At 41.8% G+C, this 144,179-nt stretch overlaps 4 protein-coding genes across 7 annotated transcripts in view; 2 read left to right on the top strand and 2 right to left on the bottom strand.

Annotated features, from left to right (window-relative positions):
• Positions 1–1,707: 1,707 nt before the first annotated feature.
• On the bottom strand, positions 1,708–49,314 carry Xkrx (XK related X-linked). 4 transcript variants are annotated; one of them, XM_051140962.1, is made up of 4 exons: positions 48,431–49,314; positions 12,046–13,319; positions 7,765–8,033; positions 1,708–2,612 (listed from the first exon to the last, which is right to left on the bottom strand). In XM_051140962.1, the coding sequence occupies exons 2-4, from the start codon at positions 12,378–12,380 to the stop codon at positions 1,870–1,872; spliced, it is 1,347 nt and encodes a 448-aa protein (XP_050996919.1). In that variant the 5' UTR covers positions 12,381–13,319; positions 48,431–49,314; the 3' UTR covers positions 1,708–1,869. The 4 variants fall into 4 exon arrangements, with proteins under 4 accessions (XP_050996919.1, XP_050996918.1, XP_050996920.1 ...); XM_051140961.1 differs by lacking the exon at positions 48,431–49,314 and having other exon boundaries at positions 12,046–14,037; XM_051140963.1 differs by lacking the exons at positions 12,046–13,319; positions 48,431–49,314 and adding an exon at positions 9,300–9,436.
• On the top strand, positions 38,174–48,095 carry Arl13a (ADP ribosylation factor like GTPase 13A). The gene is made up of 8 exons (XM_051141837.1): positions 38,174–38,226; positions 38,586–38,656; positions 43,481–43,730; positions 44,704–44,809; positions 45,285–45,469; positions 46,194–46,374; positions 46,466–46,646; positions 48,001–48,095. The coding sequence occupies exons 1-8, from the start codon at positions 38,174–38,176 to the stop codon at positions 48,093–48,095; spliced, it is 1,122 nt and encodes a 373-aa protein (XP_050997794.1).
• Positions 49,315–66,971: 17,657 nt separating the features above from the next.
• Positions 66,972–105,631, bottom strand: Trmt2b (tRNA methyltransferase 2 homolog B). The gene is given in 21 exon segments (XM_051141571.1): positions 66,972–67,573; positions 67,575–67,617; positions 73,420–73,519; positions 73,730–73,788; positions 73,990–74,047; positions 74,992–75,054; positions 75,057–75,095; positions 75,243–75,252; positions 75,283–75,333; positions 75,336–75,371; positions 75,373–75,481; positions 75,885–75,919; positions 75,922–75,981; positions 77,858–78,004; positions 99,266–99,336; positions 100,314–100,413; positions 101,248–101,309; positions 101,312–101,338; positions 101,341–101,374; positions 104,270–104,324; positions 105,426–105,631. Coding segments are annotated over 21 exon segments (1,434 nt in total). The 5' UTR covers positions 105,620–105,631; the 3' UTR covers positions 66,972–67,492.
• Positions 105,632–134,914: 29,283 nt separating this feature from the next.
• Tmem35a (transmembrane protein 35A) overlaps positions 134,915–144,179 on the top strand; it is a 12,256-nt gene continuing 2,991 nt past the window's right edge. Inside the window, exon 1 of the mRNA XM_051142173.1 lies at positions 134,915–135,177. Coding sequence (XP_050998130.1) covers positions 135,058–135,177 — 120 coding nt within the window. The 5' untranslated portion in view covers positions 134,915–135,057. The remainder of the gene's footprint in view (positions 135,178–144,179) is intronic.

A 144,179-nucleotide genomic window follows, 5' to 3' on the forward strand; every position in this document is an offset into this window, starting at 1 on the left:
TTACTTCCTCCACTCATATTCTTCCCCTACAGTTCCTCACCACCATTCTCTTCCAAATGCATGTACTCTTTCTTTTTTTTTCTTTTTTTCTTTCTTTCTTTCTTTCTTTTCTTTTTTTTTTTTTTTTTTTTTTTTTTTTTTTTTTTTTTTTTTTTTGCTTAAAACCTACTGAGTCCACTTGGTGTTTCTAGTATATGCATGGATATAGAAGCATCCTGGAGCATCTCAGGGGCTGCATCCTTGAAGAAAAATGACTATCCCTCTCCAGGCAGCCCTCATTTGCCAATAGCTCCTCAGATAGGATGTACTTTTAGGAGTTCATCTCACTTTCTTGGTTTGCAAGGAATGATACTTTGCTAGATAATGCTGGGATAATTGTTTTTCCAGTAGGCAGTGGCTACAACAGCATCAATTGTTTGCTTACCTTCTGTGCATCCAACTGAGAAGCCCACCAAAGCCTCTAACTTGTATGAGATATAAGCATGATGGTACATGAGAATTTATGTGTATCAGGCCATTGGGGTTTGTTGTGACAAGAAGCTTGAAAAAAAACTATGTTCCTCATTAGCAAGTAAAATCCTGCAGGGAGAAAGCAGTGTTGATAATCTCATGTAATTTGTTTCTCTTTTCCCCTTTTACTTCACGGAGGAGTTGCCCGGGGTTAATACCAAACACCATGAAGTTGGTGTTTTAGCCATTATTACTTTCTCTCCCTAGATGAAAATCAATAAGATACTCAGAACAGTAACAGACACAAAGAAATCTTCACTTATTTCACATATCAGAAAACACTTCCAATTACAGTTTGGATTCTCTGAGGTTTGCATCAAGTAACACAATACAAAGAGAAAGAAAAGCTGGATAGGAGAGAATCCCTATTGATGTGGCACCAGGTGAGAATTTGTATTCACACCTTTCCCTCGGTGGAGCTGGAGGCCTACACAGGTCCTTAAGAGTCATTCTGGTGGCCAGGGATGTCTTAGTTGGTAGAGTGCTTATTTGACCTCAGGTTCAGTGCTCAGCACCACATAAACGTTGCTTGTCTAGCGCTGGGTTCAGTCCTCAGCACCATATAAACCAGATGCAGTGGCACACATCTGCAATCCTAGCAAGGTAAAGGCAGAAAGATCAGGAGTACAAGCTACATAGTTCTTAGCCATAGAGTGACATGGAGCCCAGCCTGAGATACATGAGATCCTGCCACAAAAACAACAACAACAACAAAAAAAAAAACAAAAAACAACTATATGATTCTGGTTTATTCCCTGCAGGAATTGTATTCTGCACACCATTCTAAGGGTTCCTATAAAGAAAAGTCTTTGCTGCATGACCACTAGTGAAATCCTAATGGTGTGTTAACTCACTTGGGAAGTAGCTTTCTTTAATAAAAGGGACTTCTTCTTAGTCACAGTTTCTCATTAGAGTCAAAAATATCCCACCAATCTCACAGGTGAAGGTACCACAACAGCCAGACTATTTTCTGGGAGGTGTCCATTGTTATTAAGTTGTCATATCCTCTGATCAGTACAGATGCGTTCAGGCAGAGTTCAGATTAGCCCAGGGAAGGAAGCTCACCAATACCTCAAAGAAATGAGCAAAGCTGGAAATTCGGAGCCTAAGTGAAGTATTTGGAGGCTATTCCAACTGACTAGGAGGAGGACAAACTAAATAAATGGTGACTAGTGCTGGTATCAAACATGGCAGTAAAGCCTATTTGGAGGTCACTCTTTGTTTTTGCCAGGCTTTCTAGAAGAGTCAAGAAAATAGTCCCATCAGTACTCACACCCAGGAGTCTCGCCCTCTCCTTCAAGTTCACAGTTGCTTTTGTCAGCCCCAAATGCATTCTATAATGTTCAGAAGAATAAAATATCAGACAATGCTTTGTCTTGTTTCAGCCTCACAGGGTGACTCCGAGTTCTCAACCCTTTCCCGGTGGTGTCTGCAGCAGATACAATGGAGGTAGTCTACTACATTATGAGTGAAGAGTGAGCGCAGTGGGTGCAAGTACTGGAAGAAAAGGAGCATGAATCCAATGGAAATCAGATAAGCAATAATAAGCTGCACAGCAATCAAGGAATGACAGTAATTCAGTAACACTTTGACTCCAAAGAACTTAAAAACCAAGACCATGATCACATTCTCTACCAACCTCACACTATAGTGCAGTCCCATATGTCCCCAGTTCTGCCCTTTGTCAACAAGGTCTCTGTCGGCCAACTTCAACTGCATGGCTGACCAGCAAGAGAAGTTGATGCCAGCATAGAGGATGGTGACAGAAATCAACACCACCAGAGTGCCGACTCGGCTGAAATTTTTCTCAATATTGTTTGGCATTTGAGCACCACTCCTCCAGAACTTAACCCAGGGCTCAAAAAGGATGATCAAGAAGTTGAGCACTAAGAAAGGCACAGCCTTCAACTTCAAGGTGGCCGAGAAGAGCACCAGAATCACAAGGCGGGAAGTGATCTCCAGGGTCCTCCAGATGGTGATACAGAGGACTTCCAGTGGCCCAAGTCGAATCTTGTAGTCATCATACTTGATCTGGATAGCCAACATATTGCAGAGGGTGGCCCCATAGGTGACAGATATCAGGGAAAAGACCATTAGCACAGCTGCAAAACAAGGAATGAGACAAAGAAGCAGTCAGTTGATGTTTGTGATGAAGCCTGTATTCAGAACCAGGGGTTCAGAGATGATGGGCAGGGCTTGAGGCATTCCTCAATTAAGAGCAGACTTATATGTGATCACACACAAATATTATGGACCTGAATAACCATTTTTACAAAGACAAATAGCTAGTAGATATAGAAAACAATGCTCAACATTACAGATCATTAGAGAAATGAAAGGAAAAATCACAGTGGCAGCTGGTAGTAGAGCTCAGTGGGAGTGCCCTTGCCTAGCCCGCAAAGAATGACCACAATAAAATATTGCCTAAAACCTGTTAAGGTGGTCATACTGTTTTTTTTTTTAATCTAAAAAAGATATGAAGAAAATGGACCTTTTATACATAGTCAGAGAATAAATTGATACTGCCATTGTGAGAAACAGCATGAAGATAGCTTTAAAAATTAAAAACAGAACTAGCATATGATCTAGGAATTCCACTACTGGATACATATACAAAGGAATGGAAATCAGCACCTCAATGAAATGTTTGCCAAGTTAAGAGAAGAAGAAAAAGAAAAAAAATGTTTGCCCTGCTGTGTTGTTGACCACAACAAGATACAGGGCAGCTACTATGTGCATACAATCTACATGTCTAAATATCTATTGAAGAATGCATGGGTAAAGGAAATGGCATACATATGCAATGGGATATTACTCAACAGTAACATTAAGGAAATTGTACCATCGCAACAAAATGGTACAAAATGAACATCGAAGACTTTATGCTAAGTGAAATGAGCTAGACTAAGAAATAATAATCTACTACCCCATTTATGAGTGGAATCTCATTAATGCCTGGATTTAAGGACACAGAGAACGTGATGGTTTCTGAGGGCTGTGGGGGGCCAGCAGGATTTTTTGCTAAAGGGAACAAACTCTCTGTCACAAAATGATTATGTTTGGGAACTCTAATGTACAACTTGGCATTATATTCACACTTGTAATTTTCTGAAAGGGTTCACACATCAATAGTAATTATATGAAGTTGTAGACCTTAAGTATATACAATAAAACAAAATATCACACACAGAAAGAAAATGGAGTAGATAAACCAAAATATCTTCTTTAATGTTGATGGTGTTTTAAATCAGTTTCTTAAATCCTTTGGGCTGAGTGTGTAGCAGGGTTCTGGCTGACCATGAAGAAAGCCACAGAATCACACTCCAGCACCAGAAAAGTAATCAGAGAATAATAATAAAACTATCCTAGTATGCTTTTCTATTTTCTAAGTGTCTGATCTAGAAATTTGGATGAACATACAATGTAAGAGTTCAATCACAGAAACACACAAAATAAACTTTTCAAAATGAATAAGTCTTATAACTAATACTTGGGAGTCACTGACATGGGAAGGACATATGTCAAAGTACAGGGCAGACCTAACTGACAGAACAGCATTCTGAGAGAACAGTAAGTGCAAAAGGAAAAATAATTAACTGGGGGAAAAAACACCTAATCTTAGAAGGGCATATAAGGTCCTTTCTTCCTCCCCTTCTTCTCCCTTTTCCTCTTTCTCCCCCTCCCCCTCCTCTTCTGCTTCTTTTTGAAACAGGTCCCACAGTGTTGTGGCCCTAGCTGGCCTGGAACTGGTGATGTACACCGATCTCTACTCAAACTCACAGAAATCTGCCTCTGCTTTGCAAGTGCTGGGCCACTATGCCTAGAAACTGCCCGTTCTAGTTGAAGTCTAATCTTTGATCTGTATCTTCTTCAAAAAATTTGTCTTCTAAGATGATTCATTCCAGTGTGGCATGTGATAAAAAATGTAGTAGAAACCTCACAATGGCAGAGCCCTTGGCTCTTGTTCCCATTTGCAAGATCTGATGTTTATTGATAAGCTGGAGAGATTCTCATGGACATCCAGCCTAGTGGACAATGCTTTCCCTGGAATTGGAACTCAATGACTGATAGTTGTATCATTGAAGGAAGAAAACCTGATGCTTCCAGTAAGTGTCAAAATATTTCCATATGTCTCTCTACAAATAGACTCATCATAAGATAGTAAATGTTGCTATAGTTAGAAACATGGGCTCCAGAACCAAACACTGAATCTAGTCTTTCCCATATACTACTTACAGAATCTTGGTGAAGATTCACTTAACTACCATTTTATCTTTTGTAAAACAAGAATAATAACAACCTCATAGATAAAGCTGTTGTGAAGATTAAATAAAATAATTACATGCAAAAGATTTAGAGAAATATCTAGAGGCCAGTAAATTCTATCAAGCTAGTTTGTGTCTTCTACCTCCTCTGCTCCCCCTCTTCTTCCCTCTCCCCAAAGACCTGCAGGGAGAATTGCAAAGTGGATGCTCTTGGCTTTCTAAACTACTCTTGTTCCTAGTCTCTGCTTCTAATGTAGAGTTGATTATACCTGCTGGGCATGATGGCGTATGCTTTTAATCCCAGCAGAGATGCCCCTAGGTAGAGGTAAGTGGGGTCAAGAGACAGGCAGATCAATGTGAGTTCGAGGTCACCCAGGTCTATAGAGTGAGTCCAGGACAGCCAAGGCTACACAGAGAAACTTTGTTTCAAAAAACCGAAACAACAAAACAAAACAAAACAAAAAACAAAAACAAAACAACAACAAGAAAAACTCCAAACCATACCTAACTAGTTTAACTCAATCTAAAATCAGTAATTTTTTTCTTTTGTGGTTATTGCTTATTGATTTTGAGTAAATGGATGCTGGAGAGATGGCTCAGCAGCTAAGAAAACTTACTGCCTTGAAGAGGACTTGAGTTCTTTCCCTAACAACCTCCCTGGGCAGCTCACAATTACCTGTAACTCACCCCAGGGCCATCTGAAGCCTCTGCCTCTGTCCTCTGAAGGCACCTGAACTCATGTGAACATACCCGCATGCAGACACATACATAGTCACATAATTTAAAAATAATAAAAGAAATATTAAGAGCTAGATGGCTCAGTGGTAAAGTGCACTGCTGCTCTTATGGAGGAGCCAGGTCTATAAGGAGGCTCATAACTACAGTTCCAGCGAATCTGATGTCTTTTCCTGGCCTCCACAGATGATCAGGAAGACAAGTGGTGGTACGCATACCTATGTGCAAACTCATACACATAAAAATTTTTAAATTTTTAAGAAAGATGTCATAATTAACGAATTGATCTTAGAAATCAATCTATTTAGAATATTTGCATGAAAAACATGAAAGGAAAGGGGAAAATCCTATGAACAATGAATATTTTAATGTGTAAAAATTGGGTATTTTAGATATGAATTATATATACATATGCATGTGAGTGCGCACACATATCTTTTTTCCCTGCAGTATTAGAGATTAACCCAGGGCCTTCAACATGCTAGCCAGACACTCTTCTATTCTGCTACATCCACAGCCCAGTATGTGTAATTGCAAAGTAGAGTCCAGAAGGATACTTGCTGAACGGTTAACAGAAATTACTTTTGGCGAGTGACATTCTATTGTCTATTTTATATCTATTCTATATCATCAGAGATGTTACCAGAACATCTGACATTTATAATTTAATAATAAAAACAAAACATTAGTGCATTAAGATGATAAATTTTCATACTGGGATTACTTTTGCTGGGGGTGGTTGGCACAGTGTTTCTCTGTATAACTACCCTGGCTGCATACAGAAAGAATTAAAGATAACACTCTGCATATTTCTCATTCCTTGATGAGGTAGGTTTTTTTTTTTCATAGCTTTCCAGAAATTCTCTGTGTGGATACAATTGCCTGTAGGTCAATCAGTTTGCACATTTGTCACTTTTGTAATGTATACATATTTTAATTAGATAATTTCTCTATTCTCAAAATTCTCAGGAAGAAGTGCAGCATGTGCAGACAAAGTTCTCCTCAAACTACTATCAAGTGTACACTTATAAAAAGCTTCCAAACTGACAGAACTTCATAAACACTTGGTAATGGAGCAAAGGGGATGGAGTTGGCCCCTTGCATTTATTTGAGACAAAGTACTTTGCCAAACAAGGTTAGAACTTACTAATAAAGAAATGGTCCTCACTGTACCCACATCTGAAGCTGCATCTGCCCAACCAGATGAAGCAAATTCAGGCTGGTAAAACTCATTAACAATATTTGATCTTGACATTGACAATACTGACTCACATCACATCCTTTGCTAGAGGTCTTACTCATCTAGGGACCTGTCTTTTTACAAGTAGGAACTTACAGCAGTGACAGTTTTGTAACTTCCTCAGAGATCACCAAGAAAGGTCAGACCTGGACCAGGCCTGACTGATCCGGATTCACCCCACACCCCTTTTCTGTCTCTCCACTCCCACGGAAGGAAATGACTACATCGGCGATTCTTTAATGAAACCAGCTAAGATCCACTAGGGTACTTTTTACAAATGCAGATCTCTGGCCTCCCCAAACTCTGTGATTGGATGGTAAATTTTAAAAAGAACTTTCTAAACCAGGTATGCTGGCTCTTGTCTACAGTTCCAGCACTTGGGAAGCTTAACAGGAGGTATGCCATGTGTTAGAGGTCATCCTGGGCTATATAGTGAGTTCCAGGCCAGCTTGGAATACAAAGGGAGGCCCCACTACAAAAATCAAAAACAGAGAGAGAGAGAGAGAGAGAGAGAGAGAGAGAGAGAACTTTTTCATGTGGTTGTGATATACAGATCTCTTTGAGAACCTCTTCTCTAAAGGTGGCCATTTCTAAACAAAGCAAGCAACTAGCAACTCAGTATGCACACTGGTGACAAGGGAAACGTTCCTTTTATTTTCTGACTGCTACTGTGGCCAGAAGGTGTGTTTGTGAATTTTTTAACTTAAATACAACTTATCCCAGTTTTAAAATTTTGGTAGGTCTGAAATGTCTGCCTCCTTAGATTCTAGTGCTGTCCAAGATAAGGAAAGCATCCTAAATCTGTGCCACACCAAAACAATAAGTTACTAACCAGACATAGTTACTGGGCACTTGAAATTGGACATCACTGAGGAGGTCTGCTTTTAATGTAGGAGTTTTTTTTTTTCTTTAGGTTTCACATGAGGCCAATAACCAGTATATTGGACAGTTCAGGCCTAGACTTCTAAGGCTTGTGTTTTAAACAGAGCCCTCCCTTCTCTTGACCCCACTCACCTCTACCCAGGGGCACCTCTGCAGAGATCAGAGTCACATATAGCTGATAGGTCAGCTGGGGCACTGAGCCCAGGAAGGCTTGAATCTGTGACATACGTTTGTAGGCATTACGGTGCATAGCCAGGGTCCGGATGGAGTGGCCAACCTCCCATTCTATCAGCACCTCCTGGCCATCTATTAGCATCTTCTTTCGGGTGAGGCTGACATATGGCTCCTCCTGCCCCTCCTTCTTCCACAGTGTAAGGTACTTAATCATGGCCTCCAAACATCTGCAGGATAAAGCATCATGGGAACTTAGCTAAAATTTTCCCAAGAAAGAAGGTGTCATAAAGGAAAAAATCTGGGGGAGGTTGTGGTGTTGGGTTTTTTGTTTTGTTTTGTTTTTTGGTTTTTGTTTGTTTGTTTGTTTGTTTGTTTTTGACATTTCCTTTCTTCTGTCCATTGCACATGAATCAAAGGGTTAGCCATACCTTCTACAAGTCACTTGGGACTAAGGTTCCCCTCTGCCTCTTTGGTCACCTACTAACCTAAGAGCACCATTTCAGAAATACTTCTTTGTAGTCATGGGGTTGTTGTATGTCCTCAAAAACATGTCTGTGGCTTTTAAAATGTGCCTCAGATACAAATGCATTAAGAAATACTATGTTCAGAGAGAAAGATGAGGGCTTCAAAAGGCTCTGGTTTCACAAGACTTTACATTCCTAAATTCAAGCATTCTTTAATAAATGCACCCGGCTTCATAAGTGAGATTCTTAAGTTCTGTTTTTTCAAGAAAATATCTCTGTGTGTGTGTGTGTGTGTGTGCGCGCGCGCGCGCGCGCGTGCCTCTTGTTGGGGACAGATCCATTTTAGATCTGATCCTTTCTTTATGAAGAAAACAACCTTACCAGAGCCTCTTACCATTGATAGCTTGCTGAGAGTCTATTTCCTGCTGTGACCCTCCCACAACCCTCCCCCCTCCCATCAAAATCAAAAGTCTCTGGCAGTTCTCATGTGGTAAACAGAAGAAAAAAGTAACCAGAGCATAGTGTTTTGCTACACCTGACTTACTGTTCCCACACACACACTTACCCTGAAAAGAATGGAATCAGCTATTTTTGACAAGAATATGTGTAATGGAAATTCAGAAACTGTTTCCAATTGATTGAGGGCAGAGGCGCTATTTCTCTTGTTTCCAGCTTTTATCACATAGTAGGCATTTGATAATCATTTGCTGAGCAAATGAAAGAATGAGAATGAAAAAAGAAAAGGCAGGTGAGAAATGGCAGAAGGTGAGAACAGCGGGATTTAATAGGAAAACAGATTAAAGACAAGTTCAGGACTGATGTGATTTCTAGGCTTTGATTGTTAATAGAAAGGTTTAGAATGTAAGTACTGGCTGCCATTTTCAACAGGCTCCTCCTAATTTTTTTTATGTGTACAGTTCCAATATGTACAGGAGAAATTTCCACCTCCATGTGTGTGTGTGTATATGTGTGTGTGTGTGCCACATAGAGGTGACACAGTTTGTGTACAGAGAGAGATCAAAAGATAACCTTGGGTGTTGGTCTTGCCTTCTGCCTTGTTTGAGGTAGTTCTTTTTCTGTACACCAGGCTAGTTGGCCCACAAGTTTGGGATTCTCTTGTCTTTGCCTGTCATCTTGCTGTAGTACTGGGAATACAGATCCAGCTCTACATGGGTTCTGGGGACCTAAAATCAAATCTTCATGTGTATACATCAAGTGTTTTATCCACTGAGCCATCTTCCCAGCCCCGAAATGTCCACTTTCTATAGACAAACTTTAAGACCTGGATAAGGGAAAGAAAGAAGAAATTGCAACTCTTTTGCTATTTAGGGGGAAATGACTGAGTATATTTTCAAGCTTGTCCATACTATTGTTTAACAAAATATTGGGGCAGTGGCATGAATATTCGGCCTATGATTCTATTTCTGAGGCTGTTTGTGAGTTTAAGTAAGAGTGTGTTGCCTTGCTCCTGAGCTACAGTAAACCAGAGGTCATCTTCATTTCCAGAAGCATGCCTGCATTTCATATAAGACAGCCATGCCCTGAAAACAGCTTCATTTGCCTGATAGCAGTACTAAAACTCTTACCTAATGAAAATAAGAATGAGCCATGAAAATAAGCATATACATAGTATCATTTCGGAGTTTACAATTATTTTTCTGAAGAACTACAGGTAATTAATAATTGCTGAGGATCAGACTTAAACATACATACATGTTAACAACACTAAATGGACTCAACAAGTGCTTATCTATAATATATTATAATATATAGTCATATGACATAATATATAAAATAAATAACAGTAATAATTAGAGTCAAGGAATCATGAATTTGAAAGGAAATAAGGAGGGGCACTGAAGGATTGGAGATGAGAGAAGTGGAAATGATATATATACAATATGTATTTAGGAAAGTCTCAAAAATATGTAGGACTTTTCAATAAAAAAAACAATTATTCTTCTTTCTGTGGGCTTAGAGTAACCAAGGTTATAAATGCTTTTCAATCCATGTACAGTACAAGCTAAATTACAACCTTAAAAAAAAACACAGTGAGCAACCCTCCATATAGAGTAAAGTCAAAAATAGCTTAGAAGGCCACAAACAACAAAAAAGAAAGTAAGAACTGAGGTCTGGGTACTTGAATCTTCTTCAACTGCTAATTTGCATTTTGAAAGGGACCAAAAAATGTTTTTCTCAAGTGTGTAGTGACATCTTGAAATTCCATGGTTCCAAGTTAAAGATACAGTCTTCCTTTTACAGGCAACTGCAAAAACTTTGAACAGAAAAGTACCGTTAGGTCAACTAACCCAAAAGTCGTACATGGCCAGCTGAGTCACAGCTGCACATTAGCTATCTAGTATGGCTCATAATGCACTCTTTGCTTTTTGTAAGTTGCCAAGTTTAAAATCATGAACCATCACATAAGCCCTGTCTTTGGAACTAACTTCTTAAAAGTTAAATCTGGCAACACAAAGTCTGGATTCAGACACAGAAACAATAGGTTAGAATTTTAAAGTAGCTGCCTCCCAGACCCTTGTGAGCACTTGGACTCGGAACACAAGATCTAGCCAAAGCCATTTAGTTTACAGATAAGGGAACTGAGGCCCATGGCATCTTTAGAAGTTGCCACTGAGAGCATTCAACTAGTGAATAACAGAGAGAAGACTAAACTCTAGAGCTCCTAATTCAGGCTACTGCTTTGTAAAGACATCCCACATTTTCTGTCATGGAAGCTAACCAGTTGTTCTTTGTTTAAAACAGTATTGATAAACATTTCCAGATATATGGAAATATAATTGACAAATAGAAACATATCTAGTCAGAGATAATCAATTTTCTTAATGGGGTCCCATTCTTAAGAAGTTGCCCAGACTCTTTTTAGATCTCTAATGATGAGCTATCTTCCTAATGTGACTACAGCATCAACACTGTGACCCATATTCCTCAGCTGACTGAAGATGTTTGTCTCTCTTACAGTCAGGACAAACTTGGTCCATCCCTCCCCTCCCTCCTGACCTCATACATTACACAATGCTTCTCTACTATGAAACCCCATAGCATCCAGATGAGTCTGCGGGCACAGATGCCTGTCTCCCTACAATTAAGCACGTTCTCACCCTACTTACAGCAATCTGAATGGGAATACTTGATACTACGACTCTTTGCTACTAACTCCAGAGATGGCAAATAACTCTAGAAATTTTGAAAATGACCATACAAGAAAACAACAACAACAACAACAGCAATGGCCCAAGAAGTCTAAGGTGTGAACACTGAATGAGGGACTGAACGAAGGCAGGAATGAATGATTATACATTCATAGAACATCTAAAAGACCCATTCAAATGAAAGACTCTGGAGGCTAGGACTGAAGTTTAGTGCAACAGTGCTTGCTTAGCACGCCCACCACTTGGCTATCATTCCAAGTAAAGGGAAAAATCACTCTGCAGCTATAGGCTGAGCGCACAAGGTAGCCACATTTGTGGGTCCCAAACCAGTTTTCATAAAACAAACTCAGTAAGAATTGTCTAATCGAGCCTTATCAATGAGACTGCTCGGGGGTTTAAAACACATACACATGTCATATGGTCATTATGGTGGCAGCCAAGATTTCAGATAAGGTTTTTTAGGACAGTAGACAGGGAAATTGAATGAGAAGGAATGGAAGAGCTATTTAGATTAGAAGCACAGTATCAGTCATGTAAATATTAGCTTCATCCTCCCATGTACACATTTGAAGGGGTTGGTTGAAGAGAGATTTTAAAATGCTCACCTGATAACAGGTCCCAAGAGGATTAGATGCATAAATAATGATAGTGGTCTATCTTTGGCCAGGTCTCTGTGGACAAAAATGAGGGTCAACTGAACCATAATGGATGAGAACATAAAGAAGGAAAAGGTGTATGTCATCCAGAAGGTTTCGTTATTCTTTCGGTAAATTCTAACCATATACAAGGCAGATGCAGCCTCCCCACAGTACAAAAAGGTGGAGAAGAGGATGCTAAATGGAAAGGTAAAGCGCGGGTTAGGCCCACGGATGACTTCTTCTTCCAGAGATGAAACAGGAACCACATTTGGCTCCTCAGGGATTTCATAAACTCTGTCCATTGTGGAGAATCTCTTAGGGTCTGGAGTTCAGAACCTGTCCCCATCCATCCCCAACACAGCGCCAGTAGCCACTGGTTTCCAAGGATCAGTCAGCTGCACAGTGTCAAGTCGAGTTGCTGAATGAAGATGAACAAGTCAGAACAAGTGACGACACCTCTCTTCTAGATCTAACTCGAGAGTCTGCAATGGAGAATCCAGTTGTATCTCTTTGAACTTCACTCTTGATTGCCCCTGGAATGCAATCATCAACATACGTGCTGAGAAACTTGGAACAAACACCCCCAGCACTGAGTCTAGTGTCGAGTTCTTGGCCTGTGAAAAGGCAAGGAACAAGCTGTTTCCACCGAGCCTCCTTTCACGATCCCCCAGGCAGGGGAGTAGCCACTTTGGGGTGGCACATCACACACTCAGCAGCATCTCCTCAGGGATTCTCATCAGTGTGGCTCCCAAAACAGCAGAGAAGTGAGCCAAGGTAGAAAAGGAAGCACAGCCAGGGCAAGGACTCAGTTCTCTCAAGGATTCAGTTCAGCATCTAGGTATCCATCAGTTCAGTGCCTAGGTATCCATCAGTTCAGCGCCTAGGTATCCATCCAACCTGCGCCTAGGTTGTGCTTATTAGCTAGCTTGCTTGCTGGCTCACCAGAGCAGGAAAGCAAGTGTTCTCAGGAAGGTTCTCCAAGCCCCGCCCCCAAGACCGCCCTAGCTGGGGGCCAGAATAATGTCACCACAATCCCCAAGCAAAGTCTCCCTCGGAAAGATGCTGCGTGTGTGGTACCAAATAGAAGAGGTCAGAGAGTGTCTTCACGCAGACAGTTTGCTGTGAAAGTCACAGTTTGCGAAGTGCGGCAGGTCCTGGGCTTTGGGACCTATGTCACCTGGATGGATGACTTGGGCGGGGTGGTGGTGGCGTTGGTTTGCCTGGGCGCGTGGGAGAGACACCTGGGGCAAAACAAAATGAGCCAGAATTCCAAGGCGAATAGTCAAAGGATGCTGCAGGTAGCGAGGCGCAACAAAAAAGGAGTCTAAGCCAGTTTTTGGCAGCATTTCTCACCATGGCCTCGGGATCCAGGAGAGAGCCACAGCTTTCCTCTTCCCTGGGAGCAGCAGCAAGCACCCACTTCTACCCCTCCCTTCTACAGCTAGCTAAAGTGACTCGCTCCCACACTTACTCAACCCACGCGGTTAGGCAGGTGTGTCTCCCTTGGCCGCAGGGTTGAAGCTCCCCAGGTCCTACTGCCCTCCAGATAGCATCTGAAAAGCGGGAACCTAAGAGGGAATTGGGTCAGTTTCTAGTTCAGGTGTGCCTCAAAGGGAAGACTGAAAAAGATAGAGATCAAAACTCAAAGCCAGCCCACAGACCCTGAAAGCACATATATGCCTTGATTTCTGCTCTTACAAAATAAAGCCAGGACAGAGGCTTTAGAATAAACTTTTAGGTCTTTGATTAAAAGGCTCTGAAGAGGTGCCAGATTCTAAAGAGACTGGCAGAGAGCCAAGAGAGCTGTTAGTAAAAACAGGAGAGGGGTATCTTAAAGCGCTCTAAAAATTGCCTGGGTTTTTAAGGGCAATCCTCCCCCACCTCGCTCAGCTTTTGTTTTCATGCTTCGTTTGCATAATCCTATGCCCCACAGGGGAAAAAAAAAAAAAGGAAAACATCTGCCTCCGGGAGAAAATTAATGTAGCAGACCCTGTGCCAATCTCCTTCTACCATAGCAAATCAGCAAAAGCTGGGAGGAGTGTCCAGAGAGCAGCCACCAAAAGGATGACCTGGAGACAGACTTGGTCTTTGTGGGGTGTGTGTGTGTGTGTGTGTGTGTGTGTGTGTGTGTGTGTGTGTGTGTGTGTGTGTGTGTGTGTGTGTGTGTGTGTGTGTGTGTGTGTGTGTGTGTGTGTGTGTGTGTGTGTGTGTGTGTGTGTCTTTCCCAAGGGCCAACTAGAGGACAGATTACACTTGGAAAAGTTGTCTTCTGAAGCACAGCTGCCCCTGGTCTAGCAGCTGGTCTGGAGACTCAAACTTGCTCTTTTGTGGCCTCTCTAAGGAGGCCATACTATTGAGAACAACTTCTTTAAAAATGTTGATGGCTTAGAAGGTTTAACTGGAAGATGAGTGCTCTACCAGTAGTACACAGTACCTAATCTCTTTGGGCTGCTTTCCTTTTATATTTCTTTCTATTGGTTTGTGTGTTGGGGGGCGGAGCTGTTATTTTGTTTGGTTGTTTGTTTTTTGTGTTTGTTTTTGAGACAAGGCCTCACTTCGTAGACCAGGTTGGCCTCAGACTCACAAACATACACCTGCCTCTGCCTTCAAAGTGCTAGGATTCAAAGTGTGCATCATGTTCTTTAGCGAGCAGCTTCTGAGGCAGATTTCAAGCAGGGTGGCCAGCTTATCCACTTTGCTAGGATAGGATGAATCACTCATCCAAACACAGAAAGCACAACGATAACGATTGTAGGATAAAACTGCAGTGCTTTCAGGCTTTCTTCCTCACACCCCCATGCCTTCACCACTCCTCCAATGCCCAGCTCTATGGTCTTCCTATTTTGTTCCCAAATGACTGGCTGCTCTGTCTGACATCCACGACTATCTGTAATCACTACTGCTTCTCTATAATTTTCGTCACCCACACTACCACACTGCACACCTTTTGCACCAGTCCAGCAGGTTTGCTCACTTAACCGTATTCATCCTGCTCACAACCCGCCTTCTGTGCCTTGGTGATGTCATTTACAGCTCATTTCATCCCTTTCTCCATTAGTCCAAGCTCTAATCTTCTTTCAAGGGTCACCTCTAACCCAGGCAAGCTGTTTCTAACTTACCCTGCCCTGATTTTCTGTTTTCCTTTCCTTGTGCTATTTGTACAAGCCACACACTCTCTTGTATGAGTCCTTCATCCCTGTTTGCTCTGCCTTTCCAATAGAAGTGTGAACATAAGGAAGACGCCTAATGAATGTTTAGTGTGACTCTTGGTGACAGTGGTGCTCAACAAATGGTGACAATGGAGCATCCTCCCCCTTTACTTCCTCCACGAAGCCAGGCAGGATTCAGTCAGACTTGACCCTAAATGCTGTAGCCATTAGAACTGGGGCACAAACGTTCTTTGGCTGATATGCAGTTTTATTCACCCATTCAGCTCACAGAGGTTGTCAATCCATGGAGCTTTCTCCTCTCAGTTTTTTGTCAGCACCACATTTTAGTTTCACGTTATGTAGTATTTCAAGTGTATTCATTTTTATGTTGCAACTAAATTATTATAGGATCTTGAGAGTAGGACTCTTATTATACATTTATTAGATTCCCCGTAGGGATGGTATAAACCTGTAAGTTTCCTGACATCTGATTCGTCTGATGAAGCAGCTTCTCTATTTTCAGTCTTAAGACTATCTGGCTCTCTAGGTCACTAAATCCTTTCGTCTCTTATTTCCCTGTTCCTTTGCCCTACTGGAAGAAACTAACCAAGAAGTGTCCCTGTTTCTAACATTCTTTGACTTGTCAATATATTAGTTAATTTTCCTGTTGCTGTGATAAAATACTCAACAAAAGCAACTTAAGTGAGGAAGGTTTTATTTTGGCTCACAGTTCTAGGAGATACAGTCCACCATGGCAGCCAGAACAGGAGTCAGATGGTCTTATAACAACCACAGTCAGGAAACAGAGAGTGATGAATGCACATGCTCATCTCACTTTCTCCTTTTTATTTAGTCCAGGACCCCAAGCCATAGAATGCTATCACCCACAATAGGCAAGTCTTTGCCTTTAGATAATTCCTCACAGGCACACCTAGAGTCTTGTCTCCCAGGTGACTCCACATCTTGTTAATTTGACAATCAAGAATAGCTCTCACAGTCAATCAATTTCTGGTGTCAACTCTACTCTTCTTAGGACAAGGGACACTGAAAATGATGACAGTCATGAGACTGTTGAGGCTCAGAAACCCTTTCCCCACTAAAAGCACAGATCTCTCAATAACTAGTTAAATGAAATGAAGCCCACAGGCAGCCCTCTGAATTCCAGGTCATGTTCAAGGGTCAATTTCCCTCTGTAAAGCACCAGAATTGTGCAAATGGGGGGAGGCTGAAGCCCAATTCACCATGAAAAAAGACAGAGTCTAAATGTTACCTTGGACATTCTTCACAGTTGAGTGGAGAGTTGGGGACTGACTTTCACATGAACTCTAGTTTCCCATATTTGACCACGTCCCCTGGAGGGGGACGCCTGGTGGCACTCAGAGGAAGGATAGCAGGTTACCAAGAAGAGACTTGATACCCTATGAGCATATACAGGGGGAGGAGGTCCCCCTCAGTCACAGTCATAGGGGAGGGAAGTAAGGGGAAAATGGGAGGGAGGGAGGAATGGGAGGATACAAGGGATGGGATAACAGTTGAGATGTAATATGAATAAATTAATAAAATATATTTAAAAATAATAAAAGTCACCTTGACTAAAAGCTCTTTTCCTTTTTATATCATTGAGAACCTCTCGTGGGGCGTGGTGGCTCACGCCTTTAATCCCAGCACTCTGAGAGGCAGAGGCAGGTGGATCGCTATGAGTTCGAGGCCAGCCTGGTCTACAAAGTGAGTCCAGAACAGCCAGGGCTACACAGAGAAACCCTGTCTCGAAAAATAAAAAAAATAAATAAAAAATAAATTTTAAAAAGAGAGAGAGAACCCATCAAACTTTGTGATGCTTGAAAATCGTGTTGAACATTCCAAGCTACTGCAGCAGGAAGAAGGTTGCTCATAGGCCTTCCAGGAGCTGTGCTATAAGGGCAGCAGACAGTATCCACAAGGGAAGAAGAGAAGAAGGAAAGTCATCAGCAGCAGGTGGCTGATAGAGCACTCACAGAATACCAGTCTCTGGGAGATGGGTAAAGAAAATCAATAGCTAGAATGGAAGCATGGCTTCCTTCTATAGAATGCTCATTTTGGGCTACAGGACCCGTAAAAGAGATCTGAGGCAAAAATCAATCGTATGCCCTCTAGGACTTTTCTTTCTTTCTTTTTCTTTCTTTCATTCCTTCCTTCCTTTCTTTTTCTTTCTTTCTCTTCCTCTGTCTATTACACTCTTTAACTATGAAGAGTCTGGTTTTTCAATTTATATCCCACTCCCTCATTAAGGTCACCCACAGACAGGATCGAAGCCTGAAATCAAATCACAAGTGTGTTCACTCTACAACCTCACCCCTGGCATTTTACTTTTTTATATAATTTAATTAATTTATTCAGATTACAACTCAATTGTTATCCCATTACTTAAATCCTCCCATTCCTACCTCCCTCCCACTTTGCATTTTACTTTTTTAAAGATCCACTTAAAACTGAAAAAAAAAATGTAGTTAAGTGAAAATCTGAATTAGCTTTGAAGAAAAAGAAGAGCTTTCACAAAATGTAGCATGGAAATAGGGATGGTGTTGCCAGGCAGCTGGCAAGCTCTATTTATATTGCCTGGTGGAGGTGAGGAGAAAGTACATAATGGATATTACTTATTTTCAAAATAATAGCTCTAAAATAGAATTCACATACTATATAATACAGCCATGTAAAGTGCACAGTTTAGAGGCCGTAGTACAAAGCCATTTATTCATTACAGTAATCTAGTTCCAGAACATTTCATCACTCCCCCAAAGAAGCCCATATCCATTAAACACTCATCCCACACTTACCTTTCTCTTAGATAAAACAACTACCGATCTACTTTCCATCTCAGTATATTTGTCTACTCTGGACTGTGTTTGTCCATTTCTTTTACCATAGTACTATGCCACAGATTCAGTGAATTGTGAAGAACAGGTGTTTATGGGTTCTGACTGAAAGGAGATGGATCATATCTGGCAATGGCTTCCTTGCTAATAGTGTTCCAAGGTGGCACAGGTGGTCACACTGGAAGAGACAGTAAGTGCCCATGCATTTGTGTGTCCTCCTTCCTTCTTATAAAGCAAATGGCCTTCTTTTAAAGCAACCAGGAATCCATCCTGGAGCCTCCATTCTAATAATCTTATCTGATTGCAATCACTCACTTTAGAGGCTTTACTCTAAACACCACAATTTGATTATGTTTCCAGGCTCTTCATATCTCATGATCGGATTCATTTCAATACATGAAAACCTGGAGAACACTCAAAATACAGCCAATTCAAAGCATTTATAGAATTGTACAGTATGGATGACCTTTTATGGCTTCTTTTACTTAGCATGGTATGCTCAAGGTTCATTCACATTGTAGCATGTATCAGCCTATCATTCCTTTATGACAAGTAATATTCCATTACACAGATATGCCCAAGAAATAGGGCCAACTGCAGTTGCTGGTAGATCTGAATTCAGGGCATGGTAGCAGTCTGAAAAATAGAGGATAGTTAATGTTGTAGTATCCCATCCAAAGGTTTGAAGCTCAGGTATAACCCAGCTTCTTTGGGAGATGCTAGCCTTTTCTCTTCAGGGCTTCACATTATGGAAGATAACACACTTTGTTCAACCTCAGTGATTAAATGTTAACCACAACTGAAAAAGAACCTCACAAAAATATCTATAGAGGTGTTTAACCAAATGACTGGCTATCATAGCCTATCCTACTAGATTTTAATTTGCATCTATTTGGTAGCTAGCTTGCTTGCTTGACTGATTGACTGATTGTAGGAGAGCATTTGATACCAGCTACCTATATTCATTCATACAATCATTTCAATAAACATTTCTGAACATGTGCATGTTTAAAATTTTTCTGCATGGTGGCACATAACTATAATCTCAACACTTTTGGAGGCTGAAGCAAAAAGATTGAGTTCAGGTGACCTTGTGCTACATAATGAGGTCCAAAACAACCTGGAATATATAGCAAGTTTCTGTCCCCAAAACTTTAATTTGTGGGTGTTGGCATAATGTTCTTGTGGACTGTGTAGAATTTACAATTGTTCATTCAAATGCTGACTTCTCTACCTCACTCTCTGGTTTCAATCTGGACATTGCATTGTGATACTTATTCTAAGTATCTCCTGTCTTGAGTTTATGTAAACATGTCACAATTTCTTCTCTGTATTGCAAATAGAAGCCAACCAGCCAATGCTGGTCAAGACAGAAAATAGGGTGGGACATCCTGGTCCAGTGAGGGGAGAAGAGAGGAGGAAGGAGTGGATGGAGCCCTGTGAAGAGGACTAAAAGCACCAAGGAGAAAGAGCTGGACCTGGGAGATGAGTAAAAAGCAAGTATAATGGGGAAAATCCGAATGGGAGGAAACTATTTCAGATTGGAAAATTAGAATGGCATAATTATTGCATAGCATTGTGCTGTAGGCTACTTAAATATCTCCTGGTCTCTCTGTGTGGTTATTTGTGTATATACCTGGTTAAGGAGTAATTGCTGATTATACTAAAAGTATAAATCACTATTAAATATTAATAATCATTCAACATATGGGTCAGCAAAATGTCTCAGTGGGTAAAGGCACCTGCTGTCAGGCTGACAATATGAATTTGATCTCCAGAACATGCATAGTAGAAGGAGAGAACCGATGTCCTCTACTCTTTTTCTCACTTCTACTCCCAGGAGCTTGGTACATGTACCTAAACACACACACACACACACACACCTTATTTTTCGTAAATATTTATAATAAACAATGAACAAGAAAAAGATCTTAAGGAGTTCAAAGAGTACAAAGAGTATAATGAGTATTTGTCCTCTTCAGGATCACGTTGTCTACCATCTGAATTCCATTATTTATGGGAGTTCTGCAACAGATCTGACGCAAAGCAAATACCCTTTGTAATCAGGACACAGGTATGTGACTTAGATAGACTGAATCCACAGATGCATTCCTTGAACTGGGAGCCAATGACCCACAGCAACCAAAAACCTTTGTTTGAGACCATAATAAAAATGTGCCTCCTAGTTTTCCAAATGCAGGCTGTGAAATTAGCCATAGTCCTAATTGTATGATCAAAGTTTGCCATTTTGCTCTGAGACCATACTCCCCTATCAATAACTAAGCAAGCAGGTCCAGTTCTTAGAAATTTTGGACTGTTCCAATAGGTGACTTTGGATACAGGACTTTGCATCAATGTAGCCAATACTTTTATTAGACTTGCACTTCAGTCTAATACATTTTCTACCCAATGGTCTTGCCCGCCCTCCCTCATAAAGCTGAGACTTACATTGTCATCCAACATCTTTCCCTGACACCTCTAGGGTTCCATCCTATTTTCTTCTATAGGGGTTTCCAACATATATAACAAATCTGCTATATATCTCATCCATCTGGTACCTACTCAGAGGATCTGAGTATAACAGTAGATGTGATAGTAACAGTGGCTATTATGATGTTGGTTTATAGCTTTGAGCCTGATTCTCCAGCATGACCAGTGATTCTATAAACTATTTAATACACTTTCAATATATGCTTTCTGTCCCAATTACTTATCAATTTCTCTTACTAACAACCAAGAACCCTCTGGATTATAATCCAGGATGGATGAGATATATAGCAGATTGGTTATATATCTGCTGGAAAAGGACAAAAACATCATATTATACCAAAGCATGATAAGAGTTAGGAAAGAAGCCCAGAATCTTGGAGCTTAATCTGTTCTCTGTGCCTCCCAAATAAAATAACTACAGGCTGTTATGAATCGCTAGTCCACTCTTACCACTAACTTTCCAAGTCACCCTATATTGAAAGACTCATCGCCATCTCTCCAATTTCCAACTCCTGAATTCTCATAGTTAAAATTCCCATGAGAATCACTTGAGGGCTGGGGAGGACTAACTGCAATCTCCAGAGCCTAAACTACCAAACAAAGCAAGTAGTCAGAGAATTATATTTAGTAGAGGATTTTCTTAGGGATAGCGATACAATGTATTCCTAGGATGGTTCCATGCATCATCTTAGCACACATTTCATAAAGATTTTGACTCATCTTTGGCCTGGGCCCAAGTTAAGACTGACTTAATTCTACATACAAGGGTCCATCTCTGACACCAAATCTCTTGATGTTCTTGGGCTGCCCACAAAGAATATCCCATCCAAGTATAATTCAGTAACAATGAAACTGTGCACATACTCTCATGTTCTTGTTCATTGGGCACACAACACACTTTTTGAGCCAGAGATGCTTCATCTAAATGACAAGGAAAGACAAATTTCAGTGTACCAAGAGGAAAAAAGGACTTCTCCTAGACTGCCTGACATAATGTGTGAATTATTAATTAAAACAACAGAAAAGATCGCAAACCTTGGGTCACTGCTACTTTAGTACCTTTAGCAACCCTGCTTCTCCTACTTGGCTTCTTGTCCTAGTTTGCTTTCTATTGCTGTGATAAACACCATGGCCAAAAGCAATGCAAGAGGAGAAAAGGGCTTATTTCACTGTACAGCTTACAGTCCTTTATTGAAGCAAGTCAAGGAAGGAAATCAAGGCAGGAACCTGGAGGCAGGAACTGAATCAGAGACCATGGATGAATGCTGCTTATTGGCTTGCTCCTCAGGGTCAAGTTCAGCGACCTATATGCACCCTTGCCCAGGGGTGGTGCCACCCTCACTGGGCTGTCCCCCAACATCAATCATTAATCTTAAAAATGTTCTACACACTTGCCTAAAGGGAATCTGATAGAGGCATTTTCCCAATTGAGGTTCTCCTTCCCAAATAACTCTAGCTTGTGTCAAGTTGACAAAACCGAAACAACAACAACAAAACCTAGCACATTTCTGAAAACAAAACCAAAAACATCACTTTATTTCTTCTAAAACAAACTTTATAAGCAGCATTTAGTGAAAGCTAATAACAGAGGGTGAAGTTTATAAAGATATAAAATTCATAGCCAAAACTGACCATAGGTTAATACACTCCGTAAGAAAAATTCACTCATGGTTTAGCAAGTAATTGTATGTTAACTTAAGTGAAACATTATACTTTGAAATACAACACATTAAGCAAAAAAATCTAATCTTTCATTATAATGTGCTGAATGGGCAAATTTACCATGGCTTTTGTTCAGTATATTTGATTGGTTTTTTTAATACCAACCTTGGCTGAAAACATACCAGAGGCTACTGTAGACCCTTGATGAACTTAATGTAATACTTGCTATGATGGGCTCCAATTTTAGATGAGGAACTGAAAGTACAGAACAGTTGATAGAGTCATCTATCCTAAAATAGTTCAGATAATAGAGCTGAGATTTGAACCCAGGAAGTAAGGTTCTGGTGCTGGGTCCTCGTCACTTAAAACAGAAAACTGTATTGAAAATGTAAATATGGCTTGCAGAGAAAGTTTAGTATTCGACAATTCCAAGGATGTCAGTCAGAAAAATTAAAACAACTTGAGAAGTGTAAAGCAGAACAAAGAACAAAGCAGTAACTGCTTTTCTCACTTTAGCCTTTAGATGGTACTCCTTCCCACTTCATTCAGCATCCAAGGACAATCTGTTCACCTGTCTCTGACCTGCTCTCAAGCCCAACTAACTACCTTTTTTAGCATCAATGCTCTATTTTAAAATAGTCATTACACTCAAACTTATGGATGTAAGGCTGGTTGGTTCCACCTCCATGAATTTGCCCACTTCTTCCAAACTATCTGGAAAAGTTTCCTGCCTTATTTTCTTCTATCCCAATGCTATCCATCCCTGAAGGTCAAGCCAAAATTTCTGTTATTTTCTAAGATTCAAATTCTCTAATTTTCTTTCTTTTTCTTCAGAACAATTAAGCTTCCACTGTCTGCTGCCAATTCGTTTGATACTTAACTGATCTCAAGAGTGCATGCTTTATTTCCCTAATTAGACTCAAGGATTTCCCATGAACAGCTCACTGCTCTATCCATTATAAAGTGACTATGCACACGCAGCTATGTAGATGTAAACTACATATGGTCCAGTAAAATTAAATGCTCTCACCTAGAATAGAAGGATCCAGAGAGTCCTTGAAACCTACAAGAGAACATTATGATGGGCAGATCCGGGCCCAGGGGTCCTGCTGAAACTATGTCACCAGCCAAGGACAATACGTGCAGTAAACTTCAAACCCCTACCCAGATCTAGCCAATGGGCAAGACATTCTCCACACCTGAGTGGAGAATGAGGACTGACTTTCACACGAACTCTGGTGCCCCATATTTGACCACGTCCCCTGGATGGAGAGACCTGGTGGCACTCAGAGGAAGGATAGCAGGTAGCCAAGAAGAGACTTGATACCCTATGAGCATATACAGGGGGAGGTAATCCCCCTCAGAAACAGTCATAGGGGAGGGGAGTAAGGGGAAAACAGGAGGGAGGGAGGAATGGGAGGATACAAGGGATGGGATAACAGTTGAGATGTAATATGAATAAATTAATAAAATATATTTAAAAATTAAACACTCAATCTCTCAATCACATTAGTCACACTTGAAGTCCTCAGCAGGCACATGTGTGCTTTACACAATGCGGGTAAAGAATATTTCCACATCATAGAAAAGACTCCTAGACAAGAGCAGAGAGAGGCTGTTCCAGCTATCACAGTTGTGCCTTCCCCCATTCCCCCTCTCTGTAAACACTGTTTCCTCTGAACTTAAACAAGCATCCTGAACACAAAAAGGGTTGATTTTCTTAAACTCTGATTCCTATTCCTAGTACAATGGAAAGAAACACAGAAGATAAATCTCAATGGTAAATATAACTTCACATGTATAATCAAATATCAAAACCTTTGCCTTTTCTCAATTCTTATCCTTCCTGACTCCCCTGCTACATTTGGCATTGTAGAGAGTAAACTACCATGTCCTCAAAAAGTCATCTTTCTTTGCTTCCCTGGCACTGGAACCACAGAAATAATGATTACTGATTTACTTATTATGTCCTGTGCCAAGTGCCATCTAAAGTCCTTTAGGTACCCCGACCAGCATATTAGGGAAGAAGTATTACTATAAATCCAAAAGGTTTTGAAATCTGAAACTTTTTGAACATCAGAAGCATTTTTGGATTTTGAAACATTTTGAATTCCAGATTTCAAGACTAGAGATGCTTAAGTCATAAAGTCTATGTAATTATTACAAAATCAGGACAACTATGAACCATGGTCCCAAGGATTTCAGAAAAGAGAGACTCTCCCTGCATTATCTCCATTTCATAGATGAGGTATCTGAAGTTCAAAGAAGTTCATGTGACTTGTTCAAAGTCACTATAATAATGGCACCACGACTGCCACTCAGACGTCTCCAAATGTCCTTCAAGTAAGTCACTACAGGATTCCCAGTACCAACATGGTGGATCCCAACTGTCTTTAATTCCAGTCCCAGGGCCCTCTTCTGGCTTTTGCAGGCATTAGGCCAGATATACATGCAAGCAAACCCCACATGCACATAAAACAGTAAAATCAGTAAACATGAAAATATTAAAAATAGAAACAGGTGGGGCAGACAAGGCTCTTCTTTCTACAACAGAAGTAGTTCTGGTTATTTCCTCCTTTCGGTTCCTTTAGCTTCCTGACTTACTCTACCATGTTGGTTTTTTCCTTTTCCTCTCTTCTCCTCCTCCTCTTTCTCTCTCTGTCTCCCCACCTGTCTGTCTGTCTGTCTCTCCCTCTCTCTCTCTCTGTGTGTGTGTGTGTGTGTGTGTGTGTGTGTGTGTGTGTGTGTGTGTAAGCACCACAGTCACCACAGTACGCATGTGGAGGTCAGGGGACAAATTGCAGAAGTTGGTTCTCTCTTTCTACCATGTGGGTTCCAAGGGTTGAACACAGGTCCTCAGGGTTGGAGCTAAAATAGCTTTACCAGCTGAGCCATCTTGCTGGGCCTTTGAAGATTTTTAATTTTTTTAAGTTTTATTTTCTTATTTTATGTGTATGTGTGAGTGTCTTCCTCTATGTCTCTGATATGTGTATGTATGCCTGGTGCCCAGGTAGACTGAAGAGGGCATCAGATCCCCGGGAACTGCAGTTACAGTGTTAGCATGTAGGTGCCAGGAACTGAACTCAAGTTCTCTGCCAAGAGTAACCAGTGCTCTTAACTACAGAGCCGTTAGATTTGTTTTGTGTTTTGTTTAGTTTTGCATGCAGGGTGGGGAGTGGACAGAGTCATTGTTTATGTCAGTCTAGCCTCAAATTCATGTAATTGAGTCTGGCCTTGAACTAACTAATTTGCCTGCCTACACCTCCTAAAGTGCTGAATGTACAGGCATTATACCACCCTATTCCTGACTTACTTTAAATGCCCTGTCTCAAACAAGCAATAGTTTCTTCAGGTTCAGGTCTGACAGCCACATGATGAACATTAAAGATCACAGAATGGGGTGGGTGTGATAATACATAACTGTCATTCTAGCACTTGTAAGGTAGAGGCAGAAATACAGGCATAAGGCAATTGTGTAACTCAAATGCTGGTTTCTGTAAACCTCTCCATATCTGGTTGTAATCCTTGTTCTAAGAATTTTCTGTCTCAATGTTGTAGAAACACTGCTCCCAATTGCCCCCCATATATGACAATAAAGTGGCTTACAGCCAATTGCTGAGCAGGGCAGAGAACAGGACTGGACTTCCTGCCAACCCAGGGAGGAGGAGTTAGAGGAGAAAGTAGGGGATTTGGCTATGGAAGAGGTCCAGGAGACATCAGGAAGGCACTGGAGCAAGGAAAGCTACAAAGTGCAAGTATCTGTATTTCTGGGATGTATGCTGGGAGGAAAGCAAATTAGCTAGAGGGTTACAAATAGATTAATAATTGCTCAGTTCTTGTGCTGTGAAGCTTATTATTAAGCAAATATAAATCACAAGTATTTGTGTGACAGACAGGTTAAGAGAGAAACAAGCATAGTTTTATAAAATAACTAACACAGAAAGGTCAGGAGTTCAAATTTATCTTCAGCAACATATTAATAGCAAGTTAATGGCCAACTTGAGATATATCAAAGTTATCGCAAAAATAAAGGTGCTTGCTTCATAAGGTTGCTGAGGTGAACAAGGGTAACACTGAACATAAATCACAAGTAATGGGGACAGTAGCAAATAAGTTCTGGTTGTTATTAGTATTCTGTAAATGGACACTTCTGCATGTCTGTAGTTCTCTGAAGAGTATAGTTCTTGTCTTATTTGATGATAATCTGAAAGCCCTTCAAGAGCCAAGATTAATCAGAGAGAGACAGAGAGAGACAGAGAGAGAGAGAGAAGGAAGGAGAGACTGAGGGAAGGGGAAGAGGGGGAGGGGAATAGGGAGGGGGAAAAGAGGGAGGGAGAAAGATTGAATCATATTTAGTTACATTCTGTTAGGCTTATTTCATTTGTATTTTAATTCTTTGAGACTAAGACTTCATCTGTATCAGTCAGGATCCTGCCAGGAGACAGATGGCATGTTCAAATTAGTATAATTAGTAGAAAGTTTAGCAAAAGGACTACACTTACAAAGGTGTTGGTAGAATAATAAAACCAAGAGGGAAAGAGTGCATAACTTAGGTCTGTTTCTATCCTCCATCCAAAATGAGAGAAAGAACAGTTGCCATTTCAAGAAAAAAAAAAAAGTATGTGAAGTAGAGAGAAGTCCCATTAAGGAGAGATAGGACATTTAGTTCAGGAACAATAGTCAGCCTGAGGCAATCCTGCAAGGAGAAAGGCAAGAATAAACAAGATGACCACTGTCTATTCCCTCTGATGTCCTGCCAGGCAGCCCATTGCTCAAACCTACCAGAAGCCAGAAAGGGAAAGAGACTCATTGGTGTATAACTTTACTTCCTAAGATACAGACCAGAAAGGATCAGAAAGGGTAAACAGAAATGTTTTGATACATATATGGTCAACCAAAATATATTCAAACTGGAATACTGCATCTCTTTGATCAATCAAGAAAGAACAGACTTTTGTATAAAGTTAAACTTGGAGCAAGGAATCACCCCTTTGGAAATTCTGCAATAATCTAAAACTCAAGGTACCATGATGTCACTTGTTTTTATATACCTATCATACCTACCAGATAGATTTCTTTTTTTTTTTCAATTATGTGTGATGTGTATGTGTGTGTATGCTGTGAAAGTGCAGTTGTGTGCATATGTGTCACAGCATGTGTGTGGACTCAGAGGACAACCTTAGGTCCAGTCCTTGCCTTTTACCTTGTTTGAGGCAGGGACACTTTTTGCTCACCACTTTGTAAGCAAGGCTAGCTGACCAGCAAGCTTGTGAGGGTTCTCTTGTCTCCAATTCCTATTTCCCCATAAAAGTGTAAGGGTTACAGATAAGTGTACTATTGTGTCAGGCTTTGTGTGAGTTCTTGGGACCCAAACTCAGCTTCTCATGTTTCTACATTAAGTACTTTACCCTTGGTGCCACCTCCTCAGCCCTCAGAAACTCTCAATACTGGGGACTTTCTGGTATTCCTAGTCTTCATATGTCTTCACTTGCCTTTTCTCACTGACAAGGACAAATATTTTTGATGCATTGCATTTTAAAGGGTTTTTTTTTTTCATTTTATTTCCAGTATATGAGTATTTTGCCTGAATGTATGTGCAGCAGGTACATGCAAAGACCTCAAAGGCCAGGAGATAGCATTAGATACCCTTGGGCTGGAGATATTAGCCAGTTGTGAGCTGCCATGTGGGTACTGGGACTTGAACCCAGATTCTCTGGACAAGAACGTATTACATTTAGTAATTACGCAATAAATATCTGGAGAATGACGATGTGGAAAGAACAGCATGGGACATAGCAACCTTATTTCCCATGAGTCCTTCTCAGAGAAAGCCTAGTCCTCCGTGGACTTCTCTGGCCTTAGGTAAAAATACATAGGTTTAAAGTACAGCTCTGTCTCCCCTCTAGCCACTTGGCATTTTAAAAACCACTCTTCCAAACCAACCTTCAGTTAAATAAAAGTCAAAACAAATATTACAGACTCTTTTGAAATAATCAGCAGGGAAATTAACATCCCCCAAATCATGACATGTAGCAAATATGCTACTCAGAAGAGTTGCAGCATAAAAAAAAATCACTTACATACATGCAAATATATCTTGACTTGTTACATGAATTATTTTTGACTGACAATACATGAACTAAAAGACCAATTCAAAAATACAATAAATGAGGCTGGAGAGATTGCTCAATGGTTATGACCACTGGCTGTTCTTTCAAAGGGTCCAGAGTCAATTCCCACTACCCACATGGTACCTCAAACCCATCTATTAACTACAGTTGAAAGGGATTCAATGTGCTGTCATGGCCTCTGTGAGTACCAGGTACAAAAGCAGGGCACAGACATATATGCAAGCAAAACATTGTACACGTTAAAAGAAAAAAGGCCCCAAGGAAAACTTGTTCCACTTAGGTAAATGGTCAGAAACTGGGCGCTCTAGGAGTTCAGAGAAACAATTTGATAATAGATTAAACATTACAGGAAAATCTGTCCCTTCTCTGCAGTGTCATTTGTGCCAGATAGGTATGTCTAGCTCCATTAGACAGAGATCAGACAGGATGAGTGTACCTTCGACCGCCTACACAGAGATGGTATCTGCTTGATCAAAGAAAGTAAACCGTAGAGCAAGAATCAGGAGATGGTACTTTTTCCTGGGTTGTTTCAGTGGGACCAGTCAACAAGAGGAAGAATAAGCTAAGTATCCATTTCTTATTTTCCTACTTATTACTTAAAGGGTGCCTAGCAAAAAGCTAAACTTACACACACACACCACAACACACACACACACACACACACACACACACACACACACACACACACACACACACGAGGGGGCAACACTGCTTTTTGCAACAGAGAGCAGGACTTCTGTTTTTCCCTTTATTTATTATTTAATCACCTTACAGCATGATCCTAGGCTCCTCCCTCCTCTCCTTCCAGTCTCAGCCTCATGCCTCCTCCCCCATTTCTCCTCTTTTTTCTCAGAGAAGGGGGCCCCAAGGGGTGCCAACCCACCCTGGCACCTCAAGTTGCAGTAGGACTAAGTGTATCCTCTTCCACTGGGGCCTGACAAAGCAGCCCAGGTAGGGGAAAGAAACCCAGAAGCAGGCAACAGAGTAAGAAACAGCCCCTGTTCCCATTGTTAGGGGATCCAAATAAAAACCAAGCTGCACATTTGCTACATATGAGTAGGGGGTCTAGGTCCAGTCCACGCTTGAGACCGGGACTTCTAACCTGTCCAGCAACAGAAGAATGGAAGCTTGGTTTTTGTTGTTGTTGTTGTATTTTTTATTGTTTTGTTTTGTTTTTTGGATTTTGTTGTTGTTGCTGTCTGTTTTTCAAGATAGGGTTTCTCTGTATACCCCTGGCTGTCCTGGAACTCACTCTGTAAACTAGGCTGGCCCTGAACTCAGAGATTCCCCTGCCTCTGCCTCCTGATTGCTGGTATTAAAATCATGGGCCACCACTGCCAGGCTAATAGCCATAATTTTTGTAGGACAGTATCAATAAGAAGTAGGGGAGGGACACTTTCATGTTCTTTGTTGAAATAAGAAAGGATAAAAGAGAAACTCATTGTTGCAAGAGTCATCAGGCTGTAATCGGGAATTCTTTATCTACCCTAACAGACCTGTCCTGCACATCTAAACATCTGGAGGGAAAATCCAAGTATGGTGGTACAAACACTTTATCTCAGTATCTAGCAGGCAAAACAGGTCAATCTTTGAGTTCAAAGGAAGCCTAGTCTACAGGGTGAGTTTCAGGCTAGCCAAGACTATAGAATGAAATCCTGTCTCAGAAGAGGAGGGAGAGAAAGATGGTGAAAAGACAGAGGAGGAGGAATAGGAGGAGGAGGAAATAAAATTCAGAATCTCATGACAATACCTCCAACATTTAAAATGCAGCTGAAAATTAAAGCATGGTGGCACATGCCCTTAGTTCCAGCACTCAGGGAGGCAGATGCTGGCTGATTGCTGTGAGTTCAAGGCCAGCCTGATCTACAAAGTGAATCCAGGACAACCAAGGCTACACAGAGAAACCCTGTCTTGAACAAAACGAAAGAAAGGAAGAAAGAAAGAAAGAAAGAAAGAAAGAAAGAAAGAAAGAAAGAAAAGAAAAAAAGGAAGGAAGTGGGAGAAAACAAAAATCTCAGCAAAGAAATGGAATGTCTTAAAAGAGCCAAATAGAAATTTTACAATTAAAAATATGACAAGATGTAAAACTCACTAAAATGTCTGTAGACAAATAAATTGCTGAACCTGCAACAAATTAATAGAAATTGCCAAATGTGAACAAGAAACACGAAGACTAAAAAAAAAAAAACAACTACCAAAACCCAACAACAACAAAACCCTGTCTTGTAGAACAACAAATACAAAAGGGACTAGGGTAACAGCTCAGTTAACAACGTACTTGTGCAAAAGACGACTTGATTTCAATCCCAGGGCACATGTAAGGCAGGTGTGATGGTGGTGGTCCTACAATCCCAAGGCTAAGGAGTCAGAGACTGGAGGCTCCTCAGGGCTGGCTAAATAGCCTAGACTCGTCAATGAGTTCGAGGCATAGTGAAAGACCTGAAGAAATAAGGTGGATAGCTTCTAAGGAACACCACCTGACACTGACCTCTAGCTTACACACACACACACACACACACACACACACACACACACACACACACACACACACACACACACACACACACGGAAAAGGGGAAAGAGACTGTGGAGTTAAAGAGCATTTAAAAGTAAATAGCCAAAGTATCATGTAAAAATTGATACAAGCAGCCTGTGATAGTATACTTATATGTAATGTAATGATTAGAACACTAAAACATCTCTCCAAAGATTAGAAAGATGACTTAACTGTGTGCTGCTCTTCCAGGTGACCCAAGTTCCATTCATTGTTTTTCTTTTCTTTTTTTTTTTCATTTATTCTTCTCTCGTGCAATATATCCTGACTGCAGCTTTATTTTCCTCCTCTCCTCACAGCCTGCCCCTTCTCTCCTAGATCCACTCTTCTGTGTCCCTTCAGAAAAGAGCAGGTCTCCCAGGTAATCAACCAAACACTGTATATGGACAAGGCAACCCAACAGGAAAGACAAGGGTCTCAAAAGCAGGTAAAAGAGTCAGAGACAGCCGGGCGTGGTGGCGCATGCCTTTAATCCCAGCACTTGGGAGGCAGAGGCAGGTGGATCACTGTGAGTTCGAGGCCAGCCTGGTCTACAAAGTGAGTCCAGAATAGCCAGGGCTGCATAGAGAAACCCTGTCTCAAAAAAAAAAAAAAAAAAAAAAAAAAAAAAAAAAAAAGAGTCAGAGACAACCCTCACTCCCATTTCTAGGAGTCCCACAAAAACACCAGGCCAACAAAAAATAATATGTATGCAGAGGACCTAGCATGGACTCCATGCAGGCTCTATGGTTACCATATGTCTCTATGAGCCCCCCATAAGCTCTGCTTAGTTGATTCTATGGGCTGTATTCTCCTGGTGCCCTAGACCCATCTGGCTTCCACAATTTCTCCTCCCCTCTTCCAGTTTCTTCTTCTTTTAAGTCACATTTTTGAGGAGTGTAGGAGGACAAAAGCATGCCACAGTTGGATCTCCCCATCGACCATTTGGGTTCTGGGGCTTGAACTCAGATCCTCAGACTTGGAAGACAGCACCTTTACCCACTGAGCCATCTTGCAGGCTTCTTTATCTTTGGTGTTCTTTCTTTTTTGTCTTCCCCTGTCCCTTCCTTTATTTCATGGTTAGTTTTAACTTTATAATTTATTCCATATTACCACTTTATATTCATCTGATGGGGTATTCAGAATAGATATAGAATTTTAAAATATTAAAAACAAAAATAATGAACAATAGGCAAATGAAATAGACAGTTCTCAAAAGAAGAACAAATGGCCAATAAATATATAAAAATGTTCAACAATATTTTGAGACATGTTTCCACTATACAATTCTCATCCTGGCTGGCTTAGAACTCAGTATATAGACCTGGTTGGCCTTAAACTCATAGAGATTTACTTTTCTCTGCCTCCCAACTACTGGGATTAAAGGCATGCAACACCATGTCCAGTCCTATTCAACATTTTCCGATATCAAGGAAATGTATGCTATGATTGGGACAAACAGAAATGTTCATTTGCATGGGCTACCATGATTAATATGATAAAGGCCTTCATTTACATAAGGGACTATGACTGATACAAGTATGAAACTGTCTCATGATTGGTACAATAATTTTTATCTACAGCAGGGACTATTGTGATGGATATAAATGCAATATCCCATTTTCATAAAGGACTCTGTCATGATTGGACAAATATAGATATTAATTTGGATGACTTACTATCATTACTGCAACTGTGTTTCCTCATTTGAAGAAGGAACTATGCTATGATCTGTGAAAATAAAAGCCTTTATTTCTATCAGGAATTGCTTTGATTAGTGAAATTGGCATCTCTCATTTGTTTGAGGGACCATTTTATGACTGATACAAGCACTTACCTTCATTTGAAGGAGGAGCTGCTGTTATTGGGTCAAGTATGGTCCTTCATGTCTACTGTGCTCAGGACAGAACCTTCGCTACAGCCACATCCATTTCTGATTACATAAGCAAGCTGTTTGGCACGCTTTATGGCCTACCTGAGAGACACCCTCTTATGCTGTGTTGCAGCATTAATACCAAATTAAAGACTTCTCACAAATATTTTTTCTTATCTCCCTTTGACTTTCATCATTAATATACTGAACTGAGCTTGTAACACACACAAAAAATAAGAAGACAGCAACAGCAGTGAAGGTGGCAAAAGCCACTACCCTCCTAGCAGCAGCAAACACAGGAGCAGTAGAAACTATATGGGAGATGAAGAGCTGAAGTGTGTGGCTAGAGTATAATTAATGTGGAACAGAAGCAGCAGAGAAAATAAAAGCTATGGAGAGATATAAATCTCGAAGCTGTCAGTGGCTTAGGCACCCTGACACTATGGGTCTAAGAGCTGTAACACTTATCACTGTAAGGCTGAAGATCCCAGCACCTGAAGCCTGTATAAAATATGTACCCTAACAGTACCAGCTGTTACTGCTGCTTGCTACTCTGTGATGCATCTAACAGCTGCTAGAATCAAATGATCACAATAGCTATCAGGACCACTAGTATCAAGAGCCCAGAGCAATAACCATTGGTATCAATTTTCTGTTGCTGTGATAAATACTGTGACTAAAAGCAACTTAAAGAGGAAAAGGTTTATTTTAGCTAATGGTCTAGAGGGCTAGAGTACATAGTAGCAGGAAATGCATGGCATGACAACAGGAGAAGCAAGCACTGAGATCACACACACACACACACACACACACACACACACACACACACACACACACACACACACACACACACACACACGCGCGTGTACACAGCAGAGAAAGAGAGCAGTAGTGAGCTGAGGTTATAAGCCTTCAAAGCCTGACTCTAGTAACTACTTCCCCCAGGAAGACTCCACCTGCTAAAGGTTCCATAACCTCCCAAACAGTGCCACCAACTGTTCAAAATATGCGAGCAACAGAGGGAGGGGGCATTTCTTTAAACTATTTTAAACCAATTCTTTGAGACTCTAACACAATCTATTTTGATCATAAGATTCTTCTTGCAATAAACAAACCAACCTCTTCCACTCCACACTGGGATTTTGCCTGACTTAAGAGTTCACAGGTCTGCACATGCTGTCAACATCACTGTAAGTTTATACATGCAACTTCTCTGTTGTGTTTGGAAAAGGTTGTTTCCCTGTAGTCAATCACTACCTCTGGCTCTTAGAATTGTTCCACCCCCTCTTCCATGAATTTCCCTGGGTCTTGGAGGGAGGAGTGTGTTATAGATGGCCCATTTAGAATGGAACATTACAGTCACTTGTTCTCTGCAGGATGAGTAGTTTGTGGGTCTCTGTGTTAACAACTGTCTCCTAAGAAGAATCTTCTTTGATGAGGGTTATTAGGAGTATTTTAATACTATGCCCTTTTAACAGAACAATGGTAGTTGGTTGTACCCCTGGAACCTATGACCTATCTAGAAACAGGTTCTTGACTTTGATAATGATGCCAGGTATAGGTTCCATCTCATCGAGTGAGCCTGAAATCCAGTAAGAGATTTATTGAATAGTCGCATATCATTTGTACCATTATTGTACCAGTAGACATATCTTACTAGGACAGTCATCATTGTTCATAGGACTTACAGCTATGTATGACTGATGACTACTTTTTTCCTTGAGTAGGATACACAGCACCTCCCAGCATTATGAAAGTTATCTAGTAGGGACGAAGCTTCCAGGTCAGCTTGATTTCTCCATATTTTATCACTCAAAGATGTGGTGCCTTTACCAATGGTCTTTAAAACTATATATTAAAGGTTTCATGTGTTTTGCTTGCATATACTGGTCAGGTGCTGATGGAGCCAGAAGAAGGTGTTAGATCACCTGGACCTAGACTTGCAGATGGTTGTGAGCCAAGAAGTGAATACTTGGAACTGTACCTGGGTCCTCTACAAGAACAGCCAATTATCTTAACCACTAAGCCATAGCAATCTCTACTGCCATAGTAATAGTCTTACGATCACATTGTGGAGTGTAATCAAGAGCAGCAGCAATAGCCTGTAATGTGTGGAGCCCTATGGGACCCCACTGGCCAACAACTTAGAAGTAACCCATTACTAATGCTGGTGTTATTATTTGCTAGTATGTGGTATTGTAAGGGACACTTCTTAATCAAACCACCACAGCCTCAAACTTAAGTGACTATAACCATAGATATTTAGTTCTATAACATCAAGCAATAGACTTCTAGTTCTCAGGGTGGTAAAACACTATGACCAAAGCAACTCTGGGAGGAAAGAGTTGTGAACTTCCACATCCCTGTTCATCATTGAAGGAAGTCAGGACATAAACTCAAACAAGGCAGGAACTGATGCAGATGGAAGAGTGCTTCTTACTGGTTTGCTCCATACGGCTTGTTCAGCCTGCTTTTTTTTTTTAATAGAACCTAGGACCACTGGCCTAGGGTTGGCATCACCCACAATGGCCTGGTCCCTCCCCTTCATTCACTAAGAAAATGCCCTGCAGTCAGATCTTACGGAGGCATTTTTTCAATTGAGGTTCCTTCCTTTCAGATGACTCTAGTTTGTGTCACGTTGACACAAAACTAGCCCTCAAACTAAGGAAGACTAAGTATGAAAAAGTATGTACAGATGAAATACAGAGGCCCAGAGCATACGCAGCTCCTCTAGAACCTTGACTCTCACAGAGTCTGTGTAATCCCTAACCTAATACACAGACTCTGAAGCCAGACTGCCTAGGTTTGAATTTTGGCCTTAGAACTAGCTGGAGAGCCTCTGCCAATCTACTTAGGCTCTTTGTGAATCTCATCTCTTAACAGAAAAAAAAGGCAGTCTTTTCTTTGTCATCTTGCAATAAGGATTAAATGAGCTCATATAAAGTACTTAAATAAGCCCACGAAGTTCTATATGTACTTTTAAAAGGAAATAAAGTCTACAAGGAATAAAAGTTCATTTAATAATTATCTGTAATCACACAAGGAAAGGGATTGGTTGCTAAGGACTAGGAAGTGGTTACCATAGATATTCTAGAACCTTGACAGCCATTGTTAAAACATTGCCTGCCCTTTAAGTGGACATCTGGGCTGTGTTAATCTATCCAGAAGGCTAAAAAGCTCAACAAATCTTTCTGAAATTCAACACAGCTAACATTTTTTCAACCAGAAAACCATCTTGCTATCAGATAAATAATTAACCACCTCAAGGTAAGCCAAATACATAGATATCTTCACTTTACTGGCACTTATAGGCTTAACTTTAAGTGTTTCACTCGAGGCTGTCCAGTGGAGGCTGCGGACATAATAGTATCAATGATCCTCTGATCACTCAGGTCGCTCTCAAATACAACTGGTTAGCTTACTGACCCAATATACAGTCTTTAAAGCCAGACTGACTAGATTTTCATTGTGGTTATCCTACCTACCCCTTTTACCTCTTAAAGGAAGAACTTGTACGGTGCCAATTTGGACAAACAGAGACTAAGATCAAGCTAAGGAGCTCTGCGAATGATTAGGATATATGAATATAATCTAGATTTTTTTCTTAATTACAAAAAAGTTGAAGGAATACTAGTGGGTAGTGGGAAAGGCAAGGGGAAGAGTTGAAAGAACTATGGTGGGTAAGTATAATCAAAGTACATTATATACATATACTAAAGTATACTGATGCAATACATTATTTTGTACAATTAATATACACTAATACAATGTATTAAAAAAGAAATTGACATGAAAATATTACCAGCCTTGTCTCAAATGGAAATAGCCATCACAGACTCTGTCCTTTTAGGCTCTAGGCTTACGAGCAAGATTAAGTATGGTTGGCTTTTGATCATGGGCCAAATATATTGTTTCTCTTTTGTCTGATACAAGCCAGAGCCATTGTCCACTAGATCTCTAGGGAAGCCAATTTCCTAAAACAGTGAATTGTACTCAAATACAAGCTATGGGCTGTGAGTCTCTGTTTGAAAATAACAATGCTCCAAAACAGGGGATGACTGAATGACTGCAGAAAGTCATCCATTAATATGTGGTATACAAACTACTCAACAAACAGTGAGGCAAGGCCCATATACGTACAAAATGACATCTTTCCTTAACCCCACCAGGTCTTCCTGAAACTCTGGGCTCCAACAAAATAAACTATTAGAGGAACATAAGGAAAAATCATAATGAGAGTACATGTCATGCTTGCTAGAAAAGCTAAAAATAGTAAGACAGCAATAAGCTTTTTTGCACAGGTGGAGGAAATAGAACTCTCTAATATTTGCTGGTGTCAGTGTAAAATGTTATGGCCACCTTGCAAAACAGTACACTAGTTCTTTGAATACTTCAACACAGATGCAGCATATGACATAGAAATTACTCCCAGGAATATCCCCCAAAGAAATGAACACATAGCCACACACTTATACACACAGGATTATAGTAGCATTATCTCTAAGACAATAAGTAGAAACAATCCACATGTCCATCACCTGATAAGTAAATTACTAAAATGCAATATATCTACTATGCTAGGGGTCATAAAAAGGAATGAAACCAGGGGTGGTGGCATATGCCTTTAATCCCAGCATTCAAATGGCAGAGACTCTGTGTGTTTGAGGCTATCCTGGTCTATGTAGCAAGTGCCAAGCCAGCCAGAACTACCAAGTAAGAACCTATCTCAAAAAAAAAGTATTCATACATGGATCTCGAAGTAGCTGCCTAAACTGTCTTTACTTAGGCTATCATTTCCAAGTCAAAAAGCACATTAAACTTTTTTGAGAAGCATACGTAATTTTTGGCAGTGGGGCACTTGGATTGGAGTTTAAAATCTATTAGTCTACTCTAGGTGATGTGTGAGGTCTCTTACAGCTTTTAGGAACTGGATGGAGTCTATGAAAAATTGGTCAACAACACCTGCACCTTTGAGTCTGAGACAGTAACAGCACCAAGCCCAATAAAGAAGTGTTACTTAAAACAGGTCACCCAATAGTTCTTTAAACTACACTGGTGCATCATCCCACCTTTCTCCAAGACCAAATGAAGATATTCCTAGTAGTAACCAACTCTAGCTAAGCAGATAGGGTGCATCTGATTGTGTCTGTGTGGTAGGTTGCTTTAGCAACAAGTCACCCTATTTTGTAGGAAGCTATATACTACCACAAAACTGTCACTGGAGCTCAGAATAGCCAGACTATGGCATTTGCAAATTAGGTTGGGTTGAATGATGCAATGGAATTCTAACACTTTACAGACTTTCTATTTATCACTATCTGTATAATGACAAACTGACTTAATTCACAATTGGTGTGATTTGTCATCTGTTTTTATCCTTTAGTATTTAAGAACCAAGTTGAATCATGTTCCGACTTTTAACTGCCTGCTGGTCTCGTCAAAAGACCACAGAACAAAGGTAACTTTATAACTACCTTTCTACATCCAATCGGGAATCACTTGCCAAGTATTGTCCTCAGGTTTCACAAGGAACAAAAGATCATGACACATTTGGGAAGTAATTAAACAGCAAGTACAAGATTGGGAACAAAGTTGAGAGGAAGGCAGTCTGTATATGGATCAGGGAGGGAAAAGCATCCTTGGAGGATTTGGAAGGAGTTGTTATACCATTCCTGCAACCGTGGAGGGGCTTTTTATGATACGTGAGTTGAGACTATTGCAAGCAAAGCTTCAAACACTAAAAAGAGAATAGAATTCTTTAGTATGAAAATGAATGGCTTTGTGGCTTTGACACATTTTTTTCTTTTCCTCTTCCAGGAATGTGACTATCATTGTCGTTGGCTTGGACAACTCTGGCAAAAGTCATCTTGTGGCAGCCTTTCAAAGATGTAAGAACTAAGATCATTAGTTTCTGTTGTGGGTCTGCCAGTATTCATTCTACCTTAGCCTGACTTCCTGGCCCTCGGTTTCTCCTTATAAAGATAAATATCTCAGTCTCCTCATTTGGTATTAACAAGTTGTTTATATAGTGTCTGTCACCTGCTCTCTTTGTAAAAAGTCCCAATTGAAAGTCCTCACATGAGGTCAGTATGAATGAGCTACAATATGTAAAGCATTGTAGTTGATTTTCAAGGATAGCATGTTTGAAATGCTGCGTAATTTGACAACTCAATTCATGTGTGATTTGGCCTAGATAAGAAACAAGTGTAGCATAATAAAGAAGTGCAATAACACAAAACTCTGTGACTACTGATATTGAAAGGTAGAGCTTGAGAAATGTTACAACTTCAAGTATAGTAACGCATCTCCATCTTAATACCTCGACATTTCCAGAAGCAGTAATATAGCATTGTAGGAATCTGCTATAGTAGTTGGGAAGCCCCAGATTAACATTTAACCAATCAGAGGTCAACACAGAGTCCAATTCATCATCACTGTTTATTGAATCAATATGAGTGTGATGACATGGTTGATTTTTATACAACCTGCCAACCTTACCAAGGTTGCCCTGACACCTGTGCCCATTGTCTCCTACTTGAAGACTACTTTTTCAGTTTCCTTGAAACAATAGTGGCCTTTTGGCCAATCTGCTTGTTTCTACTTGTTCCTCTAGTTATCAAAGAGATGCAAAAAGATCTGACCATGACATTCCACTGCTCAGTAGTGCTCCATACCTCCCCGTTGTTTTTTGAAGCAAAATGTACCCACCTTAGCATCACACAGGGCCCTCTTTGGGCCTGTGACTCCTCTTCCAGCTTCGTTTCCCAAGTTCCTCACATATAGTAGTCTAATACAACAATAGCAAATGCTTTGCATTTCCTCTTCCACACTATTGTACTTTACACGGCTGCATTTCCTGCATTTTAGTCCCTCTGTCATCTACTTAACCAAGCCCTTCAATTCACAGCCTGGCCGCAGGAAAGCCCTCTTTTACTCCTGGCACCACATTCTTTGCTCACCCCCTCTAGCATGCACTTATCCTAAGACCCTTGCACAGTTACAAATCCAAACTGGAAACTCCACGAGAAGAATAAATGGATCTTTTTCCTCTCTGAGTCTGTGCTGCCAGTATCTTCAATAATTACTCATGAAATGAAAGTTCTCCAATAGTCTCCTGAGACTACATATTGCCTTTTCAGAACTTCACCCTCAGGCCCCAATAGCACCTCCAAGTGAAGTTGAGCTAATACTTCAGCCTAGTGTGCCCTCTTAGATGCAGCACACTTGACTCCTCGCATCCCCCAGTTCTGATAAGCAGAAATGATCAAAGGTAAGGTAAACAGTGACAAGGAAGTCAAAGAACTGGGCAGGCCAAGTCACAAGATTACTGACAAGAATGATAGTTTGGTAGAGCTCCACCTGCCACAGCACTGGATTCCCAATTAGGTGTGGGTGGGGCCTGGGAACTCACGCTGTGAGAACTCCCCAGGTGTTTCTGATGGCCAGCCAAGTGTGGGAAGCTCTCATTCTGAATTTAACAACAAGCTATTCCCTCAAGACTGGTTGTCTGTTTTCCGTTCTGAGTCCTGGAACACAGTAGATGTAGTTTGCCTTGCGTAACTTGCCTTGTGCTCAGTGAATAACTTGGGGCTGGCTCATACATGCATTGCCTTATGGCAGTGACTTCATTCACAGAGACATCCTAATGGGCACTGATGTCACGTTATGAAGAATGTCTTGGGCCACCTCTGTTCATTCAGGTCCACTTAGAGTCAACCTAGTAGATTACTCTGTACCCAAAACTGAACAGGTCATTTCTCCTGTTCCTGTGTTCGTTTGTTTTGAGATGAATGCCATAAACAGATAACTGTCTAGGAAAGAAATTCCAGTCTACAGATAGTAAGTTGTACGGATATTTAAAGACACCAGCTACTAAATAGCTTGGCATACAAGCCATCATTATTAATGACACCATCCACTGCAATTGTTTTGCATGGCATGATCACATGGGGCAAGAAATCCAAACATGAGCACAGACAGCTGCACTAAACACATTAATCTGTGACTCTCAAATCTGACTATATATTCCAATCACCTAGATACTTAAAAATATTTATTTTCATGTATGTGTGTTTTGTCTGTATGTATATATGTGTTCCATGTACATGGCATGTAGTGCCTACAGGCCAGAAGAGGGAATTTGGATCCCTTGGAACTAAAATTACAGACAGGTTTGAGTCACCATGAGGATGCAGGAACCCAAGTCCATCTAGAGAAGTAGTAAGTGCTCTGAACCACTGAGCCTTTCTCCAGGCTCAACCTGAGTGCTTTCGAAAGAACATAAACACTTGAGGACCACCCCTGTGTAATTCAAATCTCAGAGAATGAAGACTAGCCCCAAAGATTTTTAGAAGTCAGGAAGGTAAATTTGGAGAACAATGAGGCAGTGATCAGAGTCACCTGGGAAGCCTTCTGACCTCTTAAGGCCAGCATCAAGAAGCTCACATATTTCAGGCTGGTAAGGAAGGGCCCATGCTCCTCCTCACTCCCAACAGATGATGGTGAGACACAGCACACCTAAGTGTCATAGTTCTCAGGAGCAGTGACTCGCAATTGTAAAGTGCAGAAGAATCACATCAGGACCATGCTTCACCATAGCCAATTTTTTTCCAAATGGTAGAGATGCTTCCATCCCAAGCTTAGAGAGCCTGAGTTTTTAAGCCACTTGATAGCGGTTAATAAACACGTCCAGGTAACTGTGAAGCACACTACCTCCAAACCACCTTCTTCATGACACATTCAGCCAGGGATATAGAGATGAATGAGAGTTGGAATGTTCCTTCAGGGTGTTTACAAATGAAGAGGAAATAAGATAAATGCAAACTGGCAAGGAACTACTCCATGTGGCATCTAGTGTCATCAGCAACAGACTGCACTATTGAAGAAATTAGTTTTTAGTAAGAAGAAAAAAACAAGAAAATGTGTTATGTTCTTACAGGAAAAAAAAATAAAATTTTCTGAGATGCAAAAAAACAAGATTTCTAAAATAGCTTTTAGAATTTAACCTATTCGCCTTTTTACTCTAATTGTTAACTTTTTGAGGTTATAATGCAGTTACATCATTTTCCCCTCATTTTCCTCCCTCCAAACCCTTCCATACAACCCTCTTTGCTCTCTTTCAAATTCACAGCCTCCTTTATAATTAATTGTTATTTTATACACATATCTGTGTATATATTCCTAAATACGTATGTACGACCTGCTCAGTCTGTGTAATGTTACTTATATGTATAACTCAAGTAGCCTAATTTAAATAGCAAATATCGTATCAATGTTATGACTTAAATGTATGTGCTCTCTGAAAACTATAGTTAAAAAGATCATTGACAAACATGAAAAATGTTATAAAGCCACATTAAAGTATGGTGCCCATGTTATACACTATTACAGATTTATGTCTCTATTCATAAGTATATATAAACAAGAATTCCAAAAATCTGAAAGCATATTAGGAATTTAGCCTAAAGATTTACTTTGGCAATCCTATGGGAAATATCACAGATATATCTAAGACTACAAATAAATAACTGATTCTATTCCACTATACCAATAGTGTCAAGAATCTATGAAATTATTAATTACTAATGTAAGCAGAAACTTAGACCATAACCATCAGTTCAAGAAACTGGAAAACACATGAAAATTATCGTTGTAAAATACATTTCTAGTAGGAGCTGAATTGAGTATCTAATTCCTTACAGGATATTATATTCTGGGCAAAGCTTTTACATGGGAAACATGCCCACATATGGCACGGTTTCTAGAAGAGACACTTCATGTCCTCATTCACAATGATAGACACTGTAAGCAGGGGGCAAGCACAAATATAGGTCAGTGACTACTTCAACAATGTGCTGAGAGAAAGCAGTGAGAGGTGGGCAGGCAGGGCAGAGAAGACTTCCTGAAGAATGCGGTGGTTGGGCCTTGAAGAAACTGCAAAAGAGAAAAGACTAACACTTAGCCATCAAACATTTATTGAGTACCTGTGTGCCAGCATCTGTGCTCAGCTTCATGAATATAATGGGTAAAATTAATATTTCACCTTCCTGTTGCTGTTTATAACTCAGTTAAGTAAACAATACAATTTATGACTCTAATATGTTATAGTAATAGTAAACATGGGGTGGATAACACTTTTTACAGGCTAAGGATGGTTATGAGGAAAGTTTTTCTTCAATAAACAAGACCTAAATTGATGTTTTATAAAAAAAAAAAAAACAAAAAAACAAAAAAAAAAACAAAAAACAGGCATGAATCAAGCACAGAATGGTGGAGAGGATATCAGTTTGTGAAGGCTCAGGGAAAGATAGACTATGATATGTATGTAGGCTGTGGTAACTTGGATAGAAACATTGTCCACTCACTGAAGTCATAAAACTAGAAAAGGCAGCAGAAGAAAAAGAGTGATTTAGAAAGATGCATTTGCTGGGCAGTGGTGGGGCATGCCTTTAACTCCAGCACTCTGGAGGCAGAAGCAGGTGGATCTCTGTGAGTTCCAGACCAGCCTGGTCTACATAGTAAGTTTCAGGATAGCTAAGGCTACACAGAAAAACTGTGTTCCGGAAAACAGAATAAACAAAAATATCAAATAACTAGAAAGATGTGTCCATGACAATGAGGGTTTCTGAGAGCAGGCACTGAGAAGGATGAGCAAATTTATCTAACTACATTTTGTCACACTGTGGTCATCTCTCCCCTCCTTCTGTTTGTAGTAATCCCTAGCAAGACACACAACAATATGAAACCAACACAGACTACACTTCTACTCGATGATTATCAAATATCTGTCTATGACCTGACTGGAGACCTAAAGGGCCAAGAAAAATGGCCAAGCTACTATGCTGAGGCACACGGGCTTGTTTTTGTCGTGGATTCTAGCGACGTAGCACGCATACAGGAAGTGAAGATCGTCTTAACGCGTATAATGTTTGATAAACGGATGTCAGGGAAGCCCATCTTAATGTAAGTTTCTGCCTTAGTGTCCTGCTTTCCCTTGACCAATTTGTGCCTTGGGAAAGGTATAAAGATGAAGGGCTTCTTTTGTCACAAGGAGCGAGACCTCTTTAGGTTCAATGCAGTAGAAAGGCCCAATTCACTGGTGACTGTTTTCCAGAGCCACTTTCTACCACACATGGTCACATGGGACATACTACTTAACTGTATAAATGAATTCTGAATCTTCAGAAAAGAGAAATAATATCTGGACCTCCCATGCCCAACCCAGGATTCTTCCTGTAGACTCTTTAACTCAATTTGTTCTTTTCTGTTGGAGTCTCTGTCCCTGAAACTTGATGGCAGAGAACATATCCTATTTTATGCAATCAGTTTCAATGCCTTCCTCCCTCAGTTCATTGCCCAAGACGATGTAACTGGCACTCGTTTCAGGGGATCAGGGTGGGGATAATTCTAGTAGCCTGTCACACTTCATCCCTTCCAACTCCCCCTTTTTGGCATTCTCACTCCTTATTTGCAACTCTAACTGGAGTATGAGCAGAGTTTCAGAAATGTAAAACCTCCACATCTGTTCATACTCCAATTAGTGATTGTAATTAGTATGAGATGTGGTATAGAGGACATGGGGGAATAAGCTCTGGGGATTATCTTGTATCCAAATAATTTGCACCATTTTTTTTCCTTCCATTAAAAGTTGGCTAGGAAACTGACTAGCTCATCTCAGTGGGTAAACCCCACTAATGGAGCTGTAGCAGTTATACTACAGTTAGCGTTCCCCTACTCCTTATTTTTGTTTGCTTGCGTATTGTTTACTATTTTTTTTGTTTGGTTGGTTTGGTTTTGGTTTTGTTTTTGAGATGGTCTCACTTATGTAGACTATGTTGGTCTGTAACTCACAGACATGCACTTGCCTCCCAAATGCTGGCACTTCCCTTTGACTTGACATTGGTTTCACTCTTCTTGTCTTAATGCCCTGTTCTAGCCTGGCAAACAAACAAGACAAGAAGAATGCCCTCTTGCCTTGTGACATCATTGAATATTTGCTTCTGGAAAGGCTAGTGAGTGAGACTAAGTCTGTGTGCCGAGTGGTAAGTGATAGCATTTCATGTCTCTTCCTCTAGGTCTTGGTGAATATAACCAGGGCCCTGTTTGCCATCAGCTCCCATATGTCATCTTGGAGTCAAAGTTCTCTCCCTGACAGGCAACATCTGCAGGGATTATTTCTAACTTGACAGTGATAACAAATATTACACTCTGCCTTCAAAGCAGTTCTGTAAGATTTTAATATCCCGTTTTATAGGCGAGAAAGCTCAGTGAGCATAGGGTCTCAGTGACTTGCTTGAGGTCACACAATGAAGGCACTGTAGCCAATTTATTAAAGGGACTCAGCTTTTACGCTCCTCATCCACTCTCTCAGATGTGGATGTTGAATGTCTCCTTGAAAGCTGAGAACTTACTTAAGCACAGCACACCTCCCTCTGCTATTTAAGTGACAGTTATCAGGCCTTTAGGCCCCAAAGGTCCAGGAATCCAAGCCTGAGGCTTTCTTTTCTATTTTTGCAGGAGCCATGTTCAACTATGAAAAACCTTTCAAAGAGACACCAGCAGCCAATAATTGCAGGGTTGCGCTGGTTATTAGCTGCCATTGAGGACCAATACAATGACCTTCATACTCAACAAACATCCAATATGAACATCTCAACCTCCAAGAACATCAGAGGCTGTGGAGAAAGATGTTCATCAGACAGGTACTGAGCTGCCTCTCTAAGATTTACTGATAAGAATATAAGTGGGAGGCAATCTTCAACATGAATTCTGAGAGGTGCTTGAATTCTGGGCAGCAACTCCTTTAGATTCTGATAGCATAACAGGGGCTATGGCAATGCCCACCAGCATTGCTAGGTATACTGCCAGTCCAGTCCTGGCACAATGTCATCGCTCACCTTAGTGGGATGAATGGCATATAGGTTTAAAAAAAGGCAAAGCCAACCTCTCAGCATTAGGGTTTCTCGAAAATAGGGTTTCGGTTCTCTGGATTGCCATGTGGTAGACAGAGGGAACATGTGCCCCTTTAAGGAGCCTGCTGACAATAGTCCAAAGATGCATGTGTTCATCTCAGCAAATTCTCAGCCCCCAGTTCTCTGATCTGCCAAATCATGGAATGATAGAAAAGGACAGAAATTGTGAAAAAAAAAAATAAAAATAAAACGCGAAGTGACCAGGGTTTTGAGGAATAAAAGGCCTAAATGTCTTCTTGCTCTGTTGTCACTTCCCTTGATCAAAGGCGTGGGGAAAGGATAGGGCAGTGGCTGCACTGGGTAAAGAAGCTTGAAGACTGGGCATACAGCTCAGCGGCTAAAGCACTTGCCTCATACGGAAAGCCCTGAATTCAGTCCCCAGTACCAGTACAAGAAGAAAACTCTTGACAAATGTCTGTTTCTACTACAGATTTTTTTTTTCAAATGTTCTTAGTGTAGCTAACAGAGCGGGAGTGGTCAAAAGCCACAACAGACATCATTTTGAGAAAAGACAACGCCCAGAGGATAAGCAGCATGCTGAGCAAAGACACTTTGAGAAAAGACAGCATTTTGAATCAAGACAACACCTAATACAACGCTCACTGGATGCTAGGCCCCTAAAGCCAATCCTACAGGTAAATGGCTTTTTAAATGTTATTGCCCCTGGTCAATAATTGAGCTCTTGAAAACTCACTGACAATTTCCCCTCTTCTTCTTGGCATACAGAAAGATGGTTTTCGAATCAGGCCCAAAAAGAATATGTCAGTAACATTTGCTCTGGATGTAATCATGGAGGAAAGTGAATGTTCTCGGAAGACCGGAGCTCAAACTATCAAAAAGCCTTGCCGCAGCCAATGTTATGATACACAGACTTCAACTTCATCTATTGACAACAATCTTTTCAAAGGTAGTGGTGAATCTTTGGTTATAGAAAAAAGAGTTACATAGGCCTTCCTTCATATTTTCGACCATAGCATTCCTATTTTAAGACTTAAACTCATTCTTCCCACCATAGTCTGTTTTCGGAAGACATATGGGACAAGCTTGGACACCATCTTCTGACAGGCCAGAAAGGATGCCCTAGCATTAGCTAACACAAAGTCTTTGGATGGCTGTAGTGATAATGTAAAGGCTATGCTTGCCAGTGGTAGAAATACAAACTGGTATAACATTTAGGGAGGGTATGCTGCCTGTCTCTCCCTTCCTTTCCTTTTCTCAATATTGTTAAGAACTTTTAAATGGAGCTAGAGTGATTAAAAGTACTTGTTGCTCTTGCAGAAGACCCAGGTTCAGCTTCTGGCAATGACATGGTGGCTCACCATCACCAGTAACTCCAGCCCCAGGAGACCCCTTGCCCTCTTCTGACCTTCGCAAGCATGAATGTGGTACACAGATGTACATGCAGGCAAAAGACTCGCACACATTAAAATAAAATAAATCTAAAAACCCTTAAAACCATGGAAGCCCTTTAAACTACTAGTCTTGTTTCTTAGGTATCGACAAAGATAATTACAGAAGTACACAAAAAGTATACTAAAGAATATTCAAACTATAACCTCCAGTACAAGAGCTAAATGTTGGAATCAATGTAAATGTCCAATGACAGGGATGGCTAAATAAATCAGGATGCATCCACATTATGGAGGCATTAACATTGCTAATGATACGAAACTGGGGAGGTAACTCAGTGCTTAACATGCCTTCCATGCCAGCATGAAGACCTGAGTCTGGATACCCTGTATCCATATAAAAGCTGGGTTTACTGGTATACACTTGTCACCCTAGAACTGGAGGGTGCACGTAGAGAAAAGAGCATTGGACCTCATTAGGGTATCCAGCCCAGTCGATCAGTGAAACATGCCACAAAAACAAAAATTGTGAAGGGTCAACTCCTGGTCTCCTCATACTCATACACATAAACACAAACACATATACACTATACATACCAACAAAAAAATTAAATGCTAATGATGATCTTTCCGTTTCCTGTCCATTTCCTGACATGGACAGTCTTCCACCACGTGACATATTATATTGACTGTTAACTGTCAGCAGTCCTGTCACCTCAGGCTGAGTTGTTATGCCTACATTGAGGGACATGCACTTAGCCAAACCCATGAAGGAGAAAATGGGCACAGCTCTTGGGCTAAGGGGTGAGGACGAAAGCTGGGGAGAAAATAAAGTATGTCTTTTTCCATGTCAGCAACTACCACTAAACCTTTATCCAAAAGCAAAACTCATTTTCATTTCTACAACCTCAGCTCATAGGCCAAAAAAGAGACTAGATTCCTGGAACACCGAAGAAGAAATGTTTTTGAAAGATCCCTGTGGAGGAGCCTTCCGTTCCTGCGGTTAGTAGTCCTTAATTTGTCTACGAATGTGTGTGCTTAGGAAGGAGGGTTGAGTACCTCTTGGCTTCACTTGTAAAACTGGTTATTTTTTTTCTCTCTCTCTCTCTCTCTGATTAGACTACTAAAGGAAGAATGGAGGGACAGCAAAAGAATCATGCCCCCTACCACCTTACAGTAAATGAGCACATCTCCAGAACCAGCAGGAACACCCAGTCTTTGATTTTTATTGGATAATGCCTCTACAGCCCATGTACAAGTTCACCTATTTTAACATCACATCCTTGAGAACAATTGTTTCTGCACACCAGTGTAATAGCCAGTAAGTTCATCCTATACTCACCGGGAGCCTTAGGAAGTTAGATGCTGTCCACGTCAGCAAAGAAGAGCAGAGACTTCCCACCCATACTGAGATGCTCCTGACAAAAGATGCTTAAGGATAAGATGTCGTGCACAACTGAAAGTGAGCCATAGCAGAACAGGGTTACTTTAGAATCATACATTTCTCTTTAAGGTTCTCAAGTATAAAGGGACTGGCAAAATAAATAGGAATGATGCTCTACTCGATCGTTTTTTGTTTTGTTTTGTTTTGCTTTTAGTCATACCTCCAAAACCAGGTCTGTTTTAAGTACCCAGCTACTGTCTGAGAAATCACATTGCTTTGCTAGCCTTTCAGGCAACAGCAACTGATGTCTCTTAACCTGTGTCAATTCCTACTTGGCTCCTAGGGTGGTGTGGTTGGGATGGTGTTGGCTCCTTACTATTACTGTTATTTCACCTTCATCATGGATGTTTTCTGGATACCAAGCACAGTGCTAAGTCCTTCCCATCTGTTGTCATATTGGCAACCTTCCTGGGCAGGTATTACACTTGGCATCATTTCATAGATGAGGATATTGTAAAAAAGCAGAGCAAGGAATGGAATCCAAACCTGCCTAGCTAGAGTTACCTTGGGCCAAAGAGATACACACACACACACATTTCTTCACCTCCCTCTAGAAAGAGAAAGCCATAGGCAGGAAAAATGCTGAAATGTATCCATGCCTGTGTGAGAATTCAGTTAACAGTCATAAGTGTTCCAACAGTGCTAGCAGGCATGGTTGATTGAGCACTTCCACTTTGTCTGATGCTGGGCTAACTCCTTTACATATATTATTGCCTTTCGTCTTCAAAGCTTATGATGTCTGCTTTACTATCTCCATCTCACAGAGTCAGAAACTGATCTTCAGAGGGATTTGCTCCTGGGCATCCACTAGGAGGTAGGACACCAGCACTAGTCTTTAAACTAAAGATGATTCAGTGGATAAGGGGACTTGATGTGCAAACATGGGGACCTGAGTTCAGATCCCAGCACCAGTGTCACAAAAAAAAAGCAGAATGGGAACATGCATGAACCTGTAATCCCAGTACGTTAAGGAGCAGAGACAAGAGAACCACTGAGACTTTCTAGCTGATTGCATAGCTCCATGTCCAGTGACAGACTGTCTCAAGAAGAGCAATGCAGAGCAAAGCTTGGGGCATCTTCTCCTGGCATTGCTGTGTATGAACACCCCCATACACATGCATGAGTATCACGGACAAATAGGCCACTCTTACACACACACATACATGCACACATACTAAATAAATAAATAATATAAATCCCAACTCTGTAACTGTGCTCCTGCTTTTCCAGGAAGCATATAAGCCAATCAACCCATTGCTTGACAGGTAACCTTTCAACTAAAATCTTGTCTTACAACTCTGCCTGAAAGTTGTTCTTCTTCCTCCTCCTCCTCCTCATCTTCCTCCCCCACCTCCTCCTCCAGCTCTCTGGGTAGTTCTGGCTATCCTGAAATACTCTCTATGTAGGCCTCAAACTCACAGAAATCCTCCTGTCTCGGCCACCCAGAGTGCTGGAATCAAAGGCATGCACCACCACTGTGTGCAGCACCAAGGCTGCTTACTTATATCCAAAGGAACCACTTTAAATGCCTTGTGGGTCTTCACCTCATGTGTCTTGGATATACTTGTCAGCTCAGCTAATTAGCTGTGGCACTGGAAAGAACCTTACAGATTCTCTATTCAAACCTATGTTATGCAAATGAGAAAATAACACGCCCAATCTGGTCTGACTGGACACTGGCAGAAATGTTCCCTAGATCCCCATCTTCTGTGTGTCCAAGCCTGCAGTCTCCCTGGGCCACTTCATTCTACACACTCCATCCATTTTCCCTATTAGAGAGTTCTGCAGTCAGCCTGGGAGGCAGCATATGCCTCTACTAAAGAAGTTTCAGAGTTGGGGCTGCACAAGGCAGCAGGCTCGATCCTCAGCACATGAGCAAAGAGTCTTATAAGAGACCGCAATTCATAAACCATGTGTTGTTTAGTTGGTCGGTTTGGTTTGGATTTTGAAGACAGGGTTTCTCTGCGTAGCTCTGACTGTCCTGGATTCACTTTGTAGACCAGGTTGGCCTCGAACTCACAGAAATCTGTCTGCCTCTGCCTCCCAAGTGACGGGATTAAAGGCCTGCGCCACCACACCCAGCCAATAAAACCAACTTTTTAAAGAGAACTGATCATCTACACGCGTTTTCTCATGGCATATGTCTATTAGGCAGGAATATGTTCTTAGCCAACAGAGAAGGTAAGCAAGTAGCCTACAAATATGAATAAGGTAGAGAATTTAGGTTAAGCACCTGCTAACAAAACTCAATTTCAACTGGTAATGTAGCATAGTGGGTAGAGTAATTGCCTAGCACATGATGACCTCGATTCTATCCCCCAGAGCAATGTAAATTGGATGTGGTAGTGTACACCTATAATGCCAGAATTCAGGAGGCAGAGGCAGGTGACCTATCACATAGCAAGTCCAAGGGATACGAGAGACCCTTTCGTAAAAAATTCCTGAATTACAGTACATTGTCACACTTTCCTTTATGTAATGTATTTCTGGGTGACAAAATAATTTTTCTAAGTAGATGCTAAAGTTATGTGGGTTTTTTTTACATTTTATTTATTTATTTTGTGTGTGTGTTTGTGTATGCACACTGGCCTTTAACTCATGACCTTCTTTCATATTGGCATGAAAGGCTCATACCACTTCCTATATGTTTTCTCCAGCAGTTTTTTAATAGGCCCTCCTCCCTCTCTTTATACATTTCTTTCCTTATTTTGGGAACATCACTACCAATGCATATGAGAGTCAGGACAACTTGGGGAGAAATAAGTTCCTGCCTTTTTTTTTTTTTTTTTTTTTGGTTTTGGTTTTGGTTTTGGTTTTTCGAGACAGGGTTTCTCTATGTAGCCTTGGCTGTTCTTGACTCACTTTGTAGACAAGGCTGGCCTTGAACTCACAGTGATCCGCCTGTCTCTGCCTCCCAAGTGCTGGGATTAAGGGCATGTGCCACCACTACACCTGGTTTAAGTTCCCACCTTTAACTATGTAGTTTCTGGAGGTTAAATTCAAGTTGTCAAGCATAGCAGAAAATTCTTTTACCTGTTGGGCCATCGTGCCAGCCCTCCAAATAGACTCTATCAGTTACAAAAGTTTTAAAGATGATTCTTGTGTTGACTTACCCAGCTATCATTTTTCTGATGTTTATCTTACATGTCTTTATTGGTGTTGGAGATGGGAGGAGTGGGTGGGGAGTCTTGTCCTATCATTGTGTCATTCTGATGCTTCATGCACTTGTGAAGTTTATTTATATAGGAAAACTTCCCACCATACTCAGCATGTTCAAAAGAGGATTATTTTTGTAAAACTATTAAATTTTTTTTTTTTGCTTTTCTCAGGAGTATTTCGTATCTTTGAATTCAAATTCCTTAAAACATCATTGCTTTAAACAAACCAAATAATTGCTACTTGTTATTTCATATACATATAGGTATATATGTGAGTTTAGTTTTTGATGGTAAAATAGTCCATTAAAATTCTTGACATTTAAAAAAAGAAGAAGAGAGCTTAATCAGAGTGGAGCTTAATTTTGTTTCTGCAGGCTACTGATACATTTTCCAAGCCCCATATCAAGCTAAATGAGTTGGTAACTTCTTGTGAAGTCAGAAATAACAATAACTGCCCCCCCACCAGGGAGAAATAAGAATAACCCTTCTCCAAGCCAGTTTGAAATTTTTTAAAAGGTCATCTCTATAAGATGTTTAGCATAGGGCTCAGCACACTAAACATTGGCTAATACTATTTAGGGGATAAGTTTGGTTAGATCGTTAGATTGTACTTTTTAAAAAAGATATATTTATTATGTATACAGTGTTTTGTACCAGAAGAGGGCACCAGATCTCATTATAGATAGTGGTGAGCCACCATGTGGTTGCTGGGAATTGAACTCAGGACCTCTGCATGAACAGTCACTGCTCTTAACCTCTGAGCCATCTCTCCAGCCCCCTAGATTGTACTTTTAAGAATAAATTAAAAGCTTTACTTTAGAATGTATCTCCTTTCTCACAGAAAACGAGCTAGAAGCAGATATCTGAGATTTAAAGGATAAAGAGCTTAGAGAAGCTATGGTAATTACCATCACTGCTGCCCATATTCTCTTCTTTGAGAATCTTAATACCACCAAAGAAGTGTATCAGTGGGGCAACCCAAGGACAAATTAAGGATAATTTTTTTAATCAAAAGTGTAAATTTTACTCAAGGCAAATGGTTGCCTTGGAGTTTCTCTTATTTATCAATATCTTATCCTCCCTCTAGGACTTTGCTACTTTGCAAATTGCTATGACAAAATATCTGAGAAAAGCAACTTACAGAAATATTCGTTTTACTCCATAGTCTCAGAGTACAGTGCACCAGGAATGGAGAGACACAATGTAGTGAGAATTTTTGGTTTCTTTTAAAACACAGGAATGTATGGGAATATGTTTGTTTTTGTTTTGTTTTGTTTGTTTGTTTCAATCCCAGGTTTGGGATATGGGTCTGCTTCAGATGGTCCACAACAGCTGACTAAGATTTGCCTCGTGGCTCTAGCAGGGGCATGACTTTGCCAGCTGGAGATAGTTTCTACAAGTACGGCTGCTGCCCGTTTCTGGTGGCTGTTAGTTGCTGACTACTGGATTACTGCTTGTTGGTTGCTGGTTGGAGATATCCTGACAACAAATATCAAACTCACCCCAAGGAACTCAACACTCCTAGTCATTAGGAAGTAGTCAATGCTCCCTTTCCCTTCTAACCTTATTTCTCTCCTACCTAGTGTTGGGCAGGGGGGGGGGGGGTTGGAAGGGATAGGACTGGTGTGGGGAGGTAGGAAAAAGAACCCAATAAAGTAGGCAAAAAAAAAAAAAAAAAAACAATTACACACAGGATCCAGAGTGGCTTTAGCAGTGGCAACAGAGCATGTTGCAGCCAGTGACATCACATTCAGAGTCAGGAAGCTGAAAGAAATAAATGCTGGTGCTTAGCTCACTTTCTCACCCCCTCCCCCTTTTCAGTCCAGGACCACCTCCACTTCAATGTGGTGTTATGCATACATTCAGGATGTCTTCCTTCCATAAATTCAAGTTCCTCTCTGAAAACATTCTCACAGACATATCTAGAGGTGTTTCCATGGAGATTTTATACTCCTGTCAAGTTGACACTGATGATTAACTGTCACCTCCCGTCAAAGATACTTTAAGCACATGGCCTTGGCCAACAATTCAAACTCCACAAAGCTCAGGTACTCAGTATTTTCAAGGCAGATCTAGACTTTGGGACTACCAAATTTACTGTGGATAGGTAAGGTGATCTCCTTTCTCTAAATGGTTTTCAATCCTGCTAGCTATGCAGAATTGGAAAATGCAGAATTCTAGTTCCCACTAATTATACAAGTGTCTTTTAATTCCCAGCACCATCCAAAGGTGGACATGATAGCGCATGCTCTTAATCCTAGCACTCTGGAGGTAAGGACAGGAGACTCAGAAGTTCAAGGTCATTTATGGCTGCGGAGCAAGTTTGATACCATTTGGGTTACAAAAGCCTCTGTCAAAACAACAACAACAACAACAAAACAAACAAACAAACAACTAAAACCCCAAAGAACAAGGAAAGCTCAGTGATAGTTTAGGGTAGGATAACACATCACTTGTTCTCAAGGCAGTAGCTGCTGGAATGACCTGAGATGTACCAAATACTGCTTTCTCTCAGGAGAATCCTGCACTCCAACTATTGTTCTTCTCCACAAGATACCAGTAGGTATGGCTAGGTTAGGAGTAAAACCAAGGCTCACTGTCATATTACCCAACCCCACAAACCCTTTACCTTTATCAGAAGACTAAATATTGGGTTTATGCCAGGAAGGGGTGTGAAGACAGACAGCTATCACTCAACCTTTTGGGACTTGGAAGCATCCCTTCGGCTCAATGCATTTTCACAAATAAACCTAGTGCTATGCCCATTGCATCCCTGCCCTCTACAATATCCCTCTAGATGTAATAATCCATCCCTCCTCTTGACATTTCTTTCACTTCAGACTCTGGGCGGGGGTGGAGGGGGGGAGGGGCGGTGGCACCAATGGCACTGTGATCCCAGGCGAGGGAGAAAGCAGCAGATAATTCCTGTTGTTGCTGCTATGTTAGTATCAGATCTGGGTCAGGGTTTGTGGAAGTTGAGAGCTTACAGTACTGCCTCTGCACCCAAGAGGAGTCCAGCTCAGGTCCCCAGCAGCCTGGGGAGGCTCTGCTGTGCAGCGGTAGGCAGAGCAATGTTAACAAAGCACTCACTGTGCTGTGTGTTGATGACTCAAGAATCTCACTGGATCCCACGCTCATGCTAGTTGCCACTTCCAGGAACTAAAATAAACCTTTAGTGCTAAGAGACAGCAGGCCTTTGGGTTTGCTCATGAAAATAACCCCAGTCCTAAGAACCGGCATGCTATTTTACACAATGGAATGTTACACAGCCATTAAGCTCGCAATTATGTGCACTGTGGGGACAGAAATCAGAATATGAAGTGATGTTAAGTGAAAACAACAGATGACGATGGACAAAGCATGCTGATTGCAACTTCGTAAAGCATACGTACAGAGTACATCTCTAAAGAGCTTCAGAAAGGAATGAGGACTATAATTCTGTTAGAATACACGGCTGTTTCCACAACACATTTTTTCTTTTCTTTCTTTCTTTCTTTTTTTTTTTTTTTTTTTTTTCCTTCTTGAGACTAGGTCTCACTATTCAGCCCAGAGTGGCCTAGAACATATCCTTCTGCCTCCAGCTGGGATAAAGGGCATGTACCTGCATGCTAGGCTCCCAAACATTTCTGGGGACAATGACAATGTCCTGGCTAGTCTTATGTCAACTTGGCACAAGCTAACATCATCTGAGCAGGGAACCTCAATGAAGAAAATATCTCCATAAAATTGAGTTGTAGGCAGGCCTGTGTTTTCTCAACTATTGTTCAATGGGGGCGGGCCCAGCCAACTGTCGGTGGTGCCATCCCTGGGCTGGTTGTCTTGAGCAAGCCACGAAGAGCAAGTTAGGAAGCAGCATCCCTATTATGGCCCCTGCATTAGCTCCTGCCTCCATATTCCAGATCTACTTGAGTTCTTGTCCTGAATTCCTTCAGTGATAGACCATGCTATGGAAGTATAAGCCAAATAAATCTGTGCCTCCCCAACTTGCCTTTGATCGTGGTGTTTCATTGAAACAATAGAAACCCTAAGACAATTATAGACCAGGATTGACTCAGGATCACTACAATGACAAAGATTAACCTTGAACCTCTAACTTTCTGGTCTCTTACTTCCCAAGTGCTGGGATTAAAGGCATGTACCACCATGTCTGGTTTACACAGTGCTGGGGATGGAACCCAAGGCTTCCTGTATGCTAGATAAGCACTCTACTAACTGTACCACACCCTAGCCTAATAATTTTTTAAGAAGGCCCAGCTATTCTACTCCTTGGAATATGCTCAGAAGATGATCCGCCACACAACAAGGACATATGCTCAGCCATATTCATAGCTGCCTTATTCATAATAGACAGAACATGGAAACAGCCTAAATGCCCCTCAGTTGAAGAATGGATAAAGAAATTGTGGTACATTTACACTATGGAATACTACTCAGCTATTAAAAACAAAGAAATCCCGAAATTTGTAGACAAATGGATGGGTCTAGAGATGATCTAGAGAGTGAGTTAACCCAGAAGCAGAAAGTCTCACATGGTATATACTCACTTATAATTAAGCACTAGCCCAAAAGGCATGTCCCACGAAAGTCTTCACTTACCAGGAGATTGGGATAGACGTAAGGACATCCTACTGAGACACTAGGTAAGAGAAATATAGGAGATGGGGAAATAGAAGGACCTACAAGAAGAACATCATGATGGGTGGATCTGGGCCCAGGAGGGTCTGCTCAAACTATTGCACTAACCAAGGACATTACAATAGTAAACATCGAACACCTACTCTGATCCAGCCAATGGACAGGACATTCTTCACAGTTATGTGGAAAGCGGGGACTGACTTTGACATGAACTCTGGTGCTCCATATCTCTTTGGTGGGGAGGCCTCGTGGCACTCAAAGAAAAAAAATTTTCATTCTTATCATGAGGTTCAGAGATACCTGCTCTTTAGCTCATACAGCAGCAAACTTTGAATATAATTTGATTCAGAGTATAGAGAAGTGAATGTCACAGTGAGAAATTTCTTCCCAACCAACTTCCAAGACAAGAATTTATACATATTTGGGCCTCTGTTAAGTCACTATACTGTGTTTGAAATGCAATCATTTATTCTAAAAGAAAGGAAACCCTCTGCCCCTTTTGGAAAACTGCCAACAGGTCCTTATTTGTAAGACTAACTAACTATATGGTAGCTATCTTGTTACCTTGTCAAACGTAGCACTTAGAAGTAGTCTTTATCTGTCACACATCTGGATATTAAGTTAATTTCTCTCTCTAGATAATGTATAGACCTTGTTTTTTCTAGAACTGGTTTTCAGTCAATGCTTCGTTTTTTGGTTTTCTGTTTGTTTAATTTAACAGGAGGGTTGTTCGGAGAAGGGTTAGATTAATACAGAGTTTTGCTATATAGCCCAGGTTGGCCTTGAACTTATGCCCCTCCTTTTTTGTCTCTCCAGTTCTGGGATAATAGGTGTGTGCCAACACGCCCAGCTGTTTAGGTTCTGTTTTGCTTTAACTTTTTACAGTGAAAGAGACTTTACTGGAGCCGTAAATATAGTACAAAGAATTGATATAGACCTTTACCCAGACAACGCCAATGGTAACATCATATCTACCTCCAGCACATTGACCAAAACTATTATATTAACATCCATTAGTACAATACTAGTTAGTAAAGATTATTCAAATGCCACCAGCCTTTTCCACAAATGCCTCTTTTCCATTCAGCATCTAATCCAGGATCATATATATAGTACAGTGTTTACATCTCAGAAACAAGTTTTCTCATTGGAGGTTAAAAGGAGGGAAGGTAGTAGATGTTTCGAACAATTTATGGTGCCGACCTCTTGAACCCAAAAGGGAATGGCATCATATCTATACTGAAGTCCTGAATCCAAGACACCTCACCAGGGTTAGTGTAAAAAATAAATAAAACATACACTAGCACTTCTTACAAACATATAAAAGGATTTGACAAGTAGGTTATTTTTAGAAAGCAATATTATGAAAGTGACGAAGTGAAAGGGATGGCCTCCACTGTCTCTTTTCTCTGCTTCATTTCTCCTCAAGATGCATTTTAATTTTCACTAGAAATTGTAATATTTAAGTGTAGCATGAATGCTGAAACACCCACACCGACAAGGAAGGGGCTCTGCTCTGTACGGTTTTGTTTGCCTGAAATCAAGTGCCAGCTTGCAATTGGCTCACATTAACAATGTCTCAGCTTTACGGAGGTGCAAATGATACACATTTGGTAGAAAATACATTTTGGATTTTGAATTCAAATCTTTTCCTAGGCTGGTGATATGTAGCCCTGTGCACCTTAGTGATCTTGGGTACCTCCTAGACAGCCACACCATCACAAAAGTGAACAGCTGCTACATGACTCTACAATGGCTGCTAAGCTAGTGCTATGGGTCAGGTGGATTATGCATTTTCATCTCATGATGGCTGACAGAGACACAGCATCTGTGTGTCCCACCATTGTCCTTATTCTACAGGGAGAGGGATAGAAAACAGAGGTTAAGTAAGTTGTCCAAAGTCACAGAAGCATGTAAATTATACAGACAGGATTTGATCCCAGAGCAGCCTAATTCCAAAGCACTCCTTTTAGGCAGCATGTCAAATTGCTTCTCTAAGCTCCTGCCACAGTTCAGACACTGCTGGATATTTAGGGGCACAATATTCAATTCTCACAGCCCAGTGGGCAGCAACTAACCACTAAAAATAATACAGACCCCTCTTGCTCTCAAACATCCCTTGGCTCGGTTACAACCAGAGATAATTAGAAAACAGAGATGGGGAGCACCGCCAGATGCAGTGCCGTTCACCTGTAATCCCAGCACTTGAAAGCTAGAAGCAGACAGATCACTGCAAGTTCAAGGCCAGCCTGTTCTCCATAGTAATTTCCAGGTCAGCCAAGGCTGTACAGTAAGACCCTATCTCAAAAATCCCAAAACATAGTTTAAACTAACACCTTGAAATATTAGACTTTTTTCAGGTCTTCGGAGTGAAGACCTCTGCTCTCTAAATATCTTGAGGCTAACCATTATGGGTGGGCTTCTTTTTTTTTTTAAAGATGTATTTCTTTTATGTGTATGGATGTTTTACCTGCATTATGTATGTATATCACATGCATGCCTTGTGCTCACAGAGGTCAGAAGAGAGGGCCAGATCCCCTGGGACTAGAGTTACAGGTGCGTGGGAGCTATCATGTGAGCACTTGAAACACAACCTAGATCCTCTGCAGAAGTAACAAGTGCTCTTAACTGCTGAGCATCTCTCCCAGCCCACAGACGGGCTTGGGGATATTTATAATATGCATCCCTCCCTTGTGTGGCTTGTGGCCAGGTGTGGATAATGCCATCCAGCTGGGTTCCTGTGAAGAAAATGAGTGAGAAAGGCAATGTGGAACTATACACATATTAGTAGGACAGACTCTGCTGAGGGAAAATGTGTATGTTTCAGAAATAATAGTTATATTTCATTTCAAGTATGCTCACAAATTTGGACTAATTTGCAAAAACTAAGAGAGGTGCCAATGGTTCACAACTGTACTTTGTGGGCAAGCTATTCTGAATTATATCCCTAAGAAAAATGAGTAATGATCCTAGGAGTTATAAATTGTAATTTGATCTTAAGGGTGAAGGGTTAGAAGGCTTAAATCTCAGCAAATGCCAATCACTCTCTTTTCCTGTCTCAAGACATCAAATACTCTAACCCTGTGATTTTCAGTGCTTGGCACACACTGTAACCTTCAATGTCTATGTGGTACTTCTAGAGACTATGACAATTTTTTCTACATTTTTTTTAGGGTTTAGACAAGGTTTCTCTGTGTAGCACTAGCTGTCCTGGAACTCACTCAAACCCATAGATCCACCTGCCTGTGCTTCCCGAGGGCTGGGACTAAAGGAGTGTACCACCATCATCTATTGGGACTATGATAATTTAATTAGTCAGGATGTGACCTAAGTCTTGGAAGTTTGAAAAAAAAAGTCTGTGAAGGAGTTTAAGGCACAGACAAGATCGGGAACAGTTGCCTTAACCAGCGGGTCATAATTGTGGCTGGCTATCAGAATCACTTCAAGGATTCAGATACTGGGCTGGAGGAATGCCTCAGAAGTGCACTGTCTGTTCTTTCAAAGGTCCTGAGTTCAATTCCCAGCAATCACATGGTGGCTCATAACTATCTATAATGTGATATGATGCCCTCTTCTGGCACGCAGGCACACATGGAGGCAGAATACTGTATAAATAATAATAAAATCTTAACAAAAATTCAGATACTGAACCATGTGTGGTAGCACATGCCTGTAATCCCAGAACTTCTTGAAGGAGAGGCAGGAGGATCATTGTGAGTTTGAAGCCAGTCTGGTCTACAAAGTAAGTCCAGGACAGTCAAGGCTACACAGGGAAACCCTGTCTTGAAAAAAACAAAAAACAAAATCAAAATTCAGATACTGAATTGGAAAGATGGCTCAGCTGTTAAAAGTTGGGCTCACAACCAAAACATCAAAAAATTCAGATATGTGGACTATAGTCTACACTATTTAAATCAGAAAATCTGCCTCAAGTCCATGACTTATATTAATATCTGGCCATTATTATGACTTACTAGAGTGGCCCCCTACTGTCTCAAGCAGTGGCTTTTCAAGCTGTGCACTGTCTTAGAAGACTCCACTTGTAAGGTAGATTTTGACTACATTTTGAGGGGAAAGGATGACTGTAGTCCTTGAGTGAACCCAGAAACCATACTGTCCATCAGCATCAACCATCCGGCACAATCTGATAAATGACTTCTTGGGAATAAAAAGGAATCTGGCTTATAAATTTATTGGGGTGAAACAAAACTGCAGGGACATATTAAAATCTTATCAGGGAAATGAGGCTCAAGAACTTACCAAACACAGTAGACTAAGGAAAGGATGTACCTCTATCACCTGAACCCCATAAATTGATGGACACCTAACACTGATGGCATAGCCCCGCACCAACCTATCACCTGCATCTTCTATGTACATGTCAAAGACCAGGACTCCCTGACTTGGCTTGGTCCCTTACTGTTGATGAAGCCTATTCAACTTCCTGCCCATCCACCTGTTTGCCCATCTGGGCCTGAACCTAACCCACCATTTCCTGTTCCCCATGCAGTTCTGCCTTTTAATCTCACAGTTGAACACTGTCTTTTTGCTTCACGTTTGACATGAGCAGCCCCATCCCAGCACTGGTTGAGTCATTGTTTTATCAATACAGACTCTTTCTGAGACCACTTCTGAAACCTCTTGAATGCTGCTGCGGCCTCTTTAACTTGTATTTATTCTGTAACTCACACACATACACAGAGATGTATCGGTGCATGTGCTGTGTGCTGTATGATATGAGAGCTAGTGAATGTGACTGGAATAAAAGAATGTGCATTCACCTCACCCAGCCTTCCAAGGTAGGCAGATGTTTGTGACACAGTGTCTTTGAAACTGCTAAGCCTTGTGAATTTATTCAATAAATTCTGACACTGTGGAATGGTACAAATGTGTTCCTCTCCATTTCTGGTATAGTGCTGACACAGGAAACTAGGAGATTTTAAAAAGCATCACAGGAGGGCCATCAGGATGGCTTGTGTTTGCAAAGGTGCTTGCTGCCAAATCTGGCCACCTGAGTTCAATCCCATCTACATGGTGGAAGGAGAGAACTGACTTCTACAAGTTGTCCTCTGACCTCCACATGCAAGGTGTGGCATGAGCACACATATGCTTAATTAATGCAATGAAAGCACCACAAATGATTAAAATGTGCAGATAATCCTGGGACCCATCGTTCCAGCTAAAACACCAAAGCTGACATAAGAGCAATGGCAAAAGCAGACAGTGATGGCTCATATCTGCAATTCCAGCCCTAGAGGAATTGAGGCAGGAGGACTGCTTTGAGTCCCAGACAAACCAGGGCTACCTAGCAAGATCCTGTCTCAAACAGACAAACAAACAAACAACAACAACAAAAGGAGCCATGGCAAAATTGGCAGTGGGACTTGGTAGTTCAACAACATTAATTTTTAAAATAGGCTGTTTTTATCACATTTATTTATATATTCCGGGACAGGTGAGCATGTACATGGGAGCTCAGAAAACAACTTGCTAGATGTGGTTCTCTAATTCCACCATGTGTGTTCTGGGAATTGAACACACTGATTATCTGCCTCGGCACTAAGGGCTGTTATCTGCTGAGCTATCTCATCTTCTCAGCAGCCAGTTCCGAAAGACAGGAAGTAGACCGAGAATAAGTCCTTAAAACGACTGTTCTTCAAGATTAAAGGAACCTCACTTTTCCCACGAGCGTATGAGAGTTAATTTTATGGCTCGTTTAGAATTTCTACACACTAAAACACTAATGGTAGTAAAGCCCCTTTCCCCGCTCCCCACTGTCCTACTTTGTTTTCTAGTGCTGTGATAAAGGTCATGATCAGAAGTTAGTTGGGGAGGAAAGAGTTTATTTGAGTTTACAGATGGAGGAAGCCAAGGCACGACTTTAAGCTGAGACCACACAGGGGTGCTGCTTACTGGTTTGTTTGCTCTTGTGGCTTATTCACTTTTCTGTATTATACAACCCAACTACCCAGAGGGATGGCACCACCCAGTGTGCTAAGCAGCCCACAACCACCATCAGTCAAGAATATGCCCCACAGACATGACCATAGGTCAATCTGATGGATGCAATTCAATAGTGGTTCCCTCTTCCCCCATCACTCTACTCTGTGTCAAGCTGACAAAAACCAAGCAACAAAACAAACATAAAATTTGGCAGAACATCCACCACAACAATTAATAAAGATGTGCACAAGTAAATGCTATACAAGGATAAAAATCACTATACCAATAATGAGGAAGAATATCCACTACCTGATGTGCACTTTTATTCATCATGTCAACACCATCTTGAAGACAAAATCTGTAGACAAGGATCTCCACTCCAACACACACACACACACACACACACACACACACACACAGTTGTTGGGAGAGCTTTGAAAATAATGATGCTAAGGCCACACTCATAATCAATGACAGACATTCAGAAATATCTGAAGATGTTCTGCTCAAGACCCTGTTTTAAGAGGCTTTAAGAAGTACAGGGAGATGGCTCAGAGGGTAAAGGTTCTTGCCACCAAGTCTGATGATCTGAATTCCATCCCTGGTACCTATATGGTGGAAGGAGAAAAATCAACTCCCTCAAGTTGGCCTCTGACCTCCAAACTCATGTACGCATATATAAACATACAAACAATCAATGTAATGAAAGGTCTTCAGGTGATTTTTGTGATCCAAGTCGGAGAATAGTCACTCAGACTTAGTGGTTCTCTAACTTGAGTGTGCAATCAGCATCACCACCAAGGAGTGGTGAAACACAGACCCCTGGATACCAGCCCCTGAGGATCCAATTCAGCTGAATGAAGCCTGAAACACCATGCTTCTAACTGACTCAAGAGATGCCAAAGCTGTGGGCCCAAAGAACATATTTGAAAAGTAAAACCCTATCTCTAGAGTATTGGTTCTCAGATTCAGCTATACATTAGAGTCACAAGACGTATGAAGGGTACATGTTAAGAGTACTAATACCTGGGGGCTGGAGAGATGGCTCAGTGGTTAAGAGTACTGTCTGCTCTTCCAGATGTTCTGAGTTCAATTTTCAGCAACCACATGGTAGTTCACAACCATCTATACTAGAGTCTGATGCCTTCTTCTGACATGCAGGTGTATCTGCAGATAGAGCACTCATCTATATAAAATAAATTAATAAATCTTTTTTTAAAAAAGAATATTAACACCTGATACCCCAAACCAGAGAAATTGATAAAAGATATACAACTAAATGCTTTTAGTCATAAAAATAATACTTTTATAATATTAAGCAGATTAAGCAAGTCTCAGAAAGATAGATAGCATGTTTTCTCTCATATGTGGTTCATAGATTTTCAATATGCATATAATTATACATGACCTAAAAATAGAATAAAATACTGTTGGTGTGATCACAGGAGACTAACATGAATAAAGAGTGAGGAAATTTTGCTGGAGAGGAAGAGATGGTCAAAATACAAATACATTTGAATGAAGATGTCCTTAGGTAATGGTACCATGTACATGAAATAAAGACAGTGAAACAGCTGTTAAACTTCCAAGAGCAATAGCCAAAAAAAAAAAAAAAAGAACTAAAATATTAAAATGAAAGGAAACAATCATATGTAATACATCCCTTAGGCTTTCCCCCAAAACAATGAATCTGCATGTAGTCCAGGCTGGCCTTGAACTCACAGCTGGTCTGTTGCATCAGTCTTTCAAGTGCTAGGTTTACAGGCAGGAACCTCCAAACCCAGCAACCTTCTAATGCTTTTAAATGAGTGTGCACTGTCCTGCATAGTGTGTGTATTTTTGTATACTACACTGTTTTGACACTTTGATAACCTTCTGGCTACAGATTCTGTCCTCCAGGGGTCAATCCCTCAGGGCTAGTCAATTTTTAGAGACAGCAAGGGTTAAGCCCGAAGCTATCTATTAGTCAGCTTTCAATCCCTGAAACATGATGGTGAAGATAAACAACTTGAAGCAAGTTGTTATGGCTCACATATCTGCTCCACCATCATTTCACTTTGTGGCTGATAGCAAGTCAGATCATAAGGACAGGGTAGCACCTGGTGGAGAAAAGCGTATTACCTCATGAGAGCCAGGAAGTATGGAGAGATAGAGGAAAGGGCCCGGATCGAAATTGCCTTCAATTATCTAACTTCCTTCATCTAGACCCCACTTACTGTTGGACCCTAGAGTCCACTCGGGTAGGGGGTCGTCACGAGAGACCACTCGAGGGCCACAGTGTTGATGCAAAAGCACAAGGTTTATTGCTGACGCACGTCAGGGGACCTCAGCACTCACTCGGGAGGGAGGCACACCGAGTCACTGTTACAGGCTACTCTTAAAGGCTAAAACCGCAAAGGTTAGGAGGGGCTGCGTGCCCTATGTTAGGATTGGCTCTGGTGGTCGCTAAGGGTGCTTGTCTAAATGTTATTGGCTATTGCAGGGGTTGTTGGTCTTGGGGGCTATTCTTGGCAACGAGGGGTGTTGGGGAGTATCCAGAGAATTTCCAGATGGTACTTTTCTGAGAATTGTTTACCTTAGTTGAAATTGTTTATCTCGGTTGGCCACCTTCATCTCAGAAACTGAAACTGGTCTTCAATTCTTTCTGGGTCACTTTCCCAAGCTTGTCTGGGTCACGTTCCCAAGCTTAGGCTGAGAGAGAGAGAGCCTCACACTATCACCTAAAAGTTCCATTACCTCCCAATGGTGCCACAGGCTGAGAAGAAGCTTTTGACACTTGGTCCTTCAGGGAATGCTTCCATGTCTAAACAACAACGTCTCAAAGAATAAAACAGCCACTGTACGTTAGACTTCCTGTAACTGCTCCTGTAACTTCCTGTAACTACCCAGAAAGGCAATGCCTTTAGCATCCCAGGGCCAAGTAGCAAACAACTAGAGACCACCTCTATAGATCAAAGCCTGCCAAACTGCTCAAACTAGTTAATCACAAACTGCTGTCCCTTCCCTGCCTTTCCCAAGAAAAACCGAATAAAGTACATTACCCAAACATTTCCCTTGTATCCGAGTTCTGCCTCCTGATCATTGTGCTGTCTTCCTGCTCTAGCACTGTGAATGTATTATGGTCTGTTCCTGAACCTCTGTGTCTTTTTGTTGTTGTTGTTGTTGCTGCTGCTGCATCTGACTATCTCCAAAAACAAGGTAAACATTAGCTAGGAGTAGTGGCACATACCAATAATGCCAGCATTTAAGGGGTGAAGCCCAGCCTTAGTTACATAAAGAGTCTGAGGCTAGCCTGGGCAATGTGAGACCTTGGCTCAAAATACCAATAAAAACTGAATGGAAGTGTACCTCTCCTGGTAAAGTGTTTGCTTAGCTTGAGCAAAGTCCCAGTTTCAATTCTCCAGCATGACCTAAAAATTGAGTATGGTTGCACACGCCTGTAATTGAAGCTGGACTCAGGAGATAGGGCAGGATGAGCAGAAGCTCAAGGTCACTCTTGGGTGCGCATTGTGTGTTAGAGCACAACCTGGAATACAAAGCACCTGTCTTAGCATACTTAGTCCCCAGCTGATGAACTGTTTGGAAAAATTAAGAGGGTTGGCCTTATCAGAAGAGGTCTGTCACTGGGAGTATGTGACTGGGACCCAGCCTCTCTCTCTCTGCTTGCTGCCTGCTGATCAGATGTAAAGCTCTCAGCTGCTGTTCCAGTGCCATGCCTTCCTTTGTACCACCATGCTCCCCACTATGATGATAAACTCACCCACCAAAACTAAGCAAGCCCCCCCCAATTAAATGGTGTCTTTTATAGAAGAGTAGCTTTCATCACAGTGTCTCTTCACAGCAACAGAGCACTAAGACAGATCCTACCCCCCTCTACATATATATATTTATACATACATACATACATACATTTTATACAAGTTTTAACAGCTATCTTCTTTTGAGAAGCAGTCTGCTTTAAGAGCATTTAGGGCTGAGGGAATTTTAAACAACCTGTTGATGTGATTATTATTTTGTAAGTCAGGCAACATATGTAAATATCCATGCCTTTGGACCATTATTCAAAATACAACGTAAATTGTTAAGCAAGTATTCAAGGATAACTCCAGAATGGAAACATTCAGGGACTCGAGACAGTGAATATAGTTAATTTCAATACTCACTTTATTATACTACATGCTAGATTACTACAGGATGACTGGCACTTTCTTCCCCCACAATGCACACTTGCAGAGGCCAGATGTTGATACCAGGTGTCTATAATTTTTCAACTCCATTTTTTTTTAAGACAGGGTCTCTCGCTAAACCTGAAGGTCACTTATTAGCTAGATTGGCTTGCCAGGAAAGCCCCCAGGATCCCCCTGTATCCATTCCCAAAACTGGAAGAGCAGGAATGTGTCAGAATGCTCTGTTATTTCCATGTGAATGCTGGAGACCCAAACTCAGCTTCCTGTGCATCTGCAAAAGCACTTTACCTACTTAGCCATCTCCCCTGCCCCTTACATGGCGTTGTAAAATGTTCAAGTTGGTTCTACTTTCCAAAAAACATTTGCAAGGAGGCTACACCTGTTCTCAGTTGGTAAACAGTTTACCTTATGTGTAATCTTTCCTGGCTTTGATGCCCACCATTGCACAAAGCCAGATGTGGTGGCACATACCTCTAATCCCAGCACTCATGAAGTCTAGGCAGAAGGATCAGAAGTTCGAAGTCAACCTCAATTACAGGATGAGTGAGACCCTGTTTCAAACAAACAAGCAAACAAATGAAAACCCCAAATAAACAGACAAAACAAAGACAAACACAAAACAAAAGCCCTATAAATGGTACGATCTCAGAGTAAATAGACAGATCCCAGTCAATATGAAATTATTATCAGCTGCTCAAAAAGCAGCTATCCCCCACAACAAAAGCAGTCTTGTCACATGGTGAGGACAAGACTATAAATTGAATGATGCTATGTAGATAGCAAAAGGGCGGAGCAATATAAATCCCGGTTCAAGAAGTTACTAGCAGCCAAAGCTAGACAAATACGGATAATTCCAAGGGAAAATGACAAGCTACAGTTCCATCTGCCTCAGAGAAGGAGGCCAGCTATATTCTTCTTGCTCAGGATTCAAAGACTGGTTTCCCTGGTGATGCTTCCAGGGTCTCCAACGCAGCAACATGCCAAACCTGGGCATCTCTGAAATGTCAGCCTCAAGAGGCTGCAGGTTCTTGATCTTGTCAACTGAAGAGCAGTACCAGCTCACAGTGTGGGGTGTGGGGAGACAAATCCACGGGTACAGCTTCCCTCAGGACAAAAGGTTTCACCTAGAAGCTTCTTAGTAGAGTGTGAAGGACAGCACAGCCTAAAGAAAGAGACCAGAATATCAGTTCATAGCAACAGAAAGAAGCATCTATGGGAACACAGTTGCTTAAAATTGAGGTCCTTCCTCAGGAGTCATACGGGCCCATGCATCTCTCATCACCACTGCTCATTATTTTCATGTAACGGTCTTGCTTATCCATCCTCCTTACTGGAGTACAGATGCTCAACTAACAGTGGCATTATGGCCCAACAAACACACTGTAAGCTGAAATTTTTAAATCAAAATGCATCTAAAGGACTGACTGAAAAGATGGTTTGGTTGGCAAGGTACCTGAGTTCAACCCCCAGAAGCCATGTAAAAGTGTAAGATATGTTGGCATATGCTTGTAATACAGTTCTAGGGAAGCAAAACCAGGCAGATCCTGGGCTCACTGGCCAGCCTAGCTTACTGGGTGAAACTCAGGCTCGTGAGAGATCCTGTCTCAAAAACAGGATGGCGTGTGTGTGTGTGTGTGTGTGTGTGTGTGTGTGTGTGTGTGTGTGTGTGTACACATTACATATATAAGATATATATGATATATATAGGGGCTTATAATATATATCATATGTTATTATATATGAGATATTTATGGCTTATCCTAATATATGTACTCACTAAACTCTTCTAAAAAAGGTTGTACCAATTTATTCCCATTATTTTTGTACTTTTGCACTATTGGATTTTTTTCTACCATAAGTACATAGTATCTTATCAAATCAAAACTGTCTTATCTTGTTTAGAAATTTGCTCAGTGTGCTACTTGAATTCTAGGTTTAGTCTTTTTTGTTTTGGTCTTTGGTTTTTCAAAACAGGGTTTGTTTGCGTAGCTCTGGTGCAGGTAATGAAACTCAGTTCCTTGGCAAAAGCAGTATATTCTCTTAACTGCAGAGCCATCTCTCTAGCTCCAATTTAATTTTCTTGTTATCAGTTTCTCATATAACTTACCAGAGTCTCTCTATGAATATATAAGCAAGCATAAATATATATTGTCATCTTTTAAATTAATCTCATTTTTAATTATTATATAAGCACTTCTATACCTTCCTAGTTCTACTTAGTAACAATATTATCACAGAACTTAAATCAAACGTCAGAAAAATATACTTTACTGTGCTCCAAAAGATACTACTGAGCCAGGCATGGTGGAGCACAACTTTAATCCCAGCACTCTGGGTGGTAGAAGAAGGCAGAAAACTGTGGGGTTGAGGCCAGCCTGGTCTACATAGTGAGTTCCAGGACAGCCAGGGCTACATAGTGAAACTGTGTCTCAAAAAGACAGATGAAGAAGGAAAAAGAGGAAGAGAAGGTAGATGAGGAAGACGACAAAGAGAAGGAATTGGGGATGTGGCTTAGTAGCAGCAGAATACTCACTGGCTTGTGTGTAGTCATGGATTTGAGGTCTAGCAACACTCATGAACACATACAGAGACACACACAGGGAGCAACTAGAAGTGGAGATGGATTTCTTTTTTCAACTCATATACTTCACATGGGGCCTCTACTGGATATACAGAAGAATTCTAAAACCACAATACTAAAACATCAACCCAGTTAAAGACGCACATAAGAGCTGAATCTTATGTTAACCTGTAAATATCTAATGTTTTACAAATGACCAAAACAGGAGCCTGAGAAATAGCTCAGTTAGTAGAGTGCTGGCCCTAGTATGCACAAAGCCCTGAGCTCTTTACACGCAGACTCAGTGCTGCATTCCCATAATCCCAGCACTCAGGACATGAAGGCTGGAAACCACAAATTTAGGGTCATTCTGTAATATATAGTGAGTTTGAAGCCAGCTTGGAATACACAAAACTCTATCTCTAAAGAAAAATACAAATAAGATATATTTTTTTAAAAAGTAAAGCACTCAAAAATTGGGGAAATCCAATAAAGAACTCAAGAAATTAAACTCTAACAAACCAAATAACCCAATTAAAAACGGGGTATAGAGCTAAACAGAGAATACTCAACAGAGGAATCTTGAATCAGGGAAATGCAAATCAAAACGACACTGAGATTCCATCTTACACCCATCAGAATGGCTAAGATCAAAAATTCAAGTGACACCACATGCTGGCGAGGATGTGGAGAGAGAGGAACATTCCTCCATTGCTGGTGGGAATGCAAACTAGGACAGCCACTTTGGAAATCTATCTGGCGCTTTCTCAGAATACTGGGAATTGACCTACCTCAAGACCCAGCTGTTCCACTCCTTGGAATATACCCAGAAGTTGCTCCACCACACAAAAAGGACATATGATAAACTATGTTCATAGCAGCTTTATTCATAATAGACAGAATCTGGAAACAACCTAGATGTCCCTCATCTAAAAGTCGATAAAGAAACTGTGGTACATTTACACAATGGAATACTACTCAGCTATTAAAAACAAGGAAATCCCGAAATTTGCAGGCAAATGGGTGGAACTAGAAAAGATCATCCTGAGTGAGTTAACCCAGACCCAGAAAGACATGCATGGTATATACTTATTTATAAATGGATATTAGCCATAAATTACAGGATAACCATACTATAATCCACAGACCCAAAGAAGCTAAGTTACAAGGAAGGCCCAAGGGACGATGCTTGAATCTCACTCAGAAGGGGAAATAAAATAGATATCTTAAGAAGATGGAGGGAGGGAACTGGGAGGGAGGGAGGGTGGGGAAGAAGTGAGGGCTGGCATCTGGTGTGGGGAGAATAGGGAAGAAGGCTGGATGAGAAAACAGAATCAGTGGAGGCAGGCATCTCTGGGAAGCAGAAGGCTCCAGGGAGATTATGGTGATGACCTAGCTGAGACTCCTAGCAGAGGAGGATATGGAGCCTGAAGTGGCCACTTCCTGTAGCCAGGCAGGACTTCCAGTGGAGGGAGGGGGACACCAACCCACATACAAAACCTTCAAACTAGCCAACCAATGAGTGGTACAACTTGGGTCAAATGCCATGAGAGGGAACTAACTCCTGACACTATTAATTATTAATGATATTCTGCTATAAGTGCAAACAGGAGCCTAGTATAACTATCCTCTGAGTGGCTTCACCCAACAGCTGATGGAAAAAGATATAGAGACTCACAGCAAAACAATAGGCAGAGCTTCGGGAATGTTATGGAAGAAGGGGGAGAACGTATTGAAAGAGCCAGGGAGGTCAAGGACACCACAAGGAACCTATAGAATTAACTAACCTTGCCCCATGGAGGCCCACAGAGACTGAACCACCAGCCAGAAAGCATCCATGGGGTGGACCTAGGCTCCCCCCACCACATATGTAACAGATGTGCAGCTTGGTCCTCATGGGGGACCTCTAACAACTAAGGCTGTCTCTAACTCTGTTGCCTGCCTCTGGATCCCTTTCTCCTTACTGAGCTGCCTTGTCTAGCCTCAATAGAAGACGATGTGCCCAGTCCTACTTAATATGCCAAGACAGGTTGATAACCATGGGCGGCCTCCCCTTCTCTAAGAAGACAGGGAGGTACATAGGGGTAGGGAGAGGAGGTGAGAGAGAGGGTGAGGGGTAGGGAGAGGAGGTGAGGAGAGGACTGAGAGGAGACAAAGGAAGGGAAATTCTGATCGGGATATAAAGTAAATAAATAAATTAATGAAAAATAAAGTAAAATTCAATTTAAAAAGAAACAAAGCACTGAAAAATCTTTAGCAATTGGAGAAATGCAAAGAAAAAGTACTACGAGATGCCACTTGCCATGAACTCCATTATAAGAAAAAAGGCAGAAACAAAAGCTTAGCGTATACCTCACTGGAAACATACAAGTGGTCCACGGCTTGATTGCCAACATTGTAAAATTTTTTTAAAAGCCAATAAGAAAACTTGATGAGGATACAGAGACTTTAGAATGTCCTTCTACTACTGTTGGTACAATAGAGCAGCAGCTTCGAAAACCAACTGAAGTTCTTCAAAAGGTTAATCTAGTTACTAAGTGGCCCAGTATTTCCTCCCCCAGGTCTTTCTCAAAAAAATACATGAGCCGGGCGGTGGTGGTGCACGCCTTTAAACCCAGCACGTGGGAGGCAGAGGCAGGCGGATCACTGTGAGTTCTAGGCCAGCCTGGTCTACAAAGTTAGTCCAGGGCAGCCAAGGCTACACAGAGAAACCCTGTCTCAAAAAACCAAAAAAAAAAAAGAAAGAAAGAAAGAAAGAAAAACTTGCACATGAATAGTTATTGCAACATTACTCATAAAAGCTACAGAGAAATCCTGTCTCAAAAACAAAACAAACAAACAAACAAAAAGAAAAAGGACTAATAAATGTTTAAACACAGATGAACATCACATACATTATGCTAAGTGAAAGAAAATGCAAAGAACCACGTAAGTAAATGGCACAATTCGATTTAATGAAATGCCAAGCAAATCTATAAGCAAAAAGTGCATTACAGGTTGCTTGGATCAGACAGCAGGGGTGGAGCTGCACAGTGATGCTAAAAGGTACAGTTTTGTTTTGAGAAGACAAAAATACTCTGGACTTAAGATGGTGGTGATGGCTGCGTGAGTCTGAAAATGAGTCAGCCAAAACTCATTGAACTGTATACGTTTTCTTTTTAATTTTATTTTTTATTAATTTATTCTTGTTACATCTCAATGGTTATCCCATCCCTTGTATCCTCCCATTCCTCCCCCCCCCATTTTCCCATTATTCCCCTCCCCTATGACTGTTCCTGAGGGGGATTACCTCCCCCTATATATTCTCATAGGGTATCAAGTCTCTTCTTGGCTACCTGCTGTCCTTCCTCTGAGTGCCACCAGGTCTCCCCCTCCAGGGGACATAGTCAAATGTGAGGCACCAGAGTACGTGAGAAAGTCATATCACACTCTCCACTCAACTGTGGAGAATGTTCTGACCATTGGTTGTATACGTTTTAAAAAAAGATTTATTTTAGTTTATGTATGTGAGGTGTTTTCCCTGCATGTATGTCACAGAGGATAGAGACCACCAGGAGAATAAGGGCCTCTGAATCAGCTAAGCAAGGCACATGTGCACTCACAGAGGCTGAAAAAGCAAGCACAAGGCCTACACAAGGTCCTCCACATATGTATTATAGCTATTAGCTTAGTATTTTTATAGAACTCCTGATTATGAGAATGAGTGGATCTTTTACTTTTGCCTATTCTTGGGACTCTTTTCCTCCAGTTAGGCTGTTGTGTCCAATATTGATATGATGGTTTTTGCTTCATCCTATTATATTTTGTTTTTGTCATGTATCATCTCTTTGGAAGCCTGTTCTTTTCTTTCTTTCCTTTCCTTTTTCTTTTAGTTTTTTCAAGACAGGGTTTCTCTACGTAGCCCTGACTGTCTTGGAACTCATTCTGTAGACCAGACTGGCCTCAAACTCAGAGATCTATCTGCCTCTGCCTCCCTGGTGCTAAGTGCTAGGATTACAGGCATCCACCACCATTGCCTAGCTAGCCTGTTCTTTTCTAGTGAGAGACAGACTGGGAGTGCATCCAAAGGGAAAGGGAGGTGAGGAGAAACTGGGAGGGGTAGAGGGAGAGGAAACCATAATCAGGATATATTGCATGGACTATTTTGATTTTTAGAAAAATAGTTTTGAGGTTTTGCTTTTTTAATGAGACTGGGTCTTGCTTATCCCACGCTGGCTTCAATCTCACTTGATACATAGCAAGGATCATCTTGAACTTCGAATCCTCCTGCTCTACCACTCCTGCTCAGTTTTATGTGGTGCAGATTATCAAACCTGGGGCATATATGGTAGCCAGTTACTCTATCAACTGAGCTACATCCCCAGCTCATGGAAAAAGAATACAGAAAAAAAAGGCAGGACTCACTCAATGAAGTTCCTCATGCTTTCTCCATGGGGCTTGCAGGAAACAAATACTAGAGTGTGGATGGCCCCGCAGTTTCAAATGGCTTGCATCACTTGGTAATCTGAAGGAGTGAACACATCCTTAGTAGATTTAACCAGCACAACAGTCCCTGCTATTCCAAACCCTATGCCGAGAAGCACTAAGGATCGCTAAGGCATGGAGACACCGCTCCAGGGCTTCCTCATAGGGAGTCCCTTAGCCTGGTATGGGAATACAGACACAGAACAGGTAGACGCCATGGGGAACACCCAAGCTGCCCCGTCTTCCTTACGCAGTCCAGCACGGGCAGGGTTCATCACTGCAACAGTTAGCTTCTCATCTTTCTTTTTCCTTTCTTTTTTTTTTTTTTATTAATTTATTCTTGTTACATCTCAATGGTTATCCCATCCCTTGTATCCTCCCATTCTTCCCTCCCTCCCACTTTCCCCTTACTCCCCTCCCCTATGACTGTGACTGAGGGGGATTTCCTCCCCCTGTGTATGCTCATAGGGTATCAAGTCTCTTCTTGGTAGCTTCTCATCTTTCTGTGACTTTAACAGCTCTGGCAAAATCTTCTCTGTTCTACAAGCATGAAATTCACAGTTGGTGACACTGTGGAATAGAGGGCCAAGTGACATAACATGAGCCCAACAAGTGGGAAGCTTCAACTTTATAGAAGTGTATTACATAGCAACCAGGGTCCTACCGTTCCCTTTGGCTCCATTGTACTTCTAAAGGGCAAAGGAAGAAACACTCTTGGGCTTGCTGCTAAAGTGACTCGACACACAGCACGGAAGAACACAACAAAAACCTTCACTCTCACTCCAGTGCTCCTCCTGCTCCATCACAAGTGTCCACTTGGTACTTCAAGAACTGTCTGGAAATTGGGCGTGTTGGCACACATTTATAATCCCAGCACTTGAGAGGCAAAAGAAAGAGATAAGGCTTTCAAGGTCAGTCCTGGTTGCATTGAAATAATAACAGTAAGAACAACAATAATAAAACAACTAAAGGAATGGTCTAGAAGCAGAATAAAGGAAAGAAGATAAACCTGTGTAGACCAGGTATAGCCTTGAGCACACAGACATCCACCTGTCTCTCCTTCTGCTTCCTGAGTGCTGGGATTAAAGTTGTTGACCCAAATGCCAGGCCGAAACTCTTAAGTTTAAAACCAATTGCATTAGGCTCTGATGCCTTCAGAGTCTAATTAACGCAGATTCTTCTATTATGTCCACCATGTTATCATTTCCCTTCCTACCAACTAGGCTTGTACTTACCTTATGCTCTTCTGTGCACCGAGAAGTCATTGTTAGGGCCTCTTCTAGAAAACATGAAGATCCATCTCAGGCTACTCTAGAACCCTGCCTCCCTGTAAGTTGGGGATACAGTAGGTCTGCACTTTGTGCAGAAGCAACTGCATTTCTGTCTGTTTGTTTTTTTATAGTGCTGGTAATCGACTCCTGGGCTTCTACGCTAAGAAAACAGTGCGCCATTCAGCTATATTGATAGCCCCTCAACTCCAGCCCTTCATTTCTCTGCAGAATCTGATCTAGGTACCATTGAAGGCTGCAGTCCTCTGGGCATCCTTTACTGCCTGCTCCACCAGCTCGAGGCCAAAACCTGGGAGACACGCCAGGCAAGAGAAAGACCAATCACACCTGGAGAAGTCAGAAATAAGAGGAGATTATTTTTGTGTTTTAAACCATTGGCTATATTTTTACCATCAACACCATCTCCCCTGCCTCCCCTACTGCCACCACTGTAAAGACCTTAAGTTCTGGGTAGATGGCATGTGAGAGCTAAACAGCACAGACTCTTACTTGCGTGGCCACTTGCCTGTTTCACAGGCAGGACGCTATTGGAGTTCACGCCACTCAGCTCCCCGATGGTCCAATATACAGCATCTCTGCACCAGCAGTATTCATCTGGAAAAAAAGCATCTGGAGAGATGAGGCTCTTCAAACCCAGAAGATCTTCGAAGATGTAGGGTTCCCCAAACAGGAGCTAGTAGGAGGACTGCTGATGGCTGCAACGGGTCATGGTTCTAGGAAACAGTAAAGAAAGACAGCAGTTTAGAATGGCAGAGCATTATACCCCTTACAGATTTGTTGGAAGGGGCAGCCCAAGCCTCTCAGCTGGGAGACACAGCTTTCCTTGCCATGGCCCTGAGACCTCTGTACAAACTGCATTCTTCACAGACGGGGGTACATGTACACACTCTCATTTTATATTCCTTTTGTTTTGATTTTGTGAAGCTAAAGGGCTCCATGACCCACTTCACTTTTGTATACTAGCCTGGGTTCCCGGATGTGACAGATGTATGAAAAGCAGGTCTAACTAGCTTGTGGGCCTCCGCTCTCAGCAGTTCACCATCAGCAAGGCAACCATAAAACCAGGCTCTACAAGTCTGCAACCTCCTCCTTTCTGTCTGGCTGCCCCAGGCTTACCTCTCCTGAAAATAGAGTGAGGTCAAGTCACAGAGAGTGCTCCAGGGCCTTTAATGAAAACATCCTTCAAGCTCACCATCTGAATATAGACCTCCTCCTGCCCAGAGCAGGAAGTCAAGTGTCAAGCAATCTTGCTGTTAGCTACAGTAACCAGCCCCACAGTAGTCAGACAAAAAGACACAGTTCTCAGATCCTATCATAAATAACACTTAGCATAAAGTACTGTTCTGCAGGATGGCAGGACAAAAACAACAACAACAACAACAGGCTATTTTCATATCTCAGCAGAAGCACTGCTTGGCCTTTCAGCTTCTGACAAATCTCATACAATAGAACTGGCACTTTCTCTAGCATGAGCCTCTAATAGTTCTCCAAAGAAAAGCGTGAGTTATTCTTATAAACAAGGAGCTAAACTAAGCTTCTGTCCCATCACGCACAAAAAGTAACCTTTCAGATCCCTTCATATTTCTCTGCTTCTGCTATCCCAACCACCCACTCAAATATCACCTCTGAAGATATGAGTTCTAGAAGAAATGAACTGGGAAACAGAAAAGAAAAAACATGATGGGCCAGCAAGATGGCTGAGTAGGTAAAGGAACTTGTGATCTAGCTGAATGACCTGAATTTAGCCCCCTGGAACCCATATGATGGAAGGAGAGAACGCACACCAGTTGTTCTCTGACATCCAATTAAATGTAAGAAGAAAATAATGAACATGGCAACTCCTTTTTCTTCTGACTACAGAACATAATAGAATTCTAATATTGCTAATCACTACAGACTAGCTTAGCATACAAACACGGGGTTATAAGGCATGTCGAAGCTACAGAATTTAAGAGAACAGCCTAGGAATCAAAGGACTCAGAGTCAAATCATCGCTTTGTAGTTAACTGGCCCTTTAACTTCCATGTGACTATGACTCCCTCCATCTGTTAAATCTATAAAATGAAGGGGGTAACTAACATTCCTCTTATGCATGCATACTTCATAAGGCAGTTGAGATAGTCAGCTAAGTATGGGGGTATTTCCATACCAGACTATCTGTGCTGGTTGGGGTTTTGCTGTTGTCTTATCAACAGGACATGTGATGCAGTGATGTAGGCAGAAGGAGCCTCAGTTGAGGAATTGCCTCCATGAGACTGGCCTGTGGATGTGGCTACTGGACATTTTCTCAAATGACGGCTGTTTGGAGAAAGCCCAGCCAGTAAGCAGCATGCCTCCATGACCTCTACTTCAGCTATTGCCTCTGGGTTCCTGCCTTGAATTCTTTCTCTGGCGTCCCTTCATGATACACTGTGAACTATAAGGTGAAAGAAATGCTTTTTTCCCCAAGTTGCTTATCATGGTTTTTATCACAGCAACAAATAGCAGACTAGAACACAGTCTGAATGTGTTACACGCATTACAAATGTAAAGCATAATTTGGAAGACTGCTTCGCTCACCACTATGAGTGTGTGGAGTATTTCAATTATAAAAGTCAGACATGCAAATCTCTATGCAAATAGCTTCTGGATTCAGTAGCTTCTACTACTATGAGCAATGAATGTTCTTATGAAAATACTTGGGAGTCCATGTATAATAATTATCTGGGGTAACCTAGCCAGTCTTTGTGATTTATTTATGCAAGCTGTATGCTTAAATTATATTATGTTCTTACCAACTGTTCATCATCAAACCTGCTCTCTAACCTACACAAATATTCTATGAGCTGGATGTGGTGGCACACACCTTTCATCCTAGCACTCAGGGATGCAGAGACAGGAGAATCTCTGTGAGTTCAAGGCCAAGCTGGTCTACAGAGTGAGTCCAGGACATCCAAGGCTACACAGAGAAACCTTGTCTCAAAAACCAAACAAAATTCTATGGATGTATAGTTTCTGCCATCTGCTCTAAAACTTAAAAAAACAAAAAACAAAACTGAGAAATAGTATAAAGGTACTATAGAAGTGGCTTCTTATCCTGCTAGACTTACCTGACTTAGTCCCTGAGGATGAAACGTGACAACAGCCATTGTGTGTCCTTGGCTATTGGTTTGAATTGTGAGCTCACGCCAGTGTTCACCTTCATAAAACAGAAGATAGAGTTCCACTGAAGACTGTGGAAGGAACTCTTCATAGTACTAAGAAGAAACTGATATTATATATAGGCAGAGGGAACAAGTCCCACAACTCACTATTCACTCTGGGTCATTGTTCAAGGTTGTATTATGCTCCCCAAAATGTGTATGTTGAAACTTTTAATCTCAGATTCTCAGAACATGACTGTATTTGGAAACAGATCTTTAATGAGGTGAGTAAGGAAGCCAGGCATGATAGTCAACATACTTCAAGGATTCAAGAGCCTGTGGTCTTTAACATTACTCTAGGCTACCTAGTGAGACTCTCAAAATATACAAAATTAGCCAGGTGCGGCGGCACACTCCTGTAACCCCAGCACTCGGAGAAGCAGTGGCAGGAGGATCTCTGTGAGTTCGAGCCCAGCCTGGTATACAAAGTGAGACCGGGACAGCCAAGGCTACACATGTCTTATAAACCCCCTGAAAAGGTACATAAAATTAAGAGATGATTAAACTGAAAGGAAGTGATTAAGCACAGTCAATCCAATCCGACCAGCATCTTTATAAAAAGCGGAGAGGTGGGGGTAGTTACAGCTCATCTGAGAGAGTGCTTGCCTGCCACACATTAAGTACTGCATTTCCCATCTCCAGCACTGCATAAGAACAGGGCATGCAGGGGGGTCTGATCAAACTGTTGTACTAACCAAGGACAACATATGTAGTAAACATCGAACCCCTACTCTGATCTACCCAATTGACAGGTCATTCTCCTCAGTTATGTGGAGAGCGGGGACTGACTCTGACATGAACTCTGGTGCCCCATATTTGTCCACCTCCCCTTGGTGGGGAGGCTTGATGGCACTCAGAGAAAGAGTAAGCAGGCTACCAAGATGAGACCTGATAGCCTATGACTATATAGTGGGGTAGGAGGTCCTAGGGGACCTAGGGGAGAGGAATATGGTGAAAGCAGGAGGGAGGAAAGAATGGGAGGATAAAAGTGATGGGATAACAATTGAGTTATAATCTGAATAAATTAATAAAATTAAAGTTAAAAAACCAAGAAAAAATGAAAAAGAAAAGAAAAGAAAGAACAGGGCATGATGGCACATACCTGTAATACCTTGGAAGGTAGAAGCAGGAAGATCAAAAGTTCAAGGTCATCCTTGTCTACATAACAAGTTTGAAGCCAGCCTGGACTACATGGGACTCTGTCTAAAAGGATGAAGAGGAAAGAAGGGGGAAGAAAGAGGAGGACGAAGGATAAGAAAAAGAAGAAGAGGAGGAGGAGGAAGAAAAGAGGAGGAGGAGAAGAGAGGGAAGGCAAAGAAAGAAGAACCAGCAGAGGAGCAGGAGGAGGAGCAGGAGGAGGAGCAGGAGGAAGAGGAGGCTACTATAGGAATGTTAGCACACAGAAAAACACCAGGGCTAAATATGGAGAGTAAAGACCATGTAGGGCCACAGAAAAAAGTTAGCCATAGGCCTGCGGAACAAACAAACCTGCTAGACCCTTATCTTAGACTTACAGGTTCCAAACAGGAAGGAACTAAACTTCTGCTGTTTATATCTCTGGCCTGTGGTAATTTATTTAAGCAGCCCTAAGAAGAAAACTGACATTAAAAAAAAAAAAAAAAAAAAAGCCATGCTCTTTGGCCAGCTGCATAAACACATATCTATAATCCTAACACTCAGGAGGCTGAAACAGAAGGATCCTGAGTTGCAGGCTTGCTGAGGCTATGTAGCCAATCCTTGCCCTTATGGAGGGCATTACCATTCTTTATGTTCTGAACTCTACGTTTCATGAAGGTTTAGCATGATATCCTCAACCTGGCACATAATACATGCTCAATAATAGTTACAAAACTAGGTATGAATGAATAAATTAAAAACCTACTATGTAAGACCTCAGGTTATTCTGTACGAGATACTGAATATCAGAAACTTCCATTTCTGTGGGTTATTCCTGGCACCGCTTCCTAATGCCTCACTAAGCTACTGTGATTCATTCTTACTTGTGACTTCCTGGCGCAAGCCTGTCATTTCTGAAACATACAGTCTGATGCCAACTACATTACAGCTTAGTCCAGTCCTCCATTTCCTCCTGGAAAACATAAATTGAATACAATTCTACTTTGTTGCTATGATCTCAGTCCCTTAAAGTAAAAAACAGGGATGCAGCTCATTGGTAGAGGACTTGGTAATATGCACAAGGCCCTGGACTTGATCTATAAAATCATACCAAAAAATCATTAAAGCAAAGCTTTTCAAACAGAAGCCACTTGGTACTACAATAGGACACACTGTCTGATTTGTATGTCCTTTATTCTCCCATTACATAAAATCTAGGTCTACCACACTTTCAAAAACCTCAGATTATTTAGGGAAGAGGAAGTTATACCAAAAAAACATAGCTACCTGCAAAGATAAGATCAATGAAGGCTACATTTTTATCACTCCTCCTATAATTTCCTATTCAGAGGATATGTTTAAGTACAGTGAACATTATTTTTCAAATCTTGGGATTGGTAATTTTGATACAGGACCAGTTCAATGGTTATTTACTTTCTTGTTACAACGGGATGCTTTTTGGAATCAAGATTCAAATGTCAGAGGTCTTGGAAAGATGATGGTTGAAAAATTAAGCCTAATCTGAAAATAATGTATATAGAAATACAAACTACAACTGCATCACTGTATAATCATTGTAAACTGAAGAGTGACTCCTGGTTTTGTATGAGAACTCTTGAGTACTAAGACTTGACAGATCTTCTCATTAAAATAGAACAATATTTGACCTAGAAATCCTACTCAGATGAAATAAAGAAGAAAGAAAATGTATTGTTACTTAAACCCTTTTTTCTAACAATTCTCTCTTTTTTTTCTCCCCTAAAATATCAGTTTCTGCCTCAGTGGTAGATCATTCCCATTAACAGACAAGCATTCTTTCACTCTCACAAAAAAAAACAAAAACAAAAATCAAGCAGGGGCTGGAGGGATGAATCAGTGGTCAAGAGCACTGGCTGCTCTCCCACAGGATCTTGGTTTGGTTCTAGCGCCAAGGTGTCAGCTTACAGCCATCTGTAACTCTAGTGGCAGGTGATCCAATACTGTTTCCTGGCCTCTGTGGGCATCAGGCATGCACCAGGCACGCATACATGCATGCAGGCAAAAACACGCAATACTATAAACAAATATTTTTAAAAGTGATTAAAAAAAAGAGTTTGAAAGAAAGTAAGGAGCCAAGCACCATGTCTGCAATCCCAGAACTTGTGAGATGGGAAACAGGACCACGGAGAAGTCAGGATAATCCTCAGTTGTGTAGTGAGTTTGATGTCAGCTTGGGCTATATGAGACCCTGTCCATATTCCCTATTAGCTAACACTCTGCTTCTTTTTTCACACTGTAGCCAAACTCACAATTCTTCTATTTAACCACTTAAATAAGGTTCCCATCACTCCACCTAAACTGTTTACATGAAGGTCACCAACCACCTAGTCCAGAAGTCTAAGGGTCCATCTTCAGCAACTGAACACAGTGTGTCTTCTCATGGTTTGGCTCCCAAAATACCACTATCCTATTTCACAAACTGTTGCCTTTCAGTCCCATTTACCAGCTCCTCCTCTTTTCCTAGACTACTGGTTCAACAAAATCCTACTCTACTGAAAGCATATAAAAGAACAACATATACAATGATTTATAGTGGATAATACTTGATGATGATAATATATGATTGCTAACTGCATTATGTATTTCTTATATTTTTATTGTTTCATGGTATATTACTCATACATTTAACATTCATTCTAAAGCATAACACTGAATTACACTGGCGGCAGCCTCATATATCCAGTGTTTACAGCACCTCGTGATTGTATCATTTTTTCATGCATTTGAATATTCTTGTGTTCTTTTGTTTACTCTGCCTCTATAAAAAACAGGCTGAACTCATACCATATAGCCTACATGTTTAGTAGGCTACACCACAGAAGTTTGTATAAGTACACTCATGGTGTTCACATAACAATGAAGTCACCTAAGGCTGTCCGTCTCACAAAATAACTCTGTTGACTCAGTCAGATTAAAAGTCTCTGAACAATAAATGCCAGGTATAGTGGTGTATGTCTTTATCCTCGCCCTTGGGAAACAGAGGCAGGTGGATCTCTGTGAATTCCAGGCCAGCCTGGTCAGGAAAGAGAGTTAGTTCCAGGACAGCCAGAGCTATTATACAGAGAAACCCTGTCTTGAAAAACAAAACAAGCCGGGCGGGGTGGCGCACGCCTTTAATCCCAGCACTCAGGAGGCAGAGGCAGGCGGATCGCTGTGAGTTCGAGGCCAGCCTGGTCTACAAAGTGAGTCCAGGATGGCCAAGGCTACACAGAGAAACCCTGTCTCGAAAAAACCGAAAAGAAAAACAAAACAAAAAGAAGTCTCTGAACAGGAAATTGTTGGAAGTTGCTCTGATGCTATGTATTTTGATGCTAATTACTGGCTTGCAGATCTAGTTGCTGCCCTGAACCTTGCCTCCCTGCTTGGCTGAATAAAAGGCCCACACCTGGGCAAGGCAGAAGGAAGGGGAAGAGCGAAGTTGTTCAAGCTTTGAGCAGAGAAAATCTTGGGAGGGAGAGGCAGATGGGACAGAGGAGGAAAAGGGAGAAGAATCGCCATGGAATAAGATGCTCCACCATACAACAAGGGCTTTTGCTCAACTGTGTTCATAGCAGCCTTATTTGTAATAGCCAGAACCTGGAAACAACCTAGATGTCCCTCAGTCGAAGAATGGATAAAGAAACTGTGGTACATTTACACTATGGAGTACTATTCAAAACAAGGAAATCCTGAAATTTGCAGGCAAATGGATAGAACTAGAAATGATCATGATCGTTCTGAGTTAACCCAGACCCCAAAAAGACACACATGGTATATACTCAACTTATATGTGGATATTAGCTCAGCATGGATGTCCTCTGAGAGTCTTCACTTAGCGGGAGATTGGGACAGATGCTGAGACTCAATGACTGGACTCCAGGTGAGAGTGGTATGGAAGAATGGTGAAATAAAAGGACACAGAGGGCCCTGGAACCATACAAGAAGATCATCAAGGCTGGTGGATCTGGACCCAGGGGGGCTGCACAAACTGCTGTACCAACTAAGGACGATGCATGCAATAAACGTATACTCCCTATTCAGATCTAGCCAATGGACAGTACATTCTCCATTGTTGTGGGGAGAGCAGAGACTGACTCTGACATGAACTCTGGTGCCCCCTATTTGACCAATTCCCATTGGTGGGGAGGCCTGGTGGCACTCAGAGGAAGTGTAAGCAGGCTATCCAGATGAGACCTGATAGGCTATGACCATATGGTGGGGGAGGAAGTCCCCTTCTGTCACAGGTCTTGGGGAGGGGAATAGGGTGAAAGAGGGAGGGAGGGAGGAACAAGAAGATACAATTGAGGGGGATAAAAATCAGGATGTAATCTGAATAAATTATTTAAAAAATAAAAATTTAAAAATGGGAAAAAAAAAGAGAAAGAGCCATGTGGACCCAGAAGAGGAACTCTGAAGTATCACATGAAAGAAATGGCCCAAATGAACAACCTTAATAAGAATTATGGGATTGTGGATGGGAAGTAAATCAAATAGAAATTACTAGAAGCAGATGGCATGGGATGGAGGCTGGGATATAAATGAAGATAGCTTATGGGGTAATATCTATCTTGCCCCAGGTGAAACTAGGCTATTCTAAAATACATCAGGTGTCTGTGCCTTTATTGAGTATAAAAGTGGGTTAGATAATACCACCATAGTAATTATAAACCTAATATTAAGCATTTATTAGGCCATACCTTAAACTAATGACAAGAAATGGAACAGTTACTGATTGAGGAGAAAGCAAGAAAACATGAAAAAATCTTTGCTAGCTGTGCATTTAAGCATAGCTTAATATCCAGACTACATTAGGAACTCAAATATTAAACACTCAAAGAACAAACAAACACACAATACGGGGTGAAATTTTCTGGACAGTTCTCCAAAAGCATGACTCAGATATATACATAGAAAGTAAATGTGAGCCCCAAACCCCATATTTACAATGTTCAGTATTCTTAGTTTCCACAGAAATGCAAATGAAAAGTACAAGACTCCCCCTCCCCCACTAGCACAGTTAGCAGCAAGAAGCTAGCAACAAATGCTGGCAGGGATGGGAAGGCGTAGACATGTCGGTGGGAGTATGAATTAGGATTGCCACTAGGAATTTCAGTATGGGTCCTCAAAAGCCTAAAAATAAAACTACCATTATTGACTCAGCTGTACCATTGCACAAGGCTGATGCCTAAAGAAACCCAGACCAGCATAATACAGAGATGTCTGCACATCTATGCTTATTGTTGCATTAAAAATAGCCAAAATGAGAAACCAGCCTTTATGTCCATCAGGAGATGGATAGACCAAAAAAAAAAAAAAAAGATGGACTATGATACCCAATGGAGCTTTATACAGCTGTAAAGAAGAAGGAAATAATATCATTTGGAAGAAAGTGGATGAGAATTTATCGTATTAAGCAAAAGAAGGCAGACTCAGAAAGGCAAATACCGTGTTTTCTCTCATACATAAATATCTCAATTTTTTTAAATGCATGGAAGTAAAAGGGAGCCATTTCGAGGGATAGGGGAATCAGAGGGAGAGAAGAGGAGGTGGTGGCACATAATCTTGGCACTTAAAGGACAGGATCAGGGAGACAGAAAGGACAAGACTAGCCTAGGCTAATAAAGACCCTGTCTCAAAACTAAAGCATGCAAGTGATCCTGTTAAAAAGCAATCAGATGATGACACCCCCTACCCATCACAACTTCTTCTACCAGCGTCCCATTTCACCCACAATAAAAGGTAAGGAATCTACAATGACCTCACACTACAGGATCTGGCCCCCGGGTAACTTTTACCTTATTTGCCTACTTGACACTCACTTGAGTCTATGTTTACTTTCTCTAGAAAGCTAACCAAATCCCAAATGCTGTTAGCTGGCCTCTGGGGGTACCTGGCATGCGCATGCATGCGTGTACATGTGTACACCTGTACACACACACACACATACACACGTGCACACGCGCGCAAAGCACTCATAGACAGAAGAAGAAAAATAAACCAAATCACACCCCTCTCCCCAAAAAAAAAGATGAGCTGATAAGATGATTATGGTGGCACATAATCTTGGCACTTAAAGGACAGAATCAGGGAGATAGAAAGCTCAAGACTAGCCTAGGCTACATAACAAGAGCCTGTCTCAAAACTAAAGGACATAGCATCGCAAGGGGAGCCTGAAGAGACACAAGCTTTATCACCCACACAAGTCTAGAAAAGGCTCCTGCTTTTCTAGTAAAAAGTACTACAGAAGGGATACAGACTGTACTCTAATATCTGCCCAGCCTATTGCTCCTTTACAATATACACAATAAATTATTCTTCCTAAAGAACAAGATACTGCAGAAGGCAGAAATATGGTAAAGTATATGGCTAAAATCAATGTTTGATTAAAAATCTGAACACCGAACTGGAAAATAAGTGGTAAAGGGATACATACCTCTAATCCCATCACTTGAGAGACACCTACCACCATGCACATGCAGGCCACGTTAACTGGACTCAGTGGGCTATAAAAGTGAACTAATGCAGCTGAGGAGATGGGTCAGAGGTTAGCAGCACTGGTTGCTCTTATAGAGTACCTAAGTTTGGTTGCCATCTCCCATGTGATAGCTTACAACAATTCTTAAGTCCAGTTCTAGGAAAGACAATGCCCTCTTCTGACCTCTGTGAACACCAGGTAAACATGTAGTAATACACATACATTCAGATGAAACACTCATGCAAAAAAATACAGTAAGTAAATCCAATTTTTAACAAATTGGAAATAAATACATTAAATGGGGACATGACAGACACTGAAGAAATCCAGAGACTCATAAGGACATAGTTTAAAGATCTGTACTCCACACAAAAATTGGAAAAGCTAAATGAAATGGATAATTTTGTTTGTTTGTTTGTTTTGTTTTTCGAGACAGGGTCTCTCGGTGTTAGCCTTGGCTGTCCTGGACTTGCTTTGTAGACCAGGCTGGCCTCAAACTCACAAAGATCCGCCTGCCTCTGCCTCCCCAAGTGCTGGGATTAAAGGCGTATGGCACCACACCCAGCTGAAATGGATAATTTTTTGATACGTACCATTTACCAAAGGTAAATCAAGATCAGACAAGCAATTTAAACAGACCCATAACCCCCAGTGAAACAGATGCAGTAAATAAAAATCTCCCAGGCAAAAACATCTCAGGACCACATGGTTTTAGTGAAGCATTCTAACAGACTGTTTTGTTTTGTTTTAATTTTAGATTTATTTATTATGTATACAGTGTTCTGCCTGCATGTACGCCTGCACACCAGAAGAGGGCATCAGATCCCATTATAGATGGTTGTGAACCACCATATGGTTGCTGGGAATTGAACTTAGGACCTCTGGAAGAGCAGACAGTGCTCTTACCACTGAGCCATCTCTCCAGCCCCCCTCTCACAGACTTTCAAAGAAAACTAACACCAATATTCCTCAAATTATTCCAGAAAATAGAAATAGAAGGAACACTGCCCAGTTTGTTTTATGAGTCTATAGTTACCCTGATAGCCAAAACACATAAAGATCCAACAAAGAAAATTATAGACCCATTTCCCTTATAAACATAGATGCAAATATATATAAAAAAATACTTGCAGACTGAATCCAAGAACACATAAAAAAGATCATCCACCATGATCAAGTAGACTTCACTGCAGAGACGCAGGGATGGTTCAACAAACATATATTGATAAATGTAAATCACCTATAAACAAACCGAAAGATGAAAACCACATGATCACCTCATAAGATGCAGAAAGATATTTGACAAAATCTAGTGCCCCTTCATGATACAGTCCTGGAGATATCAGGGATACAAGGAACATGCCTCAACAAAATAAAGGCAATTTATGGCAAGCTGTTAGCCAACACCAAATTAAATGGAGAGACACTCAAAGCAATCCTGCTAAAACCAGGAACAAGGCAGGGCTGTTCATTCTCTCCATATCTATTCAACACAGTACTTAAAGTTCTATATAGAGCAGTAAGACAACTGAAGGAGATCAGGGGGATACAAATTGGAAAGGAAGAAGTCAAAGTGTCTTTATTTGCACATGATATAACAGAGATTCCTACAAATTCCACTAAGAAACTACTACTGCTGACAAAGACTTTTAGTAAAGTAGCTGGATATAAAGTTTTCTCACAAAGATTAGTAACCCTCCTGTACACAAAAGGCAAACAGAGTGAGAAAGAAATCAGGAAAACAACATCCTTCACAATAGCCTCAAATAATATATAATATCTTGGGATAGCTCTAACCAAGCAAATGAAAGCTTGTATGATAAAAAAAAAATTTAAGACATTAAGGAAACAGAAGAAGATATCAGAAAATGGAAAGATCCCCTACACTCATGGATTGGTAGAATGAATACAGTAAAAACAGCCATCCCACCAAATAAATCTACAGATTCAATGCAATTTCCATCAAAATTACAACACAACTCTTCACAGATCTTGAAAGGAAAATTTTCAAGAAGCACACACACACACACACACACACGCACACACACACACACACACACACACACACACACACACGATAGCTAAAACAATCCTGAATAATAAAATAACTGCCATAGATACCACCACCCCATATTTTGTTGTTTTTAATTTAATTAATTTATTCAGATTACAACTCAATTGTTATTCCATCACTTGTATCCTCCCATTCCTCCCTCCCTCCCGCTTTCATCCTATTCCCCTCCCCTAGGCCTATGACCGAGGGGGACCTCCTCCCCCACTTTATGGTCATAGGCTATCAAGTCTCATCTTGGTAGCCTGCTTATTCTTTCTTTGAGTTCCACCAGGCCTCCCCACCAAGGGGAGGTGGTCAAATATGGGGCACCAGAGTTCCATCCCCGATTTTGAATTGTACTAGAGTTTTAGTAATAACAATCACATGGTATTAGATAAAAACATCAACGGAATTGAACTAAAGACCCAGACATAAACCCACACACCTATGGATTCCTGATTTTTGATAAAGAAAACTTAAAATACATAAAGGAAAAAATACAGCATCTTCAACAAATGGTGCCGGTCAAACTAGATGGCTACATCCAAATAGATCTATATTTATTGCCCTACACAAAGCTCAACTCCAAATAGATCAAAAACTTCAACATAAAATCAGACACAGTGAGCCTTATAGAAGAAAAAGTAGAGAATAGCCTTGAATTCATTGGCACAGGAAAAGACTTCCTAAACACTGTTAGCACAGGCTCTAAGAAGAACAATTAATAAATGGGACCTCATGAAACTGAAAAGCTTCTGCACAGCAATGGACAAAGCTGCAGCCTACATAATGGGAAAAGATTTTTAACAGCAACACATCCTATAGAGGGATAATATCTAAAATATATAACAAATTCAGAAACTAGATATCAAGAAAACAAATAACTTAATTTAAAAATGGTATACAGATCTAAACAGAATTGTCAAAAGAGGAAATTCAAATGGCTGAGAAACACTTAAAAATGTTCAGCATCCTTAGTCAGGAAATGCAATTCAAAAATACTTTTGAGATTTCAGGTTACATCTATCAGTATGGTTAAGATGATAAAACAAATGACAGCTCATACTAACAAGATGAGTAAGGGGACCATTCATCCATTGCTGGTATGAATGCAAACCTGTAGAGACACTCTGGAAATCAGTGTGGGTTCCTCAGGAAGCTGGAAATTAATCTATATCAAGATCCATCTATACCACTCCTGGGCACATACCCAAAGGATGCCTCATCCTATCACAGAGACACTTGTCCAACCATGTTCATTGCCACTCTATTTATAATAATCAGAAACTGGAAACAACCTCGGTATCTCTCCAGAGAGTGGAAAAAGAAAATGTGGTACATTTACACAATGGAGTATTTCTTGGGTTAAAATAATATCATGAAGTTCACAAGTAAATAAACGGAACTAGAAAAAGTCACCCCAAGTGAAGTAACCCAGATATGGTATGTATATACTTATGTGGATATTAGCTGTTAAGTCAATGATAACCAAGCTACAATCTGCAGAAGCACAGATGTTAGGTGTAAGATTAAAAGACTTAGCCAGGTAGGCAAATCACTTTGAGTTTGAGGACAGTCTGATCTACAAGGTGAATCCAGGACAGCCAAAGCTACACATGAGAGAGGGAATAAAGGGAGGGACAGTTAAAAATAAGGACCATTTGAGGGGTAGTGTGGAAACCTAATACAGTAGAAGCATCCTAAAATACATACATATGAGGGTGATCTAAATGAAACCATAAAATAATGGGAGAAACAGAGCCTAACCTAGCCATCTCTTGTCACCACATGAAGCTTCCAGTACCTGGAATGGGTTACATCTAATTGAGTTGTTGGCCAAAGGAGCTCCATGGGAACTGCCAGATAACCCAGACTGTTGCCAAGACAATATAAGTTCTTCTCCACAAACTGACAGCAGTGCCCCATTACTGAGAACACCCACACACACAACTCACTGAACACAGAGAAGTCAAACTGGTGCCTTCATAGAGCCTTTAACCCTATGTTCTAGCATCTTTGGTTACAAGAAAGGACTCTGCATGCTACAAAAGGAGAGATGTAAACACCAATCCAGCTACAAACCATTTGGTCCACAATGGTGTCCACCTTGCAAGATATACTAGTGCAATAATGGCATAAAACTTGGAATAGGTCAGGCAGTGGTAATACATGCCTTTAATTCTAGCACTGGAGAGGCAGAGGCAGGTGGAACTCTGAGTTCCAGCCCAGCCTGGTCTACAGAGTTAGTTCTAGGACAGTCAAGGATACACAGAGAAACCCTGTCTCAAAAAAAAAAAAAAATCACCACCACCACCAACAACAACAACAAAAAAAACTTCTGAGACTTACCAACCAATATCTAATTTGACTTAAGGCCCGCTCAGGGAAATGGAACCCATACCTGACACTGCCTGGGTAACCAAGAACCCAAGACTGAGTAGCCCAGGGATAAGAGTGAAACCAAATCCTGCTGGTTTAAAACAAGGAGGGAAACCCTCAGTAATAAAATGACCCCTATACTCATAGATCAGTGCCTTGCTCAGCCATCATCAGAGAAGCTTCCTCCAGCAGCAGATGGGAACACAGACACTCACAGCCAGACATTATGCAGAGTGTGAGAGCCCTTGAAACACTCAGTCCTAAATCCCTCCCTCCCCTTAGGGCTCAGGGAATCCTGTGGAAGTGAAGGCAGAAAGAAGGTAAGAGCCAGAGGGGATGAAGGACCCAAGAAAACAAAGCCCTCTTAATCAACATGATTGGAGTTACAGGGCCTGCAGGAGTCTGCACCAGGTGGGGCCCTAAAGCTGTTTGAGACCAGCATGAATTACAGTTCCAGGACACTCAGGGCTAAACACAGGAACCCTGTCTCAAAAAACCAACAACAACAAATAACTTGTGGGAATAACCAACCAATATCCAATTTGACTTAAGGCCTACTCTGAGAGATGGGATCCATACCTGGCACTGCTTGGGTAACCCACCTTTAATCCCAGTACTTGAGTGGCAGAGGCAGGTGGATCTCTTAAGTGTGAGGCCAGCCTGGTCTACAGAGTGAGTTCCAGGATGACCAGGACTACACAGAGAGACTCTGTCTCAAAAAGACAAAATGGAACAAAACAAAACAATACCCAACTGATAACCTCCAAAGGTGTTTCACTGGGGAAACAAACTACTCGAGGGTAGGCCCCATGGCAGTAGATGGCCAACAGATCACGATCTCAATGGCATCTTTGGAGGTTTCTTGTCTCACAGTGTCATGCAATGACCTTTTTTTTTAAGTGTGTGTGTGTGTGTGTGTGTGTGTGTGTGTGTGCGCGCGCGCGCGCGCGCGCGCATAGTTGTTGTTGTTTTGTTTTGTTTTGTCTTTCGAGACAAGGTTTCTCTGTGTAGCCTTTGCTGTCCTGGACTCACTTTGTAGACCAGGCTGGCCTCAAACTCACAGCGATTCCCCTGCCTCTGCCTCCTGAGTCCTAGGATTAAAGATGTGCCACCACGCCCGGCCTAAATCGTATATTTTTTTAAATTTTATTTTGTTTATATATTTTCTTGTTTCTTTTTACCCTAACTATCCTTTGTGTATATGTTACGGTTTCCACTTTAGTGATTTTTATGGGATTCCTGAGTTTGAGGCAAGTGGGTCTCTGTGTCTCTTTCTGGTAATTTCTCCTAGGCTCTTTTCTTTCTCTTTGTTTGCTTTATCCAATACCAATGTGTTAGTTTTTGCTTTATCTTATTATATTTTATTATGAAAAAGAAAAAAGTAAGAAATATTGCTTGGCTTACAACAAATGTATATTAGTTTTCATGCTCCTGAAGTTTTTGTGAATGGAATACTACTAAGAGTAAAGCTGGTTCTGGATTTTCTTTAGTTTGGTGTTCAAGGACTCAGTTCATATTGTGGTGGGCAGTGACAACTCAGTCTCCTTGGACAATAAACACATCAATTCATCTTTCTGGTTATAAACACCTAAGCTTTCACATTTAGTGATATTAATGAAGGTGTTTTGTGAACATATTAGACATATTTTGTGTTTTAAATATGTAACTCTCTTAAGTACCCACACAGGATTGGAGCTACCTAATAAATAATAGAGTATGCAGCTGCTCTAAGTTAATACTAGTTAATGGTTTTCAAATTGATTATGTCATTTTGTCCTTTGCAAAAATAGATAGCTAGATCCAGCATCTTCAGTGGACTGAAACATAATCAATGTGGTGAGAATCCATGAGTTCTCAGTCTGGAGAGATGGCTCATTGGTTAAGAGTATATACTACCCTTGCACAAGAACTGAGTTCAGTTCCTATCACCCACATCCAGTGGCTCTCAACTACTGGTAACTCAGGTTCTAAGAGATTGAGCACCCTCTTCTGAACTCCATGGGCACTGCACATATAGCGTGGACATACATATATACAGGCATATACACATACACATTAATTTTTAAAAATAAACCTTTTTTAAAAAATACATGAGCTCATTATGATATCAAAATGAACAAACTGATCACCATTTGAGGAATGTGAAAGAATCAATTAGTTCCTTTGTTTTTTCTATACAAGTAAAATAGATAACTATACAGTGGATAAGGAAAAGTTATATATACCAAAAATTACAACTAGGGATGTAGCTTAGGGGTAAATGTGGTTGCCTACCATAGACAAGGCTCAATACCATCAAAAAGAAAAAAAAGAGGAAGAAGAATCATTCTAAGCAATAAATGAAGAAATGATGACTTGCAGTCATTCCCACATTACAAATGTTCATAAAATGATACACATAAGCAATGATCAAATGCCAAAACCACTCAATGAAATACTGATGGCAGCTGGGAACAGTAGCATACATGCTTGGGAACCTGAGAAAAGAGGATCATGACTCTGACTCAACACAAACAAATCTAATGGGAAACTGTTTTGTGAGTGCGTAAAAGTGGCAACATATGGATCCACATTTTGATTTTATGCTATTTATCAGATTTATATAATAGTTTTCATATCACTGAAAAAACTTATCATATGTGCATGTCAAAATCTGGGAATGGCAAGAAGGCTCAGCAGGTAAAAGCACTTGCCTAGTAATTTTGATGGCCTGAGTTCTATCCCTAGAGCCAGCATAAAAAATAGATGCGGTGGTTCCAGTATGTAATTCCAGCCCAAGCACTCTGGTGGCAAGATTGAAGTAAAGAGAAAGGAGTCAGCCAGAAGTTTGCACAGGAAGCTGCACAGTGACAAAAAAGAAAAAAAAAGATCCTGGAAAAAAAAAAAACAATGAAAGGACACAACTCCCTCCTAAAAGATTATCCTCTGATGCCCACATTCACTCTGTGGCATGCATGCACCCCATCACTCCCCAACACACACACACACACACACACACACACACACACACACACACACACACTTACTTCAAAGTATATATAAATAACATTTTTTAAAAATCAAAATTTTTCCTACTTCCATCTGTTTACCTGAAAATTTCATGATTTCTTTGTTCTTAATAGGTGAGTAGTATTCCATTGCGTGAATGTACCACAGTTTGTTTATCCATTGTTCGATTGAGAGACATCTGGTTGTTTCCAGTTTCTAGCTATGATGAATCTGCTATGAACATAGCTGCGCAAGGTCCTTGTTGTATGGTGGAACATCTTTTGGGTATATGCTCAGGAGCGGTATAGCTGGATCTTCAGGTAGCACTATTCCTAATTTTCTGAGAAAGTGCCAAATTGATTTCCAAAGTGGTTGCACAAGTTTGCACTCCCACCAGCAATGGAGGAGTGTTCCGTTTTCTCCACATCCTTGCCAGCATGTGCTGCTGTCATTTGAGTTTTCATCTTAGTAATTCTACTATCTTACACATGTCTAACATGGAATCTCAGAGTCATTTTGATTTACATTTCTCTGATGACTAATGAAGTTAATTATTTCTTTAAGTGCTTCTTGGCCATTCGAGATTCCTGTTGAGAAACTCTGTTTAGCTTTGTACCCACCCCCATTTTAATTGGTTTGTTGGTGCTTAATTTCTCAAGTTATTTATATATTTTGGGTATTAGCCCTTTTGGATGGAACTAGAAAAGATCATCCTGAGTGAGGTAACGCAGACCCAGGAAGACACACATGGTATGTACTCCTTCATAAATGGATATTAGCCATAAATTACAGGATAATCATATTACAATTCACAAAGGAGGGCCCAAGGGGAGATGCTTAAATATCACTCAGAATGGGAAATATAGTAGATAGCAGAAGTGGTTGAAGAAAGGGAACAGGATAGGAGATGGAGTGCTGAGGGAACTAAGGGTAGGGGCAGGATGTGGGGAGAGTGGGGGCAGGAGGACAGAAGGCATTAAGAAAGAAGAGGAAAAAAGAACCTGATAGACACCGATAGAGAAGGAGCCAATGCCTTCCCATGGCCTCGGCAAGTATGGACACACCTGCACACCCATGGCTCCATACACACTATATACACACAGAATTAAAACATCAAGTTTTTCTTAATCTGAAAAGATCAAGCATAATGGCCTCCACCTATAATCCTAGCTCTCAGAAGCTGAGGTGGGAAACTAACTGTAGGTGTGAGGGCAGCACAAGCTGCACAGTAGTTCCACGATAGTCTAGCCTTCAGAGAAACACCCTGACTGAAAAAAGACATGAAATCCAAAGTAAAAATAAAACTGTGAAACCATGGGCTAGCAAAATGTCTCAGAGGGTAAAGTTCCTTGCCACATAAGCCTGAGGACCTGAGTTTAATCCCCAGAACCAACATGAGAAAAAGAGAAACGCAAATTCTGTAAGTTGTTCTCTGATCTCCACACTCATGCCCATATAAAAGATAAGTAAATCCTTTAAAACTAATGTTTTGAAAAGGTGGCTGCACTCAACAGCTACAGACTGTTTTGTTGTTGTTGTTTCCAAACAATACAGTATAACAACTATTTATGTGGTTGATGGTTTACCATTTACACAGCATTTACGCTGTGTTAAGAATTACAAATAAACTAGGCGTGGTGGTGCACGCCTTTAATCCCAGCACTCAAGAGGAAGAGGCAGGTGGATCTATGTTAATTCAAGTCCAGCCTGGTCTACAAAAGTGAGTCCAGGGCAGCCAAGGCTACACAGAGAGACCCTGTCTCAAAAAACCAAAAACAAGAAGAAAAAAGGAAAAGAATTAGCCGAAATCCAGAAATCATATGTGGGAAGACAAATGTAGGTGATAGGCACTCACTACACCATTTCCTATGTAAGGGGCTGGAGCATCCACAGAGGTTGGTATCTATAGGGAGCCTGGACCCAAAGCCCAAGGATACCGAGAATGTATCTTGTTAAGATCCTGACTTGAGAAAAACAACTATTAAAAAATCAAAATACTGGATAAATTAATGTCAAAAATCTAAATACCAGATTATTTTGTATTATGAGTAAATATCTCTATTTAGGTGTGATAGTGGTATAAGGTTATAGTTGAAAAAGAATCTTCTCCTAGAACTCATCTCAAAATGATTACATTTTATGCTGTATGTAGACAATGTGCTTCAAAATCATCTAAAAAAGATAAATGGAAAGTATGCGAGAATACAGATGAAAATAAGAAATGTCAATTCACCAAACGTGCTAAACTCACACACCTTGCATATGAATTAGTACTGCATACTATACAAAGATAGACAATGCGTAGCTTCTACCTCCACAGGATAGTGTAGGAAGTGCCCACAGACAATGAAATATGCTGTACCAGGTGCCGTACAAGAGATGCATAGTAGAGATACCCATGACTGAGGACAGGGACTCTTAATCAGGCTGAGGAGTTGGATATGGTTTTCAATAGAATGGATGCTTGAATCTTGGAGAATAAATAGCAGTGGCAGTGCCAGGGGTGGGGGTGGGTGGGTGGGCATGGGTTGCCAACTGATGACATTCTAGAGAGGGCAGGCAGGCAGGAATGAGATAGCATGGTAGTGTCACATCGGTGAGTACAATTGGAAAGAAGAACGCAGGGAGGCTTAGGGCAGAAAATAAGGCCAGGGACCTTGTTATGAAGACCAGGAAGTGAAAGGGCAAAGAATTTAAATTTTCCTTCCAAAAGATATCCTGGGCAGCTCTGGCCAGATGGCTCAGTGGATAAAGGTACCCTAGCACCCTGAGCTTGATTCCTGGGACCCATATGATGGAAGGAGAAAATTAGCTCCAGCAAGCTGTCTTCTGATCGATCTCCACATGTGTGCCATGGCCCGTGTGTGCGCGCATACACAAACACACACACACACACACACACGTACCAACACAGGTATGGGCATACTTTTTTAAAAAAGAGTTAAAAGTGACTGGGTGACTACTGTAGAACTTTTCGCTGGAAAAGGGCACTGTTGTTTTTTAGTTTACAGACAGCTGGGGCTCTTGAGTGGAGAATGCACTGAGAGAAGGGCTAGAACCAGGGAGTTCAGTGTAGACATCATCACACTAGTCCAGACAATAAAGAATGATCATTTGAACTCACGGGCTGACAATGTAGAAATGACTGGATTCAAGCTATTACTAGAACAGTAAAACCGACAAGGACTTGGAGATGGACTAGATGCCAAAGAGGAAGCAGGGGACTGAGACAGAAGCTAAGATGATACACGTTTCTAGTCCACTGTACTGCCAATAATTAAAGTGTGGAGGAAACATCTGGGAAAGGAAGATGATAGGCTTAGTTTAGGGCCATGCTCATCAGCGTGAGGAGACTGTTCAAGAGGGGACATGCAAAAGCTGTTTTGCTTAGTACCAACTAATGGTACCTAGTAGACCACCACCACAGCCACTGCTAATCATGATGCAATGGACCGAATAGCTCTCCTAAGAGAAAATAGCACAACATGAACTAGCAACAGTACAGACGGTGAGAAGACCCGATTAGGACAACAGTGATTTCAAGATCTCCAGAAGATGACTCTCTCAAGGTGCTCAGCAGCCTCTGGAGACCTCCCCAAGCTCAAGAGTGCAGGAGAATGCAAATACAAGGTACAGCTGCTAGTTTATTATCTATTCAAGGAACCAGTTACAGTTGGGTGCCGGCTCATAAGAATATATTCAGAAAGAAGAAGGCCTCAGGCAGAGTCCTTGGTGACGCTGACATTGATAGTAGGAAAGAAGAAATTCAAAAAAAATTTTTTAAAGATGTATTTGTTTATTATGTATATAGTGTACATCTGCACGCCAGAAGAGGGCACCAGATCTCATTCTAGATGGTTGAGAGCCACCATGTGGTTGCTGGGAATTGAACTCAGGACATCTGGAAGAGCAGACAATGCTCTTAACCTCTGAGCCATCTCTCCAGCCCCAAGAAATTTAATTTTTTTTTAGATTTCATGAGAAACACTAAGAGGTGGTCAACAAGATAGGAAGAAAGTTGGGGTTAAAGAGATGGCTCAAAGGTTGAGAGACCTTGCTGCTCTTCCAGAGGACCCAAGCTCCCTTTGAAGCACCCATGTCAGGTAGCTCACAGCTGCCCATGAATCCACCTCCAGGGGATCTGATGCCCTTGGCCTTTGCAAGCACCTGCCATGAGCAGACACACACACCATCCATGCACACAATTAAAATAAATACTTAGGAGAGAGAAGGAAAGCCATCAGAGGATAGTATCACAAACCAAATGAAGAAGGCAGTCCGTTAAGTGGAAAAGAAGAATAAGGAATAAGACAGATACAGGAAGAGAAAATAAGTGTAAGCTGGGGACAGAAAACTGAGTTCAGTGGTGGCTTACACAAGGTCAATTTTAGCACAGTGTTCAGGACATAAGTAAGAACCACTACAATTTCTTCAAGATGAGAAATATTAATCATACTGTGAATTAAAAAGAGCTATGAGGTAGGCATGGTCAAAGAAACAGGACAACAGGTATTTCACGAAGGACAGGGAAGCTAAAAAGCAGGAAATAAGTCCAAAGAGAAGCATAAGCTCTGATGGGAGCAAAGGAAAACAATGATTTCTGTCCTATAGCCAGAAGTAAAGAGCGGTCAGATTTCAGTGACATTTGTAGATGGACAAACAGCCAAAGGAGTTCACTTCAAAGAGCTGTAACCTTTTATGTTCCTCTTTCAAAACCAAAGGTAGTAAGTAAGTTTTAAAATGTAAAGAAAGGTCAGTGTTTTAGAATATTTACTTACAAGAGGCCAGTGGCACAGCTCACTGGAAGAGTGCTTGATACCAAGACTCAAAACCTGAGTTTGACAACTGAGACTCTTGTCCTCTGACCTCCCCAAGTACACCACAGCATACACGTACCTGGGTGTAGACACACACATACACACAGCAAATGACTACAAATAAATAATAAACAAACAAACAAATAAGGGCTGGAGAGATGGTTCAGAGGTTATGAGGGCTGGCTGCTTTTGCAGAGGACCTGGGTTTGATTCCCAGCACCCATACAGTGGCTCACAGCCACCTGTAATTCCTGTTCCAGGGGATCTGATGGCCTCTTCTGACCTCCAGAGGGACCAGGCACACACATGTCAAACAGATATAGATGCAGGCAAAATATTCATACAATGAAAATGAATGAAGAAAAAGATTTTTAATAATAAAAATGATGATGATGAAAGAAATGGAATAAAATAGAAAATCCCTCACAAAAAAAAAAAACAGGACAAAGTGGTGATGAGGGGCATAGGAGCTGTGGAAAACTAGCCTACAAAAAGAGCTTTGGGTAGTTCTGGACCTTACTATGTGTCCCATGAAAAAGCAGCGCCCCAATGTCAGATGCAAAAATCATTAAAAGGGCAGGTGCTGATAAGAATCAATCAATCGGGGGAGGCCAGGCTTGGTGGCACATACTTTAAATCCCAGCACTCAGGAGGCAGAGGCAGGCGGATCGCTGTGAGTTGGAGGCCAGTCTGGTCTACAAAGCTACATAGAGAAACCCTGTCTCAGAAAAACAAAACAAAACAAACAAACAAAAAGAAGAAGGTGGGGAAGAGCTTTTGGGGAGCCTAGTTCAATCTTCAGTAAAGTTCAATCTTCAGTAAGGCTCCAACCTTTTGTTATTCAAACCCGTTAGCACAGACATAATTTTTAGTGACAAAATGAGTCACTCCTGTACCCCCACTCCAGGTACAGGGCCTGAAAGACAGTAGGCATTGAGCAGTAGACCCATAAAACAGATTCAAAATGTCTCTGGGGTCAATCCCATGAGAAGTTTGTTTTGTGTGTGTGGTGCCAGCAATCAAACCAAGGTCTTTCCACATGCTAAGTAAGCACTGGACTGCTGAGCTATGTCCCCAGCTCAGTCTCATTATAGCTGCCTTACTGCCATGCCTACAGCTCTCATGGTATTTCTTTGTTCGGCTGAAAGTATTAACCTTTCAAATATTTTGAACAGCTGACACAACACAGTGGTCTCAGCAGTGCCTCCTTCATCATAATTCCCTCCTAGTAACGTCCCTGGATCCCTTGACATTTCTAATAACAACAGCAGTTCTGCCTCCCACTCTACAGCATGCCCGGAACAAAACCAGGGCAATGTTCTAGCCCCATGAAAAGGTAGGCTTTCAGTACAGTGCCCCTCCTTTCTCCTGCAATCACAGCAGGCTCCCATATTAAAATGTCAGGGACACTGCAGTTAAGAGACTACAATGCCCCCGGTCATCTTCAACCAGCCCTTGTTCATTTTTACCTGAGCTACTTGACTGTGTTTCTCTGGGATGCCTTTCAGGTAGTTACATGGTACACAGATGACATTCCCCTCTATGTGAACAAATATGATTTCTTTGTATGGTTTTCCTCCTGACCCAGCAGCTGGAATTTCCTCCTTCAGAGGCATATGTTGCTACAAAGAAGTAAAACGTCTAATTTGAGTACACAGCTATTTTTTTTTCCAGAGGAAACGTAATTGTTTCTTGGTTTAGGCATTCGTCAGCCGCTTCTTAATGGCGCTCATCCTAAACACGTCCTCTCATACCATGAGTGTGCCCTGCAACGGATATCTGCATTCTGTTCAGATTTTAAGAGGCAAATAAAATGCAATGGGTTTTTGTCTATTACTGAGTAACAGAACCCTGACGTCATAAAGTCATTTAATTCAGCACATGAAGAGAAAAGCCAAATGGATTGCTTGTCTTAACGAACTGTAGTTCAAAGCATATGGATATTAAACGGTGTGACTAATATAAAATGATGGTGCTTCAAGTAGATTTATTGAAAATGGGCAAATAAAAAGCCCAGGAATGGAATCTAGGAATGGATGCAGGAAGAACGGTTCAGAAAATGCCATTTTGATTTCCCTCACGTTTATACCCCTTTCCCTTCCTAATTCTTTTAAGGCAGATTCACCACAGAGAGCTCTGGTTTTCAGGTCTCTAAGGATGGGAAATTGATGGTGAAGCACTAACAATGAGGGCACTGCTCCCAATATGGACAGGAGCAAACACAAGGATTACAATGACAATGATGAGGTGGCAGCAGTGATAACAGAAGCATTTACTCTAGGCCTTCACTGGCTTACCTGCCAAATTACATTTAGATGAAGATGAGGCAGCGGCAGGGATCTCCATCACTGTTATAATTGTCACAAATTAACCTAGATCACCCTTGTGATCGAGAGCTGTATTGAAGACTCAGCCTTCTTAAGGTCACTGTGTCTTCCCTTCCTGTTGACACTGTTATGCGTGTACTCTTCCTTCTCTGTCACTGTACTGTATTGTTTTCTTTTCTTTTGAACTGACCTCTCCAAGTTCCCAGGTAGTAGCCCATAGTCTTTGGATTGCCATCTGGGCTCCGGTTCACAGAAACGGTGGACTTATTCTGGTAGCCATTGATGGTAGCCTAGAGAGGACAGAAGGAGAAGAAAGGAAACCAGGAGAGCAAACAAAATCAAAGAGGACAAGGAAGGGCATGCAGCCATGTTGCCCAGATGAGGACCACTGATGCCGACTTGGGAGGTCTGTGGCTGGAATGATCCACATAGTCTATAGCAGGAAGGACTGCCAAGCCTCTGAGGACCCTGTCATGTGATGTGCTGTCACTTTTGACAGCATGTTTCTGACCTGTGTGCTGCTGCTTTGCTTTTGAATAGAGTTCCCTTACTACTTTGAAAAAAAAAAAAAAAAAAAAAAAAGAACTCTCCAGTCTTGCCATAAAGCAGAAGTGAGAAAACCCAGCCTGTCAAGAGCTTGGCAGGACACATGGCACCTGTCATAACTGCTTGATGGTGACACTGGAGCCCCGAAAGCAGCCACAGACACAAACGGATTGAGTTCAGCTGTAATACAAAATGACAGATTTGGTCTAAGAGCCGCAGTATGCCAACTTCTGCCATAAATGAAACTCTGCTATTTTGAAGCACACTTAGGCCTCGAATATGCCTAAGGTGGTAGTAAGGGTCGTGGCTAAGAAAGTGGGCTCTGTACCAAACAGTCCAAAGCACGTAAACACTAGCTCTGACACTTTCTAGATGTGTGCCCTAGGAAAATTGCTTAATTCCTGTATTCTCTGATAGTTTTATTTACAAAATGACAGTGCCTAGCCCTCAGGGCCATTGTAGACAGAAGAATGAGAACCTGGTGCATGATAGTTACCTGGCCCCAGTAAGTGCCCAGTGAATACTGCTGACATCGTCATTACAGGGCCATAGTAGGTGAGAATTAGGGAGGCAGGGACAGAAGGTATAATAGGATGGAGGCGACAGTGGAACCCCTCAGACTGCGGTGCAGCCACTGTGCACTGACTCCATGGAGTACTTGTAAGTAAGTCTTTGTAAAATTTCCTTCTGAGCTTCAAATTTCACCTGCAACAGAAAGAATATAGGCAATGAAGCAAATGTAGCTTCACCACGAAGAATAGAAAAAAAAAAAGAGGGCCCTCCAAGATTCATGGGTTATATGTTCTTAGCAGATAACAGAGACAGGAAATCCAGCACCGGCAAAGACTTAATAAGATATTAAGGAAAGGTCAAGAGGGAGTTCTGTGTGAGCTCATCTTTTTATCTGACCTTTAAGATTAAACACTTAAAGTATATGTCAGTGCTGCCCAGTAGAAAATCCTATAATGGAGCGGCTCTGTCTGTCATGTGTTCTCCATAGAGTAGCCACCAGTCACGTGGGGGCAAAGCACTTGAAATGTGCCTAGTGACATTAAGGGAGGGCTCATGGGAGAAACGGAGCTAGGCATTCAGCATTCTGAAATGCATCAGTAATCTACACAAGTAAACAGCTTTCAGAGAAGAAAGCAGAGTGGTGGATGTGATTCTATTACAATGCTCTGAATGTAGCCTTCAGAAAGCATCTCCATTCAACCTGTGCGCAGGCTCTGTACCTAGCTAGCACTCTGAATTCCCCTTTCTCTAAGGGCTACTGTCTATTCTGCTCCTGCTGCTCCTGTTCTCTGTACCCTGCCCTGGCCTCTCAGGCCTTGTATTCTTATTTCTACTGGGCACGGCCTTTACCTGACTTCTACAGATTCCCAGGGAGTACCCACAATATACAGATTGTCATCTGGGCCTCGGTTCCTTTCTTGCCTTTTTTTTTTTTCCCCTGTCATTCTTTGATTTTGGATCTTTGGGATTTTTAAGTTTACATGCTTTTATTTTCTTGTGTCTGGGTGTTGGCCTGCATGTATCTCTGTGCACCATGTGTGTTTATGGTGCCTGCGGAGGCCAGAAGAGGATGTCAGATCCCCTGCAACTGCAATTACAGATGTTTGTGAGCCACCATTGGGTGCTAGGGATTAAACATGGGTCTTCTGGGAAAACAGCCAGTGTTCTTAAGCATCTCTCCTCCACCTGCTCTTTGTTTTGTTTTGTTTTTTAAAACAGGGTCTCACTATATAGTCCTGGCCGGCCTAGAACTCATTGTGTAGACTGGGCTCACGTCCCATTCAAGAGCCCCCTATTGGGGGCTGGAGAGATGGATCAGTGGTTAAGAGCACTGACTGCTCTTCCAGAGGTCCTGAGTTCAATTCCCAGCAACCACATGGTGGCTCACAACCATCTATAATGTGATCTGATGCCCTCTTCTGGTGTGTACGTATATATGCAGGTAGAGCACTGTATTCATAATAGTAAATAAATAAATCTTTTTTAAAAAAGAGCCACCTGGGCTAGAGAGATGGCTCAGCCATTAAAGGCTAGGCTCACAACCATAAATATAAAAAAGAGCCACCTATCTCTGCCTTCAAAGTGAATTAAATGTGTGTACCACCATGGTAAGCTTTTTATTGTTATTCTTACAGCTGAGTGTATGTAAGTGTGTGTGCACGCGAGTAGGAACACTCTTGCACTTTCCAACACAGGATGTATCAAGACAGTACCATTTTACGCATGTCAAATGGCTAAAACAAAAAAAGAAGAACATGGGACTAGGGAGTTGGCTCCTCAGTTAAAGAGCACTTGTTCCTACAGAGGACCCAGGTTCAATTCCCAGCATTCACATGATGGCTCACAGCTGTTTGTAACTCCTGTCCCAGAGGATCTGATGCTTACTGACCCCTGAGGGAACCAAGCCTGAACGTAGTGCATACACATAGCTGTGTACAAAATAATCATACATATGAAAGAATAAATAAACTTAGAATTTTGTGAAAGGAAAGAAAGAAAAAGAATATGATAATAAAGCATGAATTTTCCCCCAAAGACCTAAGATTTGTTTGTGGAAGCAAGGGCCAAAAGGCTCACCACTTAGGGCACAGTATGAGGAACTGAAAGTGCACTGGGTGAAGTGTTTGGTCACCAGCAATGAATAGGTATGGTCCATACCATTGTCAGAGAACTGAGGAAGCCAGTAGATGGCTGATGTGCATGCATATGTATTGTATGTATTCTTATACAGCCCAGTTCAACTGGGGGCAGTTTCCTTGTTTCATGAATGAAATTGCTCCTGGCAAACATGAAATCTGCACAATGCTCAAATTGTTCCCTAATGCATCAGTCCATTGGAACAAATTTATTTTCAAAGCAAGCATTATGGCAAAATTGCCTATACTTAAATTTAAACAGACACGTGTGCCTGGTGACTCTTGTGTTGGAAACTCCAATCGCCCTATTACTCAAACACACAGAATGACAAGGAAAACAAAAGGTGAACATCGGCAATTGGATTCGTGGGTCTAGAGTTTAGAAGCTATAACTAGCCTAAAGTCAGAGTCATTAGCAAACCAAATTTAAAGGCCTGCAGGGTGGGCTGGGAATGTGGTTTCCTTAACACAGTGCTTGTCTGGCATACAGGAATCCCTGGGTTTAACCCCAGGAACTGCATAAAGTTAAATGTGATAGAGCACTCCTGTAATCCAAGAGGCAGGAGGATCAAAAGGTTCAAGGTCATCCTTCATTAGTGAGTTGGAGATCAGCCTGGGCTATATGACATGTTGCTTCAAAAACGAAAACAGACAAACAAACAACAAAAAGAAACTATGGGGCGAGCCGGGCGTGGTGGTGCACGCCTTTAATCCCAGCACTCGGGAGGCAGAGGCAGGCGGATCGCTGTGAGTTCAAGGCCAGCCTGGTCTACAAAGTGAGTCCAGGATGGCCAAGGCTACACAGAGAAACCCTGTCTCGAAAAACCAAAAAAAAAAAAAAAAAAAAAGAAACTATGAGGCAACTGGACTGAACTCTCCAAGCAGACTTTGCGTAACTCTAGCACCATTCTGCTGCGGGAGGTAGGGGAGCCGACTCGAACTAGACACAGACCTTGAGTTGGTCTTCATAGCTCAGCCTCCAGGGTGGAGTCACGACATCAGCCAGCCTTGAATAAAATAATCCAGACATGCTGTTAATTATCTAAACATGCACCAAGCACCTACTATGCAAAAGTTCCTCCTGCCACCAGCCGCTCTGATGATTTACTTTTAACTTCAGAAGATCCAACTGACTCTCATTCCCCTACGGAGATGGAAGTCTGGGAGAAGAGCCCATTTTGGTGATGTCTACTATTTACCAAAGCAGAACAGATGGGAAAATTCAATATAAGAAAATTCCAGATTAATCAGGAGGCAATTAGTCATATAACAAAAAGCTTTACTCCTGGGTTCCTCTAAAATGCTCACCTGCTTAATGCTTTTAAAATATAATTTGATCTCAAAAACACATTTCATGCATAAAATGAGGTATATTTGTGCTTGTTTAGCTGGAAAGGCACTATTCATGTCCAATCCATATATTGTATTCTCATATTCACTCTGTCACTGTCTATCTCTGTGTGTGTGTGTGTGTGTGTGTGTGTGTGTGTGTGTGTGTGTCTCTCTCTCTCTCTCTCTCTCTCTCTCTCTCTTTCTTTCTCTCTCTCTGAGACAGGGTCTCACTATGTAGCCCTGGCTGGTTTAGACATGTATATTTAAACCAAGCTGGCCTTAAACTCACCTGCTTCTGCCTCTGAAGTGTTGAGATGAAAGGCAGGTACCACCATGCCTAAACAGTATTTTGATTTTGATTTTCCTAGTATTCTAGATTGCTTTAATTTGCTTTGGTTTTGGAGGCAGGCCCTCAAGTAGCCCAGGCTAGCCTCAAACTTGCTATGCAGCCGAGGATGACTCCGGCTCTTCCTGCCTCCACCTCCTGATTATTGCAGTTACAAGTGTGCACCGTCATGCCCAGCTCCATAGACCTTCTGTAGCAAGTCCCTAGTTTAAGAGCTCCTTTCAGACAAAGGTGTGCTCCAAGACAAGAATAGCTCCTACAATCCCAAAGTAGTTCTATTACTAGGCTGCACAAGTCCTCAAGATTGCCCTGATGAGGTGTCCTCATCAATCTTCACAATGCTACATTAATCATATTAACAAACTAGATTCTCCCGTGGACCCATAGATGCTGACTTGCTGAAAACAAATGGCATCAGCTTGAGGCTTACCTCTCCTGCCAGGAGTCATCTAGTGGTCTCAAATGCCTTTGTCTCTTCTGATCCTTTTGTCTGCTTAAGTGCTTCTTAGCTCTTTCACTGGGGAAACTTCCCTTATGGGCTCTGTCCAAAAAGGACGGTGACAAATCTGGTGTTGGTTTGGAGAAAAAACCCACCCTGGAAAGGAATAATCTCAGCTTGTGCATTAGGACTCTTCTCTTGATGCCTGCCAATCAAAGACATGCACTGTACTTCATTCACTGAAAGGTGGATGAGGAAGCCCAATTCATAAAGCTTTTCATTTATTTACAAACCCTTATGGAACCCCATCATCGAGCACAGTATTAACGCACATATTCAGTAAGACACATCTCTTGAACACAACTTAGGGCATGTAAGACAAAGTTTTAAGCCAGATTTGATGGTGCAACCCTAAAAAGCATCCCATCAATTCAAGAGGCAGGAAGATCACAAGGCCAATACCCATCCAGGCTACACAGTGAGTTCAAGGTTAGCATGGCCAACTTAATGAGATCCTCTCTCGAATTTTTTAACAATGATAGTAAGGAGCTGGGAGTGTAGTTCAGTTGGCAGAGTGCTTGCTTAGCATGCACAAAACACTAGGTTTAACTCCCACCATTCAGAAACTAGCAGCAGGAATATCCCAAGTTCAAGGTCAGCTGGGCACAAGGTAGTACGTACCTGTAATCCCAGCACTGGGGGAGGGAGAGGAGGGCGGATCTCTATGAGTTTGAGGCCAGCCTAATCTATAAATCAAGTCCAGTACAACCAAAGCTACAAAGAGAAACCCTGTCTTGAAAAACAAAACAAACAAACAAACAAAAACAAACCAAAAACCAAACAAAAAGAAGTTCAAGGTCATCCTTAGCTATATGTTGCATTTTGAGACCAGCCTAGGCTACTTGAGACCTTGTCTCAAAAAAGAGATGTCAACTGGGCATGGTGGTGCACGCCTTTAATCCCAGCACTCAGGAGGTAGAGGCAGGAGGATCTCTGTGAGTTCAAGGACAGCCTGGGCTACAAAGTGAGCTTAGGACAGCCAGGGCTAGACAGAGAAACCCTGTCCCGAAAAACCAAGAGAGGGAGGTGGCGGGGGTGGGGAGGAGGCTTAAAAAAGGTTGGGTGGAGCTGGAGAAATGGCTCAAAGATTAGGAGCACTGTCTATTCTTCCAGAGGTCCTGAGTTCAATTTCCTAGCAACCACATGAAGGCTCACAACCATCTACAATGGGATCTGGTGCCCTCTTCTGGCATACAGACAAAGATGAGGGCAAAATACTGTATTAATAGCAAATAAATCTTTTTTAAAAAATTTGGGTGTGGCGGTATACACATTGAATCCAAGCACTTGGGAGACAGAAAAAAGCAGATCTCTTACGAGTTTTCAGCCAGCCTAAACTCCAGAGCAGTTTTCAGATCAGCTGGGGCTATATAAGACATTGCCTAAAATATGAAGGTTAGGGGTATACCTCAGTGGTAGAATGCCTCCCTAGAATGTGTGAGGCCCTTGGTTTAATCTCTAGTACCAAAATAAATACATAAATAACCAGCTACCAAAAAAACATGTTTCCTGGTGCATGCTCAACAACAGCTTCTCAGAGCAGACAAGTCTAGGATGGAGAAGTAAAGATCTGTTTAAGCAGTTCTGAGAGCACAAGTTATCATACAAAACAGAACTTTGAATACAGAGAAGAGAACCCTAGGCCAGTGACTCCACCTAGAAGACAGCTGGGAGAGATGCTACTGACTTAAAAGAGGAACCAGTAAGGTCAAGACTGATAGCACAACTGTAATCCCAGGGCTAAGGAGGCACAGGCAAGTAAGTTGAGTTCTAGATAGCCAGGGTTCATAATCAGATCTTCACAAAGAAGAAAAGGATAAAAGAAAGGAGAGAGAGGGGGGAATAAAAAAGGAGAAGCAACACCTATAATCAGATCCTGATAAAGAAGGAAGGGATAAAAGAAAGGGGGGGAGAGAGAGAGGGAGGAATAAAGAAGAAGGAGAAGCAGCGCCTACGGAGCTACAGAGGCCAATGGAAGTGTCTATGATATAGGCAATAACATAGCCAGAACATTATCCAAAGGCACAAGGGGGAAAGAAAGCAATGAATACAGTCAGACAGCAGGGACATATGAAAGCTTTGGGCTTTCTCTGCAATAAGAGAACGACAGAATGAGCTTGGGCTGTCTGCTGGCTCTAACACTTACTAGCTAGATGGCTTCTAGCAGGTTAGTCATTCCTCTGACATTCCTTTTCTTGCATCTGTAAAACAGAGAGAACCATAATGATACCTACCCTCATATAGTAGCTGTAAGAGCTAAGATAAGAGAATTAATTTTTAAAAGTAGCATGTATTGTCGAGGGTGTAGATCAACGAAATGGGCACTTGCCTAGCAGGTACAAGGCCCTAAATCCAATCCACCCCCCTACATAAAAAAGTACTCAATTGAAAATTAGAGATGACATCTGTAAGGCTCTAAGCACGGTGCCCAGCACCTGGCAACAGCTCTTTTGTGTTATTACTGCCACAGTGCATTTAAGGATATCATGGGACCGAAAGGGGGAGGTAATAAAGCTGGAGAGCACAAAAAAGGAATTAGATGAAGAACTTTGAGGACAACTCTGAAAGAAATGTAACTCTTGGAAGACAGCAGAAGGCACTGCATCTGTCAGTGCTTCTATCACAGTGCTTCGGGAGGGAATCCCCCCTTCCTCCATTACAGGACTTCCCCTTCTTCCCTTCCCTTCCCTTCGTGTGTGTGCTAGCTAGGTTTTTGTCAACTTGACAAAAACTAGGGTCATGTGGAAAGAGGAATCTCAACTGAGAAAATGCCTCCATCAGACTGGCCTGTAGGAAAGCCTGTGGTGCATTTTCTTGATTATCAATTCATGGGAGAGGGCCCAGATCGCTGTGGGCAGTACCAGCCACGGACTAGTGTTCCTGGGTTGTATAAGACAGACTGAGCAAACCATGAGGAGCGAGCAAGGCAGCAAGCAGCACTCCTCCCTTACTTCTGCTTCAGTATGCCCTCAGTGATGAACAAGCTACAAGCAGAAATAAACCTTTTCCTCTCCAAGCAGCGTTTGCTCTCAGTGTTTATCAACAGCAAGAGAAAGGAGACTAAGATAGGATATCTATCCGGTGTTCCATAAGCATCTTTCCTTTTTCTGTCTTTTCTTACAGTACCGGACACCAAGTCTAGTAGCTATGCTAGCAAGCATGCTATTTTTAAGCTATGTCACCAGCTCTCGTTTTACTTTTTATTTTGACACAGGGTCTAAACTACATATTCTAGGCTGGCCTTGAACTCACTGTGTCGCTCAGGTAGGCCTTGAACTTGTGATCCTCCTGTCTTTTCCTCTTGAGTAGCTGGGACTAGAGGCCTGTGCCACCGGGCCTGGCTGAGCACTGTTCTTAAGTGTCACAAAACATGTGCATGAACTTGGCATGATGACCTATTGATGATCTGCTATGAAAATACCTTCAGCTATTGAGTTCTGCCTTGGATTTTGTCAGGATGGCATTATTTGGGTCTGGGAGGAAAGTTTCAAATGTCTAACAGGCAATATTTGGTCTGGTCCATACGTCAGATGTTAACAATAGCATTCACCATCTACTGACACCCATAAGAGGCAATCAGTTGTCATACTTAAGAACTCGGGCTTTGGGGCTGGCCGGATGGCACCGTGGTTAAAAGCACTTGTTCTTCCAGAGGACACAGGTTTGACTCCTAGCCCCCACAGGGCACCTCACAACCATCTGTAACTTCAGTTCCAGGGAATCTAATGCTCTCTTCTGACCTCCATGGGCATCAGGCATGCAGACAAACTGCTAATATACATAAAGTCAATACGCAAATTTAAAATTAAAAGAACAAAGGCTTTAAAGCTGGCATCATACTAGCTTAAAGGAAAAGTGTTTGACTAGTATGTATAAGGCCTTGGGCTCAATTCCTATCACCAGAAGAAAAAAAGAAAGAAAAGAAAGGCTATTGGTCTAGTCCTTAACACTGCAAAAAGAATCTTCCACAAGTGGTACCGGAAGAACTGAGTAGGTGTGTGTAGAGGAAAGAAAATAGATCTTTCCTCACTCCGCAGAAAACTCAACTCCAAATGGATCAAGAACCTCAACATGAAACCTAAAACAAGCTGGACGGTGGTGGTGCAACACCTTTAATTCCAGCACTCAGGAGACAGAGGCAGGAAGCTCTCTGAGTTCAAGGCCAGCCTGGTCTACAGTGAGTTCCAGGATAGCCAGAGCTACACAGAGAAACTGTTTCAAAACAAACAAAAAAACCTAAAACTAGAGGGAAAAATTTCAAGCCAAAACCCCTCCGTCCCCCAAAACCCAAAGAAAGAAAAAGCAAAACAAAACAAACAAAAAAACTACAAGGAAAAAAATGCCATAATCTTACCAGAGGTCAGGACTTTCTGAACGGGACACTAGTTATTCAGGAAATAGGGCCAATGGTTGGGTAATTGAGGCTCATAAAACTAAAAAGCTTTTATACAGCAAAAGAAAAATGGAGAGTCATCCTACAGAACATGAGAAAATCTTTGCTAGCCATACATCTAACAGAGGATTAATACACAGAATACACAAAGAACTTTAAAAAAAAAAAAAACTAAAAATAAGCTGGGTGTTGATGGCGCACTCCTTTAATCTCAGCACTTGGGAGGCAGAGGCAGGCGGATCTCTTTGAGTTCGAAGCCAGCTTGGTCTACAAAGTGAGTTCCAGGATAGCCAAGGCTACACACAGAGAAATCCTGTCTGGAAAGAAACAAAAATACATAAATAGAAAAGGATAAGGGACAATCAAAACTAGGATGTATGAAAAATCCCACAAGGGAATCTGCTACTTTGTAAGCTAATTTAATCTTTAAAGTTCTGAATAGGAGCTAGAGTCATGGCTCTGTGGTTAAGAGCACTTTTTGCCCTTAAAGAGAACCTGCATTTGGTTTCCCAACACCCACATGGTGGCTTACAACCACCTGTAACTCCAACACCTGCTTCTTCCGGCCTCCACAGGCACACATGTGGTGTATAGACATACATTCAGACATACACATAAAATAAAAACAAATACATATACTTTTTAAATGTTAATAGACGCCAAACTTATATTCTCTTTAAAGATATATTTACTTACTTTTATGTATGAGTGCTCTATCTGCATGTATACTTGCAGGCCAGAAGAGGGCACCAGATCCCAGTATAGATGGTTTTTAAGCCACCATGTGGTTGCCAGGAATTGAACTCAGGACCTCTGGAAGAGCAGTGTTCTTAACCTCTGAGCCATCTCTCCAGCCATCCCCGAATCCATATTCTAGTCCAGGTTCTACTTCTCCCTCTGTGGCTTTGGACAGGCACAATGAATGTCAGATCACCACCTATAAGAACAGGACTAATAATGCCTACATTTCATGGCTGTAGTAAGAATTAAGTCAGCTTACACCTTCATGAGGCGCTCAGGACTATGCATCATACAGCAGGTGCTCAACTCCCCTTCCTTACACTGAGTCAAAGCATGCCATTTGGGTCACTCAGCTTCTTTGTGCCTTGACATCTACAATGGAGAGTTTTGAGGCTAAATACAGTTTTATAATATTTTTTTAAATGAGGCATGCACACAACCTCTTATCCTCTAAGTGAGTGCCCACTAGAGTGTGGAGAGGCTGTGGCCTGACAAGAACTACCTGCTAGCACTACCAAAATCGTGTACCCTATGATCATCAAGGTGTAAGAAATGCAGCATTTGGGAGGCAGAGGCAGGTGGATGGCTGTGAGTTCAAGGCCAGCCTGGTCTACAAAGTGAGTCCAGGACAGCCAAGGCTACACAGAGAAACCCTGTCTCTAAAAAAAAAAAAAAAAAAAAAAAAAACAACTACAACAAAAAAGGATGTGAGAAATGTATATATTGGATATGGAAAATAACAAAGGACAGTGAGAAGAAGAAATTAGGGAAGAAGTAGGAGGTAAGAAATAAAATATGAAGGTTGAGGATGTAGTTCAATTGGTAGAGTGCCTGCCCAGCACAGAGGAAGCCTGGCTTCTATCCTTAGCACCAGAGCTGGTGTGCAAACCTGCAATTCCAGCGTTTGCCCTCGGGAGTTGGAGGAAAGAGAATCCAAAGTTCAAAGGCAGGCCAGCCAGGGCTACATGGTGAGAACCTAACCTCAGGGAGAAAAAAGTAAATAAAAATGTAATTTCAGACACGAAAAGAAAAAAGATGATATATGGTGGCTTGAGCTTACAATCTGAGCACTGGAGGGTCTGAGACACGAGAGCCATGAGTTTGAGGCTAGCCTGGGCTCTTAAAACATGCTCTCCAAAATAACAAAAACTAAAAGGAAAAAATAGGCCCCTGCTTTTTGAGCACATGTAGTAAAGAGTCAATTATTGCATTTAATGATTTCTGCAGCTAAATACACTTTTCATGACGAAGGCAATACCACCATGCAAGTTCTACTTTCTTTGTTTTCTAATGTCACAGAGGGCAACGGATCACAGGGGGAAAACCCCTTAATTTCTTCTTGTAGTTTTCTCCATTTTAAATATAAATGCTGATTGTGTGTGAGAGAGGGGGGGGAGGGGGGCACTTCTCTGTTCCTGCTTCAGGATTAATCACTGACTGGAAAATCCATCTATAGTTAATGTTTCCTTAGGGGAAATTAATTTACTAATGTGTCCCACTGCAAACCACGTGCAGTCAGGTCCCTCCTTTCCTGACCAGTCCTCCAATCCCCTCTCTGAACAAGTGTGTCCCAGAGTGTGAGGGTTCACTTTAACTGTGGAGGCTGTATCAGGGGGTAGATAGACTATGTACTGATAGATACATAGGGAGGGGTAGTCGAGATCCTTCTCAATCTTCCTAATGTTTTAATACAGCTCTTCATGGTTTGATGACTCAACTCCCAACCATTAACATTTTTGTTGCTGCTTCATAACTGTAATTTTGCTTACTGCTAGGAATCTGTAAATATCTGACATTTAGGATGGTTTTAGGTGACCCCTGTGAAAAAGTCATTTGACTCCCAAAGAGAATTGATGGTTTAGATCAAGTTGGCCCTGTGGACAACTTGGGAGGAGTTTGTCTAGATAATATTAATTTGTTGTGGAAAGACCCCGCCGACTGTGCGCACTATCTCTGGGTTTCAGTCTTGACTTCATAACACTGTTCCAACTGAGCCGAATAGGAATATGTATGCATTCATTCTCTCTGTGCCATTGGCTGTGGATGTGACTAGCTGCTTCAAGTTGCTGTCTTGACTTTTTCGTAAGGAATTGCTGGAAGCTGCAATTTTAAGCCTAACAAACCTTTTCTCCCTTAAAGCTGCTTTTGCCAGAGTCTTTTTACCACAGCAATGGGAAATGTGGGCTAACAGACAGGCGCTAGAACAATCCACCAAAAGCTCACAAACTGTAGGCAGGTTGCAGGGCTGAACTGAAGAAGAGAGGGGGAGGGAGGCTGCGATGGTAGACACTAGGCTAGCTGCGACCTTGCAAAGCTTTCCTGGGTGGCATCCCTGGCCCCGCCTGTCTGTCCCAAACCAGACACTTGGGTGCAAGGGACAGTTCTCCCTACATTGGCTTTTCCAGGCTACTTACCCACTGCTCCTTCCTTCGGAGTCACTAAAGCCTCCAAAGGACGTGCTTCGGCAAACCAAAGAGCCAGCTGGCTGCGCAGGGGATTTGGGGGGGGGGGGTGGGGTTGCAAGTCACTTCCTGGCGCGAGGCTCCAGCTTGCTTGCCCTGGCTCCTCCCAGCGCTGCGGGGCTCCTCCTCCAGCCCGCCGGCAGCCCCACCTGGTCCTCTGTACCGGAACCTTTCCTAGGAAGTGCTGCTGTCTCGGCTGCCTGCGGGACTTCCCCCCACCCCCACCCCAAGTTCCTTTCTGCAGCCCAGCCCACCACCACTCTTTTCTCCTCATCAAACAGGGATCTATATAAAAAAGGAAGAAAATCCGGAAGAAATTCACATCGTATTCACATATAGTATTGTCCATCCCAGCGATGCTACACATGAACTTTTCCAACTCAAAGAATAGTTGTTTTCTTTTCTTAATTTTTTTTATTACACTTGTTTATTTAGCTCCTGTGTGCCACCACCCATTGTGCGGAGGTCAGAGGACAACTTGCTAAAGTCATTTCTCTCTTTCTACCCCTTTGATCTCTGGGATCAAACTCAGCCTGTCAGGTTTGGCAGCAAGCTCTTTACCAACCCTTCCATCTCACTTGCCCTTCAAAGAAGCAGCAACTGAGTTCCATCCCCCTTACCCACATGATGGAAGAAAAGAACGGACTGCTGCAAGCTATTGTGTGAGCTAAACAAAAGCCATCTTGTGTTAAGCCTCTGGCTTACCCCCACAGAGAGCTCCCCTCCTTCCCCCACACCTGGAGGCCAACTCAGGAGGTGAAGAACCCACAATGTTACAACAGATGAGAAAAAAACAAGTCTCCCTGCAGCTTGGCTCAAGGCCTCCCTGCTCTGCACCTTATATAAGCCCTGTACCTTAAGGAGGAGGCACAGCCACCTTTCTCAGTTTCTGGGGAATCGAGGGTCCTTGCTCTGGAGTTTGCTCAATAAAAAAAGACGCTTTGTGAATTCCATCCGGCTGGTCTCCAGGAGTCTGTGGGAGGGTCTCCTGAATTTGGGCTTACCACAGTCCTGACCTCCAGGTGCGTCCACCCACATGAAACCCCCACCCTCCATACACAATTGACTAACAAACTAAAATGAGATTAAAATTTGAAGCAAAGTCTCACTTTGCAGCCCTAGCTGACCTGTAGTTTACTATGTAAACTTCCCATGTGCTGGGATTACATACATGTCCAACATAAAGCATTTTCTTTTTTTTTTTTTTTGAGAGTTTTATTTATTTTTTTATTAATTTATTCATATTACATCTCAGTGGTTATCCCATCCCTTGTATCCTCCCATTCCTCCCTCCCTCAAGAGAATTTCAAGTATCCATGTATAAGGAGTTGGAAGATTTGGACAAAAGGAACAAGGCTATATCATTAAGTTCTGTCTTATGGTAAAAGCCCTACAATGAACCAGGGAATTTTTTTGGCGTTCCTTCCCCCTCTATCTTATGTGGCAATGGAAAAATGTTTTGTCTTGTTTGGGGTTTGGTGGTTTTGTTTGCCTGCTGTTTGTTGTTGCTGGGGTTTTGTTTAGTTCTGTTTGGGTCTTGTGCAGCATGGGCTGTACTTGAACTCTTGTAGAGAGTTTTCCCTTATTTATTTACAAATGGGAAAGTTGTTTGTTTGTTTTTCTATTCTTGGCTCATATATTACATCCCGACCACAGTTTTCCCTTCCTCCTTTCCCCCACCACCTTCCCTTTCCCCCAGATCCACCCCTTCCACTTCCCCTCAGAAAAGAGCTAGCCTCCCAGGAACCAGGGACATTGGTCATACATGGCATAACAAGAAGGCCAGGCTCCGGGGCTGGAGAGATGGCTCAGAGGTTAAGAGTACTGGCTGCTCTTCCAAAGGTCCTGAGTTCAATTTCCAGAGACCACATGGTGGCTCACAGCCATCTATAATGAGATCTGGTGGTGCCTTTTTCTGGTCTGCAGGTGTACATGCAGGCAGAGCACTGTATACATAATAAATTAATTAATTACAAACAAGAAAAAGAAGAAGGTCAGGCACATACCATCACATCAAGACTGGACTAGGCAACCCAGTTGGAGGAAAAGGATCAAGAAAGTCAGGGACAGCCCTGGCTGCCACTATTAGGAGTCCCACAAGATTACCAAGCTACTCAGCAGAGGACCTAGGGCAGACCCCTACAGGCTCCTGGATCTCTGGGAGCCCCCATGAATCCAGGGGCTATTGAGTCTGTGGGCCGTATTCTCCTGGTGGCCCTGACTCCTTTGACTCCACCAATCTTTCCTCCTTTTCTTCCTCAGGACTCCCAGAGCGTCCCCTAATGTTTGGCTATGGGACTCTGCTAGGCGCCAATCCCAGAACACTCTGTAGGTTGAAGGATCCTAATCCCTCCACTGGTTACAAAAGATGGCCAGTTCAGGTTCAGATGGACTTGAACTCTTTGTTTTGGTTTTTTTTTTTTTTTTGGTTTTTCGAGACAGGGTTTCTCTGTGTAGCCTTGGCCATCCTGGATTCACTTTGTAGACCAGGCTGGCCTCGAACTCACAGCGATCTGCCTGCCTCTGCCTCCCGAGTGCTGGGATTAAAGGCGAGCGCCACCACGCCCAGCTTTGTTTTGTTTTTGAGAGAGGGTTTCTCTGTGTAACCTTGGATGTCCTAGAACTCTGTAGACCAGGCTGGCCTCGAACTCAGGAATCCACCTATCTCTGCCTCCCAAGTGCTGGGATCAAAGGTGTGTGCCACCACCACCACCGGCTAATCTTCCTGCCTCAGTTTCCCAAGTGTTGCAATTGCAAACCTTCCCCCATGCACTAGGCTAGTTTTTAATGCATATGTAGTTGACCTTAAATAGCAAGCACATTTTGTTGGTGTTTCAGCTCATTCAAAGCATTGCATGTTTACTATGTGCAAGCCAATACATCAGTCCCAGGGAAGGAATGAAACAAAGCCCAGTACCTTAAATAATAGAAAGTACTGGGTCAGGCCAAGATTCAAAAGCACATTGATAACTGGAAAGATGGCTCAGGCCTAGTCCTGAGTCAGGCTACACTAAGGAGTTCAGCTTTGTCCCAACAACAAAAACTAGGGCTAGCAGTGTATCTCATAATGTTTGCTAGCATGTGCAAGGCCCTAGGGTTCATCTCCAGCACCACATAAACTGGGTTTGATTAGTTCACGCTTGTCATCCCAGCACTCAGGAAGTGGAAGCAAAAAGATGAAGAATTCAAGGTTATAGTGAGTTCAAGGCCTGCCTGAGCTACTTGAGACCCTGTCTCAAGTAAATATTATACTCTGGGCCAGTGAGATAGCACATTGAATAAAGACACTTGCCTCTGAGTCTGATGGATTGAATTCAGTCCCCAAATACCACATAGGGAAGGACAGAGCTAACTCCCAAAAGTTGCCCTCTGACCCCTGTACCACAAGCACTGTAGCATGAATGCTCCCCCACCCTGCACACGTGCAGTAGATAAATATAAAAAAAAATCAATTTTAAGTGATGCTTACCATAGTAAATAGCAATAAAGATTATCTGGCAGGGGGAGGACCACATTGATACTTAAAAGGTATGTGCACTTCAGCAAGTTATTTTTAGCTGTTCCATGCCGGATCAGAATCATAGTTGTATCTACCCTTGTGTGATCATGATGAAGATTAAATGAGTTGATATTGGGAAAGTGGGAGTTCATAAACACAACAAGCAAACAATAAATGTCTGCTATTATCATTCAAAAACTTTAGGGGGCTGGCCGGATGAATGGGTGAAGGATCCGAGTTCAGTTCACATCATTCACCTAATGGCTCACAATTGTCTGTAAGTCCAGGTCCAGGAGATCCAGCACCCTTTTCTGAACTTTGAGGCCTCTGATCACACATATTGTGCACATATATACATCCAGGTAAATACACTTATACACATATAATACATATTTAAAAAATACAAAAGGGCTAGAGAGATGCCTCAGTGGTTAAGAGTACTTGTTGCTCTTATAGAGGACCTGGGTTCAATTCCCAGCACTTACATGACATCCCACAACTTTCTGTAACTTACATGGTGTGCATTTATGCGATACCAAATAAATCTACCCCCAAAAAATAGCCAGGTGTGTTGGCACACTCTTTTAGTACCAGCACTCAGGAGGCAGAAGCAGGTGGATTTCTGTGAGTTCAAGGCCAACCTGATTTACATAGTGAGTTCCAGGACAGCCAGCACTACATAGTGAGACCTTATCTCAAAACAAAACAAAACAAAATACAAACAAAAATGTTAGAGACTAAGGTTTTAACTCAGAGGAAGAGTGCTTTTGTTTGATAGCCAGCATGATGCAATTAATAATAATGGACATATAGTGTATACGCACAAAAACACATTTATAGCTACTTTTACAAAGAGGTCTTTTACGTCTTAATCACCCTCAAGCAGGTGAATTTAACTGAATCTATGACTATCCTAACTGTTCTAAAGGCTCTCAAAATCCAAGCTCAGACCATTGCCATAGTGGTTCTTGGGCCCTTCTGATGCTATCATGTAAAATTAAGCCCGAGAGTTCACCTTTGCTCTCTTTCCCTTTTCTTCTCTCTACTACCCTTCTCTGTGGATTGCCAGCCTATTCTTTTCTCTGACACTGAAACTTTCCCCTTTTCCTTCCCCTGCCCTTCCATTTGGACATCCCTTCTCATCTTGGTGTTCTCTCTAGCTGTGCACAGAGCTAAGTGCCCAGAAAAGCTCAATAAATATTCAGTGATCCAAGTGTCACCACCTTGGCTACTGCAAAAGAAAGATCTTTTCCTTCAGTGGCCCCACCTACTCCACACATCCAAGCAAACTCATATAAAGCAATTTTGTCCTTCAGGGACCCTGAAGGGTAAAGACAGAAAAGAGATTAAGGAAGCCAAAATGAAATTATTTTGCCATTAACCCCTTTGTATTTATTTAATCCAATAAAACATGCTCTTCTAGAAAAAGAGAAACCATTACAATCGTAAGAGGAAAAGGAAAGATCTCATATTATACTAAAGGTTAGACTCTTTGGGCAGAAAATCTGTAAGTGGGCATGTCATAGGTAAAAAGCACTTTTGTGGAATGAGATAAACACTGGAATCAAGATAACCTTTTGTTTGACCTTGTTATCAGAAAAAAAAAAAAACAAGGAAGTGGACTATGTAGAAAATTGTCAAACCTTCTTAGTTTTGTAGAAGAAAGATATGTGAGCCGGGCATGGTGGCGCATGTCTCTAATCCCAGCACTCAGGATGCAGAGGCGGGCAGATCCCTGTGAGTTCTGGACCGGTCAGCCTGGTCTACAAAGCGAGTCTAAGAAAGCCAAATCTACACACACACACACACACACACACACACACACACACACACACACACACAAACCCTGTCTGAAAAAACAAAACAAAAAAACAAAGGGAAAAAAAGAAAAAGAAAAGAAAAAAAAGAAAGATATGTGAAAGGCTACAGAATTCCTTCTTACAACTACCATGTATTGACTGGAGAGATGGCTCATGGTTAACAGTGCATACTGCTCTTGCAGAAGATCCAGGTTTAGGTCCCATATCTAGCAGCTCACAACTGCCTGCAACCCCAGTTCCAGAGGATCTGATGCCCTCTGGCCTCCACAGGCGCCTGTATGCACATGGTGCACATAAATTCACACAGACACATATGTATGCACATAAAGTTAAAAATCATTTTTCAAAAAACTTGTATTATAATTATCTGACAGGGCTGGCTTAGTTCTAGTCAACAACACTTCCTAGAACTGTAATAGAGGCCGTGAAGGACAAGATATACATACCATGGCCTGGTAGATTGAATTTGCAGGGAAGTAAAGATTCATTGGGTGAAAAATACACAGCAGTCAGAGTACTGGTGTGGTTCTCCTCTTCCCTGAGGGGCTGTTGGCCACCAGCCCACCAGGGCAAGAAGAACAGAAGATGAGATGCAGGCCCTGGAAAGCTGTAAGCATGATGGAGATCAAACACTCCAGGAACTACTTCAGGAGCTAGTTAACTTTAATCAGCTAGAACAAAGGCTATATAGCCCTTGGGGAGTCGGGGGGGGCAGGGGGGGGCCGGGGCGTCTTCCAGGATAGGCATTCATAATTGGTTGAAATCAGGCACTTTAAGGATGCTTGTTTTGTTAGAGGTATTAGATGATGCGGAAAATCATATGAGATTCTAATTATCTATCAAAATGAAAACTGAATCTATGAAGGGTTGGAAAAGTATCTTGCTACAATTTTAAGTAAATAAAAGTGCATCAGAATGAAAAAAAAAATTGGGGGCCTGTTTTGCGTTTGGCTGCACACTCCTAGCATATGAACAGGAACACAGCACCTAATTATCCCATAGGCACAGGGGGCAGGGGGAGCTAGAAGGGAGCTGTGTCAAGGGCCATATATCAAATGTGGTTAGGGGCATCTATGTCTAAAGATACTCTCTAGATGGAGTCAGGCAGAGAGCCAGAGGCCCTGCTCGGAAGAGGGAGACCTGCACCAAATGCCAAGCTCAGAATGACTATCTGGACTAGGAGGACTGCAACCTTTAAACAGCAGGGTCTTTCTAACACACTGGTAATTCTAGGAAAGCAGCCATCATGTTAGAAGTCAGGAAAGAAAAAGGATGTGAGAACTGGGTTGAGTGTCCAGGCTGTGTACCCTCTGAGACTGTTGAAGGCTTCAGAATGACAATGGGAATGAATAATTCAAGGCTCATCAGTATGCAGGCCTGGCTAGATAGGAAAGTGCTGACACAGTCATGATCTTCTGGTTGATTAGATTGTAAGGGCAAAATTAATGCCATATTCTATATTTAATCTATATTTTGCAATTAATGCCATGGTCTGTGAGAAAGTTGTCCTCCAAGTGATTCCACTACTTCCTGCATTCTGAGAAAGACCACTCACTGCCATAAACCAAACCTGCCAGCACTCTCCAGAAGATACAATTAAGGCCCAGTGATCCTCTGAGATAAAACAACTTCCCTTGAGGGTCAGCCTCCGGGACCCAACTTGCCTGAAGGGCAACATTCCTGAGACTCACAACCTTCCCTGGAAATCCTGCCTCTTCCACCCAACCTGCCTGAAGGACTACATTCCTGAGACTCACGATGCCCCCCCCCCCCCACTGCTTATGGTTTTTTCCTTACTTCCCTGTGACTCCCACCACTAATTACAGTTTTTCCTTATAAACCCATTACCCTTGAAGCTCCGGTATCATTCTCCTATCCTGCTCCATCAGGAAGGATTATGACCCAAAGCTCTGAGCCCGTAATATAGGACCCTGTGTTTGTTGCATCGGTATCGAGTCCTGGTGATCTTTTCTGGAGGTCTCGCCATCTGGGTAATCTTGGCATAACAAGACTGATATCAAAAGATAGTTGAGGGCCCGGAATGCTGGCTTGATCAGTTTGAGATGAGCCCTGTAACAACTGGAAGCTAACGGAAAGAGTTTTCCAAAGATATTTCCTCAGGAGAACTCCAGTAGCAATCTACAGGTGGGAATTACAGCATGTAGCAACCTAGAAGCTGACGGAAACTGCCACAGTCACTAAGCAGACTACACTACAGACTATAGTAGTTTCTTAAAAAAGTTTATCAGGGCCATTGTACACCACAATTAGCTGGAGTGATTGAAACAAATATGGATTTCTGATCCCTATATTTTCACCTACCAAAGTGAAATCTCAAGGAGGGGAGGGAGAAGGAATTTCTAGGTTTGTAACAAGTATCCCACAGGATACATATATTAAACTATGTTCTCAGTGGCCAGTGAGATAATGGGTTTGCCACACAAGCATGAAGACTGAAGTTCGGATACCCAGAACTCATGTGAAAAAACGAGGTGTGTGGTAGCCCACCCCCACTCCCATAATAGCATCACTTGAGAGACAGAGGCAGGAGATCCCCAAGGCAAGCTGGTTAGCTATCCTAGCAGAACTGGCAAGAAGCCCTTGCAGAATAAGAGTAACCTAGCCTCCACACCCATGTATATATACATATGTGAGCCCATACACACACAAAAATGCATACACACATTTGCCCATATGACATACGTCTATACACTCAGGGGTTTTTAAAAGTTTTTAAGAATCTAAAAACCGAGCCCCAATATATACCAAATGAAATTTCCTATGAATTTATTGAACTCAGAAAAATTAAACCAGCCAGATATGATGGCCTGTAGTCCCGATACTTGGTGGCAAAGACTGAAGGATTGAAACTTCACGGCCGTTCCTGGCTACATAGAGAGTTGGAGGCCAGGTTGAACTACATGTGCCCATTTATACTTTTATATATACTGATCCCCAGGTACTGGGAAGATAGCTTGGTAGATGATAGCATGAGCCATCAAGACCGACAATCTGAATTTGAGCCTTAGGACCCACATAGTGAAAAAAGAGAACTGTCTTCTGCAGGTTGTCTTCTGACTTTCACACATGTGTTGTGGAACACACACACACAGGCACAATGTAAGTAAATATAATAAAAAATAACTCAAGGGGCTGGAGCTATGGCTCAGTGATTTAAGAGCGATGGCTGGTCTTGCAGAGAACCTGGATTCAATCCCCAGCACCCACATGGTGGCTCAGAGTCATTCATAACTCCAGGTCTAGGGCATCTAATGACCTCTTATGACCTTCTAAGGCACTGTGTGCACTTGGTACACATACATACAGACAAACAAAACATTCATACACATGAAATAAAATGAAAATCTAAAAATAATGCACTGGAATAGGAGCTAAAGAGATGGTCCCATGGTTAAGAGCGTTGGCTGCAGATGACCTGAACTTAGCTTTCAGTACTCATACTAGGAGGATCACAACCATCCATCTTCCAGCTTCTAGGGATCCAACGCCCTCTTCTGGCCTCTGTTGACAAACACACTCACCTGGCATTCACATAGTCCATACTCAAACATATAAATGTAAAAACTACAAGTGTTTTTTTTTTTTTTTTTCCGAGACAGGGTTTCTCTGTGTAGCCATGGCCATCCTGGACTCACTTTGTAGACCAGGCTGGTCTCGAACTCACAGCGATCCACCTCCCGAGTGCTGGGATTAAAGGCGCGCGCCACCACGCCCGGCTAACAAGTGTTTTAAAATGTACTGGAACAAAGATTGAAAGAAAGTACATGAAATGGTTGCGGTTGTCTGAATGGGAATGGACTCCATAGGCTCATATATTTTGAACTCTTAGTCATCAAGGAGTGGCACTATTTGTGAATGATCAGGAGGTGTGGACTTGCTGGAGAAAGTGTGTCACTGGGCACGGGCTTTGAGGTTTCAAAAGCCCACGCCAGGCTCTGTCTCTGTCTGTCTGTCTGACTGACTGCCTGTCTCTCTCTCTCCCTCCCTCCCTCTCTCCCTCTCTCTCTCTCTCTCTCCCCACCCCTCTCTCCCTCTCTCTGCTTACAGATTAGGATGTAACTCTCAGCTACTGCTCTAGCACCTGCCTGAATACCACCATGCTCCATGATGTTAGTGACTAAACCACTGAGACTGTAAGCAAGTCTCCAATCAAATGTTTTCTCTTAAAATAGCTGACTTGCTCACAATGTCTCTCCACAGCAGTAGAACCATGATGAATATGGGGGCTATGTTACTTACTTTACTATCGCTTTTACACTGCTATTGCTATGGTGAAACATCACGACTAAGACAATTTTAGAAGAAAGCTTTTATTTTGGGTTATGGTTCCAGAGGATTAGGGTCCATAATGGCAGGAACAACATGTCAGCAGGTGGCAGACATGGCAGCTAGAACTGAGAGCTCACATCTCCAACCCACAAGCAAGAAGCAGAGAGAGCAAACTGGTAACGGCACATGGCTTTTGAAACTTCAAGTTTTGCCCCAGTGACATCCTTCTATCATCAAGGCCACACCTCCTAAACTTACCCTAAACAGTGCTACTAACTGTAATGAAGGATTCAAATGCTTGAGGCCGTGGAGGATATCTCATTTAAAACCTTCCTCCTATAAGTTGCCTTGGTCATGGTGTTTTATCTTAACTATAGGAAAAGAACTAACATGCCATTCATTTGCTTTCTGCCAGGTTTGGTCTAGAAAAACATCCCAGTTTTTCTAGAGTAGACATGTATTACAATGATAATAAAGAAAAATACAATTGTTGAATTTTGGTGAAGTTCCTGTAGTCCAGGCTCTGAAATGGAGAGCAAGATTTTATCAGTAAATACAGAAAAGAGTAGACTGTGAGCAACTAACTTGTTAAGCAAATTTATAAGAAACTGGCTACAGAACTGTTCTTACCTATTAATGAGGGTCATCTCTATGGCTATTAATGCAATCAGAGAGCCACTCATCATGTGAACAGATAGAGCCCAATAGTTATTTGTAACAAGTCGAGCAGCCTGGTGTTCCTGTGACTTCAAAAGTTCCTCATAAACACTCACTCTCCAGTGATCTTTTTTTCCACCACCTCTAACTAGTTACTAGAATCTTCTAACATTACAATATTACCTGCCTCCTAGCCTCATTATGCATCACTGTTACCAAGGTAACAGCTCATTGTACATGAATTACTTTGCAGGCTAGGAGCTCCCAGGTGAGATATTGGGAAGCATCTTAATCTCATCTCCAGTCTATTTACAAATTATATTTACCAGAAGTTGCTTCTGGGAAGAATCACAGATGGCTAGTTTCCTCCACTGTAAGCTACCTTAATTTTTTTTTTACTTGAGGAGTCTATCATGTCCTGATTTTTGTGTCTGATTTTTTCTACAGTGTATTTCTTGGGTTTAGACATACACATTAAATTGGGGGCCCTTTGTCCCTATGATAAATGTCAAGGAATTTCGATAAGAGCACTTGGGAGAATGTTACTACCCTCAAGCCAAAAAAAAAAAAAAAAAAAAAAAAAAATTTCAGAAAGAGAATCTTTTAAGAGAGAGAAAAGGTATAATGAGCTATGGAGAGAGGGGCTAGTGGACATGTACATAATGAGTTAACATAATACAAAAGCTCTTACATTTTGTGTAGGAGGAATTACCCTGGAAACCGTTGCCCAACTAACTAGTTCCTTTATACTTCTAGTTTCTAGGGTAACATAGATATTTAATATATCACATTTACATGGCTGGTGTTAATATTCATTTTCTCACTTCTGAGGGTCTCAACCCTTTGCTTTTTTTTATAGTGCTGACATTTGCAATTCAATGTTCCCGGCATTCCAGCACTGACAGCTCATCCCTCACAGCGAGATGGAGAGAAACAGCCTAGGAACATTGATCCCACGTCCTGCTCCACAAAGGGGCCCTATCAGTACAAGTATCTCAGCTTTATGCCTAGGACTTAGCACCAAAAGCACAAATCCTCCAGCTACCCAGAGGCTGTAATTTCGCTTCTCTCCAAATCACCACCCTCAGAAAAACCCATAATAAAGACACTAACTTCTCTTCTCTTTCCTGCTGATGTGCTCCTTGATTTCTTTCAAGTGTCATTGGTAGGTTGCAAGGGCTGATAGGACTAGATTGCTTTAATGCCTCGCTGCTTGTGTGTCCCCCAATGCTGTGAAGATCCTGACAGGTGAAAAACATGTGGTCCCACTCTTCCAGCTGAGTTGTTAAAGTGTGCCCTGTAGCTCCTAAACTTTTGGAGGGGACTGAGGAAAGTTGCTAGGGTCTCTTGTAGCCCAGACTAACCTTAAATTCCTCATGTAGTTGAGGATGACCATGGCCTCTTGATGTTTCCTCTTACATTTTTCCAGTATCAGAGTTATAGGTATGCATGGTTGCACCTAGCTGCTTCTAAGTTTTATTTATTTACTTTTCAGATGAACTCTTACCATGCCAATGTGGTTGGCTTGTCACTCACAAAGTAGACCAGGCAAACCCTCACCTCACAGATATGTGCCTGTCTCTGCTTCCTGAGTGCTGACACTGTGTCTCATCACACCCAACTTTTAAGCTTTTTGTTTGTTTCCTAAATTTTTAATTTGGACATTTTCTATCCTGTAAAAACCCAATCTTGTTGAAAATGAAAACAATCATCCAGACTAGCCCTTGTAATAAGAGATAGCCAGCATTTATTGGACACTTACTTTGTGCCACACAGTATCTCAAATGCCCCATGGGAAGATGTCCAATTTACAGAGAACACTGATAGATGCACTTTATGTACAAAATAAATGAGACATACAGAGGAATGAATAACATATCAAAGGTCACACAGCAAGTGATAGAAGCAGACCTTCAAGTCAGCTGTCAGATACCAATTTTCCCACTTTAATTTCTGACCTTTTAACCAATGATTCTCAGACTTTGGTTTGCATCAGAATTCCCTGGAAGGTTCTTTAAAATTCACACCACAAGGGCTGTAATCCCAGTGCTGGGAAGTTGGATCCCTGGTCCTGCACTGCTTGGCTAGACCACTTGTCAAGTTCCAGGCCAGTGACAGACCCTCTCTAAAGAATAAAAAACAAACAAACCTGTGGACAGTACCTAAGAAACATTTGAGATTGACTTCTGGCCTTCACATACATGAACACAAACACATGTACAAAAAACTGGTATTCAAATGGTGAGGGCCCATCTCCACAATTTTATTCTAACATTTATTTATTTATTATGTAACCAGTGCTCTGCCTACATGTACACCTGCATGCTAGAAGAGGGCATCAGACCCCACTATAGATGGTTGTGAACCGCCATGTGGTTGCTGGGAATTGAACTCAGGACCTCTGGAAGAGCAGACAGTGTTCTTAACCTCTGAGCCATCTCTGCAGACCCATCTCCACAATTTCTGGTTGAGTCAGTTGAAGAATTTGCATTTTAAGCAAGTTTCCAGGTGACGTTGAGGAAGCTGGACTTGCGAGCGTATTTGGAAGGCCTCTTTTTACTCCACCCTCTCCCAATGAAGGGCAAATGAACCTATCATTGTCTGATGCTATGATACCTGTCTGAGGGAGCAGGCTTGCACTTTCCTCTATGCTCTCTGCTCAGTGCCCAGAGGTCATGGAGAACTGATCTTCCTCTCTCACTTCTAAACAAGTAGAAATTGGCTAGCTCTTCTGCTCTGGAGGGAAACACAGGCCATAGGCTGTGCTCACAAAACACAACATTTCAGGAAATGCTTGTGTCGGCTCAGTTTCTAACCTAGTCTTTACTGTTACTAAATGCTGCTATCTCCACAGTATAATCTTTATCATCTTTCTGAAGTAGCTCAAAGAGTTAACACTGAAGAGCAGCATTTGCCAAGCACAGCTACCTGTCAGCTCAGGATTTAATACAGCTGACACATCCAGCCTGATCCCATGGAGGGTCTCGATTAGCACTACCTTGGGAAGCTGAGGAAAGAACCATTACTGTGCAAGCTCTCCTTGGAGCTGTTGTTCACACCTACCTGGTAAAGAATGTACATCACCTACAGTAGACAAGCAGAAGTGTGCGTTAAATATCTCACTGAGACACAGCTGAGGTCCTCGAGCTTTCAGGCAACAAAGCACAGTGCAGTGCTTGTTAGTGTGACTGCACATTAAGACACTTGGTAAATTCTTGAAAACTACCAATATTCAATTACAACCCCTATGTCGTGTGTGTGTGTGTGTGTGTGTGTGTGTGTGTGTGTGTGTGTGTGTGTGTGTGAGAGAGAGAGAGAGAGAGAGAGAGAGAGAGAGAGAGAATAAATGGCATATACATGATGTCATATACAACATATATACATACACACATATAAGTATATATACATACACACATACACGCACGCACGCATGCGCGCGTGCACACACACACACACACACACACATATATGATGCTAATGCCAGTCAAGTTGGTTAAGAGCTAATAGTGAGAAAGAAAATAGTTTCTATAGCTAAGTGTGGCAGTGTATACTTGTAATCCCAACATTTGAAAGGCTAGGCAGGAGATCACAAATTTGAGGGCTATCTCAAAAAAATACCAATAAGTGCAATATACATTTGGAACTCTGTTACTTATAAGGATATGACCTGGCATAAACAACCTAAACTCTTTGAGTCCCAATTTTTCCATTTAAAAAAGTCGGTACAGAGGCTGGAAAAATGGCTTCCAAGTTTACCTTACAGGTGGTGGCCTGGGTTCAGTTCCCAGCTCCCACACAACAACTCACAACTGTATGTAACCCCAGTTCCAAAGACCTGCATGCATATGGTTCCCATCTATACATGTAGGCAAAACACACATAATACAAAACAACAACAAGAGAGAGACAGAGAGATAGACAGACAGGCAGACAGACAGACAGAGACAGCACAATGATAGAGCTCAATGGACTTGTTTCAGAGCCTGTTTTGGCAGTGCTGGAAGTGCAACTCAGGGCCTTCATCTTGCTAGACAAGTGCTCTGCCACTGAGTTGACTGGGCCTAGACTGCTATGTTTACTGAACTGTAGTTATTCAGTACCTAACACAGAAGGATTACTCCCTGAAGAAAGTGGTAAAATGAGAGCATTCCCCTTCAGCCACTAGGGCAAGTCATGAGGGAGTGGTGCTGTGTGAGATGTACCCATTCTGCTGTGGAGCGTATGGGCTTTCTATTAAAACCCGTTATAAGACCAAAGACTGGAAAAGTCATACACAGAAAAGCAGAAAAGAAAGCATGAAGACATATATCCTATGGGATCCACTTGGGGGGCGGGAGCTGGTGCAGATGTAACTTTAAGCGTCTGTCTGCTCTCACAATCAACACCATTCAAACCTGAGGATAATGCTTCCCTATGCATGCTCTTCTCACTTGAAACAGGAGGCAAACAGATGGCAGGAAGTCTGTCTGTCTGTGAGTTGTGCTGCTGCTGTCAGACATTGGTTGAAAGTGCAGGAAGAATCTGGCTAGCAGAAGTGCCTAGTAAGAGAAAAGACAAAGTACCTTGCCAGATCCTTCTCCTCTTGACAGCAAGAGTCTATAGCAATGAATACTTCCAAATAGGAGTAAGCATGGTGTCCTTGCATCTTTTGGTGCTCCATTTCTTGGCTCCTTTGACAAGTGCGATTCCATTGGTTGCTGCAGGCCAGGCACAGGCTTAAAGAGTGGGTTTTTAACAACTAGAGTAAGATATGAGAAAAGAAATGAGGTGTAGCTATTGGAATGGAGACAAAAAAATATTATCTGCAGTTGATTTGGTTGTCTATGCAGATAATGCCGAGGTGGGGTGGGAGGTGAGGGAGTCTAATGAAGTATGAATAGATTTAAGGAGAACATTCAGAAGAGAGTTCAGCCAAGTGGCTGAAAACAGTCAACAGATTCCCTGTAAGCAAGCCACAGCCAGTTAGAAGACAAAATGGCTGGAATGTACTCAGAATGGTGACACAAGGATAAAATCCCTAATAATATGATTTTTAGTCTTAGCTAGATGTGGTCTTGTAAGCTTTTAGGTACAGCTAGTTGGAAGGATAAGACAGAAGGATCAGCTGAGCCTAAAAGTTCCGTGCTTTCCTGGGCAATACAGTGAGATCTCATTTGAACAGATGAATGGGCTCTAGGTCAGACTTTTCATCTCTGTGATAAAACATGTGGCAATGAACGACTTACAGGAGCAGGGACTTTCTTTGGCTCGCAGTTTCAGTCCGCATCCAGCTGGTTCCACTGTTGCGAGTCTGATGGGAAGCTAAACATTATGGTGAGAACATACAGTAGAACGTGTTGCTCCTCCACCCCCAAGGTGGAAAGAAAGCTCGGAAGAACTGGAAGGAACCACAGCAGAATCCAGACTCTCTGGTGACCTGCTTTCTCTAATTGGGTCCTACGTCTCAAAGCTTCCATCAGCTCCCAAAATAAGGCCACCAGCTGCAAACCACGCTTTTAACACATGAGCTTGTGAGGGACTTTTCATATTAAAAACAAAACAAAACAAAACAAAACAAAACTAACTGCACTATATAAAGAAAAGAAAGGAGCTGGGCATGCAGCTCAGTTGGTAGAATGCTGACCTCACATGGATAAAACCATGCATTTGACCAACAGGACTGCATAGACCATGTGTAGTGGCACACACACATATATAATCCTAACACTCAGGAGGTAGAGGTGAGAAGATCAGAAGTTCCAAGTCACCCGTAGCTTTATGTAGAAAGTTTGAAGCCAGCCTGGGCTACAGGAGACCCTGTCTCAAGAGAAAAAGAAAGAGAGAATGGGGTGGCATTTTGTGTGTGTTACTTAAAATGATCCACAGATTCTTTACATAAATATGGGCGATCTTAAAATTCATATGGAACCAACATGATGGGGCAATTTCTCACTTGAGGTTCCTTTTTCTCAGGTAACCCTAGTTTGTGCCAAGTTCGAAAAAAGAACTAACCAGTGCGAAATGATTATTTTTTGCATCCTAATTGTTATGGAGACATAGCTCAGGTCACACTCCCACAGAAGTGGACCAATTAGAGGAGGTTCCAGTCACTAACTCAGGGAACTCTATTTTCTTGGGGACTCCATCTTTGTTTGATTCTCATCTTTTTTAGTTCTCCTGAGTCTTTTTATGCTACAGCTAACCAGAATCCACTAATGCCAAACTTCTCCCTAAGCAAAAGAGAACACTGTACCTAATATAAAACTGCATGACTGATCTTGAGTGAGTAACCCAAGAGAATGATTAATCAGACAATGAACAGACCAAGTTGGAATGGACTACTCGTGGTGGGTGGCTGGAAAGAGAATGGTCTCAATAGGTTTATAGGTTTATATGTCTGAATACTTGCCCCCAGTTTGTGGAACTGTTTGGGAAGGATTAGGAGGTGTGGCTTTGCTAGAGGAGGTGTATCAAAAGACTTGCACGTCCCTTGTGTGCCTCCCTCTTCCTCCTGCTTGCTCAGCATTTAAGCTCTCAGTTGTCCCTGCTGCCTTGCCTTTGCTTGGTCCACAAGGATTCTAGCCTCTGAAAGTGGCATTCCAATTAAGTACTTTCTTTTATAAGTTGGCTTGTTAATGGTGTTTTATCACAGCAATAGAAAAGTAACAGAGACACATGGCAACCCCCAACTGTTGCCTTTGTTTCTCTTTCCTATACAACATTATTATCATTGTTATAAGCAATTTGAAGACGTAATCCTAGCATTTAGAGGTAAGACTTTCACAGGTTCAATACCAGCCTGGATTACATAGCAAGATTTTGTCTCAAAAACAAAATAAAGCAAACAAAAACCCAGAAGACAGATTTTACACCACCAGGCTTCTGTTATTACTAGTGTGACCATACTGTTGATAAAGATCCCTGTCTATCTTTGCCACTCAGTTACCTTGCAGGTAACAGTGGCTGGATCCCTTTGAGATTTCCTGAAGTTAGAACTTTTGCCTTAACTGAGGAATATTGTGACAAAAAGCTAACAAGTTAATAAAATCTGGGTCTAAAATGTACTAAAGTGGTCAAATTCTGAAAAAGTAATAATGTATATATGTCTTTTTCATAAAGAGGCAGTTAAAGAAAAGGTCAATTCAAATACTGAACAATAAAGCACTAACAATAATATCTCTTCATAGTGTAATCATGATTTTTTGTCCCTTTTATCCCTTAGCATTTAAGATGTATGATGACTGGGTATTATCCCCATTATCATGTCATTTACCAGGAAAACACATTTTATATAGTCAGTCTTCTAACTATGAAGCATAGTCTTCCCCGAGTGCTCACCTTGCTGCCATGTTCAATGTAAGATGTTTGAAAAATAAATTACAAAGATTAGCATCTCATACTTGGGTGCATTCCTTTCCAGTAATCTATTATGTGTATGAAAATAAACAAATTCTACTGTCTGCTATCTAACACCAAGCACATTGTTAGCAGGATCTGCATCTCACTTTCTGTGTACTCCTATAGTGCCTAAGTCACAAGGCTTGAAGCAGTAGGAATGGGTACATGATTCTTCTCTCCCAGACTTATCCAGGGGGTGGATCGAGAAAGGACTCATACTGGTACCTTGTGTTTGTGATGTGGATTTAGGTTGAGGAGGGGTCCTATGTGGCCCAGCACCATAGAGGAACATACCTACGCCTGGCTGCCAAACTCAAGATGAGAGTACCAGCCTCTTCAGTCTAGGTCCTTTCATAGAATCAGCTTTCAAATCAGTGGTGACAATGAGCACTTTGCTCATTTTTTCTGAGCACAGATCTACCTGGAAAAAGGGACAAACATCCCCAGAATGTCAGTGGCAGGATGGGAACCTGCCCTACAGCAACAGCCCTGGAATACACAGTGTTTTTGGAGTTCTAACTCTACTTGAGTAACTGGTACTCGAGATGCCTTGATGGATTTGGCTTGTGGCAGTGCACAGCATTCAGGACCTGGCACACCAGCATTCTGTCTTGTATAGGTGCCCAGGAACTGAACTCAAGTCTTCATACATGTACAGCAAGTACTTTACCCACTGAGCTATCTATCTCCCCAGCCCCCAGAAAAGTTTAACCAAGGACAGAAAACACAACTTAAATATGTTAAATTCCTCCATAGACTGGAAGCTCGCAAAGGAAAAACATGATGAGACCAAGCTAAGCATCATCATCATCATCACCACCACCATCATCATCATTATCATCATCGTCATCAATCTCTACATCCTGACTATAGATGTAATGTGACCAGCTACCTCATAGTCCTGCCCAATAACTATCCTACCATGTTGGACTGTATCCCGAAACTGTGAGCAAAATAGACTCTATTTTTAGCCATTTACTTATTTTTATGTGCATTGGTGTTTTTAGTTGTTGCTGTTGGTTTTTTATTCTTTTATTTTTGCCTGCACATATGTCTATGTGAAGGTGTCAAGTCCTCTGGAACTGGAGTTATAGACAGTTGTGAGCTGCCATGTAGGTGCTGGGAATTGAACCTGCGTCTTCTGGAAGAGACCCAGTACTCTTAACCACTAAGCCATCTCTCCAGCCCCTAAAAATACTTTAATTTTTTGTTTGTTTGTTTTTTGTTTTGTTTTTGTTTTTCAAGAGAGGGTCTTTCTATGTAGCCCTGGCTGTCCTGGAACTCACTCTGTAGATCAGGCTGGCCTTGAACTCAGAGATCCACCTACCTCTACCTCCCAAATACTGGGAATCCAGGCATGTACCACTACTGCCAGGCTGTCTTGCAAAATAAACTCTTAAGTTGCTTTTCTCAGGTATTTTTCACAGTAATAAGTAAGGGAATCAGGATCATTACACCTGTGAAAGGAAAGAAGGAATGTCTGAGATGGCATTGGGAATATGAAAAGTGCATTAAAGGGAATTTGTACTGATTCTGTAGTGTTTTCTTTATTTTCTTTCTTTCCCCCCTCCTTCCTTCCTTTTCTCCTCTTCCTCCTCCTCCTCCTTCACCTCCTTCATAAATGTATTTTGTTTGTCTTCGAGGCAGAGTCTTATACTATAGCTCAGGCAGGTCTGAAAGTTATTATGTAACTTAGGGTGGCTTTGAGCACAGAAATCCTCTTAGCTCAGCTTCCAGGTGAGTGCCGGGGTTAGAGACAGGAACCACTAAGGCCAGTTTGGATTGGTTAGGTGAGAGGAGTATTAAGGATTGGTGATTAGGATGGAAAGAGACCTCTGAGTCATAGTGAGGGTATAGACTCATGGAGGCTAATCTTGAATGTCAACTTGACATATCTGGGAAGAGGCAGCCAAGGTTAAAGTATTGCCTCAGCCAGGTTGTCCTGTGAGTGCATCTGTAGAGCATGTTCTTTATTGTCAGTTGTTAGAGGAGAACCCAGAGCACTGTTGGCAGTGCCACCCGAGCTGGGTTGTATAAGGAAGGTAGCTGAGCAAGCCAGGGGAGGCAGCTAGTAAGCAGCACTCCTCCACAGACTCTGCTTCAGTTCTTGGCTGGAGGTGGCTGCTGTAGTCCCTGCCCTAGCTTCCCTCAGTGATAGGCTGTGAAGTATAAACTGAAGTAAAGCCTGTCCTCCACAAGCCACTTTTTTTTGTTTGTTTTTCGAGACAGGGTTTCTCTGTGTAGCCTTGGCCATCCTTGACTTACTTTGTAGACCAGGCTGGCCTCGAACTCACAGCGATCCGCCTGCTTCTGCCTCCTGAGTGCTGGGATTAAAGGCATGGGCCACCATGCCCAGCGAACCAGAAGCCACTTTTGATCACAATGTTTTGCATAGCAAGAGAAAGCAAACTACAAGACACACAATTTTCATCTCCCTGCTTGAACTGTGCCACTGGAATCCTGCTTGTCTCTCTAGTGTGAGCTGCCCAGTTTCACCACCCAGCTTGCCCAATTTCTATATGCTCTAACAAAAAGACACACCACCCTCTGACCACTGACTATTCTTGTGGCATCTATAAGGCTTTTCAGGATCCTGGTATGTCATCTCCCCATTCATTTTCAGCGTGAGTTCTACGCTGGCCATGTACTACCTGTCTGAGATCTCTGGGCATACTTCTGAGCAACATCTTATTAGAGGCTCTGATGCAAAGTTTACCCTTTCCTAGAATAAACAAAGGCTTCCTGTGTTTAACAAAACAAAAGGAGCCTGGCCTCTACATATAACTGTCATTTGAATCCTGGCATCGATGTTCCCATTCATAAGTGGGGATTCATACCTAGCTCATGGCATTGCTGTATATGTTAAGTCAATTAATATTTATTTATTTATTATTTATACATATTCTGCTCACATGTGTGCCTGCCTGCCAGAAGAGGGCACCAGATCTCATTGTAGATGGTTATGAGCCACCATGTGGTTGCTGAGAAATGAACTCAGGACCTTTGGAAGAGCAGTCAGTGCTCTTAACCTCTGAGCCATCTTTCCAGCCCCACAAGAGCAGTTTCTTAGCCCTACTAAACAGTTAATAAACACTGTTTTTTGTTGTTGTTGTTGTTGTTTTTTTTTTTTTTTTTTTTTGTAATAGAACATCAAAGAAGGATCAAAGTCTTATCCAGCTGGATATATTTCAGGAAAGTCTTTATGGAGGAGGTGACATTGATGCCAAGGTTGAATGCTAATGAAGAGTAAGGAGAAGGAAAAGGAGTAATTAAAAGGTTGGGTGGTAGGAAGGCTCTGGTAGGGTGGGGCAGTGAGTGGATAGGTAAAGGATGGCACTGGACAGTGGGACCTATTGAAAGAGAAATCTTTGGGAGACAACATCAAAATGAAAAAGGGTCATGGATGGAGGAGTATCATAGCAGGCACTCTACAATCCGAGCTAGATCTCCAACCCCATGTGAAAAATTTAAATACTAAATTGAAAACCTAGGGGTTATTTGCTGAACAATGGGAACTATAACATGGTTTTTGAGGAAGTAGAAGATAAAGCCTTCTTTGGTTACTGTCAATCTTGAGAACTTCATGGATTTGCAATTTTTCTCTTTTCCTGTGTGTGTGTGTGTGTGTGTGTGTGTGTGTGTGTGTGTGTGTGTGTGTGTGTGTGAGTGAGTGATTTTTCTCAGAGGGCTCTTGGTAAGTAGCCCAGGGTGGCCTTGAACTATCGATGTAGCGCAGACTCATCCAGAACTCACCTGCCTCCTGCCCCATCACCAGATTAGTGGGATTCCAGGCTTGAGCCAGCAGTTGGGGCTTGCAATTTTGTCCTTGAGTGCCAGCACCTTCAGACAGGAAAAACTTCCTGGGGACTGATGGTTTGACAGAAGGAAAAGATGAGGTTCGAAAGGAGGAGTGAATAACTGAAGAGTACGTGTGATGGGGATTAAAGGTGCATCTGGTGAAATAGTGAAAGGACATGTTTCTAAACTCCTCATTCCTGGGGCTGAACTTGAGGCATAAATTACTTTCTTTGCACTTAGGAATTGGAAGTTCCCGTCTCAGTTCAGGGCTTCTTTTAACTTCTCCACGGTCCTTTAAGCAGGGAGGTGCAAGCGTAGGGCATTAGGACCCAGCGATTGTTGTAGTGAGAGTGGTTGAATCTCGATCTCTCAATTTTTCTCTCCAGCTCCCTCCTCTCCCTTTGTCATTCTCTCTGCCTGCTGCCTCCGCAGCGTGCCTCCAGCTCTCTCTTTGCTAACTGCCTGCGCCTTGACAGTCCGGCTGCGCAAAGCAGAAAGATTAGTTGGGACCTGCCTTGGCGACTCCATGGCATCCCCACGAACCGTAACTATTGTGGCCCTCTCAGTGGCCCTGGGACTCTTCTTTGTTTTCATGGGGACTATCAAGTTGACCCCCAGGCTCAGCAAGGATGCCTACAGTGAGATGGTAAGTGATGTAAAGGAGCAATGAGGAGCGCACCCCCCATGGGATTGAGACTACCTCTGCTCCTTTCTCTGCTCCAGTGCCTTTCCCTTAACCTCTCCCCCAACCCCGGACCCTCCCTTCTCCCTAACAACTTTGCAGCTCCAAAGGAATAGCTGGACGAGAGCTATTTCATTGTGGGCTATGCTGGGACCAACTGTTTTGGTGCCACTGCATGCCAGTTGGGGGAGGGGCTGCCCAGCGAGGACCCCCCAATTTCAAGTCAAGCAGGAGACTGAGACCTGCGTAGCACCTGTCATTGGCGGCGAGCCCGTCTGTCTTCCCAGCACACACCCAAAGTCCCAGTCGCAACCTGTCTGCAAGTCTGAGTCCTTTTCTCTAAGCTAAGAGTTTAGCGAGCCAGAGTTTATATATTTTAGGGAGGAACAAAGGGGAATGAGAGGAAGAGCTGGGGGGTGGGGTGGGGAGCCGGGTTCCTAAAGCTAGCAGTTTGTAGAGGCTTGGCTAGGTGTTCCCGTGCAAAGCTGACAGTATTCCTTTAGGCACCCAGTACGAGCTGAAGAGCTGAATCTTGGAGACAAAGCTGTCTTGCCCCAAATAAAGGTCATTGAGCATCTTCTGCTTCTGTCCCTTCCCGAGAGAGAGAGAGAGAGAGAGAGAGAGAGAGAGAGAGAGAGAGAGAGAGAGAGAGAGAGAGAGAAGGGGGAGATGTTTTGTTTTATCTTGTCTCGTGTGTAGGCTAATCTACAAAATCTATCAAGTCTATACTCTCTGGTCAAAACCGTCTGTAATCCCCCACCATGCCTCCAGTGGCTGCCCAGAGCCAGGCCCTCTGCAGGTTCCCTCTCTGCAGAGTTAGAATGCCCGAAGGTGACTGGCCAAAACAGCTCTGCAAACTGGGGGCTGGGCTGCCTTCTCCAGTTGGGTACCATGAAGACTTAGGTAGTGGAGTACTAGGAGATAGCAAGAGATGTTTCCAGCTCTTTCGGTCTCCTCCCTCCGCCCCTATCACTTTGCCTATTCAATTCCCCCGCCCGCTTCAAGAAGCCTTTGCCAGAGCGCCAGTAATGGGAGCAAGCACATAACTGGGCTCTCAAGGTCAAGATGGAAATGAGCTTAGGGGAGGAATAGAAGAGAGAAATGAGGCAAGAGGATCTTCCCTTTAGGGCTGAGGCAGGAAGGCATAGCCTCACACATTGCGAGGGCTTAATCCTCTCCTAGAGCCCACTGCAGAGCCTGCCAGGGCCCCTCAACCTGAGCTGCAAATGGACGAAGTCTGGCAAATTATAGATGTTCGGAGAATACTTGCACACAGCTCCAGCTTGAGCTGTCTGTGTCTTCCTTACTCTGGGGTGGGGGAGGGTGATTTAGGTCTAGCCCCAGTGGCAAATCCTAATATGAGCCTCCTCATCTCCCCTCCTCTCAGTATGTTAGGCCAGATGGAATTGAAAGCAGGTCAAAATAAGTAGCCAAGGCTGCCTACATTGGGGAAGGGGGTAGGGTGAGGTAGCAGAAAGCCACCAAAGGGCTTAAAGAGGTTGGAGTACAGGGAAGGGATGGAGGGGAAATGCTTTTATGCTTTTGTCTTGGTTGGACCGGTTTGGTGTTTGATTTTAAATACATGAATGTACTCTTGCTTCACTTTTCGTAAGTGCCATTTATTTATACATTGGTGCGTGTGCACCAGAGGTATTTTAAGCTTTCCCTTTCTTTAGAACATAGCTTTCTGCACTATGCTTCCTGCACTCTGAACCTTGCCCTGCTGCTTTAAAGCATCCCCCAAGCTGCACCCTAAGTACAGTGTTAGGCTCTGCAGGCAATTTAACTAAGATGGAGTCACCACTGGGAAGCTTCCTACCAGCTTGGCAGGAGCTCATGAAGAGTACTAGCCACAAATGGGTTTAGAGTGAGCTTCTTCCTAGGGAGTGGAGCTGTCTATTGCAGCCTAATGAAAGCAGGGGAAAACAAGCCTAAAGATCTCCTGGCATATACGGAAAAATATTTCAATTGCTGTACTCCAACAGAGCAGTAGGGAACAAGTATGTGTGTGTGTGTGTGTGTGTGTGTGTGTGTGTGTGTGTGTGTGTGTGTGCGTGCGCGCGCTCTTCTGTGTTTCTGCACTACAAGGCTTTTGGAGAGGTGCAAATACTATCTAACTGGAAGGTAGATGTCGCAGCGGTGTGAACCTTATAGAACATTTCCAAACTGCTCTTTCCCAGGGTCTCTTCCTACACTGAGTGTTAGGCTGTGGCTGGTGATGGCTTCTGACATAGGATCCACAGCATAGTGCCCAGGCTTGTCCCAGCTTTAATCTTGAGCTCACATGAAAGAGAGGTAGTATTCAGTTCTTGAGCAAAACGTGCTCAGTATATGTTGTGGACAGCACTCCGAATGCTAACACAGGAGACTTAAAAGTTCCAGGTTAGCCTGGGGTACGTCACAAGACCCTGTCTCCAAAAGCATGTATATGTATGTATTATGTATTTGTGGGATGAATGGATGAATGAATGAGTCATTTGTAGCATTGCCTCGTCACCATCCTTCAGTCTTCTCTGGTTTATTCTTGATTATGCAGTTCATGAGCTATTTCTTGTTTCTGAGAGGGGGCCAATAGCCCTTCAGAATACCAAACTTAGGGCAGATGGAATGATTATCTAGACTTTTCTAATTCTTGTTTTTGGAATGATTTCTTTGCATTAGTGGAGTTAGTCATATATTGACTGTAGTGGTATTTCTCATAAGACTTTAAAGTGGTGGTGGTGTAGTTATTATATTATTTATTTAGAACATCTCTGGGAGGTAGATTCATCTTATTAGACCTTTCCATTTTGCTAATGGATAATTGGAACACTCCAGGTTTAATGATTTATCTAATATCATAGAGAAGGCTACCATTAGAGAAGAGGTTGGAAACAATGTGGTAAGAAGTCACTGAATTTTTTGGCTGATAGAATCTACAACTGACTCTTTAAAATACCTTACATATTCTTCTTCCTTTTTTTTTTTTTTTTTTTTTGGTATGAGTTCTATTCCCCAGTCTATATTATGGGAGTTCATTGCTAAGACAATTTTTCAAATTTAGATTTTGCATTTCTTTTTTGTCTATTTTTATTTCTATTTTAAAGCCATTATATGTTAGTTGTGTGGTACACACTTTAATCTCAGCATTTAAGAGACAGAGGTAGATGAATCTCTGTGTTTGAAGCCAGGCTGGGCTACATAGTAAGTTCCAGGACAGCTATGGCTACATAGAGAGACCCTGTATCAATAAACAAGCAAATAGATAGACAGCCAGATAGATCAGAGCTATTATTTTATCTTAGATAGTATTCACTGTATGAAGAATAACTTGAGAAAGTGCTAAAAACCGTACAAAAGACTATGGAACTTTTCTTTTGGCTCTATTGGAAAATACAGTAAATATTAGTAGTCTTTTAAAGAGTTCAGGGTTTGGGTCCATACAAGCTAGAGTTAGAATTCTGGCCCGCTTGGCATCTCACTTTCCTTATTTGTAACATGGGAATAAGAATTGCTACCTCAATGGGTTGAAGACATCAACTGAGACAGCATTTTTAGAATGTCTGGTACATGCTTGCTACAGTAGCTGTTCAGAGAAACGCTTTGGGTGAGATGATGGTGATAATTGATTCTATTTTATGCAATGGTTTTTTGAACTAATTTAAATGGTCATTTAAGGGGCTAGAATCAAGTGCACAGAAGAACAAAATGTACTTTCATGTGCCCTTGTGAGCAGACCTTTATGCAATCAGATAATATTGAAGAATCCACTTGCTGCTGGGTAATGCAGTGACTCTCCTACAAAATTAACATATGCATTTCTGAATAATCCATTTGGTATGTGTTGTCTCATACCTCCCCCAGATTAAGGAAGTGTTATTATATAGTCTTCTATATCCCAAGTGAATCCTGTGTGATCAGAGACGCCTTTGACTGAATGCTTCATTAGTTCACTTGAATTGTGAGACAATGCTTACAGATGCTGTCAAGCAGTTTCCTGTGCAGTGACTGGGGATATATGGGTGGCTAACTTGCATGAAATTTGTATTCAGCTTTTTGTAGTGGTAGCTCTATCCAGGAGACCTCATATGTATTAGTAAGAAAACACCCAAACCCTGTCACAAAGAAGCCAAAGGATTCGGACCCTGGGGACCAGGAGGCAGGTCTCTGATTCGTTGCATCCTCTCATATTAAAGATTTGTTGATTCTATCAATTAGGTTATCTGTAGTTAGTTAAATGCTCCCCTGTTTGTGTCACCCTAGTGAGACATTCCCAACGTGTTTGTGCTGTTTATTTAATGTCCATAGCTATCTTTTACGCTTCCAATCAGCACGGTTAATTGCTTCCAAACTAGGTAATAGGGTAGTAATTCACCAATGTAGACTTCTTGGACGTGGTGCAGTATATCTATTCCCTTAGAGAGAAAATAGACCCTGAGATGTGATGTGATTTGCTTAGTTCACAGTTAGCCTCACACGCTGAACTATACACATCACATCAAAGCTGTAACTGGGATCAGTTTGGCCAACATCTGACTTTGTTTCAGGGTGGTTTTGGCTTAGCATTAGAAGACAGATTCACCTGTTCTAAGAAGCAATATAGTCAGGATCCCCTTTGCTTAATAGGATAGGGTTTGTTAGAGTCCTCTTTAGGTAGGTATTAATAACAATGGAAAGTGGAATCACTGAAAAGCTACTTACTATTCATATGAATAGTTAGCAATTAGATGTGATGAGGTTTTTTTTATTGCATTCAGATAATGCTCTATGATTCACAGGTGGCTTTTTTTCCTACAAAAATTCATGAAAATCAAACGTGAGTCAGCAAATTTTGCAGCACTTGAGTAGGTTTTATGTGGTCTAAGATAGTAACTAGGCTGAGCCTTTCAGGCAAAATATATTTTTGTCAGTGCACTCTTCCACTTTCATATAATTTTCCCTGAGAATTTTATTGGAGTGTAACACACACACACACACACTGCATAATCGTGCAGTTCCAGAACATTTCAGAATATTATCATGTTAGCATGTACCCATTAGAAGCAAATGACTAGCAAACACTCTGGTATGTGCTATGTCCTTTTCAGTTATTGCCCTCCCAAGGGTAATTTTACTGTCCTGATTTCTAACAATGTAAGATAGTTTTATCTGTTATCTTGACTTTAAAGAAATCTATTATACAGTCTATTAGCCCCTTCTTTTCTTTCTTTCAACGAATTGGCATAAGTGAACTAAAGAGCATCAAACTACCCTCTGTTCCTGTTTTATCTTGTTAGCTGTCTTAGGTTAGTTATTATTGTGATCAAAGATGAATATTGCTGGACATTTTTGATCTTGGTGTTGAAGTTTAACGTCACTAATGTGAGATCATGGCCCTGGAGTGTTAGGAAGAATAAATGAAAAAGGAGGAGAAGGGATAAAGAAAAGCTCCATGTACTTTTGACTCCTTTTTGAATCATGTGTTCTCATATCACAAGGATGGACCTGCTTGATTCATCAATAGTATTAAATTGACTACTGTGGCTTACAAAAGTAAAGAGTTCTAATTGTGTGGTTCACATAAACGTGTGTGTGTGTGTGTGTGTGTGTGTGTGTGTGTGTGTGTGTGTGTTACTCTCAGTTGAAGCTATGGTACTGTGAACCTTTGACTAAATTTCCAAAATACTCATACTCATCTAATTTATCTATTTCCTTTTGGTTTTTCCGAGACAGGGTTTCCTCTATGTATCCTTGGCTGTCCTGGACTCACTTTGTATAGACCAGGCTGGCCTTGAACTTCCAGAGATCCACCTGCCTCTGCCTCCCCAAGTGCTGGGATTACAGGCATGCGCCACCGCGCCTGGCCTCATCTAATTTATCAAAGGGGAAACTGAGGCGATATGATACCTGTAATTTTATTCAAGCAACAAAACAAATACATGCCCAAGGACACTGCTGCATGACTGCCTTTGAAGAGTTTTGAAACATTTGGCTAAACATTTCTGTTTCCCATTCTTTGCTCTTTCAAGGAAACTATGGCTCAGGGTCTGTTTCATTTGAATGAAAAAAGAAAATGAAGTCAGACATAAAAAAGTAAATTATGACAGCTTTTTGGGAAAGTGAGTCAGTCTTTACACTTCCTTAAAACCATTAATGCCTTTAGAGAACTAGTTACTACAGATTCAAGACATGTGACCATTCTATTGTTAGAAGTGAGGTGGCCCACACCAAACATTAATAGAGGAGCTGGCAATGGGACGAGTCTTTGAATGTCTGTCTTCTGTTCTACAGCCGAAAGAAAACAAGGCTTCCTATAATGTCAATATCCATCCTATCTTTAATGCATCATACAGTCTGCATTTGGAGATTTGATAAAATGCCTTACATGCATTCAGTTTTCTCTTGAGAAAGAAGAGGAAAGAAAGGCTACAAGGGTTCAGTGATGGAACATTTACCTAGCTGTGGGTGGATTGATTCCCAGGGCTGAAAATAAGGTGTCTTCTGCATATGGCTACAGAGACAGGAGGAGGGCTACTGACAGATTCCACAATAGTATAGATAAGAATCTATTCTTGAATGTTAAGTGAATGGAGCTAGGGGTGGGGAAGCTGGAGATGCTACTTAATGCATATCTGGAAGTTTTAGGACCTGAAGAGACTGCAGGCAGGATCTCTGAGAAACTTACCTTGTCCCCTTTGTGCATTCCTCAGAAGTTCAAACTTTAGGATTTAGGATTTAGGAATTTCTTCTTGAAAAACTTGGTGCTGTTAATTAGGAACTATCCTCTTGAAAATGAACAGAGTAGGCTTTGTGACTTACTCTAGTGATCCTAGCATTATGAAGGTACAAACATAAGGATCAGGAGTTCAAAGGCATTCTTAGCTACTTATGGAGGCCAGCCTGGGTTACAGGGAATGAGAGAGAGAGAGAGAGAGAGAGAGAGAGAGAGAGAGAGAGAGAGAGAGAGAGAGAGAGAGAGAGAGAGAGAGAGAGATCTTATAGCCAGGTACAGCAGAAGCCTGTGATCCCAGCTAAGACAGGAGGATCAGGAGTACAAGACCATCCTTAGCTACATATTGAGGCTCCATGACACTGTCTTGAAAAGACATGGAGAGGGCTGGAGAGATGGTTCAGCCATTAAAGTCTAGACTCATAAGCAAAATATAAGAAATGGGGAGAAAATGGTCCTCTTAAGTGTTAAAGAAGCCTCTTGCATCTGGAGTTCTTTCCCTAACACTCCTCTACTGCTATCACCAGGATAAAGAGGCAAGTAGTGTGCATGCAAGCTAACAGTGAGAGGCTTCGCAGCAGCATCTCTACTCTTGAGTTGAGTTCTGATCCATGTGGCTTTGGTTTCTTTTTTCTTTTCTTTCTTTCTTTCTTTCTTTATTTATTTATTTAAGTATACAGTGTTTCGCCTGCATGTACACCTGCACACCAGAAGAGGGCACCAGATCTCATTACAGATGGTTGTGAGCCACCATGTGGTTTCTGGGAATTTAATTCAGGACCTTTGGAGGAGCAGGCAGTGCTCTTAACCTCTGAGCCATCTCTCCAGCTTTGGTTTCTTTGAGCCTAGAGCTTTGTGTACCTGACAAATCTCTCTTTCAGTTTCACTCCAAAAACAAAAACAAAACAAACAAAAACCCTGCGGTAACCTAAGGTGAGAAGAGAGGGAGAACTATGAATAACACACATTTTTCCACATGTGAAGTGGAATGGAGTGAAAATTTAAATATAGGCACAGGGCTGGAAAGAGTTAGGTGTGGCCAGGTTGTACAAAGTCAAAGCCTGCCTATATTTTAAACTTTGATATTTTGTTCATTGTGGACAGTACTGTGCTCTGTTTTTGGCATCTTCTTATATTTTTTACATAAGGTAAGTAGCTTTACTTTCTTTGACTTAGTACTCACCCTGTTTTTGAAGCCAAGACTCAGAGAAGTCAAATAATTTTCTCATGGATATCAGATTGGAAATCTGGAAGAGCTGGAATTTGAAGCCAAGCAGATTTGACTCTAAACTTATGCATTTGAAACCGGAAACCTTGCCGAGTGGTGGTGGTGCACGCCTTTAATCCCAGCACTTGGGAAGCAGAGGAAGGCAGGTCTCTGTGACTTCGAGGCCAGCCTGGACTACAGAGCGAGTTCCAGGACAGCCAAGGCTACATAGAGAAACCCTGTCTCAAAACACCAAAAGAAAACGTAAACCTTCTATTGGTCTTTTAACGGTGTCCATAGAGGATTTTCTTGAACGACTCACAGTAAGTAATCCATGAACTATAGGTGCCTTCATTTGCACAGTAGATGGAGAGCTGTCTCAATATTTTCCCCCAAACTTAGAGAGTATGAATACTACTCCAAGGGCCAGATGCTTCTAAGAGGTCACATTGGCTTTCTGCCTGATCCTTATAATATATACTGTCCCTCAGTATTCCTAGGGGATGGCTTCAGGACACATGCTTCCCTCTTTCCAGAGAATACCCAAATCCTTCCATGCTCAAGTCTCACTTATAATGACCTAGTATTTACATTATTTATGTACATATTCCCATCTAGATTACTTACAATGCCCAATAAACATAATGCTATGGTAAGGAATAGTTGAAAAAAAAGTCTAATAGGTATGCAGATTTAACTTTTCTTCAGTCTGCAGTTGGCTGATGCCTCATCTGTAGAAATTGAGATCTGACTTTAGTAGTTTTTGCCTCTGACATCTCTGTCTCTGTCTCTCTCTCTCTCTCCTCCCTTCCTCACGCCCCCCCCTCCCCTGCACCTTTGGTTTTTGTGAGACAAGGATTCTCTGTGTGACAGAGCCCTGAATGTCCTGGAACTCACTCTGTAGACCAGGCTGGCCTTGAACTCACAGAGATCTACCTGCCTGTGCCTCCAGGGTGCTGGGATTAAAGGCGTGCACCACCATGCCTGGCCCCACTAGTCTCTGCTTACAGTTCAAAGTTTTCTTGAGCCATAAAGGAGAATGGAATTATGTCATTTTCTTTCTTTTTTTTT

This window comes from Acomys russatus, chromosome X (genome assembly GCF_903995435.1).
Source record: "Acomys russatus chromosome X, mAcoRus1.1, whole genome shotgun sequence".
NCBI classification, from domain to species: domain Eukaryota; kingdom Metazoa; phylum Chordata; class Mammalia; order Rodentia; family Muridae; genus Acomys; species Acomys russatus.

Bases quoted from the DNA above. Each gene is read 5' to 3' on its own strand.
- Xkrx (XM_051140962.1), bottom strand. From the start codon at position 12,380: ATGGACAGAGTTTATGAAATCCCTGAGGAGCCAAATGTGGTTCCTGTT. The intron at 8,034-12,045 runs GTGAGCATTTTA...TTTATCCTGCAG, and splicing joins CTCTTGGGACCTGTTATCAG to ATGTTTGGAGGCCATGATTA. The intron at 2,613-7,764 runs GTGAGTGGGGTC...CTTGTTTTGCAG, and splicing joins AGAGGTGCCCCTGGGTAGAG to CTGTGCTAATGGTCTTTTCC.
- Arl13a (XM_051141837.1), top strand. From the start codon at position 38,174: ATGTTCCGACTTTTAACTGCCTGCTGGTCTCGTCAAAAGACCACAGAA. The intron at 38,227-38,585 runs GTAACTTTATAA...TTCCTCTTCCAG, and splicing joins CAAAAGACCACAGAACAAAG to GAATGTGACTATCATTGTCG. The intron at 38,657-43,480 runs GTAAGAACTAAG...TTCTGTTTGTAG, and splicing joins TGTGGCAGCCTTTCAAAGAT to TAATCCCTAGCAAGACACAC.